The sequence below is a fragment of the Oculina patagonica genome, chromosome 7 (assembly GCF_052425735.1).
Source record: "Oculina patagonica isolate OP01 chromosome 7, crgOcupat, whole genome shotgun sequence".
Lineage (NCBI taxonomy): Eukaryota > Metazoa > Cnidaria > Anthozoa > Scleractinia > Oculinidae > Oculina > Oculina patagonica.
Genome location: NC_135764.1, coordinates 32314510 through 32446553, shown reverse-complemented (window position 1 = coordinate 32446553; position 132044 = coordinate 32314510). Strand labels below are relative to the sequence as shown.

The following is a 132044-nucleotide window of genomic DNA, read 5'->3' as shown; positions in this document are numbered from 1 at the left end:
AAACTTGTACGACTCAGTATTTTTTTGCTCAATGCTGAAGAAGAGAAAGTCGCTGTTGAATTGTTCCCTGATTTATACATACACGCCGTAGAAAACGACACTTTTTATCCTACTCAACACCTATGAACGTTGTTCCCGACATCCTAGATCGCTGCTAAGCATTGAAACTTGTTCGCTTATATTTCAAGCTAAACAAAATTTAACACTGAATTTGTCAATTTGAATTGTTGTATTTAGGGTCGCACTTGGACACACAAAATTACCCGTCACTTAATACTGTGTTAATCTCGCAGCAAAAATAACATTCAAAAGGGAGAGACAAACCGGTCGCATTGAATCAAATCAACGCAAATTTTTGTTTCTACCTTCTTAATGCGAGCGTTCGTAACGATGTCGAAGCTCATATAAAAGAAAGCGTGCCGCCGTATAAAGCGGAAAATTTGATGAGCAAATTGCTGTGCATCATGATTCGGACTGCGGCTACAGAACAGTTGCCCTAGCCTATACCGATCTATCCTTTCATTTGAATTATCTTGGCGAGGGCTCTTTTCCCAAATAACGGAAATATTCGGTCGAAAACCGCTTGAATTCGTATTCATCAGACTAGACAGTAAAATGTGAAGCGAACAATTTTTTAAGGATCACTGAACTGATTGACACTTTTGTCACAAGAAAAACAATTTTTGTTTGTTGTTCGTAAAAAGTCCTGCGTTGAGGCAGGACGACGGCTTCTTTGAAGATTTGTCTCCGTGGACAAGTTTTTGTCCGCGTTGGGACAAGTAGGTCGCACTTGGCGTGGTCAACTGATGACAGGAATCTGACAATTTTTTTGGTTATCAAAATAAACTTGTCCCGATTTTGTCCCAAGTGCGACCCGGGCCTTAGCTCAAGCTTACGATAAGCTGTAACTCGTTTACGTGTTTACCAAATAATCGGATTAACTATCAACAGATAATGTTTGGTGATATAAAACACTGAGAATTTTTATTGCAAAGAAGTGGAAACAGGAAACAGCTACCGTGTTATTTTAAGTGTCAGTGCAGCTAAAAAGAAAGGTCATTCATTAGCTTTTATTGACTTGAAACTTTATAAGTGCAGATTTTCATGACATTTGGCGCACATAGGGTTTGCATGTTTGATTATCAGAAAATCAGACCTCTTTGCAAATTTGTTGAACCACACCGGAGAGTCGATGACACTAATTAAAGAAAGCAGTAAAACAGATAAAAACAGCAGGGAATGGAGTAAACACCTGAGTTTAAAACCTGTGAACTGTCAACAAAGAGAAGCACGAGGCAGATATCTGTGGAGGGGTGAAAACAGACTGTCAAATATACTGTCCTCGGATAAAAACTGACTTACACGCAACGATGAGTAAACGAACTGAAAACACGTTTGGCTTCCCGTTAAAAGAAACTGACATTGAAAAAAATCCCAAGAGGGGCTGGGTGCGGGAGCTGGATTTTTGGATTGTCACGTGACCGAGTTTGCAGATGAGTCAAAAATCGACGCAAGTGCTTCGTTTTATTCACCCTTACAAAACACAACTTTTACTTTTACTTTTTACCTTTTTTCGCCATTTTCAGCTATTATTCGATGGTTTTCTGCAACAATTTTCGTATCCAAGATCAGTAAAAGTGTTCATGGTTTTATGATTTTCACTGTAAAAGGTTTGAAGCTGATACTTGATAAATGGCCAAGAATAAAAATTCACCGCGGATTTTTTTAGTTCTTACGGCATTCCCAAAGCCCGGTCTGTATATAGCCTGAAAATCTTATATACCGGTATATCTTGCTTAACAAAGTCAATGCCTAAATTATCATATTGAAGAGTGTCTTATGGTTGCCGGAACTAGAAGATATCGACCTGTTTAACTGACCAAGTATGGGATTCCCATATGGTCTAGCGGTTAGGATTCATGGTTTTCACCCAGGCGGCCCGGGTTCGACTCCCGGTATGGGAACGACTGTTCCTTTTTTGGTTTTCACGATGGAAATATAACGAGGCAAAAAGTAAAGGCATATCGTTTAAAGAGGGAAAAAGAAGTTACAAAATCGTTTTAAATTGTACGCCAGTTTGGTCGAAATTTGATATACTTATTCCGAAAATTAAAATTATGAAAATGATAATATCATTCCAAAATGGAAACTTTGATAATAAACCTGTACACGAAGCTATGTTGCTTTAAAATTACAGATTAACCACCAAAAGTAACCTGTATCTGTGCAGTTGGTGAGCAAGGAGCTTCTTGTCTTAAATTTTATCAGGGTCGCAAAGGACCAAAACGGTTTTGGGCTCCAGGGCTCCGGGTCCATAGCAACCGGGCTCCAAAATCTTAACCCATTCCTGCTGAGTCAAAAGGTGCTATAATAGTGAGCGTTAACTATGTGTAAAGCACGTTGAAATGGTAAAATAGTTATCTCCCATGCAGCTAAAATAAATAATTTCTTTGATAACCTGATTACAAAATTTCACGCTGAGTGTAATAGCGTAGCACAAAACGCAGGGATTTTTTCCTGGTGAGCAAGTTTACAAGCACGGAACCGTAACTGCTATACTATGCCAGCCATGTGTGGAAAACATGCAAGACTAAAAAATGTATGTTCGGTTTACTCGAGCATTCCAGCAATTCAAATAAGATCTAATTCAATCAAGATATTTTACGTAGATAACGCAAAAGGAACAAGACCTCTGTACGATGCATGAGTAGAAATTCCACTTGCGATTTCATTTTAAACACCCCCTCTCTCTGGAAGACACCTTAATCCAGTAATCCGGCACTCTGATTACAAAGTCTCTTGATGTGTTGACACTTATTAAAATCACCGACAACAAAAGTAAATGAATGTGTGTCTCCCGCTCAAAGCCTGAAAATTTTTTTCAGGTCTTCAGTAGTGTAAGGCCGCATTTGCATTATCATATATATATTTCATTGCTACTGCTGGACACACATTCATTTATTTCACATATGCTTGGGCCGAGTATCATGTCCACCATAAAGGGATTACCCATATACGACCGCTCTCATGTGGCTTTGATAGCTCAGTGGTAGAGCATTGCACTGGCAACGCAAAGGTCGTGGGTTCGACTCCCGCTCAAAGCCTGAAAATTTTTTTCAGGTCTTCAGTAGTGTAAGGCCGCATTTGCATTATCATATATATATTTCATTGCTACTGCTGGACACACATTCATTTATTTCACATATGCTTGGGCCGAGTATCATGTCCACCATAAAGGGATTACCCATATACGACCGCTCTCATGTGGCTTTGATAGCTCAGTGGTAGAGCATTGCACTGGCAACGCAAAGGTCGTGGGTTCGACTCCCGCTCAAAGCCTGAAAATTTTTTTCAGGTCTTCAGTAGTGTAAGGCCGCATTTGCATTATCATATATAGACAACAAAAGTGTTTAGCCTTGGGAACAAAAGAAACTACTGATCCGAATAACCGTTAGCACTAAAATCGCGCGAAGTCAAAAGCACTTCTTTTGCGATTTGATTTTCTTACAGCCATCACAAAAGACTTGTTTCGATTTGAATAGCTTAAGTTGTCGGTTATTGCAACAGGTACATTTTTAAAGGTTAACATTACTTTATTGTGGTTTGATTACAAATTCTTTCTATTCCGAGTCCTGTTAGTGATGCCTGGCAGCTGAAATTAGTTTCCGATGTTTCCGATATTTTTATTTGTTAGTTATTATTCTTAAAGGGACCATCTGGGCATTTAACAAAATATTTGCTTTTAGAGATGCATCGCCTCAAATCCATACAGCATATTATAATATTCTCTTAGACACCCTTTTGCACAGAGAAAAGTACTGAGATCAAAAAGGCTATGAAAATTTCATTTCAAAATGGTTTAGGGGGCAAAATGCGTGTTGACGTTAATTAAATTATGTTCTAATACAAACCTTATGCATGTGTCCTATTGAAAACTCTGATCAGAACACTATTGCTTGGGCAGTACTTGGTGCAAAGGAATTTCGACACAAAGTTTGTAGAAAAACGTCCCCAATTGAAACAGTTTTATCTTGCAGCTTGTGTGAAACATGGTTATGTGTGTATAATATCGACCTTTATTCCCTGGGCGGTTATATATGCACTTCAAATTTAATACCCAGGGTGTTTTGATTCGATTACAGGATTAACACCAAATCTCATTACTTTACACTCTTATATCACACGCTTGCTGTTTTAAACCGCAGCTGGATCTATATCGATATAAACATTTAGTTTCTTTTCACTTATCCTTCATACATAGCTGAGCATTTTATGAAATTATGGTAATGCTCTTTTTTCTCTTTGTTAATCCGCCCGACAGGGGGTGTGGTTAGCGAGGGAAGCAACCTGCCTCCACGCAAACCAAATTACGACAAACTTGTACGCCTCAGTATTCGCGGGAGTATTTTGACGCTCAATGCTTAAGAATTAAATAAAGCCGCTGTTAAAATGATTCCTGATCTATGCACACACGCCCTAGAAAACGACACTTTTTTTCCTACTCAACATCTATGAACGAAGTACCCGACATCCTAGATCATCGCTTAGCATTGAAATTTGTTCGCTTACTTTTCAAGCTAAACGAAGTTTCAACACTGAATTTGTGCAAACGATTGCAAAGGTAGCTAAAGCTTAGGATAAACTGTAACTCGTTTACGTGTTTACTAAATTATCGGATTAACTATCAACAGATAATGTTGGGTGATACAAAACTCTGCGCAAGACTTTTTATTGCGCAGTGGAAACAGCTACCGTGTTTTTTTTAAGTGTCAGGGCAAATAACAAAGAAGGTCTTTTATTAGCTTTTACTGACTTGGAACTTCATTAGCGCAGATTTTCATGACATTTGGCGCACATAGGGTTTGCATGTTTGATTATCAGAAAATCGGACCTCTTTGCAAATTTTTTGAACCACACAGAGAGTCGATGACACTAATTAAAGAAACCAGTAAAACAGATTAAAACAGCAGTGAATGAAGAAAATAACTGAGTTAAAAACCTGTGAACTGTCAACAAAAAGAAGCAGGAGGCAGATATCTGTGGAGGGGTGAAAACAGACTGTCAAATAGGTATTTCTCGGATAAAAACTTACACGCAACTATCTGAACTATGAAACTATGAGTAAACAAGTTGAAAACATGTTCGGCTTCCCGATAAAAGAACTGTGGCATTGAAAAAATCCGAAGTGGGGCTGGGTGGGGGAGTTGGATTTTTGTATTGTATAAACGTAAACGAGTCTCTCAAAAGTCTCCCGTTTTGATGTCGCCAAAAAAGGGAGAAAGAGCCAAAAAATACCGCATTGTTTCAATTCAAGCCTGGTCTGTTTATGACCTGAAATTAATTATATGTTGCTCATCAAAGACACTGCGTAAATCATCATATTAAAGAAGGTCTAATGGCTTTCAAACTTACAATTAACTGACAGAATTCATTAAAAATAGACCAAGGTATGGGATTCCCATATGGTCTAGCGGTTAGGATCCCTGGTTTTCACCCAGGCGGCCCGGGTTCGACTCCCGGTATGGGAACGACTGTTTTTTTTTTCTTTTTCTCTCAATGGAAATATAACGAAGCCAAAAATAAAAGCACGTTTTTAAAGGCATAGTTTTCCCTTACTGATAAGGGGAAAAAGTTACAAATTTGTTTTAATTGTACGCCAAGTTTTGCCGAAATTTCACATACTTATTCGAAAATTAAAATCGAAAGTGATAACATCATTCCAAAATCGAAGCTTTGATGATAAACCTGTACATAAAGCTATGTTGCTTTTAAATTACAGATTAACCACCGAAAGTAATCTGTATCTGTCTGTTGGAGAGCAAGGAGCTTCCTGTTTTAAATTTTATCAGGGTCACAAAGGACCAAAACGGTTTAAGGGTCCAGGGTTCCGGGTCCATAGCAAACGGGCGGCTTCAAAAAAAAAAAAAAACAAGCTTAATCCTGCTGAGTCAAAATGTGCTATAATAGTGAGCGTTAATTATGTGTAAAGCACGTTTAGATGGTAAAATAAATATCTCCCATGCAGCTAAAATAAAAAATATATTGATGATTTCTATTTGATAAACCTGATTACAAAATTTCACGCTGAGTGTAATAGCGTGGCGCAAAACGCAGGGATTTTTTTCCTGGTGAGCAATTTTACAAGCACGGAACTGTAACTGCTATACTATACCAGCCATGTGTAGAAAACATGCAAGACTAAAGGGAGCAAGTTCGGTTTACTCGAGCATTCCAGCAGTTCAGATAAGATCTAATTCAATCAAGATATTTTGCGTAGATAACGCAAAAGGAACAAGACCTCTGTACGATGCATGAAAAATTCACTTGGGTTTTAATTTTAAACACCCCCTCTCTCTGGAAGACACCTTAATCCAGTAATCCGGCACTCTGATTACAAAGTCTCTTGATGTGTTGACACTTATTAAAATGTCTAAAATCACCGACAACAAAAGTGTTTAGCCTTGGGAACAAAAGAAACTACTGATCCGAATAACCGTTAGCACTAAAATCGCGCGAAGTCAAAAGCACTTCTTTTGCGATTTGATTTTCTTACAGCCATCACAAAAGACTTGTTTCGATTTGAATAGCTTAAGTTGTCGGTTATTGAAACAGGTACATTTTTAAAGGTTAACATTACTTTATTGTGGTTTGATTACAAATTCTTTCTATTCCGAGTCCTGTTAGTGATGCCTTGCAGCTGAAATTAGTTTCCGATGTTACCGATATTTTTATCTGTTAGTTATTATCCTTATAGGGACCATCTGGGCATTAAACAAAATATTATGATAATCCCTTAGATACACTTTTGCACAGAGAAAACTACTGACATCAAAAAGGCTCTAGAAATTTCATTTTAAAATGGTGTAGCGGGCCAAATGCGTGTTGACGTTAATTAAATTATGTTCTAACACAAACCTTATGCATGTGTCCTTTTGAAAACTCTGATCAGAACGCTATCGCTTGGGTACGAACATGGTGCAAAGAAATTTCGAGACAAAGTTTGTAGAAAAACTAGGTCTCCAACTGAAGAAGGTTTTATCTTGAAGCTTTTTTGAAACATGGTTACATGTGTGTTATATCGACCCTTATTCTCTGGGCGGTTATATATGCACTTCAAATTTAATATCCAGGGTGTTTTGATTCGATTACAGGATTAACAGCAAATCTCATTACTTTACACTCTTAAATCACACGCTTGCTGTTCTAAACCGCAGCTGGATCTACATCGATATAAACATTTAGTTTATTGTCACTTATGCATCATACATTAACATAGCTGAGCATTTTTATGAAATAATAGTAATGTTCACTTTCTCTTTGTTAACCCGCCCGACAGGGGGTGTGGTTAGCGAGAGAAGCTACCTGCTTCCACGCAAACTAAATTACGACAAACTTGTACGACTCAGTACTTCTTCTATTAGTTTCAATCTAAACAAAGTTTTAACACTGAATTTGTGCAAACGAGTGCAAAGGTAGCTTAGTCTTAGGATAAACTATAACTCGTTTACGTGTTTACTAAATCATCGGATTAACTATCAACAGATAATGTTTGGTGATATAAAACACTACGCAAGATTTTTTATTGCGGAGTGGAAACAGCTATCGTGTTTTTCAAGTGTCAGGGCAGCTAAGAAGAAAGGTCTTTCATTGGCTTTTACTAAGTTGGAACTTCGTTAGTGCAGATTTTCATGACATTTGGCGCACATAGGGTTTGCATGTTTGATTATCAGAAAATCAGACCTCTTTGCAAATTCGTTGAACCACACAGAGAGTCGATGACAGTAATTAAAGAAAGCAGTAAAACAGATAAAAACAGCAGGGAATGAAGTAAATAACTGAATTAAACCTGTGAACTGTCCAAAGAGAAGCACGAGGCAGAGATCTGTGGAGGGGTGAAAACAGACTGTCAAATAGGTATTTCTCGGATTAAAACTTACACGCAACTATGTGTAAACGAACTGAAAACACGTTTGGCTTCCCGTTAAAAGAAACTGACATTGAAAAAAATCCCAAGAGGGGCTGGGCGGTATAGCTGGATTTTTATACTGTCACGTAACCCAGTTTGCACATGAGTCAAAAATCGACGCAAGTGCTTCGTTTTATTCTCCCTTACAAAACACAATTTTTATTGTACAGTCTTCTTCAATTTAACAATTAGAATAGACAGCTACATTAAACTAAAACTCCTTTCTTCATCATGGAGTCTTTGGAAAGTCAGGATGAAATTGTGCTTTACATGACATTATCGTGTATACGACCAAATGTTTCACGGCCCTTCGGTGGTTATACGGTGAAATCCTAATTTCTCGAACAGGCTCTTTTTGGGGGGAGGCAGAGAGGGAGGTGGGACCCAGAGACCTGGAGCCCGTTTGCTATAGATCCGGAGCCCTGGAGCCCTAAACCGTTTTGGTCCTTTGCGACCCTGATAAAATTTAAAGCAAGAAGCTCCTTGCTCTCCAACAAACAGATAAAGCTCAATTTTGGCAGCTAATCTGCAATTCTAAAGTAACATAAGTTCGTGTTAAGGTTTATTGACAAAGCTTCGATTTTGGCATGATATTATCACTTTCATATTTTTAATTTTCGGAATAAGTATATCAAATTTCGACCAAACTGGGCGTATAATTCAAAATGAAATTGTAACTCCTTTTTCCCTTTAAAAGATCTGCATTTAAGTTTTGCCTCTTTATATTTCCATCGTGAAAAGAAAAAAAAAGAAACAATCGTTCCCATACCGGGAGTCGAACCCGGGCCGCCTGGGTGAAAACCAGGAATCCTAACCGCTAGACCATATGGGAATTCCATACCAAAGTGGTTTAAACAAGTCGATATCTTCTAGGTCCGGCAACCATAAGACACTCTTTAATTTGATGATTTAGGCAGTGACTTTGATAAGCAAGTGATAAACATTTTCAGGTTATATACAGACCGGGCTTGGGGAATGCCGTAAGAACTAAGAAAATCCGTGGTGAATTTTATTCTTGGCCAATTATCAAGTATCAGCTTTGAACCTTTTTATAATAAATTTTTATTTAAGTACAATCACATTTCATACCATATTTTCGCGACAACTTAGTTGCGCTATTTTGGGAGAGCGATATTTTGCTCGCTCTTTCACCAAAATGTCGACATTTTTCATTTATTAAGAGTAGCACCATATTAAGTTGGATTTGCTTATTGATTTCCTACCGACAACAGAACAAAAAAAACTATGTCCCCGAAATAATGTTTTTATTTCATTTAGAGTTCTCGTATTAGCGAGAAATTTATTGTGAAATTTATTGTGAGAAAATAAAGTTTGGGGGCTCTAGGACAGGTAGTTGTTGTTCGCAAAAGGAGTTTTTGTTTAAGCCAAAACCGTGTCCGTAAAAACAAGCGCGAGATTTAATCCAAAGGCGAGTCGACATAAATGTAAAAAACGTTTTTAGAAGTTCATCAAAAATACTCCGCTGCGCGTCGTATTTTCAACTCTCTTCTCAGTGTTTGGAAATGTGATGAAACACTCTCTCTCGTGTTTGATCATGATACATTAACACGTTTTTGAAATAGCGTCCTCAAATAATCATGCGACCTTGTAGATCGAGCACCAAACACAATCACACCCTAACTTCTAGCTTCGCTCAATTATTTAAATTATTTATCTGATTTAACCGAAAGTAGGGGTTTACGCTATTAATCAAGACCAGAAAAGTATAACGTAGGAATTGAACTACAATCTACGTTGCATGTTTGGATAAAATGTTTTTAAAATGTGTTCAGAATAACAAGGCTGAGAGCGATGTTCTCCAGATCTCAACCTTCGTTGAAATGGAAACTGCAGGAACTGAAATTCATTTTCCTCTTCGCATGACTAAAGCATTAATATCACAGAGATTATATGCTCTTCATTTGAAATACGTGATAGTTTTCTGAAGTACAAAGAATATAAGTTTATTTATTCAAAAATATAAATCAGTTCAGAAACCACAAAGCTCGGCTATCTCAGAATTATAAGCCTCAGTAGACCTCTAAACGTACATGAAAAAATCACTTATAATATAGCTTTTAATTTGTCTTTTTTGTCTTTAGAGGCAAAATATATTGGAAACAAGTTTGAAATGGGGAATCAAATTCTTTTTTTTTTTCGTAAAACTGAAGCGCTTACTGACTCTTCATTTGAAATACGTGACTGTTTTTTTTTTTTACTTTAAGAGAATAAACCAGTTCAGAAGACAGTGGTAAGCTCGGCTACATAAGAGACGTTAGAATTATAAACCTGGACCTTCAAATATAAAACAACCAAGTCTTAAAACATTTTTTTCCTGAAAGACTAAATTGAAAATAACTTAGAAAAAAGGAAGCTGTAGGAGACAAAGCCCTTTAAGTAATATATCAAACACGAGACAGCGTTTTTCATCACATTTCCAAACACCGAGAGAGGGGGACGCGGGGGTATGACGCTTCGGGGTTAGGTGACTCTCGTGGTGATATATCTTCTCAATCGAAACTAAAACTACAGAAAACGGAAAAAAAAATCGTCAAAATTATGCTAAAAGATCAGATTTCCAAACTCCGTCACGGTTCTGATTTCCTGTTTTAACTAGATGAATTATTATGAGTTTGAGAAGCTAACTTAGCTATCCCCGAATTACTTCAACGATATGAGGTACTTTGATAAGTTGTGTTCGAGTTTAGTTCAGTGCATGGTAAATTTTTCAAGTGGTTTTTTTTTTTCGAAGTAATTCATCATTTAAAGTCGCAGTCGTGATCTAATGACAAGTGCACTTTGGACTCACAAACAAACCTACATGCTAGGCAAACGGTCCTTGATGTCGAATTTTTAGGAAAGACATTTTACAGTGCCACCTTTCACAGTACCTCTCTCTACCTAGAAACATATTAAACTGCGTGCCAGCATACTAACTATGGTGTCAGTGAACTGCTCCGACAACCTGAACAAATGCTAGAGGGTCACTACAATTACAATGGATTGTCATCCCCTCCTTGAGGAAAAAATACTTCTAGTAATCCTAAATCCTTACCCCTGGTCAACTTGAAATCTTCTCCCATCTTCAGAATAACTGATCATGAATCCACAGGTCCATTTCATCATAAGGAATCAGTCGTCTGAAAGCTTCCGAGTTTTGGTACGAGAATCATGATCACTGAAAACTTGATCACTGAAGACAAGAATATTCCTGTAATGTGCGAAACACGGATACTGGGAAATCTATAGCACTGCGTTACAGCACAATTATTATATGCACGTTGAAATGCAACCGTCCGTTTGGAAGTCAGGATTTTTCCCTGACAAAAACAATAACGCATTTAGCTGCATTTGCTCCGCTATACTGAAACCAGAAGCTCAGTTATCTAGCTTCCTGCCGCAAACTTTCAGGAACAGGGCTTTGTATTCGTCGGTGTATCATTACGAATTGAGCGCATCATCGCCCAAAAAAGCTCGTTTTTGTGGAAAACGTGTGTGGCCAACAGCACTTTTTTTACGTAAGCTTCCGCAGAGAGCCGACTAATAGTTAAACTTCTTTGCTAATAAAAATATAACAAATGCTAGACCGGCTTGAACTTTACTCTTTGCTTATTTTAGCAGTCCAGTATCATTGCAAACATAAATACCGATCAGAGATAGATTTATGGCGAAGAATATATGTACGTTTAGTTTCTTGTTTAGTGTCGATCTTTGAGCTTAACATTCGTAGGCCCTCTTCAGTTTACAAGGTAAATATTCAAAAAAAAGTCTGAATTGAGTGGGATTATTTTGCGAACATTACAAGTATACAGGCTGATTTTAACATCCTACATTGTCTGGGGTGTATGGAAATGATCAGTTAGATTCTGGTTTACAAAAGTTCGCACAAATTTTGTTAGCCGTCGATAGGATTTTGTCTTTCGACCGAGTACTGTACGGTACTCGAAACTTCGGTCCTATTTCAGACTAAAAGGCATGATTTTTCTTACTTATTTTCAAACCTGACTTACGTTTCACTGTTTATTGCCAACTGTTTATTGCCAACAACAAATATCTGACTCTTTATTTTTTATACTTTCGCTATTCCAGCAATAAAACCGTATTTGTTACTCAAGCATATAAACCACACCCTAAAAAGGTAGCCATATACCATATAACAAAAGCTACTAGAAAATATGTGGGCTTGTACATGCCTATTGAATTCCGCTCCCTGAGGGCATCATCATGTAGCAATAATAAAAAATCAATTTATTTTCCAAATAGAAAACACTGACATCAGTATGCCAAAACGTGTTAGTTATGGGCAAACGTGCACGACTGACAGAAGGCTTGATAAGGTAAAATTTCACTTCAGTTTCACTAACAATTGATATTACTCTTGATAAGCTAATGAAAGTCTGCTTTAGAGGCAATTTAAAACACGATGATCGTGTCGTGCACATCTGAGACTTGGCGAGAATGCTTGAGAAGTTGTCTTAGACAAAACAAAGTATCTAACTTGGCCGGAAAGTCGATAAGTAGTTCCGATCATTAAATGTAGTAAAGACTTCAAGATTCCGGTGATAGCGGTCAACTACAACATAACTAATCAATTATAAGCCACTTTTATTAACCGTAAGGTAAGCTCGTTAAGTTAAAGAACTACATATTGATAAGCGATACGACTATTGAGAAAAGGAATAAATCAGAACATTTACCTTGAACCTTGTCACGTCTAAATATATTCTGAAGATTACTTGCTCTCTTTAAAAAAGATATCCGGACCGCTTGTTACTTATTTCCTGCTGTCCTTGCTTGGTGTTTGTTTTTACTTTTTCGCCCTTTTTTCAGAGAAAGGATAAAAACATAAGTGTCAGCAATAAGTTAAAATTCAAAGCATCGCGAAAAACATTGTTTCGGGGTCCCTTGGGTGGTGGGTGGAACGGTCAAAGATGTTGCTTTTTTTGTTTGGATTACAGTAAGACAGAGCTGCTCAAAAGTGAGCTAATGAATTCACAATCCGATATCTCTTTTTTTATTTTTTGCTCAGTTCTTGAAAGAGTTATTCAATGTACGTTTAAACAGAAACTCGATTCAACACTCAAATTTTGATTGGATTTGGCCAGAATTTGCACAATTTTAACTGCAAGTAGTCAACCGTCAACTTGCCTGTTGTGAATTTATAAAACATCTGAGTTTTGAATCAAGTCCTCAATTGAACATTAAAATATTTTCCTTCAAGACTGGAATATTGAAGTAAAGAAAAAAATTTCCATTAATGAATTTATTGATTCACCCTAGAAAGGAACGCTTGAGCTGTTTTGACTGTAATAGGGTACAATTTGTCGAAAAGATGTTTTATCTTGTTGTTGTGACGTTGATCAAGGACCTTAATTTCAAAACAAATCGAAAAAGAGCACGAATTTCTTTAAGTGACAAAAATTCATTAGAACGGTTAAATAATGGAGTGGAAACTTCTCAGGGTCAACTCTTGAAAAAGGCATGGAAGTCAAATATTTTGACCTAAAAAAGGGTCGGAGATTTGGAGACTCACCCTACCCAAATTCCTAGGAGCAACCGTCCCTTTCCCCACCCCACTTCTAGGAATGTGGTATGGTAGAACCACTGAATGTGACCTTGTGTCAACAATAAGATCAACGTCAAGCCGAGGAAAACAGTCCATTCAAAGACATAATTTTCTTTAATATTCCACTGTAAACTCCACTACAAGGTTATCAAAGTCACAAAAATTTTAGCCTTTCAAGAGAGATATTTCAAATGAAGTGAGATTTCAGTTAGAATTTTTGTTTTTAATCAGGCAATATCCATGTACAGGAAGCCTTGTCGTTTCCTCGTCTTTTCCTGTTTTCATAAATATCCGTTTTTCAAACTTAAATGAGAGTTTAGAACTCTTGACGTTAAAAGTATACTTTCCAGTTATGGCTTTATGGCTTTCTTTTCTTTCCAACACAGACAATCATGGAAGGAAAATGTGCTGTTCCTTTGCTGGCGCGAAAAAAGTTCGCAGTTCCCTTGTTAAGGGGGGGCCGGGGGGGGGGGTTTTTTGTTGTGAAAGGAGGGAAAAAAGGGAGATTTTCAGAAAAAATTTTCGCCGGGGATATGGATTTTGTCCGTAAAGAGAGGGCCCGCAAAGCGGGGTGTCCGCAAGGCGAGAGTTGACTGTATATTTCTTCGCTTCCCTTCCCCACCCTTCCCCCTTACCACCCAAAAAGAAAATGCAACCCAAATTGCAAAAATGTAAATCCCACCCGAAAAGAAAATGCAAACACGCGGCACTTACGGATTCACGTGGCAAAACCCTAACGTTTGCTAAGTGTGGGCGTTTCCCTCTAAATTCGCTTTTTCTATCTTACGCTTTCTCCAAAACCTAAAATGGAAAATATCTTTAACAACTATTATTTTTTATTAAAATACACCCGCGAGAATTGCCCCTGAAAAGAACAAAGCAACATACTTATTTTCGCAATGTAGGTGTTAATCTGATGAAGTTTTAATAATTTATTTTTTTGAAACAGAAGTAAAGCTGTTACATTTCACTGAGCTAACATTTGAGTACATTTCAAATTGATGCTCGCTTCTTTTCATTTTCTTTCTTTTTTCAGTGAGCCAATAGCGTATGTGTATTCCGGACGCGCATCGTGTTACAGCCGGCATGTTTTGATTAAAGTTTGTTCGGGGCATGCGCGCGTGGGAACATCAAGCTGCGCGTGAATGAAATTCACGTGTCCATTCAACGTGACTTTTATTTTACCTTTCTCCTGTTTAGGGTTTCACTGAGCCTCTGTACGGCAAACGACACGCTTAACATTAATTGTCTTATATTGAAAAAAAAACTTTTTCGGTGAATAATCCTGACAGATAGAGAAATTTTTCCTATTTTTATTTGTATTTTAATAACTCATATAGTCAACTGAACTGCTTATAAGCTTTTAAAGAAAAAGGTTGTACTAGAAAATCACGTTTTTCTCCTACGTATATCTCTTCTTCAGGTTACATAACAACTGTTATATAACGGACAGAAACACGTGTAAATTTCACGTGCCTAACGAACTTCCTACGCAAAACAGAACGGAAGCAATGTCACCAGAAAATTTGCCTCCCCGCTTCCATTAACGTAAAAAACACCACGTTCTCTTCTCCGAAGAGTCCATTTTTAGCACTGCTTTCATCTTTTCTTTAGAAACCGTTTAAAAAATGTAAATTTAAACGTTTTCTAAGGCATCGAGTCTCAGAATCTAAGGTAGATGTACGTGGGCTGCTGAAAGACCAGTACTTTTAATTTATTGATTTCCACTTCCGAGTGTGTTGTGATGCTTTTTTTGTGTGTGTGGAGATGAAAGATCTTGAATTTGAAATGTTTGGAGAGAAATCATTGTTTTCTTGCAGTATATTTTATATTTTTCTTTTGTGTGATAACGCTCTGTAATTTGCTGACTTTGTTAGTTTATAATGATGCTAAAATTGTGGTCACTTAAGGCGAGGATAAATGTGAATTTGAGTGAAACAAGTTAGGAAGGTTTAAAGAAAGGAAAGGAGAAAGAAAATTGTTTTTGAAACACCACTATGAGTTCATCTACTAATTTTCAACTTCAAATTCTAATTTTAAAATCACACTAAATCGTCAATATTTCTTATTTCTCCAAATTTTACTACTCCTTTGAGTAAAACTATCTCCTCCCAAAAATCTCCAAAATTCACCAAAAAATTCACAAAACACCGTACATAGATTTGTGAAATGAGCAGAGGTTTTTGGATTGCTCGAAACGCTTACGAGATATTTGCATTAAACCCACATTAAACGGTGGAAACTGACGGTTTTCACGTGAACCCCCGCCTTAAAAAATATCATCGTCCTTTAGAAAATGTGTGGGTCAGGCACACAGGTAAACACTAGTAAAATAAAATGTTCGCACTTTTGAACAACATTAAGTAAATCCGAAACGTTTCACTGGCAAGCTTTCTCGTTTTTGTGGCAAGATTGTACTTTTTATGGCCGGATAATGTAGGCGGTTTAGGGATTTAAATCTCCAAAAAGCAGTAGTTTAAAGGATGTAATATTTTTTCAAAAAAACATCATAAAAAATCTAAACGCAAAGACATCACACGCCATTTAAACAAAATTGCCTTTTAATTAGCGACATTGGAGGCGTTCTTTATCGGTAAAGGCTGAAAGAAAAGCCTTCTTTCTTTTAGTGAGGTTTAATGAATCGTTTTCTGTGTGTGAGGTGAATGGGCTCGAAAATCTAACTAATAAACAATCTTTAAGCTGATCCACGCAGGTTTTCCTTTTGCAAAAACCGCCTTAACCCGCCCTCGGTGTTAAACAATTCACTTGGCACTTGCTGTGAACTACTAGTAAAAGTCAAGCAGAGAATATATATATTCGGCACAGTGTTTGGAATGACAAACCTCAGACTTTCACTAACGTGCTAGAAGTGAAGGGTTTTTGTAAACACTAAGTTTGCTGCATAAAAGGTAAGTCATCGAAAATTTACGTGAAGAATTAAGCTCTCCTACCTGGTTAACTTTAAAGAATTGCCTTTTTTCTGTGGTTGAAGGAGCGTTTCTGTAACATGCCGATCTTTTGTTGTCCGACATTAATTGCAATGTAACAAAAAGTAACTTGATCTCGAGTGCTTAAAATTTAAACTTCCCATATTCTCAGTATCCAAATAACCGGCACAAAACGACAGTTCGTAGGTAATGCTAGCAGTTCGTAACACCTTAGACAGTTTACAAGAATCAATGCCATAAGCCTCGAGAGGTTTTATTTGCCCATAAACAAATTAATTCAGATTTTCAGTCCTCTAAGTAATGACAATAGTTCAGCTCTTTTTGACCCTTTTTCACCAAGATACGTCGTTCTGGTTTCATATTTTTTTGTGCGCGTTCCATAAGAAATAAATTAGGTTTAACTCCATATCAATGAAAAGTTAGCGAAATAAATTTGGGCTCGGTGCTAAATAATGAAGATGAATTTTTCAATTATGACACGAGCATGGGACAAAGAAATATTCTTAGTCCCCGACGGGAATCGAACTCATGGCCTCCCTTTTTTCCTGTGGTTGAAGGAGCGTTTTTGTAACATGCCAATCTTTTGTTGTCCGACATTAATTGCAGTGTAACAAAAAGTAACTTGATCTCGAGTGCTCAAAGTTTAAACTTCCCATATTCTCAGTATCCAAATAACCGGCAGGCACAAAACGACAGTTCGTAGGTAATGCTAGCAGTTCGTAACACCTTAGAGAGTTTACAAGAATCAATGCCATAAGCTCCGAGAGGTTTCATTTGCCCATAAACAAATTATTCAGATTTTCAGTCCTCTAAGTAAGACAATAGTCCAGCCCTTTTTGACCCTTTTTCACCAAGATACGTTGTTCTGGTTTCATCTATTTTTGTGCGCGTTCCACAAGAAATAAATTAGGTTTTACTCCATATCAATGAAAAGTTAGCGAAATAAATTTGGGCTCGGTGATAAATAATGAAGATGAATTTTTCAATTATGACACGAGCATGGGACAAAGAAATATTCTTAGTCCCCGACGGGAATCGAACTCATGGCCTCCCTTTTTTTCTGTGGTTGAAGGAGCGTTTTTGTAACATGCCTATCTTTTGTTGTCCGACATTAATTGCAGTGTAACAAAAAGTAACTTGATCTCGAGTGCTCAAGGTTTAAACTTCCCATATTCTCAGTATCCAAAAAACCACAAAACGACAGTTCATAGGTAATGCTAGCAGTTCGTAACACCTTAGACACTTTACAAGAATCAATGCCATAAGCTCTCGAGAGGTTTCATTTGCCCATAATCAAATTGTCAGCCCTTTTTGACCCTTTTTCACCAAGATACGTTGTTCTGGTTTCATCTATTTTTGCGCGCGTTCCACAAGAAATAAATTAGGTTTTACTCCATATCAATGAAAAGTTAGTGAAAAAAATTTGGGCTCGGTGCTAAATAATGAAGATGAATTTTTCAATTATGACACGAGCACGGGACAAAGAAAAAACTCTTAGTCCCCTACGGGAATCGAACCCATGGCCTCCCAGATACCGGTTGGGCGCTCTAACCAACTGAGCTACGTGAGACTCGTGGTGAGCTGGGCCATTTACTAGGTTGATATGTGACACGCGTCCTGTATACTGCTAGGATCAGCAATATCGAAATCATCAAGTGTGTAGTAAAAAATAAAGATGGTAAATTTTAAGCTCGGTGATATATAATGAAGATGAATTTTTCAACAATGACACGAGCATGGGACAAAGAAAAATTCTAAGTCCCCGACGTGAATCGAACCTATGGCCTCCCAGATACCGGTTGGGCGCTCTAACCAACTGAGCTATGAGAGAATCGTGGTGAGCTGTGCCATTTTCTAGGTTGATATGTGACACGTGTCCTGCATACTGCTAGGATCAGCAATATCGAAATCATCGACTATGTAGTAAATAATAAAGATGGTAAATTTTAAGCTCGGTGTTAAATTTTGAAGATGAATTTTTCAACAATGACACAAGCATGGCGAATATCGACCCAGTAAATGGCCCAGCTCACCACTAGTCTCTCGTTGCTAGGTTGGTTAGAGCGCCCAATCGGTATCTGAGAGGCCATGGGTTAGATTCCGGTCGGGAACTTAGAATTTTTCTTTGTCCCATGCTCGTGTCATTGTTGAAAAATCATCTTCATTATTTATCACCAAACTTAAAATTTACCATCTTTATTATTTACAACACACTTGATAATTTCGACTTTGTTGATCCTAGCAGTATGCAGGAGACGTGTCACATATCACCATGAGTCTCTCGTAGCTCAGTTGGTTAGAGCGCCCAACCGCTATCTGGGAGGCCATGGGCTCGATTCCCGTCAGGGACTTTATCCCGTGCTTGTGTCATTGTTGAAAAATTCATCTTCATAACTTTGGGCTCCTTTAGCATTGCAAAGATTTTTTTTATAAAACTAAGAGAAATGTTATCAAATTGTGAACTAGAGCGGCAAACAGAAGAATATTCCGTTAGAAGAAGTTGGTTCGATTGATGTAAGAGGACGTTTTGGGGGAAGAATAAACCCAACTATTACACGTTTTGCAACCCAACACGGGTTTAAGAAATACGCCTTGTTATTGAGAAATGTTTTTTTAAAAAAATTAACTAAGCGCAATCTAAAGGACAGATGAGATCAGTTAACGAAATATACGAAGTATCAGTATTCGTTATTTAAATTTTCAACAAAGAAGTTAAATCTCTACAAAAGAGTAGCAATACCCACTGGATAGTTTATTCAAAATATATATTTGAGAAAATCTTTAAAGCTGGAATTTTATCGAGGAAAAGAATGTACGTTTGGTTACAATTCCAATTGTACTGCCACTTAACCAAGCAAAGAGGAAATTACCAAAAAAGCACTTATAAGATAATTTTCCTTTTTTCGAACGAACGCAAAGTTTAGCTCAGCAGTACAGTTTGATCTGTGGGTTTCTTTATGAAGTGGGCTTACAAACGCTATTGCTCCTGCAGTCTGTGTCAAAATGAAAGGTAGAATATTGTAAAACGTAGATGACCATAAGCCCTCGGAAAGATTCACTCGAATTATTTCATTAACCAAAAAACATAGCTGGAGTTATTGGGTACAGTTTTAGTAACTAATATCGTAGACTCATGTTGTAAAAAGGCTTTGATGCTCAACCTTTAGTATAGCGCATGTTGCAAAAAAGTTTAAATCATTTTTCAGTAAAGAAAACTTGAGTTTTACTATTACAGTGCGTCGGAAAAATTACAAATTCACAGAGCAGGTGACGGAGACAGTTTCAGTTGAAATACGGAAATATTTGGATTTTTTGCCTTCGGGTTTTGCAACATTTCAGATTCCTGCAAAAGAGTCAGGCAGCCTTTGTTATTAAAATGTCGATGATTGTATTGCCGAATGTTGCGAAAATTCTGAAACGTCTTTTTTGTGTTTCAAAAACTCGGGTTTACTGATTGTAAAAGATAAACGCTTTATGCCCCAAAAACATATATTTTTACTCACCTTCACGTTGAATGTTCCTGGCTAAGTAAACTCAGTGGAACTAATTGAATGAACGACTTTAAAAGTTCGACTCTTGTTAGTTTGATCTAACAAAAACAATCAATGAAATAGACAATTCTTTAGTCCATGAGGTTAATAGAGACAAAGGAAACGTTTGTATTTCACAGCTAGAGATAAGCGCAACATTTGAAAATAAACTCGGCTAGGATTGAATCCGCACCTTGACAATTCCCATCATAAAACTAACAAGATAATACATCAAGGTGGAAATGTTTTGAATTGAATGTTTTTGTAGATCAGGTGTTCCGATTCTATGCAAAGACGAAGCTGGCATTTTCTTATAAATATAATAGACCTTATTAACGCCTCAGTCGCTAGTCTCTATTTAGGATTTAAAGAGCTGTTTCAGCAAACAGTTTGGAAAAAAAGGTCGTGTCCGTTTAGGAGAAGTAGCCAGCAATGTTAATTCCAGCTGATTGGAGTTCTTTCACCTAAGAACACTGATTTCATGGAAACTTTAGGTATGCATTTCATTTAATCTATTCCATTCTTTTTGGCCTCTCTTAGGCTCTCAACTGCCATCCGATCTTAGCGTTATAGTGAACAATGTTTCTTAAAGGGAACCTTTTTTGGGTAAACTGGTAGAAATATGTCGAGTTTTAGGAATGAACAGTGTTAACGGATTCAGTTTCTGGTTAAAACACTTTTTCCACGCCGCACTGAGGAAAAAGACAATCATCTACGATACCCATAATCATAATCATAGCTAAACTAAAGTGAAAAACGTTTTCTCCCTGAAATATTCGGTGATAGTCAATAAGAAACCACTTATACCGTACTCTGTCCCCTGTATCTGTTTAAGGAGAGATCCTGTTAAAGATGTAGTTGAATTAAGTAGCAGGAATTATTTATTTTTTTATCGGTTTCTTTGGCTGTCCACAGAAGATTTTAGAGAGCTTTCGAACTCCACTCTATTGCTAGCTGCAGCTAATTAATCTTTCAAAGCAGCTTTTCGAGGTATTTAAAAGAATACTTCTCGAATAAAACAGAAATGAGCTATCAAGGCGTTGAATCACTTGGACTATTAAATAACTACAACTTATGGTTAGCCTTGGTAAGCCTTTGTAACTGATCCTAGATTAGTAGAAAACCGCCAGACGACCAGATTTAGTCTGAAAGAAATAATTTTAGTTAGTGAGTTTGTTGCATGTTAAGAAACATTTTGATAGCTTTATCATTATGAAAATACGATGTTTTCCTTAAAACTTTCTACAACTCATGCATATCCATTAAAGCAGATATTAAAACGAATCCCGTTGAGGAATGTTTTGAACTGAATGTTTTCTTGCAATCATTAAAATATCTTGTGCGGGTTTCTCTACTTGAACTACTAGAATAGGCACCTTCTAGTACTACTAGAATAGGCACCTTCTAGTCCTACTAGAATAGGCACCTAAATATTATATTTTTCTTGTAATATATATTGTCATAAAAATGCTCTCCACTACTGACAACTCTTGAAACATTTGCAAAAAAAGGTAGAGTTTACAAATTGAAACGGTGACGACTAGGAAAAGATCATTCTTGAGTGTAATCAATATACTAATTTAAATGTATACCTTTCACGCTGAGAATATGTCACATACGAGGCTTAATCGTTTATCTATTAGAGAGAACTGTGTTGAATTGAGCTGATTATGTTGAAAGTTTGTTGCTTTTTTGAAAAAAATGCAGTAAGGGAGGAACGCTACATCGAGAAAAGAAAACCGGGAAAAGTGATCGCAACTAAGTTGGCACATCGCGTAGTCCAAGTATCTATTCAGTAAAGCGAAACATAAATACAGAGAAAAATATAGATGTTTGTACATGATCGTATTGCTACAAATTTAATGCTAAGATACCCAGATACCCTCAGTTTTAATTCTTCTTCGAAGGACTTAAGTTAAAAGAAGTATTTGCTAAATTAAGATGACTATTTTTCCCGCACATGTAAATGGATTGTTTCTACGGGAACGGTTGGTACAAAAGGCCGGTGTCACTGAAATAAGATACCAAAATTATATCCCTTCCGCAAGTGTGGGACTTCTTTTGAAAGAGAAGCAATTATTTTAGCACTTAAGAAATTTTAAAACGCCCTCAGTTCTTTGCGTTAAAGTGAGCTATCTATTAAAGTAAACGTGTTGTCTGTCTAAGTAGCATAGCCCAGTCAAAATACTTTATTTGAGGTTGTTATTACTTTATTCGTCTAAAAGAAAGCTTTAGACCAAACATTCTTGCTTCCTTTTTAAAATGGCGAACTACAGAAGGAAAGTTTGGTTTCTCAGGATGTCCGTCTGGCGAAAACTCGTTTTTTTTTTCTGGGGGTAACTGCCATGGCCTTAACTTTTTGCTGTTTTCATTTTTAACTACTAAAAGATGACGTTCAGCTAGCATATTTGTTATTCCGACTTAAATTTTAGTGGAACTTTCGACTCCGAACAGTGCACAGCGACTCTCGTCAAAACATTACATGCACAACACGTTTTGGTCTAATAAAATAATGCAGAGAATAGATAAAAGAGAATCCACAGCAAAAGATGTCAATAATTTGATTTCTAGCTTAAACATAACCCAGGACAGTTCCGTTTGTATCCGTTCGATTCATATTAAAGCAAAAATATGGGTCTTTCGTATTCAGTTAGAGTAAACTTGCTGACAAAAAAATTCGTGTAGCTCAGTTAAACGAGACTTTTCAAGTATCAGAGGCAGTATTTGGTTAAGAATTCAAGGCAAATGTTATGATGCAGGATAAACATGGCAATGTAATGCGAAGAAAGTCACTTGGTGATGTGGATGGGGGGACTCAACGTATGTCAACATTGATTCAGGGGGCAAGCGAAAACTCAGAAGGTATTCATCGGACGCAAAGGCCAAAGACCTTTTCTTGAGTTACATTAAAATGAGATTTATACCATACATACACTAAAATTAACAGAATACAATGTGGTTACAATAAATTTAGTTCTTGAAACGACACTGGCAAGCGATATTTACAAAGAACGAAATTGACTAAACCAATGCTTTTGCATTTGTTCATGAATGAGTGAATCTCTCTCTGTAGCGTATATAACTTGACGAACACAGCAGGGCACAGGCACAAAAAAAGAAAATACAACTAAATAAGTTGAAATTAACTTCTAACGTTCAGGTTATTGGGTAAATAATTGGCAGTGTGGTTTGAAAACACCGCAATTTTACAAAAACAAAAACCACAAAAATGGTGGACGGTTATCTACTCGGTGGAGCAGATAAGAGAACTGTCTTTATGTGTTTGTTTTAGTTCCTTAACGGTTATTCGTGGTCGCCTTTCGTCCACCTTAAAACAGTCGATGTGTATTTTACACCTCACATAACACTGCAGGTGTTTAAAATGTCCCGCAAACTATAGAATCAAAAGTTGAAACGGCATTTCGCAGACGTCTAAACTTTCGTATTGTTGTAAGGATGCGGAAGGTTCGTATCTTCTGTCTAAATTTCGGAGACCGAATGATATCGAAATTAAAGGCGTTTTCTTGTTTAAGTTCCATCATTCTTCTATAAGTTCCAGTAGAAATTTGTCTTCCTAAGTTTGTCCCATGGAAGCAAAAAGCTTTTTTTGGCACAGTCTAAAACCAAAGAGGTTGCATGAGTTTGATGAATTCAAGGCGTACTTTATTCACACGATACCCGTGGTAATTCGATTAGGTATATAGCGGCGTTTATGGAGAAAACAATTCCAACTGAATGGAATGACTCTATGAATAGACTCGGCTTTCATCAGATAACGTGTAAAATGTCAGTTATTAAAAACCTATAGTTACTTCTCCTTTGTAAAACAAGCGTGACTCGCTCGGCTTGAGAACAAAACAACCTTTGGGGACTCTTTTGTTTTAACCCTGTCATAAGAAGGCCCACTGCTTCCTTCTTTATCGATCGCATAAAGATGCTCGCTGTTTAATTTCGTCGATTGAATTAAGCCTGAAAACTGTATTTTTCATCCAGCAGTTTGAGTCTGAATTGAATGATACTAAATTTCACACCTCCAGAGTGTAAAAACTCGCTTGAGATAATGTGATGACACTGTGCTTCATACTGAGAGAAAACGGCGTTCAATTAGATGTTATTTTGTTTATGGTCCTCAACCGTCTTTTTATTTCAATCAGGTTTTGAATTATTTTAAATTTATCGGGGTTTTTTTGCTGTTGAACATAGTGGACACCTGAATTTGGTAGTTTATGGTACGGTCTCTTTATGGCCGAGCAATCCACACCCCCTTTTCTCCTCCTCTTCATTTCCAGATGTTCTTTTTCCCAGGGAAGAAAACCACAGCAAGATTTGCTGCGGGAAGCTTTGTTTAAAAATTTAATGAAATTTTACCCGAGCGTGTCGTTTTGCCGAAGTTTTTAAGTAAAATTGTGCTCACATTGCGCAGAAATTGTCGATATTTACTAAATTGATGGTTGAAAGGCTTAAAAGGGAACAAAACGCAGAGTTAAGCTTATTGTGGGAAGAGACCGAAGTTTATTGAAATTTAAATATGGCAGCTCTCCATCCAGCCGAAACTTTTCGCCACACGAAGGCGTCGCTACAGTGCGAGAAAGTTTTCACAAATTTATTTAAAAGATGGTTGTAGAGGGAAGAAAATCACGGGCAAACAAAGCCACAGTAAAGACGTGTAGGGTAAGCATTGTTTGTTTAAACATTTACTGAAAGTTTAATATGGCGACGTCCCGTTCTGTTTAACATTTTCGACAGAACTAATTGCCCCGACAGTGCGAGAAAATTGTAGAGATTTATTTAACTCATGTGCGTTTGAAACTATTGGCAAATCTTATAAAGTTAGTGTGTCAAGATTCTTATATTGGCGCTCCCAGTAAAGAAAAGGGCTCATTTAAAATCAATTTAGCTGTCTCGCATGATTTTGTTTTAAAGCAGGCTTTTAATTTGGCGAACTAGGAGAATCGATATGGAATGCGAAGAAGATGCGGCGATAAAAAGGGCAATGTTTTAATATTTCCACCCCACACGCTGAGTTATTTACACAAAAAAATTTGATCGCATTTTTGTTCTGTTTATAATGATAATATAATAAGGTTAAACTCTTTATTCAGCGAAAAGAAAACAAGCAGAGAATGTGAATATAGCTTCTTTAAAGTAAATTGTTAATTATATTTTTCCTGTTGTCAAAGTTTATATATCATGACAGTCGGTTCTACATCATCCCGGAAGTCTAAACCATTAATCATGCCTAAAGGCTTTTTTCACAGCTTGGCATTTCGCCTCCATAAAACAGGAAAAAAAAAAAAACGTCTTCAGAGACCTGCCAAAACCCGGCCGTTCATCTTCTCAATACAAACAGTGCATAATTAGAAAATGGGTTTAAAATGCGCCTAAACGCACCGCTTGAAAAACACATTAAACAGCGTGTTCTACTAAAACTGCTGCGAAGATAATTTAGTAAGCTTATTAATATATGCAATTTATTTCTGAAAAGTTTGTCGAGGGGCGACATTTAAAACTATAGCGTTGACTTAACCACTATGTATTATTTGCATGTAGAGATTAATAACATAGTGAATGTTTACACTCATTCATTCAACCGGTACAGGTGTTACGAACAACGAGTCGGCAATGTTGAATCACCTCTTGCTTGAAACACGTACTTAACACTTCAATTGAGTCTTGCAAAGTTCAGCTGGCGATAGATTTCAGTGCTATTAAACACTTCTTCCTTTCGTGACATGTTTTAGTTTTAACATAATAATAGACTGTCAGTTTGCTAGCAGAAAGCTATATTTGGTAAATTTGGAAAGTCCCAGGATAGTTTAAACAGCGAGGCATGACTCGTGTAATTCGTTAACCTTTTACCAGCAGAGATTAAATTTAAGGAAAAACTCTCAGCCTTTATGAACTAAAAAAATTCTTTCTTTGTATAGTACAAATTTTCCACATTTTACGCATTATTTAATCCCTTGTTAAACAAGAGTTCAATGAAGTAATTGAATTAGTAAAAACCTAACACAAGAACAAGCCATTCCCTTTTTTCTTTTTTTTTCTTATTCCAAAACTCTTAAGTAAAAAAAAAACTCACTCTAGATTTAAATCACCGAAACCAGAAAAAGCATTTACCTAATCTGAAGTAACCTGTTAATCAAACGAGTTGAAAAAGGATTAATTGGGACATTTCATGAACTGTTTGTAGTTTTTGTTATTCGCGTTTCTTATAAAAGCAAAAATTGATTTACTTCACACTTGTAGAAAATTGTAAATAAATTTGATTAATAGTTTTCGTTTAGGTCGCGAAGTAATTTTTTCTGACAAGCCTATAAATTTAATTTGACCTATAATAGTCGGAATGGCTCGAGTGGGCCAACAAATTTTTACTTTTCGGTGCGCGTATTAAGATGCTAATTTTTCACGGAGGAAAAAATGTTTGCAAAATTACTTCCGAGCACTTTACGTACACCGCCTATTTAGAAATTGGCAAATAAACGACATTATGGCTTTGTTTATCCTAAAAATCCTCCACGATTGCTTGCAAAAAGAAAGGGTATAGAAATCTAATATAAGTAAAGCCTCATTTCCTCCCACAGGGGTCGTTCCCTGCGCCAATTAATTATTTTAATCCGGCCATTGATAATCTTCATCAAAACAATTTAACACTCAAATTCACGTGATCATATGTGGGCATCTTTTAAGACAGAACCACACTCCCATTTGAGCTCATTTACTTTAAGACGGCCGCACATCACGATGCAAGGGGCAAAGACATCTGCATTCTCTGTAGAATCGCTGATATCCAAGGAAAGCGCCTTCACCGAGTCCAGAATGGATGGCTCTCACGGATGTATCTCGCTACCAAGGTGCTCTTCAGCAGGCCAGGAGATCACGAGAACCTCACCTAGTTTCAGCAATACAATAAGCATACCGCGACCATTAGCCCTCGACGGAGTTGGCACCGGTCATACGAGCGCCTTCTCACAAACTTCTCAACTACCTCTTTCAAGTGGCAGAGCGTTCGCCATTCAACGCAACACAGATCATCACTCAGGTAAAGTTATCTTAACTACTTCGAATTTACCATTTGATTTTGTTTAACTGTTTTTAGTATTTATCTGCTAAAAATTCTGACAAGCTTTCATGCGCATGAAACGAATTCAGTGCTAAAAAAATCTTTTTGCTAAAAGGGCGAGGGAACTTCCTCAGTACAAATTGTCGGCTGTCGATGGAATATTTCATGTCCGTGTCTTCAACATGAAATTAATTTTCAAATTCAAAACATTCTTTTTGCAAATTGGTTTCGGATAAAAATATGTTCTCTTTTTTAAGTTGCGCAATCTACTAACATGCATGCACTAATCAGAATTTGTTAATTAAACAGCTCTCACGAGCCGAATTTTAAAGCTGTTGTTAGTCAGATCTATACCGACAGGAACTTGTTCGCTTTTTCTTCCTGCCGTTTTTAACTATTCGCAAGCGAAAACCTTAAAAAGACAGCAAAACACTCATGGCAAAAGAACTCGAAACAGACAATGCAATGAATCTGAGTAAAAACGCTTCAAGCTACTAGCTTCTAGCAGTGATTTCAACACTAGCTAAGAATGTAATATCTGCTGTACAATTTCTAGGTGTTGTTTTCTATAGAGGTGCTAGTGTATGTTTAGAGACGAGGCAAGATCTTGCTAAGAGTGGAAAATTAAAATCAAGAAACTATGAAATGCTTTCTTCAACATTTTGCAAGATACTTCTTGAGAAAAATCAATCATGTTCAATTGCGAACTATTTTCCCAACTAAACATATTTAATTATTAATTTTGGGTTGAAATCTAGACGAGGCAAGTGCCTCGTCTTGCCTCTTGCTAGCTGTAAGGATCTGATGCACAATTTTTTGCGCAAAACTAATCATGTCGCACAAAAAGATCAATGCTACTAATTATGTTATAGCTAAGAATGTGTTCAATTTTGTACTGTGGGCGAGAAAATAATTCAAGGTGGCATCAAAAAATTGATAGCTTCGATTTTTTTCTGAGGACACATTTTAATATTTTAGATGTTTCCAAACAACAAAAGATTCCAAATTGAACAATAGGCTAACAATAAAATTACTACCCTGGCGTCGCTGAAGTGATTCATTGGTTATGCCTAAGTTCTTTGAATGCTGACATTTAATACAAAAGAAACACAGTACTTAATGCTAATATAAAAACAAAAGGTATTTAATTTCATGACGATTTCATGACCTTTCGTTTTTCTTAAAGTAAAATCCGGAATCTTCCTCCAGTTATATCGTAAAAAACACGGAAACCATGTTCGGATAATCATTTTGAATTCACTCAGAATTTTGTGTCTTCACGAGTTGAGCCCACGGTATTTGTCAGTTTATGTTGCTTAGCAACAAGGTGTATCCTCATGGCGCCACACTGACATCACGAAGTACTTCTGCTTTTCTTTCTTTTTTTGAGAATAATAATAATAGAAAACTTCTGGAAACTTCTAATTTGTCTTTCTGATTTATAGATGTACAACGCCACGATGACTCGACCAGAACTCGCCGCTACCGGACAGCTTTCACTCGTGAACAGCTTAGCAGACTAGAAAAGGAATTCCTCCGAGAAAACTACGTGTCTCGTACTCGCCGAAGTGAGCTTGCGACAACCCTGAACCTGTCAGAAACAACAATCAAAATATGGTTCCAAAACCGGCGAATGAAATCCAAAAGGCGACGTATGGCCCTAGGGCTGAAACCTGTTCAAGCCTTTTGTCCCACGAGGCACCTGCCCTCTGATGGACATCTCAGTTCAGGCCATTTGTATAATGGTCTCCATTATGTACCTTGGTCGCCATATTCACCTGTAAACGGTCCATTGTGGCCCCACGGAGTCCATTTCTTACACTGCGACCCACACTATCATCCGTTCTCTGTACCATCGGCTAGCACCAGCACAGGGTCTAGCTTCAGGCCCCCAACTACACAGGCAAACTGTTCTCACGTCTGGAAAAGCAGCGAGTAAACAACGAACAAATATTTTATCCGAAAAATTTTATCAGTGCAAGGCGAGTTTATTATCAAGTTGACTAGTGCTTTAAGGGGAATTATCACGAGAAGTCTCCTAAGCTTCTGTGTAAACTATGATGAATTATGAGCGTGTACTCAGTGATAAACAACATAACCTCTGAACAATAAAAGAAGGGCATAAATTTATTCCAAGGTTAGATTAAACGTAGTCAATGGTTTTTAAGTGATTTTCTTCCAAGAGACACTGTCAAACATGAAAACTTCGGCCCAACTTTTTCAAGTTTTAGGTCACTACTGTCCTATCCGTCCGTAGCCAAACCACCTTTTAAACTAAAAAAAAAAAAAAAAAAAAAAAAAAAAAAAAAAAAAAAAAAAAAAAAAAAAAAAAAAAAAAAAAAAAAAAAAAAACCAAAAAAAAAAAAAAAAAAAAAAAAAAAAAAAACCCCGAGCCGCAGACGGACTGGAAATCAGCTTTAAACATTTTCATGACTAGTACAGTTTTAGCAAGAACAGACCACTATTAATGGATTTCCAATCAATACCAACACCTTCATTGGATTTTCAAGTAGATCTGAATCATGGTGACACTCTCTCTTTAAAGACCAGAGTTCTTATCAGCCTCGTAGGTCAGGCTTGTTTGGATATTATTGCTCATCTCCTGCGGTAATAACCTCGTCTCCAAACATGATAATGTATCAATGAACTTTTCATTCTGTGATGTTAGTCTTTCCCAGCTTCATAATATAAATGAACAAAGAAACTTTTTAGCATTACAGACCACTTTCTAATGTCTTAAAAAAAAAACATTGTAATTGCCTTGTATTTCTGTGTCACATGCATGTTAAAAATCTTTATCAACAAAATGCTGCAGTTTCTTGTACTTGCGCAGAAGTAGAAATAACGAAAAATTAAATAATTGTATAATATTACTCTTCTACTTCCCCAAAACACCATGAAATAAGAAATACAACGGACTGATCAGGTTTTTAATAGCTTGTGTCGTTATTGATGTAATAAAAAAAGTATATTCAAAAAAGGCTTCCATGTTTATTTCATCTGACACGTTCGAATGAGTAGTAACGGTAAAATCATGCAGAGATACCCTTCTAAATTTCTAAGTTTTTCAGATTATTTAAGGGACTTGTCACCAAGGTATTGAATCGTCACCAATTGGAGTACTTGGAATTTTATGATAGCGATAAATTGACATAATTGGTGAACAAATGATTTCTAGTCTGCGTATTCATGTCGAGCCGGTAAATTCACAATGCAATGATAATGCAAACCAACTAATAAAACATTACCTTTATAACCCAGATAATGATCATTTTTTCGCAACTTTTTTTTAATTTTGAAGCACACAGGTAATGAATAAATTGAGGAGCTTATTTAGTCAAAGCTCTTGATCTTACCACAAGTTGTACCCGTGAAAAGTATGCAAAACATATTACAAGCATTAGGGAGAACTTCGGCCACGATCGTGGAGCTACAACTTAAGGCACAATAGAATTACAAGCTTACGAGAGCTGCTACACTACTGGGCACAATTCGCACCTCGTAAAAAAATATTAGCCTGAATTTCTCGTTTGCATTTGACTCAGTGTTCCCCAATATCAATCTCAATCCCTCCTGAAGATTCTATTTTTGAGGTTTCCTTTCATATTTGTAGGATATTTAAAACGAAACCATGAATAAATCATCGAAAGCGATGGCTTGCACAACAAATATTGGCAATTTGACCAAAATCTGTACGCAGGCGTACCGAGCGCCAAATTACCTGTGAAGTGGCAGCCATAGGGATCTTTTTCGTCATGATTAGTATGGCATAGCCACATAATGACATTATATATCGTGATGAAAAACTGTCTTAGAGGTCTAATAAAGAAATATGAAACAAACTCAGAAGGCAGCTTCGTTACGAAGTTTGCAATCCTTCTTGACCAGACCTATAATTGAAGGAGCAGTTTTTCTGAAGACTGATGTAAAACCAACACCAAAGAATACTGAACTTTCCGATGCTTTTAAGTTAGTAACTAGCGCAGTAGAGCCTTGCAACTAGTGCTAAGTGCAGGAAAAGTCAAAAACTGTACTGATCTGTACTAGACCACGAATGAATGAGATAATGTTGGCAAAGATTGCTAACCCTTGAAAGCCTACAGATAAATGAACAACAAAACTGGAGCCTTGCCTTTTCTGCAAATGTAAGATTTCATTCACATCATGAAGAGTCTATAAACGTTTTGTGGCCTTGTGCAGGACACGGAGCGAGTCGAGTTTAATCGGTTTCAACCGAATAATGTAACGCACATTTATTACCGTTCAGCTTAAAAAAGAATGCCTTAGTCAGTACAGGAATCATAAGACATTAGTTGGTAAAATTCCACTCAGAATAACTATGTAGAAGCTAATTTAGCTGGGTGGCTGATCTGAATTGAAGAAACACACACAAACAGAGATAAAGAGAAAAAGAAAAAAAAGAAATAAGCACAGCTTATAAGGGGGCACGCAGCTTATATGGTGTCAAAGCTATTGTTTATATGAAAATGTTAAATATAATGTCACAAGAGGAAGGAACACTTTATTTGGATTATTTTTTAAAGATTTAACATCTGATTAAAACAAAGTTCAAGATCTTTGGATCGACTAATAAATTATCACAAAACATGTGAAATTCATTAAAAGAATTATTTGTCAATTTCGAATTAAAAACTCACTAAAGGTTGTTGTGAATGCGACGATGTCCGGAAATACACGAGGAATTTACTAGATGGTGCATCAAGGGCTTAAATCTGCTTTTTGTGCTTTATAGAATAATACTTTGATTTATTTCACAAGTATAACAATAATTGTTCCCCACACCTCAAAATACACACTAAGCTGGAAGCTATAGGGGAACTTATTCTGAAATTCTCTTCAGCTAGGGAAATACCATTTCAGCGGCGAAGTCTTTTGGGAAACAGTAATTTACATCTGATAAGTAAATAACCAGGGATATCACCCTTGTTCTTTACTAGCATGCGAATATAAGTGATATATCTCTCGTAGATTTTTTTAATGGAAAACCCCCATTGAAGATTAGTCGGTGATAAAACATATTAATTGAATTCAGCGGCAGAATGTAGGCTCCTTTGCCAGCAGGGAGAATTTTAAGCAGACTCGAGAGAGAGAAGGAAATTGCTCCTAACAACAAATGCGCCTTTCGTGAAGTTTGTCGTGTAGTGATGTAGTTTACGAGTAATTAAGACAAGTAAATCGTGTAATTTGTAATAAACTGCCGCTGCCATACGCAGCACTGCTATTTTAAAGAGATTACGCATGCGTTGTCGTGTCTTATATAGGTAATGATTTCCCATTAGCGCCATCGAGTCTCACTAAAAGACCAGCGCGTGTTTGGTTTAGCCGCCCATTACCGGTGGAATACAGCTATATGTTGTTATTAGCGATCATTAGAAGAGGCAATAATTCTCCCATAGATAAAGGCAAATTCAGCTGTGAATGGGTCATGATTTATGACATACTACTTATAACCGAGAGTAGGACGGGCGGCGGCGGGCATCAGGGCCCCTGGGGACGGGATTGCCTGCACTAAAGTAAGGCACTGGAGGTAGCTCTCGGCTCTCTTCGTCGCGAGTTCGTTTTTTCGGATATATCGGCATTTTTGTGTCCCCCGCGTGCTAACTAAAACGTCGAGCGAGAAAAATCTCCCGGTCATAGAAATATCCGCTCAGCCATCGAGGCGCGTACAATGGTAGCATATAATAATTTATGATATTATGATTTCGAGCCGTCTGATTAATGAAAAACAAATCTTTTTCTGCTGGTTGCCTATGTCTAAAGTTTTTTTTTTTTTCAATATTTCTCCTAGCTCAATTGATTCTTTGTCCTAGCAAAGCTCTTTTTTGATTAAATCAGAATTCGTATGAAAGCGTCAACAAAAAGAAACGGTTTTTTTTAAACTGAGCAAAAACTCTGAATAATTTGGTTTTAAATGTGGGCGAATGATTATAATTGCAAGAAATACTGACGAGTAATGGCTTAGCGAATAATCTTTGATTATTAATTTTGTAAAAGAAGCGGGGATTCTCGCCTAGACAGTCTTAAAAACCTTCCCTGCTTATATACGTCATCAATAACAGGAAGATTAAAATACTGACACTTCGGCCTACCAGTCGTATGAAAAGAGATGAAAATAACCTTCGTTTTTGCACGGAAATCAATTTTAAATTTCCCTAAACTGTAAGAGCCCTTAATTTACGACTGTTTTGCTAAACAACTCGCCCTTGAGTTGCTGTACATCGCCTTTAAAATCAAAATAGGCTGAGAACATTTCGTATACTTTTTTTCAGTGTTAATCGGCCGCCATCTTGAAATCATTGGAAGTGAAGAGAATAGCTTGTCCTCTTCTCAGCCTTGGCTTATCAAGACATTCAAGATGGCGACCCAAGAATCGAAAAAGGAAGTAGTATACGAAAAAGGAGGGACTGTTTATAATTTGGGGCTACGATATGCGATAAAACTGGTTGCTTTTGCCAGCTTTAGTTCACCAACATAACTAAACAACATGATGTGTAGTTCGCACTTGTTTAGGAGAGGAGACGAGGAGACTTGATTCTAATTTTCAACTGATAAAATAAATGCACAAATTTCTACAAACCAACTAAAACAGACAATGTAAATTTTTAAAGGTGTTTGGTTCAACCTGCTTTTATAAAAAAAAAAATAAGTGTTTGAAGCAGTTAAAAGCAACAGTCTAGCAACGATACCATACTTAAAGGTTTTCGACCATTATACGCCATTTTAAAAAAAATGATTAAAAAAATAATTTGCGACAGAAATCACTTTTGGTTCAATGCAATTAGTTCCAATTTTGTCCATTTTTTTTCTATAATATAATAAGTACTCCTTTCATTGCAGCTTTTTATTGTTATGTTTGGTACAGCCATTTAATTAACCACTATTTTAATAGAGCTATCATTCAACTTTATTACCAGTTTATGTTGCACAGAGTTATTTAAAATGTCATGACCTCGCCACAACATGTGAAAACAGTCGTGATCTCGCGACAGCACGTATTAGTTCTTTCAAAGAAAGGCTGAATGTTCGTGATCTATATTCAGAATCTTAACACGAGAATTAGAAAATGTTTTTTAATAATTCGTAAAGTTTGTGTCTACTTGAAACAATCCCGACTAGCTTTTAGTTTGCAGGGAATTATATTATATCCGCCATATTGAATGACAGATTAAAAACATGGTGCAAAACCGTTTGTCCGTTTGCATGAAAATCCCGTTGTCAGATAATTTCCGTCAAATCGGTTAATTTCTGAAATATTAAAAGCATACATAAAAATCAGATTTGAGGCATAAAGCTATGTGGTCCAGTTTTGCATTTTTCCATACATATATGTTTGCTGACTGAGGAAAAATATAAACAAAGGTATATAAAACTTACAACTTTAGGGTTCTCCTCGCTACCATTCTTCGTATTTAATAAGATAAATCATTTGCCATGAATCGTAACTTGAAAGTTATACTCTGAATATTTTAGGAAACAAATTTTACAAAACTTGTTGGACAACGGCTTCTAACAATTCAAACACTGCGATCTTGCGCAATGACTAACTGCACCTTTTTCAAAATGACTGGAAAAAGGCAAGCAATACTGTCACAACGTTTCAGGAGGGCCATGAAAATCAACTGCTCTATATGCACGGATAAACAACGAAGGAATCATTTTTATGATTCACGTTCGACTGAATCAGGGAAAAATAAGAAGACGGCGTTAAAATTGAATTGGACATGTGTGGAACCATCCTGCATGGTGGCGTTAACATGGGCAGCCACTGACTGACAGGGTAAAATTGATGTGGAGAGACCTTGATGACCTAGGGAGAACAACAAAATAGCACCGCAAGTAAGTAGCCTTACACCCCGACACAAATGTAGTTTCGCCCACGCTCTTAAAATGTGATCTCCAAAAAAGAGGCTTCGCCGAGCAACTTAACAAACACCGAATTTCCTGAAAGTATAATCAACGTTCTCGAAAACTTTGGCAATAATTTCATTCTCTCGTGCAAATAATTACTCCCAGTTTTGACTTTCTGTGTATGTCTTATACGACGTCAATACAATGGATTTTAGACTGCACTCGACTCCTCTACTGCATTTTCGATGCACGGCGGTTTTTCAGTAGTTTCAAACCATATTAAATTTAACAGTTTTATTCCATTTGTAGAGCATGCAGTTTTCGTGTCACGGAATCACAAAAACTAGCGTGACTCAATAGCCTTTTCATCAACAAAACGTTCAGTTAGCTTAGCCAGTTAACTGGAGGTGCACTGGGCGGAAATACTGTCCGTGATAAAATCGTGGTATTCCCATAAATGAAGCGTCCTTTAGAAGATTTCGAACGAAATAAGTCGCTAGCAAGTAATGTAGATTACTATTGCAACACATTTCAGTGACCATAATTGTCAGATATGGAATAATTATGAAGTTTGCCTGTTCGGCTAATATTGGAAAGAACATCACAGAAATTGGAGCCCGGATAAAGATCATCCTTATCAAAATGTGTATTTTTCGTATAACACTTCACACTGAGCAATGATCTGCGTTAGGAGAAGGTTTTTGAAAGCAATTTGCAGCTCGTATGAAAATTTTTCCTTCGAAAACATGTTTTTCAAAAACAAGTTCTGTTAAAGACAAATAGCGCGTAGCGTGGTATTTCCGGTTCACGCGAGGAGGGGGTTAAATTCGGGTGGGGTTGACCACGGAGCCGAGCGATTTCTCGCGATTATATTTGGACGAAACAAACAGTTTTACTTACGAATTAACTTAAACTAAGTATAAAATGTAAGAATATGCCTTTGTAGGCCTACTGGTGATTGAATTTTAGCTAAAATGTGGCAAGAAACATCATTTTTTCTTTATGAAAAGTTGTTTACGTCACGCTCGATTTCTCTGAAGAGAGTGTTTTTGACAGAACTGTCGAGAGTCAAAAACAATATGATAATTTGGATTTCAGAAGATGTCTGCCTATTTTGAGCTAAATCCTACCCTTTGAAGACCATCCATAACTTCTTGCAGATCTGTATGATGTTAGTTTCCATGTCAAAACTTATTTAGCTGATCAACACTGAAAACGAGCGATGTTCAACCGACCACAGTGGAACACGTGTGTCTTGCCGGCCGGTCTCCGGCAATAATAGATTTTAATTAAAAGCTCAACGCTTTGCTTTCGCTTGTAAAACTTCTGTTGGCACAGCAGATTTCATAGATATCTATTGGAGGATGTGTTGATTGTAAGAAGAGCGATACATTGCACATGCTACAAGAGACAATGCATGCACTTGGTAATCGATCGGCAGACCTCCCGACTCAACGTACAAACAAAGTAGAAACTTTAACGATCCTCGATGACTCTCTTTCCAAGCATCCACACTTCAAATTGGGCTACATAGGATTCCATCACCAATAACTACAATCTGAAGAGCTTTAAACGACTTGCTTATTTGCTGAGAAATGTTCATCTGTCGAGCAGCGTCCAATCGCCAAGAATGCCACTTCAACAATAAAAACAACGACACAAACCATTCCAGCTTCAACACACGCTTTGTTAACATTTATATACTTCCAGCGCCATTCTGTGCCTTGTTTCCACTGTAAAAACAAAAAGAACACCATTCTGTACGAGTAGATCGTCAGGAGCAAAGCCGTAAGTCAAAGCAATCCGGCACTATAGCGCGTTTCCCTGCCGCCGATTCAAGAGAAGTGTACAAATTTCCCGACCATACGGTCCCTTTGTTAATCATTTGCTCCGAGCAGCATTGTAAAACTGTTTTACCGATAGCCGCCAAGATAACGATGAAACGATGAACGAGATTGCAACGAAGAGTTCTGTCCAGCGACTTGCATTTGATGCTACGTCACAGAACGCGTCAACAGAATATCCACGTCAACTTAGCCAGTGAACGCGTCAGCTTGCTACGTCACTTGATGATGTCATTAAAATCACCATGAGGAAGTAAAGATAGGATATTTAATTTTTAATAGTTTTATTAAGCAAGGTCTGGTAAACATGTCTGTCGAAAACAAGTTCATTAGGGCATAACAACGAATTTCCGGTCCTCACACAAGGGGGTTAACATCAGGAGTGGTTATGATCAAAAACAACGTCGAGTTTCGTTTTTAAATCAGACCGTTTTTCGCCACATTTGGCTTCTGCACTTCTGTAATTTTCTTTCTTTAGTGTCTTTAGTTGCAAAACTTCATCTTGACAAAGGGATTTTAAATTTAAACGTATCGAAAGGCTCTTAAAATGACGAAACATATCGCACGTTTTCGTTGTTTTGATTGCAAGAAAGACCGGCAATCGTCTGATCATGCTTCAGTTATCCCGGCCAGTTTTTATCAACAAGACAAAAGCGGGAACGTTTTAAAGAATTACAACTTTGTTCACCAACAGCATCATCAAGCCCTAGTTATCTTACGAATGTCTTGCCCACAACGATAGCAGTGCAATTAACTCCCGCCGAAGCAAACGCGCTCTGGACCAAGAACCAACACCGACAGCCTACCTTAATGAAGGGTCTGCCTTGAAGAAAATTGGACGTAAAAACTTAAGGTGCAACCGGGAACTATTTCAAATGTTTACTCTGGAGAAGTGTCTCCTTGCATGAGATGATTGTTAACAGGTGGTCTACTCAATAGCACAGAAAAAAGATAACACTTTAGGTACTTGTTTTTAAGAATGTCTTTTTGTGTTTACCTTCTCTAAAAACACTTGTACACTGTGTATCTGCAGAATTCTTCTAAAGCGTATGACAAAACAGTTGTGAAGAGCAGCAGATGTAAAACTGAGCGAAAAGGTTTCACTGAAAGAGAAGCATTGAATGTAAGGTACAGGAATGCCAAAAAAGGGACAATGGAGGTTTCACTCAAACTGCGAGTAGTTTCTCTTTTCACTGTCGGGAAAAGAAAGACCGTCCATATTTCAATTCGTGAAGAAATGGGCTGAGCCAAAAATTCAAAATATCGTCTGAATAAAAGGTTGACAGGAATAAAAATGCATGTTTCTTTGAGGTTTTTAGTAGCCTGTATAGCAGACGTAAAAAGGGGAAGGGGGAGGGGGTGGGGTGGGAGGATTGAGAGAATTTGAGAAGTGAAAAGGAGGGGGCTGGGGAGAGGGGATTCCGAAATTGTTCTTTGATACGAAAGAAACTCGCAAGACATCGGTGTGTCGTACGCAGAAATGGAATGGAAAAAAAAACTTAAAAGAGGAAAACCGGTATAACAAGTCTTACTAGAATCATGAACCTGTTTCAAAACGTCTCCGTGCGACATGAATCGTAAGAAAGCGGCTGAGTTTTCCACGTGACACCTCGGGCATCGCCACATCTGGAAGCCGCCTTAGTTTTACTTCTTTACTGATCATATCATAAAGTGAATGCCTCCCTTGCAGTGAACGCTTTCGCCTTGCGATAAGCAATTATACAGCTAAAGGATGCAATCCTCTGTATCCAAACTAGCGAGAAATCAAGAATGTTGCTATATAGACCCAGCAGGAGGGCGTAGCTTTATGAACGAATTTACACAAGAAGCCACGAATACAGATCACGGGGTCTGTTTTATGTGAGTTTTATGTCCCTTTTGGAGTACACGCGAACAACTTACTTACATATTTTAAATAATCAATTTTGCGTGTAGCGCCTTCTTCCGTTCATTTTGTGTTTGAGTTGAGTTATCTTGAAAACTCTCTATCAAACTGTTCCAGTTTTCTATAGCTTTTGTTTTTACATCAGATATCAAACAATGCTTTCGGAGCAAGTGTGATGGTATGGAATAAGGACCTCAAAGCTTCGATCGAAGGCCATCACTGAAATAAAAAAGTCAAATACTGAGATTGTCACAAAAATAAAGTGAAGTTTGTCAAGTTTACACCACCCTCCCCGATTATTATATAATTTCAAGATTATCTCATAGAATCACTGTTTAAAAATCGGCGATTTTAGACCCCTTAGTTCGACTTAGCGGGAAACTTTCAAGTCCGGACGCGCATGAAAGGATAAAATCGGCGGGTCTTTGTTCAGTTTCCAATACGACATATTTGAATGTGAACTATGGAAACACCGCTCTGATGTAATCTCAGCGTGTAGTTTTATATGTGGTAACAATTTTTGTATTGCAACCTGCCACAGGCAAATTTGGAGCTAATATTTTATGATGGCATAAAGAAAAATGCGCGGCTCCCATGTGGCAATTTTTTTTTTGATAATTGTCAGTCCTTTAAGCTGTCATTCTTTGGCTCAAAATTATGGCTGAAAATTCATGGTTGAGAAAAACGAACGAACGGGGCCGATTTGTGAAGATATTGCACAGCAGATCGGACCCAACCACGCCAAAATCATAAAAGTTTGTCAGTAGATCAATAATGTTTATAATTATTGTCGATATTTGAAAGGCCATCGTTCAATTTTTTAAACTCAGTGTTCGCGTCGACGTTCTAACTGAAAAAGAAATTTCATAATAAAATTGAAATCAAAATATTGAACACTGAAAGACTGATTGTGCTTTCGTGTGCTCTGGGATCCGTAGAGGAATCAGCACCTGTCATCAAAACTCTTCACAATAGCGCCTCATGAACAAGCACAATGGAGACTGAACCGCACATTACATACAATCTATCTGCGCGCCAACATTTGACCCGTGCTCGTAAAAAGAATCTTAACAACGCATTTGGCGGGCACATGAATGAAAGATTTGAAAGATTTAGCGCTTTTTGAATTTTCAAAAATAAAACAATGTGAAATGAGGTCCATTGCAAAACACAAATAGAGCATGTACAATGCAAGGTATGCAGTGAAAACGTTAATAAAGACGGTCAAGGTTAAGGCAGTAGCTGAAATATTTATACCTTGGCAGGATTCTTAGGTGTTGTAAATCGTTGTTTCAATAGAATCATGGAAAGAGACATACAAAAAGAATCCAGGAATATAATGACACTATGTATAATCAGTAATAAGAGCTAAATTTTTTGAAGTTTTGCACAGTTCTTGTTTGGAGGGCAAACAAGTCTTACGACCCAGCGCGCGCTAAATATAACATAGTAAAGTTCTATTTTTAGAGAGTCACCGTGGGTGGAAGGAGAGTGGAGGGAAAAAGATGGCTGGTGAGAAATCACAAGGGCGTATTAACAAGCTAAAAAGAAAGCTTCGAATAGCAGAGGTGTAGCGAGTTTCTACACTCAGAGAGCGCCATTGAAAATTGTTAGGACCTGTATGGGTCTTCGGATGACTAGGAGTTTTTATTGTGTCTACCAGCGGGGTTCTGCATCTTATTGAAATGCGAAATCTATTCAAATTTTATATTTACGGTTCACTGAAGTTTCGCCTTGAACACGGCGGTTGATATGATTTTGACAACACCGACTAAATTGCGGTAAAATGACGGTGGTGACAATGAATCAGTGTTTCTGGTTGAGTAGGTTGGTTTGTACACAAACTGCGCACGGTGCAAAATGCTAAGGATGTCCAAGGGAGGAAGATAAAACAAGTTTTAAAATAATAAAATAGATTAAAATGATTTATTAAGTATTCTGGGCTTGAGCTTCCTTGTAATAATCACTCAAAACGAAGGAAAGTTAAATAATAATAGAAAAATAACGTAAATGAAAGAAATTTATACAATTTTTGCAATATTTTGAACTGAGAATTGATAAATATAAAGGGATACCTGCTGTATCGCGATATCCAACACGCAATAACTGACTTTGTTTTTTGCTATTCTTACAAAAGTGCAATGGAAAAATGGCTTGTTGAGCCCAGGAGGTCTTCCGTGTCCTCTTGCAGTTTATATAACGGAAAGATAATCATAACTGCCCAGATAATTCAAACACAAAAACGGTTACAAACTATCACAAGAGTGCAGTTCACGTCGATATGAAAAAAGAATACTTAATCTTAAAACCACAGAACTTAACTATGTTAAAACCGGCATAACGGTTGAACTTGCCCCAGGCTAAAGTTGAAATGTGTGGGAACGTTTTGTCCCTCCATCTGGAAAAAAAAGAGACGATTCAGTTGAATCCATTGTTCGCCGTCCGCTGATTAAGTTAATACGATTTAATTTTAATTACTGATGAAGCGTGTGTCGTATTGTATCGTAAGAAACCCCAGCGTGACATTTTCAAATTCACCAGACACTTCCTAGATAAGTAGAAAGCCTCGCTTCTAATTGAAACCCTGGGAGATTTCCACCTTGTTGATCAGAGTGAACTACAGTACCGCTCGGCGAACAGTTTTTCGCGGCGCGCAAGTGAAGTAATCTGGACGCTGATTCGATTAATCTATAATTTGACCACAAAGACTAGATCCCGCCCAGACCTATAAGTTACCCTCATCACAGTCCATTTTAAAATTCATCAATTTCAACCGAGGCCTGCCGCAGCAGTTGGAACGTTCCGTAAAAAATCTAACGAAATGATGGACGAGTGGCGCCGTAGGATGCCTGCTCCGCACTTGGCGACGGCCATTCCGCACTACCACGGGCTAGATTTTGGGCGAACGATGCCCCTGCGTCACCCGCCATCGTCAGCGCAAGCTAGATCCAACATTGCCTCCTCGCCTCAAAGCTTCCTTCCTTTCTCGCACCCGCTAGCTCCTCTACCAATTCCCGTAGCAAGTCGCGAGCTGCCGCTTTCGCCATCTTCTTCCTCACTTTCAGGATCTTCACAAATACAAGCTGCTTCTAGTGAAACTGCTAGAGCTCAGAACGTGGAGAAGAAGCGATGGCAGACAGCTAACTATCGGTGGATGTTCACTAAAAGAAAAGGTAACAAAACAAGCTCACTTTACTATAGAACTGAAACATTACAAGAACATGGCCTGCAATGCAATATTCACCAAAATTTCTGCTACATACACGCGCCGTCAAATTAGGTTACCGCCATATTTTTGTTTTTGTACATATTAGTTTGTATGTTTAGTTACGAAGTACGATTTTTCGAGTGCTCATTAAACGCTTCGCAAATAATACGAGATAAAATCTTGTGGCATCACTCCCTTTGATACACCATTACTGAATAGCTGATAGTCACCGCTGTTCTGAATTCTTGTATTTGTGTAACATTTTTGTGTGTAGCAACATCGAAATGAAACTGTATGTTTTCGTAAAGTTTAAATGAATCACCTGCCTGAACATTTAAACTTTTTTCGCTTAGCATAAAAACACATCGTCTTTCGACTCCATGCGCTATTGAACATCAAACAAGATAGGCAAGAAAGAATGCATTTCTGTTAGAAAAGCGTATTTTTATCGATTGGTAAAGACTGAACATAATTCGCAAACAAACTTAGAGACATATTGATTATATTTTCAAACAAGAACAACATTTTTAAAATCAAAATTTTCTAAAATGCTAGAGCAAGGAACGAACATTTTTAGTCTTTATTAAAAACAGCGCTGAGAGAAAGGAAACACAAAGATTCCCTCAAGGAGGAGTCGTTGATCTTGAGCATTATGCGTGCATTGCAAAGCTAAGACAAAATATAATCTATAAATCAAAATAAGCAATGAACTCGATTTCACAGTTCATCTAGTTAATCATTCTAGCGCGATCACGGTTACGATATCTGGAGCATAGCGAACTTCACTTCGCCTCTTAAGAACGCAAACATCCGAAAATCAACAGCGAAGATGCAGAAAATAAATTGATTTACTTTGATTTAGTTAGTTAGTTGAATTCACCTGCTCCGATGTGGTTGTTTATTTACAGAAAAACAGGAACTCCTTCTCAGAATATTTCGATTAAAAGCTGTAAATTGGTAATTTATTTTTCAAGAGGGTGAGTGACACTTGCGAAATTCTTTATAATTGCCTTGGCTTCAATATAACGTCCTAATTGAACTCTTAAAGAAGTCATCAATTTTTGTGAACTCGGCGTTAAAACAGACCCACTCAATCGGCGTGAGGTAGAAATCTCTTAGATTGAACTGCTATATAGCCATGTCTGAGAGAAAACATTTGGAGGTGCCTCGTGTCTTGAAAGAACAACTTCCCCGAAGGTTTCATTAAAATAACTTTTCTGTTCCAAACAAAACAGCCTATTTCTTGGCCGAATAGAAAATTTTACAAACGTCGAAATAGCGAAGAACTAGAAATTTATTTCAAAGTACATCCACGTTATTCAAATTGACCACTAGATTTCAAAACATTCAAAAATTCTCGTCGCATTAGAAACCTTGCATGTTACACTCATCTATCTATGTATTTTCACGCTTACTGAATGCTTCAAAACAAAGCGCGCAAAGATTCTGTCAAGCTAGCCTTTATTCTAACTGAGGAAAGCAGTAGAGATGTATCTTAAAAGTGTAGCATTTTAAGTCAACAAAGATGCCCTATAAAGCCTCAAAGAATTCAACAGGAACATTGTACAGCAGCACTCCTTCAACACACACTAATTGAAAAATTAAACACGTCTCACCTCTGACCACGAGTGCAAACATAGATTGCACAAACAAAATTTAAAATAAAACTGTTACAAAAAAGTCGTCAGAGATTTGAAGCAGATTGTAAAAGAGTTTAGTTTGTTCAAACACGATTATCGCAAAACTAGCAGTTAATTTGTTTTCTTCATTTCCGAGATTTCCTGTCAGAGAATCGAGCTTCGAGACAAAGAAACCACGACCCTTCCATTAATCTTTGAAGCATTCAATTTAAAATCTGTTTATTGATTCTCATAGCTAACGGAAAATCAGTTACTCAAAACCGTTTATAAAGTGCTTTAACAGAAAGTACGCCTTTTGCAGACAGATAGAAGAAATTTTAGACTCTTAAAAATTCAGGAACGCACCCATATTGAATGTACTAGGCTTGGCTAGTTGTAGTTCCTTCTTTCCCATCTTAATCTAGCCACAAATTAACGAGTGAGTGCTCTTTGTTTTTTAAAGAAGCTTTATCATTTTCGCAAACGGAGTAGAAAAAGGTTATCTCGACTCTCATCAACCACATCCGAAACAGTTTACATTCATCTTTAAACATTACGACCCCATTGAATATAAAGAACACTGCCTCACTCGGCCATAAGTTCTCGCCCCTTCCTGCGGCCATTAAGCTTAAAGTAAACAGAAAAAAGTGTATAAAGTAAAATTGGGGAATAAAACGTTTTTTATTCGAACAGATCAACAGTAAAAGGAATATCCTTTCATTTCGTTTAAACGACAGGCTGAAATTGAAGTGCAATAGAGACGAAAACCCTTAACAGGCGCTTGCTGTGTGCGGTTTCGTTTGATGCATCAGTGATTCCAAAATGACAACTCTTCGAAACATAAAAGCATGGTGTAAAATCAATTTAAAAAAGTATTAAAAGAACAGTTCTTTCTTATTTTTTAACGTTTTTCGTTTCGTTTTCGTTTTTTCTTGCAGCAGCAGTTGCTACTGACTCAGAAAAGGAGGAAACAAGCCCCGAAATAAAAAGTCAAACTACAGCAAGTCAGAAGAAGAGGTTTACCTTCACACAACGACAACTCGTCGAGTTGGAGAAGGAGTTTCATTTTAGCAAATACCTAACAAGGACAAGACGGATCGAAATAGCATCAAACTTGGAACTTACTGAAACACAGATTAAAATATGGTTTCAAAATAGACGGATGAAGTGGAAAAGAGAACTAAAAGAGTCAAATCGAAAGCAAGGAGTGAATGAACCGCCTACAGGGCCGTTCAACCACGGATTTCATAATGGCTTCCAGCGATCTCTTCGAGAAAGCATCCCATCTTATCAGCAAAGCCCAGAGATTTTTGTGCAGCATACTGCACCTCAATACTTTCCTAACTATTTATCGCTTTAATGTACAAAAGTGCAAAAGCACCAAATGTATTTAACACCAAAAACATAATAATTTAACACGAACTTATAATCCAAAGCAAAAATATCGACAATATATAGCTCTTATGAAAAGGCGTTTCAACCGTCGCAAACTATAATAGCACGTTACAACAATACGTTTAATAAACTCTTGCCAAAAGACGCAACAGCTCTTAAAGTTACAAAAGCTAGAGGATCATAAAATGTCTGCTTAATTGGATTTCATTTCGAGATGAAGTGAACATCTGATAAAATCTTATCAAAACAAAACACACACAAAGAAAGAAAAGAAATGGCGTTTAAAAAAATCGCTACGTACAAAAAGTGCGCCTGTAACAATGCTCAAAGAAGATTGATACCTTTGCTTAGTGATGACTTTAGTTGCACTCCAAAGAAAGCATTTTCAGGTCCGTATAACGAAGCATGAGGCCACACATGCTCCAGAATTCAACCGAATGGAACGTAAAGGTTAATTTCTACACGCTATATAGAAATTGAGACATGCGAGGCGGTGTGTATTGCAAAGTTGTTTATTAGAATATTCCATCATCTCTTTTCATTTGAACTGTCAGTCTGTCGTTCCTTGCAGTTAATCTAGCTGTTCCGTCGAGTTGTCTTTGAAGTGAAGGAAGCGCCCTCATTAGTCAATGTCGAGAGGTATTATGCAACGAACAAAAGGGAGGCAACCCCGCGGACGCGGGACATGCGCCCACGTCACTTCAAGATCGATGAGTCGCTTGGTATTACAACGAAACTACTCGATGCAGGTGTCTAAATACAGCAAGGTACACGAGTAGAGTATCTTTAGAACAAAAGCGCTTTGAGAAGCTAACACCCTTTTGTTTACATTCCTTTCTATCTTTTCACTGCGTTTCTCAATGATCCGATATTTTTTTAATATGCCTACCCGAAAAACTATGCGACAATACAATAACAAACCGAGACTGTAAAATGCGCCAAATAAATATCTGCTTCAATATTAAATGTGTATAAATCGTAAATCAAAAGGAAATAAAGTAAGGCCCCGCTACAATAGTCTTTTGTGAGTCTTTTTGTTCTTTGCCGAACTTTTTTTTTGTCTCGGCGATGACGTCACCACCTAACGGTGAAATGAAAAGATCTAGAAATATTTTATATTCTAATAATTCGTGGTAAAAAATGTTTCGTCTTGCAATCCTCTCGACGGCTGAAAATTCCAGAAGGTTAGGGAAACTCTTTTTAACAATAAAGAATAGCTCTACCTTTTACAAAAGGGAACAAATAATCTCGAAAACGAGAACAATGTATGTGTTGGTTAACTTCCCAAAACGTTTCCCTCTTTCGTCGGCGAAAATATTTTTGTAAAGCAAATTCTACTAAACGAGTTGAATATAACTTCTTGACCTGCGGTAAGAAGAACAAGAATTGATTGTTCTGACGATTAAATTAGGATAAATCTAATTAAATTTTACCGCGTTCTTCAGATAACGGAGTGAGGCGAGACGTTTTAGACAATATGAAATGTTTTCGTAGAGTTAGTCGAAAATAAATTTAAGATAAAATCAGCATAACAGAGTAAGATACTTTTAAGATAAAACCAAATCGTCGTAAACTGAACGCCATAAAAACACGATATATAGACCAAAAAACTAAACATATCCCAAATACTTTTCCAAATTATTCACTGGTAAATTTCGGATAGACTCTTCAATTTACTCTACCCTAGAAAACGTTAGAAGCATTTTTTAATTTTATAAAATTCTTCAGTGTAACACCTGTTTCGTCTGTATGCCGACCAGAAAAAGAAATATTAAGTGCTTGCATGGTTAGATTTTAATTACATAGGCTTGTGGTTTAACGTCGTGTAAATCCTTTGTTGTTGATTTATGAACCGTTAGAGGCGATACCGCAAGCCTTGCATATGCCTGCACGCGATTTTCTTGAACCCCATATGTTTTGAAATGCTGCTTTTTGGAAGATGCTATTTGTCAAGCTATGCGCACACTTAAGCCATGTGAAGCTCAGAAGTGTCAAGAACTTAGAGTTGCAATTCTAATGATTTCTTTGCAGTTTTTTGAACAATTGGGCATAAATTGAGCGCGAGCTGACTTCTGCGCCACGCGAATGCACATCCGCGCGCCTTCGCTGGCTGGACAGACTAAATGTTCATTTTAAGGGGCACAGGATAAGTGCTTTCCTCTAAACAGCCACTCTTTACTTTGCAATTATGAATTTCCGGTTCTGATTAACAGAACAACACGCCACAAAAGATGTGTGTTTTGTGAGTAAAGATGGCATAATAGATGTCCTCGAGGTATATTCGCTTATCTAACTCATCCATCATGAATCTATCAGCTTGGAATGACTATGAAATTCAAAACGCTGGAGGGCTTAAACGAACCTCTTATGGAATCTATTCCGCGAAATCAGTGCGTTATTGAGCTTTGAGTTTTCAAACCTCGATTGGATTCGTTAAAAAGATATTTTAATGAGGCTTCTCCAATATAATGCCACTAATACATGATATATCTTTTTTATTTATAATCATTCAACAGTTCAACGATTTGCTAAAATGTTAGCCTTGGCAGTTAAGTTCGGTAAAGCCTTTCACATCAGGGGGTCAGTTATTCAGCTAATAAGACAACTTTTCAATCCATCCAACTATTTCACGAAAAAGAAAGAGATTAAAGAGAAAATGTGCTATTTATTTCACTAAACACAAAAGTAATCCCTACTTATTTATTTCTTACCGTCATCAAGCAATCAAATTGCACGCTGAATGTTATTAACGTGTTGTTAGTTCGTGAAGTTTTGCGTAGTTACACCACAGGGGGCCGACTTTATTTAACTATTAATAAAATACCTTTTAAAGAAATCCGCCAACTTTAGCAGAAGCAGTAAACAATACATCGTCGCATTTTTACAACAAATAATTTCGGGGTTTATTGGGTTTGATTGGTATCAGTCTAAAGAACGTTCAAGAACTCGGCTGGCACGACTTATGAAAAGATGGCCGTCTACACCCAATATCAACATACACTCTACTTTTGTAATTCTAGCATTAAGTGCGTCACTCTGACGCACTGTATGGCTGATTCAGTAGGGTGTGCTAGTCGGTGGCTCATCTTAAACAAGGATGAATCCAGCTGAGGACAAAAATCGGTATAAAAATATATCAAATTCCTTTACACATAAGAAAGCATGCCAACACAATAATCCTCCACCTTGCTTCGAATGGAACGGGTTTTGGAGGCGGGGCGGGGGATGGGAGTGTCAAAATCTTCCAGGGAAAGACAAGTCGCACAATTCAATCTGTCGATCTTTGGGAATACAGTTGAGCCCGACTTCTCTAACCTCCAGGTGAAATGAAAATGGGCTCGAGAAATCGGTGTTAAAGTTACAGAGCGTTCTATCCAAGGAAACGAAAATTGGCTCGAGAAATTGGGAGCTCTAAAAAACCGAGGGCTCAAGAATTCGGGATTCTACTGTAATCCAAATTTCTCTTCAACTCAAACAAAGGCAGACATACTTTATTAACAGTGTAGACAGTTTTTATGACTACAACAGCTAATTTGCAGATATTCCATTTTTCCGGGAGTAGTTGTCGAACACAGCTGTGCAGCTACGGTAAATACGTAAATAAATAAAAATAAAATCAACGAATAATTTACTAAAATAAACTCAGATTTAAGGTCATTGCCCTGAAAGACGCCAATTTTAACACTTGGCCTACTGGTTTTTACTGAACTAAGAAAAGGGGGTCACCAGCGGGGGGGACCCCATTCCTTTCCTCTCGAACTCATCACCGAAATTCACACTCTGACAGAATCGCCACCGAGGGTCACCAGCCGGAGAAAGACAACTCCCGCGCTGCATGCCGCCATTGTGGGGCGCGCGCGCCCACCGCAGTGATCGCAAACAGGACTTAACACACTTTACATCAATAAATTAAAAACTTAAAGTTGCTGCCTTGATGTCTGTCGCAATGTGTCGTCCAATTTTGGCTGGAAACGTTTTGCCTCCGCGGTTAGGGGACGAATGTTGTCTGCAAGCCTGTTCCATCTGCACCTGAGGCATTCTTTCAAATTCTGTTCACCAGTAAAGAATGTAAACAAACTGAAACCTCTGCAAACGGTGAAGGTGTGAGATCTTAGGAACTAGAGTCAGCTGAAAAAGGTAGAATTAGTTAAAATAAAAGTTCTCAGGAAGTACACGTAAGTCATATGTACAAACACAGTAATTAGCCTTTGAAATCGAAGAAAACGTGGAAGGAAGGGCTAAAGGGAATCAGAGCTTGAATAGTATTTAATTATAACTGCATGGTAATGCAAATAGTAACAGAAGTCGATACAATTGTAACGGACAATAGGCAGATTTATGAAACTACAACCTAAATTTCCACAAAATAAAGAATTAAAAATTAAAATAAATCAATAAACTGTTATTATCAATTTATGTTTTCTTATCTGTGGGCTAAAAATCAGATGTAACTAACTTTAATAACAAAAACTTAACGGTACACGAGGAGAAAACAATTAACAAGAGAACGCTGGTTCTCTTGTCAATATTAATTTGAAGTGTAGCTAATTGTCGTGGGTCGTGGGTGTGGGTCAAAGTCGTGGATAGCAAAAAAGGCCTTTAAGAAACTTCACCTCGCGAGGAATAATGTTTCCTTAAGTCAATTGTAAAGCTTACCCTGCACGTTTTCCAGTTAGAGTCCAAATCGCCTTGTGTACACTGTGAACAAGAATTGGTACGGTTAAAGACCGGGAAGAGGGAGGCGAGAAGAAAGTTTCTTCTTAAAGGCCTTTTTTTGTTACCCACGACATTCACCCATGCACACCCACGACTTCCACCCACGACCCACGACAAGGAGCTACACTCATCAGTAATCAGAAAAATTACCTTCAACCTAAAAGAAACCTCAAAACAAAGTACTAATTAGTTCAAAATGCCACAATAAACTTAAAGGAACAAGGATGATTAAGATTAATTGAAACTCGCATTTTAGCACTTTCTCGATAAATTTTATGATATTTTTTAAGCATTTTCATGGCTTCCTTCGCACTGCTTGTGCAATAAAAGAAAAATTAATCTTGGAGGCGGGGGAACCAAATTGTTCACGTGGTTGTCGGATCTCTTTACTCCGGAAAGTTTTTAAGAATTAACAAAAAAAAACTGGCGCTCTACACTGCGAGAGAAAACTTATCTAATCTGGATTTCATTTTATTAAACTAACTTTCTTCTATAAAGCGTTTTCACGGCGGCCAAAGTAGTGTTCGTAAACGATATGTTTGCATAAATAGGGCCACCGTGACGTCATGCTGTTTAAAATGTAGGTCCGTTATGCGTACATATAATTAGACCACGATTCTTTTGTGCACCATTACTATTGTCTGCTAATAGAGGTCAACAATTAAAAACAAAACTATAGCTCATGCCGCCTCATTCAATTAAAACTCTAACCTAAGTAGCATATTTAAAAAGTAATTAAATCAGTGATCTAAAAGTGTACGTATGAAGCCACTTCGATCCTTAAAACAAAGCCCTAACATGACCTGTGCGTATTACATGTGAAGGTCAAATATTCAAGCTTTATGTACACCAGGTGCTGTCAGAAGAACTCAAGAACCCTTATCCTTTCGTTATCCTAAAACTGCACCTCTCTCTTACCTTCGAGAGGTCGCTTACATGTGTAAAGTAAAATACCCGGGACCAACAGACTTATCTTGTCTGCTAATTAAGCCCACAAATTTAAACTCTTGATAACTGATCTTGGCTACACGTGCCAAACTGAATTGTCACAGCTAACAAGCAGATATCTAAAGATTGTAATCAGGGTATTCCTCCTGACCACATCTTGTGATAAGAAGCTATCCTTTTGACAACGTCCAGACTTGCCGTCTGTATGTTTCGTTTACATCTGTTTACTGTGATCACGTGATTTGTCCTGCGAACTCTCCCTTCACTTGACAAGAACTGCAAGGCTGACACTACGTAGAGTTTGCATTTTTGACTTTCAGTTTGGACTCTATCATGTCGCTGTCCCGTTAAGGTTTTTTCATTTCTGCGTAGTGTCAGCCTTGCAGTTCTTGTCTCTGTATTTTTATTTTTGGCTGATTAGAGCTGTCGCCAGCTTCTAAGTACACAAGCAGCATTTTCGTCCGCGGTCCCTTGCTTTCATTTGTCACTCTCCCTTTACTGTCCCCTTGTTTTCGCACAAACAAGAAACTTTCTTTTTTCCTGACGAATCCAGATGTAATTTTGGTCAAATCGACTAGGTGTCCTTCAGTTTCTGTTTTTAAAAAAATAAATGAAAATAAAAGGTTGTTTTCCCATTTGTGGCTTTTGCAAATACACGCAGTTAAAGACGGCCTTGTACTATACTGTCGTCACGTTGTAAACATTTCTAAGTCCATACTCTGAAAAACCACACCTTAATAACTTTATTAGCTGAAAGTTACCCGCTGTGGAGATTTCACCGACAATGGGAAGTTATTAACTGTTTGACTCGACACGATTTTTCAAGGCTCGCACTTGGTTCAAAAGCCACTCCTTACTGAATTTAAATTAGTTTGGAAATCACATCTATATACTATTGTGCATCAGCTACTTGATACAAAAAACGTTAAAAAATAGCTCAACTCTGTTCATAGTTTATGTTGGCCATAGCCGTATCCAGAGTTATAATATATAATTCAAAATAAGTTGAGAGAACTGGAACTTTACCTATCCACAGGAAACAATTACAACAAGCTTTAAGGGTGTAATTTACGCCGAATACTACCTTGAAACGAAAACAGCAAAGCGACTATCCTTTCGTATGATAGTTTGTGCAACGGTGTTTTTACTCGAACAAGGACGTTTTATGGGTACTTTTATTAACTTAACATAATTCCGGGCCTAAGCTTTACGTTCTTGATTAACAATGTTACAGTAAATTAAAGTTATGGACCGACCAGATGGTGAACTGTTAGCGTTCGCATTCAGATAACTGTTTTTGAAGATACAGTCCTTACCGCTGATGTTTGCAAAAATGAACTTTTACAGCCAAAATACAACCGAGAAATACCGCCAGAAGAAATAATAACATGAAGGGTCTACAAAACAAAACGACTTTAAACAGAGACAACTGATAGCTCTGTACTTTTATTACAACTGAATTAAATTCTGTGGGAGCGAGGCTTTAAAAACTAATGAAAATACGTCTCGAGAACTGTTTGAAAAAGAATCAAATACGCTTGAATTGGAGGGCCACGGAACAAGGAAATACAAGGCATTCCCACAAATTTTTTTTCCTATGTAAAAATTGAAACTCTGCGGTTCAGACTGTTTTGAAACATACCATCTGCAGCACCAAGGAAACAGTTATCAAGATCATATCTAATACAGCAACAGTGCTCTAGTTTTCGTTAAGCCTAATGAGTTTCTGCAGATTTTTTCTGAGATAGCAGGTTGGTTTGGGCTCGTAATTACCAAACTAATGAGGTTGAATTACCTTTGGTGCCTGATGTGATGTTGACTGGGCGTTAACCGTTAGGATAAGTCACAACTTAGCTTTGCTAATGATGAAATTTGTTGAAATTTCCACATCAAGATGTTCTGTTAACCGGAACGAAAAGGCTCCTATGTATGGGTATGGGTATCTGACCTAGTTTGTTTTCTTTTTCCGCAGGACAAAAATCTAAATTGCTTGAGCTTCTTACATATTTCGTCTGACCAAGTTCTTAGTTTATTAAACTAGCACCTCAAACGAACGATTTCAGCTAGCCTGCTCGGCTTTTAATGTCTTTTCTTATCCTTTCAACCTAAGATTCAAACTCGACTCAATTAATGTACAGCTCTAACTTCAACCCACAGTGAGAGACCATTCAAAAGAAAGCTATTAAGGAGTTCTTTCATGTGGTTTTATTTAATATGTTGTTCAACTGAGGTGGCTCTAAGTCCGTTGGTGAATTCCTAGTGTGCGACCGGGGTGTGCGACCATTCAAATGAAAGGTATTGAGCAGTATTTATGTGTACTGTTTATTATGCTGTACAAGGTGGTTCTAACTTTTACGTCTGTAGATGAAATTTTTGCGTGTGACCATTCATATGAAAGCTATTAATCAATACTTTCATGTGGTGCTGTTTGTTATGCTGTACAAGATGGTTCTAGCTTTAAGTCCGTTGGTGAATCCCTAGTGTGTGACCACTGATTTAAATGAAAACTACTTAAGAATTTACCTATGCAGTACTTTTACTCGGTTTGTTATGCTGTACAAGGTGGTTCTAAGTTTAGCTGTGACGATGAAATGTCTTTTGAAATTTCCACTAATCAAGCTGTTCTGTAACCAATTTTGAACTCGGGTACTTTCACAGAGTGAAAGCGTTTTCCACTGCGTTTTATAGCTAGTTTTATTCCGAGGCTGTCGTCGTGATCAGTCCATGTCTGATCGCTTATTACACAGCGAGATGCTGAGTGAAATTTCTCTGCTAACAATGAGAAACGTTCGTTATTCAAGGGGAACAATTTTTGTCAACATCTGAATTTTCCGCTCTGTAAAGTACAGTTGTAGGCATTCGTTAGTCTAAAACGAGTAGAAAGAGTGAAGGAAACTTAAGGTGTATGACATGTGAAAAATGCAATTTAGTACAAAGAAACAAGAGAGATTCTCTAAAAGGATTACAGTTTTAAGAAATCAAAGAAATAATATAACTTACCTTCGCTTTTTTTTTATAAGTGTTCATATTATCTGAAAAGCGTGTCTCACGCTGAAAAACTTGGAACGCTGGTAGAAATAGACTTGGTTGAGCTTACAGCCGTGAAACGCAGACGGATAAAAAGTACCTCAAACTTTTCCAGAGAGAACAGAATGACTTAGCTGTGTGCACCGCTAACACCATGTAAGTTGGCAAGCTCACGAAGAAATACCCATAAGCGCCCATCTACAAAATAAGTGTCAGTGCTGAATAATATCTCATGGCATTGTTGTTTTTTTTACTTTTTTATTCAATAGAAAAGGCCTAGACAGTGTAAGCTTCAGTAGTTTTATATCTAATGCAAATAAATAAAGAAGTCTTTTTTTTTCATGGTGTCCTCTGTAGCAACATGTTGCTTATCATGTTTTTGATCAAATATCTTATCCAGAAAATCGGAATTTTAAAATAATCTTGGTGTATTTAATCATACATCACAACGAACCATTCCTCTTTTGTTTTATTTGAAAATATTGTTCAGCCGAGAGAGGAAAATGGATTAAAAAGAATGAAATAAAGCAAATCACAAACTTACATTAAATGAAGACAAATTCTAAAGGATAAATTGAACACAAGTTTTTATTCGAAGTATGTTTCCTTTAAGATATAATTATAGATTTGGCTAACAACTCATTCTAAACTAAAAGCATGGAATAAATTATTCACAAGAAGGCTTTTGTGTGGAGCAAAACAAGAACACCGTAAAGAAGAGAGAAAGTGCTACTTACGAATTTTACACAGTGAAAAACACAGTAAAACAAAGCAAGTTCATAAAAGCCAGCGAGAGTTACTTAATTAGCCTACAGAAATGTCTAGATTAACATGTGCACTGGAAACAAACAGCTCCCATTACCCTTTGTTTGCTTTCAATTACGAAGGAATTAAAATAAATTCAAGTTTAATAACTCTTAACCGCACTTCTACTCGATAACAAAACACGGTTCACAGCTATATAACAATGAACAACATGTGCGGTGAATGGTCTCTGTGGGAAAAACAGCGCTCCCTTCGCCTCAGACAACACGAGTCACCGAAACTTTTTATCGAGTAATTACCGTAAGCACCCAAGTTTAACCAAAAAACAAGTCAACTTCTTCAAAAAGTCGTAATCCAATATTCTTAAAAAAAAAGTCGACTAATTGCGCAGTTACAATTTTAATAAGAAGCTTTTTTCATTGGTGAATAAAAACTTCGCAATGTTTCAAATTTTGGCCAATTACGGAGTACTCTCTTTATGAAAATAAACAACAGAATTTGTTCATCTGTTCAGCTCTTCATAAAGATGGTTAGCTTAAGTTTTCAACAGCTTTTAAATCGGCTTGGTAGTGTTGTTAGTTATTACACTAGAAGATTGGAAACAAAATCTCGTGGTGAAAAAAATTATTAAAACCTCACATTTTTTTGGTGCGTCATTTGCAAAATAGCGTTGATTCAAAATAACAGAGTCTAACATTTAATTATGTACAGAATTAGTTTTTTAGAGCTTTTTAGTTGCACAAGGTGAGCACGATAAATCATGTGCGTTTACTGACTTCTAGTGACAACAAATTTAATTGTATGAAAGATAAAAAATTTACGCAAGTCAGCTGCAGCTTCGCGCATTTACCCGCAATACAATCGAAAATAGGCTTCAAGGACACATTTTACCGACATTTTGCCCACAATTTTTATCGGTTTAACCTTTTTATAACACTTTACTCTGTTTTTGGTTTAAATTATCCTTTTCGGCGTACGGAAAAGGTATTCGAAGCAAGTATACTGAACTGATTTTTAATATTACATGTAAAACAGATTTAGAAGTGTAGCAATGACGGATCAAAGATCACTCTGGCGCGCGAGCAATACTGACCAAAATATTTGATTAAGCAGTGGAGTATTTTATTATTATCAAGGTCACTTAAGCCTTTGCAACTGTTTCTGCTCGTAATGGATTGTAAAACAGATGTATTAAACAATAAACAACGCTTAAATTGGTCGTTGTAACGCTGTTTTGGTCCATTCGGTTTGCTGAATTTCTTCGGTTTAGCGAAGTTCTTCGTTTGTCTCACTGAAAAACGCCTCCTCAAGCTATAAAAACTGAAAAGACAATAAGGCGAGAGATTAATGACCTATGATTTAAGCGCTTGAGTTTATTTACGTTTCTTTTTCACTTATTCACAGAAAACGCACCTGCACAAGCAGAAAAACAAAGGAAAGACTTGTTATTTTCCGTCGGCGAGAAAGCAGTGACGCCCATTACCAACTTGCTTTAGCAAAGCGAAACACCTCAGCTAGCGAAACCACACAAAGAAATGCAAAGTTTAAATATCCTTATAACACTTCAAAAAATCAGTAGAATAACGGCTTAACAGCACACAAAGTCAAAGACTGCTTTAGATAAAGCCGTTAAAAACTTTGTAGTTTTGTTTGAACCTTTTAAAAAGGATAATAAAATTGACTAAATCACATGGTTGGTAGTTTTCTTTGTTTCAAACTTGACAATCATACTTCATTCGATTAGAAGATCAATTTACTCGATTTTGCACATTAATTCATTAAGTGATGTACACCATTTTGTTTATTTTTCATCAAGCTGTGTCGGTCTTTTGTGCAAAATTGAGTTTCATTTCTCGTTATTGTTTGTTGGCAATACGAAATATGACGAAGGCGGAACGGCGTGTTAACTTCCAAAACAACGCACTCCTTAGAAAAAAAACGACAATAAATTTGTCTACTTCATCTCCATGTACTTCGCCAAAGGGAAGTTACGACTGTTAGCGAACTTCACTTGATATTTGACTTTGTTGTGAGTCTGTAACTGTTGTTAATTGCCAGCTGGTAGGTCACATTGATATTTCGACGAAAATATCTTGGCAGACTCCACCCACTGACAGAAGTATTCTGATTAACCACTCATTACCGACGGAATATAACACGACGGATTCCCCTAAACTTGATAATGAATACAAATTAAGGAAAATTTAATTTATTTCGCCCTATATGTTATGGTAAATAATTTACTTTTATCACAAACTAGGAAGCACAGTTAAACAGCCCTGTTTTTGGCAGTGTGGCTATTTTTGCGACGTAACATTTCGGAAGAAAGTAACATGACAATTTTTATTCTTGTCTATCAGTTTTTCACACGGCTTTGCACAGCACCTCTTGTCTTCAACCTACACTGAAAACTTCAGCTAATGAATAAGTAAAAAGCAGTTGAATTTTGGACTATAAACAGATAATAATTTCAGAGTACTAATTAACAACAGACAGAAGTCTGTCGAACTAAACGGTAACATAAAAAAACCTATTTTAATTTTGATAATTAAGAAACTCACTCTCTGCTTGAGTGCTTGGCAATTAACCATCCATCTCCAAATTATTTAAGTGTTTAATTTGTATTTTTGTTAAAAAAAGATGTTGAACATATTCTTGGGCAATTGATCAAAGTTAAATGCAGTTTATTATGATAATTACAGAAGAACGCGGAACTGAAAATTCGTCTAGTGTCAAAAAAGCCAATCTGTTTCTATCATAGAAAAGTTCTTTTCCCAATAGAATATGGAAAGGGTTTGTTTCATTTGGTGCATATGTCATACGCTGTAGGTGTTAAAAACGTAGCTAACGTTAAATCTAATTAAGTTACGTTTCAAATAGTCAATTTCAGGAGGGAAATTGTTTTCTATTTCCAAAATACTATAACAATATTCTGCACTGATTTGGGATGGAGGTGAAATCCCGTAGTCCCAGTGTTCAAAGTCAAATAAAAACCAGAAACAAAACCAAAACAGCTGTACAGTACTCTAAAGAGTGTTATTAATGTATAAATCTGCCCCCTACTAATGGTACGGTATGAAAGTGTACGAAATGCTGTGTGGAGCAATTAACCAACAGAACACAGCACAGCTGGACAAACTTCTGTCACTGTCTACAAAACCAGACTTCAGCAGGGTTCCAATAACATTCAGTGCAAGCCGAACACAAAAACATCTCTTTACATTATTATGTAAGTCTTTGAAGATTGCGAACTTGATGTTTTGGAAAAAGAACTAAAAATGTTCCATCAGAAAAACAAACATGCCTTCTTTATGATAAGTAAGAGCTCAATACTTCTTCTGAAGAAACTTAATATGATTCAAGTGCTTCATTCTATACTATCAACACTCACAGTATGATTAAACGAGCTCGAGGCTGCTAGTGCAGTTATTAAACCGAAAAAGAAATGAATTGATTTTTGAAAGGGAACAGTTTTACAAATAGAAGGCGGATGTTCTGAAGTAATATAATTACAATTGTTTCCATCAAAACTTCAAAAGCAAATGATAATCAATCAAACTATTAGTAAAAACTAAAGCAATTTCCTATATGGAAAATTCCGTTATCTTTTTTCCTGTGAAATCAAATGATCTTCTTTTCTCATCGCGTATTAACAGCGTTTATTATTTCCACTGTACTGCGCTTCTTCAATTTTCGAGACACGCCCATCTCTAAAAAAATCAACGTGCCCCTACAGTCGGCTCAACGCGACAGATGGAAACATACAGACTGTTTTAATTAAAATACTTTCCAACGACCCATTTAATACTCTAGGTAAATTACAACATTGTTTACCTCATAGTTTAAAGAGTCAATTAAAATTTCACTTAACCATTTGACGAGGTTCATTTCTACTGTAATCACTTCCAAGGTAAAATTACAAAATCCATCGCTTGAAAAATCCCGTCCCACAATTTCCAATTACGTGTAGTACTTTATCACTTGGTCTTACCGAACAAACAAGTTTTAACTATTAAACCCCAGTTTCATTTGTTGTTTTCTAGAATTGTACCACACAAGCTGCGCGGTTATGTTTTCAGAGAGTTTTAATAAAACACTTTTCATCCTTCCGCCTCGAGCTTTTGCTTTAATAGACATAAGAATTCCAATTCAACAGTATGACATCTGTTTCTTAATTTTTTAACATGATGTTACAAAAGTCCCATCTGACTGTTATTACTAACAATGAACTTCAAGAGAGTTGATGCCCAGATTTACTTGCTCCTACAACGAGAGTTTGTAGTTGGGTCTAATTCCACCACCTATTTGTATTTGCACCGAGACCCCGCTGTAACGTACTCGGTTATAGAACAATTCTTGTACTAGCCGTTTCATCGGCATAATTACCCTTTCGTCGAGTAGAACCAACAAAGTTTTCCGAAAGAGCAAATCATTAAATCTGCACTTTACTTCATCATTTAACTAGAAAAAAGTCTCAACACAGAGGTGCAGATCGATGGGTTTCGTTTTTTGCAAATGACGACTGCTTTACATTGTTTTCTTATTCTACTTCGATTTCAAAATGCTTGTACACGCAAGGGGCTTTCTTCTCGTAACATCACTCCGTGCCAGTTTTAAAGCTCAGAACTTCGTGAAATGTAGTCAATACAATACAATGCAATTTTATTGTCCATACGTGGGACGAGGTTTCCCTCAATGTCCGAACCAGAGGCTCATGTATAAAACGTAGGAGAATTCGCCTATAGCAGGCGAATTCTCAGGACATTCTCGCATTCGTTGCTACTTTTACCATCCTCGTTTCAGTGTTTTCCGTTTTTTTTTTTTCTGGGAAAAAGACTGCTACCACCAGCTCTTTCCCAATGCTATCCAATGCTTAGGGTTTCTCTCTGTCCTCTAGCTTCCCACGCCAATTCTACTTCTCGCATCGTTTTTATGCGTAGAACCCTCAAAATTTAACAGTGTGATGGATCAGGGGTAAAAGTCACTAAACAAGATAATTTTCTGGTATTAAAACAAACAGCTCCTGCAACGTGGGCTTCAATGTTCGTGGAATTAAGAAGCCGAGCACGCCACTCGCGCACAGATGTTAAACTTTATAATTGGAAACACGACAGTGCAACACCTAGCTACGCTTAAAACTGAGGCACGCATGAGAGCGGAATATGAATAGAGGTCGTGATGAAGAATTATATAATAACCTGAATTCTACGCGCATTTTGATTGGTTCTTACTTATGATCTATCAGAGTACAGACACATGGATGACGTCACGCGGTGGTGTGACTCGCGCGCGTGATCAGAGTTTATAGTCCAAATCAGAGTTGTCGGCAAAGTTTTTCAAACTTGCGGGGCCACAACAAAGCAAAAAAGTTCAGCTTAATTACAAATCTTCAGTGAGAAACAGTACGCCAAGTATCGTTCACCTTTCGAAGCATTTAACTGGGCGAAACAAGCTTGAAGAAGACAGTGAATTATTCGAGAAATTATCCGAAATCTGTATGAAAGTTTGACCGATGTTGTACAGTTGGACGACGCCACGGAAAACAAGCGAATTGAGGTTGATTAATGCTTACAGATTTGAACAACTTTCCAAATCGGAATAAAGGTTAGTTTTTTCATTGACTTTCAATTGACCATTTTTCTGTTTATTCAATTGGATTAACAACTTAGACCAACTTAGCTCATCGGTACGGCAGCATTGCTCACACAGAAGTGTGCTGAAGTCTTGTGTTATTATATAAAACAAATAGATTTCATTTTGCCGTGCGTCTGTTCAGTAATAGATCACAGAAGACGTCAAAATGTGGTATGAACATCAGTGACCCACTCGGCTAGCGCCTCGTGGGCCACTTCTCTGTTCATACCACATTTTGACGTCATCTGTGATCTATTACTGAACAGACGCACGGCAAAATGAAATCTATTTGTTAAATAGATAACTGGCATAAAACCCCGACTAAGGCCCCGTTTACACGGGTCCGGACAATTTTTTGCACGGACAAAAACTTGCACGGTTCCACCTTGCGTTTACACGGGACCGGCGGAACTGGACGAATTTTTGAACGGCTAAGTGTGCAAGTTTTGGACCTGAAAAAAGCAGGTCAAATTTTTGACCGGCACGGTTCCATATTTCGTACGGACTCGTGTAAACACCCGAACCGTGCAACTTTTTGCACAGATAGCGCGGTTAAGGCCTGGAATCTTGTTATATTTTGCCTAGTTGCTTAGCAAAAATGAAACATTTTGTTGCATTATGCCCCTATTTCGTTACATTTTGTTTTAAAAATTCAAAAATTTGAAGTTTAACTTGATCCGTTTTAGTTTGTTTTGGATTCGGTCTTTGTTGAAGCTTCCTGACGTATCGGTACGTCGGGGGAATTTCTCCTTGTCGTTATGAGGGTACTTTTCCAAAAACATTTTGGTTACGTCTTCGTACTTTCTCCTGACCGTTTCCCAATCAACTCCTTCCCCTGCTTTTCTTGTTGCTTAATGTAGTCTATAACTACATTAAGCAACAAATTAATTTCTTCATCAGACCACGTAAAGTTCTTGTCTGCCACTTCTGCCGCCATGTTTGATTTGCCGCGTGCTGCATTAGCTGCAACATGATTGCCTTAAAACATTAGCGATAACCAATCACAACAGAGACGTAAAAAAGCCATTCAAATGCCGCGACTGGTCTAAAATTTGCACGGTTCCGTGTAAACACCACTGCAATCTATAACAAAATTTGCACGGATCCATGTAAACATGCGGTCCAGCTACAAAATTCGTCCGTGCAAAAAATTGTCCGGACCCGTGTAAACGGGGCCTAAGGTTGCGTTTGAACACTTTTATCATTCTTTAAAAAATATACAAAACACCATTTTAATAATAATAACAACTACCATTTTGGTAGTCTCTATTTTACATCTCTAAGAATGTATTCTTTCTAAATATTCTACTAAATTTTCCCCCAAAAATTCCCCTTGCAAAGCAAGTTATTTTATGCGGCGTGGCCGTGCCTTTTAAAAAACATATGATAAACTGAGAAAATCGAGAATTTGTCTTGTTCACATGTCTGATTGGTAAATTTGAACACATTCACACTTGTATAACCCACATATTCAAAACTGCTTATAGGCGCTTTGCAAACATGTTGAGAATAAAACTTATGCTGGTATCTGCTTTCAGTTCATCTTTAACTAAGCCATACCAAAGGTTGCAAAAATAAGAAGCTTTAAAACTAATGACGACTGCGACGCCAAGGAAAACGCCTAGAACCTCGCGATAATCTAGGTGTATTCAGTGTATGAGGGGGACATCGGGGAACCCTGAACACTGCAACACCGCAAAAAAAAAAAAAAAAACACACAAAGAGTTAAACTCAAAATAGAAAAATGAAATTAATTTTATAAATTAGCTGTCGTGGTTCACGTTCTCCAAAATACGCGGAACTTGGTCAATTCACGTTGTTGTTTTGCAGAGGACGGATCTGAAATTAAAACTTTTGTCTGACGACATTCTCGTTGGCGTTGCCGTCGTTGTTTGCTTGAGCCTCCCTTTTTCTCCATTGGTTCGACTCAAAGGCTCCATGGTTTCTCTTTCTTTGCAATGAAGAAAACTTGCACGTTTAAAAATCTGAACAGTTTCATCATTTCCGTTATTCACCATCTCCACTTGTAACGGCTGAAATTGATCATCAGTGCATTTCACGTCACTTAACTCCCATTGTCCATAAAATGGCAGTGTCGGTTTCTATGGTAACCACGTTACTTCCATCATATGTATTGGAGGTACTGACCAGGGTGCCAAATTCCAACTGGCCATCAGCTAAATAAGAAATGCAAATTAAAACTTGGTTAAGTCCGCGTTCGAGCCTAGCGGCTCATCAGGCTGGAGCTTATCCCTGTTTCCGTAGTATAAAACAGCTAGGAGTATTTCTACTCCTTTCTGGATGGTATACTAGTCCGCCGCAGGGTTACCCCCAGCATTAAATTCGCCGGTACTCACTTATACACCTGGGTGGAGAGAAGCTCTGAATTCCGAGTCAAACGAGAACGAGAATCGAAAAGATTGAGAGTAAGACGAGAAGTTGCGTCAAACTGTTGTCATCTATCATTAGCGTTAGAGGAGGAGACTCACATATGAGGGGGAAGTAGAAGGAAAATTTGAATTAAACCCCGAAGAAGACCAATCTGTGCTTTACTCAAGCTTTCTTGACCCCATTTTTCATACCTGATCGATCGGGCTATACCGCCATCACGGAAGGACGTAAAAGAGAACTGACAGCTCCTGTCTGTCCAACGAACCTTTATTACAAGGAGACGATTGAAGACCACCAGATCGTCGGTCCTAGGCTTGTAAGACAAAAACAAAAAATCGATGAAAGTGACTTACTTAGATTCCATTTGAGACCAGTTGTAGTAATATGCGTACACTTGGCGCCAATTGGTATGAGCCCGCACCAGTCTCCTTCTAAGCCAGTGTTCACGTGGATGATATGCTTTCCCTGAAACATACAAAAAGATTCTTACAAGCTTGTTTCTATGTGATCGTAACAAATGCCGTTTTCCATTCGGATGTAGGCATGCAATACGTGCGAAGGCTACGTAGCTATATTTTCTGCTCATACATTTTACCTGTCTATAATAATAAAGATAATAAAGTTCTCATTTAACGTACAAAAAATTAACTTCATGCGCTTAACAGAGCAATAAAACGTGGCACCATCAGGAAAAAATATTTTATCTGCAAAGATCAAGAAGGTAGGAAATAACAAAGGAATTTCTTACCGGTGTAATGAGACAAGCCATTGAGTCCTCCGACATCAGATAAACTGGTTTCTTGGTTAGCTTCGTTATGTGGAACAAGGTTTCAATGTTTGCCATCGTCTGGTCAAGACGCTTACCAAGTGCGTTTATAACAACTATCTCGTCAAACTAAAAAAATAACACTAAATGTCAAATTAAAAGAAAAGTAAAAACCATAGTCATTCTAGATCTGGTCAAATCACAAACCTTGTCAATGTGCTTCTTGCTTGTTAAAATTCTGAGGCATTTTGTGAGATCTGTTTCATCTTGATCAGGGGTGGGAATAACTTCTATGCACTGTAAAAATATCAATGAAGGGTTGAAAAAAAGAGCTCACGTCAAAATTGTCAAACACACCATTAGTGCAGTTTTGGCCATTTTTAGATCGGTTTGTTTTTTGTTTTATTCCCAGAAAAACTGTGGTTCTGGTTCTGGTGTCTTACTTCTAGTGGCATTTGGTTTTCGGCTTTCAGCAGCAGCAGTTTCCTGTTCAAAATGCTAGTTTCACTTTGAGTAGTATGTAACAGAACAGAAATGTCAAAAATGTACAAGAAAAACGTTTTTAAAAAAATCTTCAGGCGACAATAGGTTAAGGTTAGGGTTTTGGAAATTTGAATGTTTTGTGAGGTTTTCAGATTTGGTCACATTTACAGTGGTTTTGTGGTTTTTGATAATTTTTTGTTCGGTTTTACAGTTTCTAATAGGACCCAATGCCCCCCACCATTCGATTACCACGACTCCATGTCTTGGTCTGAGACAACAAACACAGAAAGTAACCCTATCTCCTAAAGCAAGTATTGGTAATGGCCTTCCAAGAAAAAATATATAGAAGAGGATTCAAAGCTGTCCAATCATATCCTACCTTTTCCCTGTAAAAGTTTAAAAGTTCAGGATCAACTGAATCAAAGTCACCACTGACAAAGTCTGCAAGGTACCTGAACATAACAAAACAAAGAGAAACTAAGTGTTTCACTGCCTGTCAAGCAAAACTGAAGGGCTAAAAAATATGAAATAAACTACAATATTTAGAGAGGAAGCCACAGCAACATATTGTTTCATTGTTTGAAGATACAATAGCTTGGTGACATCCTTTAGAATCTTTCCCCGAGCCTAGTGATCCAAGCTGGTGATAAACACAGAGAGAACGTTTCTCATTTGCATAACTGTATACAATACAGATGCTGAATATGTGAGAAATAATAATCGGCGATTTCACACACAACCTTAAAAATGTACTAATGACTTGAGACCACCCATGCAGTCATGGAGGTGGACCGTATGACACAGCTGAAAGAAAAGGATGTATCTTGGGCTGCTGCCAAGAACGTAGGAGGAGGAGGAGGTGGAGGAGGAGGAGAATGACTTGAGACCAATTATCTTCATGACAAATGTGAGTCGAATCGTAAGAAACAAAATTATGCTGGAGTCAGCACTTGTAACACAATACCTTTCCTTCTCATCACCAACTACACTGCAAACTTGACTGGCACCTCCATCAGTATAAGCCTTTACAGTTGCTATAGAATAAGTTCATGAAAATGTTCATGAAGAGTTAATGTGAATGTGTTGTTTCAGTAAAGATCCATACTCCTCCCACGTGAGATTTTTTGGTTTGACTTTCCCACATCCCCGTAGAAATTCCAGTTAAGCCCCATACTTTCCTTTAAAATTTTGGCTGTTGATACCTCCACCCCTTAGAATTTCCAATGACCTGCCATGGGGTGGGTATGGATATTTTCTTGGAACTGCACAATAACAATTACTTTACTTTTGAGTTTAGAGACAGGAGGACATTACATGTACATTTTGCCCTAAAAATGACTCACAAAGGTTCTAATATTATCATGCCAGAATATTCTGTCAGCCAAAGCTAAAGTGGAATTTTGAAAACATAAAACTGCACTGACCAATGTTGGACAAGGCCTTGAACTTGTCAATCATTCCATCTAACGGCATGTTCACTACTACAAGGGCAACTTTTAATTTCTGATCTGAGGACAGAAACAAATGTTACCTAAATTAATTTACATCAACTTTCAGAATATAATAAGTTAATTATTGTTACAAGGTGAATATCAAATAAATCAATCAATCAATCAACCTGGTCTCGTAGTCTCCTGTCACGTGATCGTGTCAGTCACGAAACATGACGACCAAAAAACATGGTTGCAACCAAAAGATCGACTTGAAAATAATTCCGGTGAAAGTTTTTGCACCGTACTCGAAAATGGCTATTGACCACGAAGCCGTACTTGTTGCGTGTCCGCACATAATGCTTCACGACGAACCTATGCGAACAACGAACCCGCGTTCACGTAGATTTAGCATCTTTAGTGGCCATTTTTAGAAGAAAAAAATATTGGTTAAAAGTTATGAAATTATATACCTTTAGGTAAAACGCTGTCCTTTACAAGGCCTGATAAACAAGCCAGAGGAGTCCACTCATTGGCCATGTGATCTGAAAGGGAAAATGTCGTAAGCAGAGGACTCAAAACAAGTGTTTCTCTTGTCACGCTATTATTTCCCTCGACGACTTTAAGTACAATTCTACTGAATATCAGGAAGACTTGATTGCAAGGTTAGTAAGGTCTGAGAGAGCTGTTGGTTAGTGATAAACTTAACGGTACTCCACATCTATCACGAGGCTTTCGTCTTGCGTGATGCTTGCTGCGATTGTACGTGCGCGCAAGACGAAAGTCATGTCACCATAGTTTGTAACTAACTATGATGTCACGCAACGTCACTTTCCCCTTAGTTGTTGCCAAATGAAAGACACACGCTTCCTTCGAACCATTACTGAATGGAGTCTGATCACGAGCCCATAAAGCTGTTTTTTCTGGGAGATCGACAGGTAGGAAAATCATCTTTAGTAAAACGATTCAACACTGGTTTGCCTCCCAATGAAATTGAGGTACCCGACTTCGTCTTTGCCGACAGAGTAACAGTGGACGGAACAAGCTATCATGTTAATTTCTGGGACATCAGGACTCTTGAAGGACTAGCACATCTTCGACCTCTTGGATACCCAGGCACGGATATTTTTATATTATGTTTTGATATAGCAAATCGAGCTTCGTTCGACAACATCAAACAAATGTGGATCACTGAAATTCATCATTACATGCCAGACACACCTTTCTTGTTAGTTGGCAACAAAACGGACCTCAGGAATAACACGTAAGTTCATCAAAATTTTGCTTAGTTCTTAGACCTCGTGATCACTCTGTTTCGCGCAAGTCACATGAACTGCAGAAAAATCCCGATGACATCACGAATAGGACCATCCATGTTTGGGGGGGGGGGGAGAGGGGGGCCTGAACCTCCCGCCTCCCGTACCTTTTACTCCCGCTTCCCGTACCTTTTACTCCCGCCTCCCGTCCCTTTCTGTAGCTGTTCTCTCCTGTGTGTTCCATGTCCATTGCGAAATATAACAAAATGTTGCGAAATTTTACTCGTTTTCTCCCGGTTCCCGCCACCTTAAGAATCCCGCTTCCCACCCTCTCTCCTCCCGCTTCCCGCCCCTTTTCTCCCGGGCTCCCGCCCCCTGTCCCCCTCCACATGTTTATTATTTTAGAAACTTTCTGTCAATAACCCAAGCAAAAGTGTATTTGAACAATTTAAAAGGTACCCTGGGTTCCAGAGGTTTTTTTTTTTTTTTTGCGGTGACAGGGTATTTAAAAGGCAGTTGCATAAAATTATATGACACAAACAGTGGCTGATCAAGGGGAGGGGGCTTTAGGGGTCCAGGCCCTACATTATTCTTAGGCCAAACGTAACTATGTGTATAAATGGGTACTGGCATATTGAATGCTAGGGGTAGCCCTGTGATGGACTAGCACCCCATCCAGGGGGAGTAGAAATACTCCTAGATGCTTGTGCTACAGAAACCAGAGAAAAGCCCTGACATTATCACTACCACAAGGCTCAAATGCAGACCTACCATAAAATTCTGCAATCTGTGGAGTTTTTAGAGGATGAGCTAATAGGCCATTGCCAAGCTGCGTTTACCTCTTTTTCAAACCCAGTCCTCTTGCAAAGCTTTTCACATGAAAATGAGTTTGATTTGCATGATAATGAATGTGCAGATGAATCTAATTTTCATATGAATAGTTTTGCACAAAAACTGATATTCTGACACCGAGGCAAAAGGTAATTTGAAAATGGTTTGTTAGCATGCCATGAGGTTAAGTGTTCCAGTTGCTGTTGTGGACCATCACAATTTTTGCGCATCAATTCAGTTGGTATACCGGTAATTGTTTCGTCAATTCTAGTTTATAAGCTACAAATTTCAGTTTTTAAACTTAAAATTTTGTTGTTAAAATGTCTGCAGGAAACTTGAAAAATATTCAGAAAATGTTGTAAATGGTAGTAAGTTATTATTACCTTAATGTTTTAGGAGAAAGAAAATTTTACCAGCAATAAAGAAAAGACAATAAGACTATTAGGTATATATCCACCCTTGAACAGCAAAGTGATAGATGAAAAGTTTTAGAAAAAGGATGTGAGAAAATTTTTATTTATTGTGAAACAGGAAAACCAGTGACCAAGTTGAAGTACCGGACACAGTGTCAAACCAGGAGGCTTGGGAACTAGCCCAGTCACATGACACCTCATATATTGAGAACAGTGCAGTTACAGGTGAACAAGTCAGCGATGTTGTTCACATGGCTATCAGAAAGGTTGCTCACCTCCGCAACTTAAAGAAATCCAAGTGTTGTTGTCGACGTGGACTATTCAAGTGGAACAAGTGTAAGGAACATAGATGACGCTTGAACTGAGGATTGACAATTTAACTTAAATTTTATACCTAGTTCTCTGAATGCACATTATCACAAAAATATCATACATAAATTACAGGTATAGACTATGTTGTGTATAATAGACACTTGAGAGACATCTGAGAAAAATTTTACAGTTATGATGTAGCTCTACATCTACACAGTACCCCCATAATTTGTGATTTGCATTTGTTGTTACACTTCTGTTGCAGAGGAAGAAGTAACAACACAAAAAGAAAAGTCTAGCCTGGTGTCTCAGGCTATGTATATTTAATAATGTGCGGGCATTGGATATGAGATGGTGGATATATTCACCTCATTGGCTAAAACTATCTCATATCCAACAAAGCGTTCACGAGTGAAATAAATAAATTGTTTTATAATTTAAAAATACTGAGAGAATTGCAATATTTAAGCTCTCTGGCTGTTCTCGCTGACAAGTACACCTACCATATTTACAGTCCATAGTATGTCTAGTATATGAGCTCATATATCATTGCCTGTTAACCAATCAAAACTCAGGAACTGCTGTATACCATTGCTAGTTTTTAATAATACATGCACACAGTGTGGTGTCAAGACAGTACCAACAACACTTTCCACTCAATAATACAAACATCTGTAATGTTGCTGAATGTTGATGATTGACCTCAGTAGGAACATATAATTTTTGTTCAATAAGCTCATGGGCTTATTTAAAACTTACTTGTGTACCTCTCATCTACAGTCATTTTATCTCAATTTATGTTAATCAGGAGATCACATACCGCCGTAAACAAAGATCGACCTAAACTCGAGTATTTTACTGAGTAAGTTTTGGTTGTTACGTTTAGTTTTTAAGGTGAAGCTACTCCCTTTATGTATCACTCACCAATAAAGGGGTCAATAACACAGCACACACCTTGCGAAATCGAATCAAACTTGGTACTCGTAGAACATGTTTTTTAACACCACTGCGCTAGAAGGTATAAATTATTGCATTAATCAGGTATTTACTCACATTTATGCACTCATCTGTGGCCATATGGATCCACAGTACTGCATATTATTTTGTCTCGACGCTTGTTGCAAAAAACCTTGAAGGAACAGTTTGAACATGACCGCGCTTTGACCGCGCATCTGGAGATTGGGTCTAGTCCAACCCAGTTCCCACTCTGTTACTCAATGAATTAAATATTTTCAAGTTTTTTTTTTTTTTTCATACAAAAAAGCTAAGTTTATTTGTTTCATATCGTTCCTATCTTCTCGTTTTCACATGTATCTCTTGTACAATCCCGAAACTGTCCACTCACTACCCGCTCCCTGAAGTCAACCCATCTCTTATTAACCTTCAACCCACCCAACGCCCCCCCCCCCCTCCCTCCCCAAGCCCAAAGGGTCGGAAATTCTTGTCGTCTCGCTTAAGTCGCTTTATAGGGTGTAATAAAGGATTTTTGGTCTAACTTAGGGTGTTCAGAAAAGAAAGTGAATGAAGTTAGTCCTCAAAGTCTCGTTTTAGGATAGTGTGCGTGTGTCAATATATTTGAGTGATCGCTTTTTTTTTAACAAAAACTGGAAATAAAGGAAAAGACTGAAAAAGACAAGTTGGTAATTCCCATAGGTAGTCGTGGTCGCTTACGAGAGCGGTCGCGTACAGGAGCTTCTGATTAGAGAGCGCGCGTTTTTGGGAAACGCGAAAGGCGCGTGACAAACGCGCGAGGGGAAAAGTGAGAAGGCCGTCTCACGCCTTTCGCGTTTTCCAAATACGCGCACAAATCTACACAGGCGCCTGTTACGCAGGCTACTTTTAAGCCGGTCGCTTACGAATGTGGTTGCAAGTACATTGACACTCAAATAAAGTTATTTTATTTTATTTAAGGACAGCTTTGACCACTTATACAACTTTTTTAGTTATAATTTACGAAGAAGATTGCAAAACTCGGCTCAGCTATGATTGCGCAACAAATGAACGCTTTACATTTTTTTTGAAAACAGCATCCGCTAAAACAGTTGTAGGCTTCTTTATTTTAAAACTATTTAATCGATATTAAAGGTGTTTCATTTTTTCAACAAAATTTTGGGGTGGTGTTATTGGTTTATCACAAAAAAAAATTAAAACTTCAAAATAAATTCACGATATTTAAGCAGCTTTTGTCAAAAATTTGTTCCCTTCTGAGTTCGCTTGAGTGTATTGATATGCAAATACAAAACGTTTAATATCTGTGAAAAGCCCACTTATTAAAAAGTTATGCTTAGGGAAATTTGAAGGTCTTATTGCAAAACTTCCTGCTTCTTATCTAAAAATGCAGGGCGTAGATGCGTTTCCGCAAGGAAAAACGAAACCGTGTCATTTTAGTAGAAGGAAAATGACATTTTTATATATTTTTTCTTGCTTCAAATGAACACCTGTTAAACTGGAAATCGGCTCTTTTTGTGAATTGTCCGTGAGAAATTTGATGAGAAAAGCGAAATAAGAAGAAAAAAAGAAACATAAAAATGTACTTTGATCAGATTATTTGAGAAAACTGTACAGCCAGGGCAGGAGAAAGTAAAAAACTATATACGAATTTGAGTATGAGTGAGCGATTTGACAGGCTGTTTGAAGGCTGATTAAAATTGTCGGCCTCTTTTCGTTTTTTGTCAGATGATTTTTAATGAGCTATTTCATAGCTTTGAATTAGTTTTCTCAAGTTGCAATTGTGAGAAGCATTATAGATCGTAGATTGCGGATGGAAACTTAAAAGCAAGTAGCTGTCAATGACGCAGAACCAGACATTATTTCCGTCTTGTTGTTGGTTTTCTTTTTTGCGTGATCTTTTGTTGTGTATGCGTGAGAGAAGAAAGCGATTATCATCTCCGATGAGCAGAGGTCTACAGCCCATAAAAGAACGTCGCTGATTGGTCGAATTGTCATTGGCCGCGGAAGCCTGATAATGAATCTGGAGTAATATTCACTTCAAAAGGTTGTCTTCAGCTGTGTTTTTGCTTTGAGGGAAAGTCCTTTTCTTAGCCTTGTGCTTTCATCTGGGCTTATTTGCTCAGTTTCGAACTGTAAGCTTCTTCGTTAAAGCTGAACTATGCGTCGCTTGAAAATTAAGGTAGTTGGAGACGGCCACGTCGGCAAAACTTCGTTTCTTATTCGCTGGTACAACGAGAACTTTGCGTGTGAAGATGACACTCCATTATTCCCAGGACGAGCGAGACTTTTACCAGCCGTACAAGATCCATTCTTCACTAACATGACTGTGGATCGTGTTAGTTATGTACTGACATTCTGGGACACGATTTGTGGAGCTGACTTCCTAAAATTTCGCCCTATGGAGTACGAAGAAACCGACGTCTTTCTCGTCTTCTTTGACATCTCGAATCCAAGCTCTTTCCAAAACGTCTCAACAGTATGGGTTCCTGAATTGAAGCACTACATGCCTGCAGCGCCAATCCTGGTCGTTGGAAACAAAACTGATCTGCGAAAAACGGGGTAGGAGAAGTAGTAGTCGTTGTAGTAGTAGTTCTAGAATTGCTAGAATCCTAAGCGCGCGAAGCCATTCTCTTGCAAGCCGTACGAGTGTTTATATGAACCGTGTTTATAATTATGCGATTTGTTTTAAGATGATTACTAGTGCTGTTCTTGATATCATTTCCTTGCAAACGGGGCTGAGTTTTAATTTGCTTGTTTTAGCTTCTTATTACTAAAGATTAATGCTTTCAAAAGCAACGACGTAAGCTTATAATTTTCAGGTCGTGTTCATGTGAGCGGCGGGAGCAGTGCTTACGTGCAAGCTTGTTTGTGTGTTCTTTTTACGCTCAAGTCAAGTTAAACCTCACTTTACTCTGTCTACTTTAATTTGCGATAAAGAGAAACCATGCTAAATTTTCCAAGCCGCGACTTCAAAAGGATAGTCCACCTTGTATGCTAAATAGTCTCCCGTACGGTCGATCAACCACTAGATAGATTTCTGCTGTTTTGTTGACAAAAAAATTTACAGTGCACGAATGCCATTCAGCTACTTGTAGTAGCGATTTTAATAACGTTAAGCTAATATTATAGTAAAGGAGTTTGCCACATTGCGCTACTTTCAGTGTTTTAATAGCCTGAAGCGCAAAAGGAAAGTGAAATTTAGATACGGTATAAACTTTCTCCCATTAATAATTATTGCCTTTGACGTTTGAGGTAAGCTTTCTCTGACCATCTTCCTTGAATTTCAATGCGGCTGACGTACAGTTTACGTAGAATGAACAAAAAGGAAAATCTAGTCATTGTGTAAAAAGAGTTGTTTGGCAAGGGCTATTGTTTATGGGAGCCTTCCAGCTGTCCAATTTTCACCGGGTTTTGGGTTTCAAAGAAAACACACTTAAAATTATAGTTCTTTCGTATCATATTTTGTTTCATATTCAGGCATAAGTTCTAATCGTGGCAAAAAATGCTAGGAAAACGGGAGTCCTGTAAACATGATTTCAGTGCAGGGTTTTCAGTTTGTGTCTGTAGCAACAGATGATTTTTGCTGTCTGTGAAAGATCGGTCACCGGCAGCTTTTTATTGTCATCACGAAATTAGTTGCCAAGGGGTTTGAAAGAGAAACCCTGTAATGATTTGTTATCTCCATGGTGCTTTCGTATGTCAGAGGCTAGCCGCCACTAGGTCTATTACGTCACCAGCTGCATCCCACGTAATTAAATGTAGATATCCATCCAACCTGGTGGAGTTTGGTTTGAAACTCAAAAAACAAGACAGTTTACACACTTTTACAGACATATGATCCCTAATTGGGCTAGCCTCCCACGCAGTCGTTCTTAGGGGCGATTATAATATAATTCACCGTGCGGCCGCTGAATCAATTTTTCCATTTAGTGATACCTGCCCTGGGACAATTCTCAAGGTTGAATATTGTGTTAAAAGGCTAGCTTTGTATTTCCCGTCCATAGTTTGACGGTCCTTTGATTTTAGGGTTGCGAAAAATATTTTTCCTTCGAGGAAACGCATTTAAAATGATAAATGAACCACGCACCAAATATATTTTCTCGAACGGCAAAATCCCAACGGAGCCAACGAATCGGCGAGACTGTGGAACAGCAAAGGACAAGTTTGATATAAAGCAAGCGATTAACTGTAGCCAGCAAATTCAAAAATTGCTTTCATCTGAATGAATTCCCGGAATGAATTTAAGTGAAACATCCTAAACTTGGAAGCACACGGTGCTAAACAGCTCTCTCATTCGGCGAAGAGGGTCTTGCGGTCAAGGTCAAGGTCAACCCTCCGGATTTTGGTAGGTAAAATCTCATTGGCTGAGCGGCGGAAAGGAATGTTGGCCTCGGTTAAGCAGGCCAAAATATACCATTGAAAATATACCATTCAACATGTTGAGCCTGGCTCTATTTAGTTCAACAAGCAGTTGCAACATTATTTTGTTGCTCAAGGAATGTTGAACCATATATCATTGGCTTGACAAAGAAGTTGTAAAGGTTTGAGGTATATCAATACATGTTCCTCTGCAAAACATTTTGCCATGGAGGCATGAAGATCTAAAAACTCGTAAAAATATACAGAAATACTAAACACTAAAATGTCTAATAAGATATATGTATTTGACAGAACAACCGTCAAATACTGTACTTTATACCATGCCATAGAAAATACAGCCAATCAGAATACAGGAAAGCCGTTGTATATTCGACGGTATTCAACCCAACCTTCCCATCATGCGCTGCGAATTGTATTCTCGACGAAATTTAGTAAGCGTATTTTCTATGGCATGGTATAAAATAGTTATACAACACTTTCTCGTGGTATACTATGGAATATCCCACTTGTCACTTGTATTTTCTTGGCATACACACTCGCCTAAAGGCTCGTGTGTATACCGATAAAATACAAGTGACTCGTGGGATATTCCATAGTATACCACTCGAAAGCGTTGCATAACTAGTATGTATTCAACAGAACTAATTAATGCCCTCTGATTGCAATGGTCAAAATATAATTATATAAACTTACAGTACAATATGCAGTCAAAATTGTATTAGTAATATATTCACTATGAGGTTATTTCCTGTATTATATTGTTGCTGTCTGCTATTCAGGCACATACATCCATTTTAATTTTTTTCTTATGAATCCAGTAGGGGTTTGAATAATGTTCAGCATTTTGCTGTTTATTGGCCAGGAATAAACCTTGCAGATAAAATTCAAGTTATCATTTTGCAATAAAATATTTTATTAATTTTTTATTGTTAGCATTTAAGCAAAAGTTGTAGGTGTTGTTTGTCATTCCATTTGAGGAAAAAAGAAGCTTCGACACAGCTGCTTGAGAGCAGCACATACTAAAATTGATGATGATTTATTCCACAATATGACACCTTTTATCAGAAAATGCAGGTGTTGGCATCAGATGAAAAGATTATAAATGTTGTGTTGTCATATGGTTTGAAATAATCTTAAAAATGTATGTGCATGCTAGTAATTAAATTCCTGTTAATATCTGTAACAATCCAGTTTTCATGATCATAGGAAATTGAAAAATTAAAATTGAGCTTTGCCTATTTTGATGTAATTAAAGTTGTTTGCAGTTCAAAAATTTACCCAAATTTGTTTTATTTTTATTTTTCCAAAGGCTTCCAAAACATTAAAATTTTGTAGATTTTCCTGTTATACATGTATTGGAACCAGGACTCATACATGTATGTACTTCATATTCTTGGGACTTACCAAGGAATTTGTAACAAAATTGCTGCATAGAAAGTGATAATTACAGTTTTTTGGGTAAGTGTGGATTGGTGGACAGGGGAGATCCAGCAATAGACAAGCCAAGCAGTTTAAATCTTCATTGCATGGGCCTCAGCATCAAAACATTTTTTTAGGAAATACATTAACCTTAGTTGATGATTTTCTTTTTTCTCATTGCCCGTCCATTTGATTATGTATTGACAAAGTGAGGAGAAATTAAATGTGGACTCTTTTGGTAACTGACTTTGTTCCTTCATCAGCACTGGTCCAGATGGTATGATTACGATTGCAAAAGGGCGTGAACTTGCCGAGCGACTTGGCACTCGTTACTGTGAGTGCAGTGCAGAGACAGGAGATGGCGTGCATAGTGTGATTGACACAGCTGTGCGTTTGGCAATTATACGACAAGTTCCAACAAAGACAAAGTTTAAAGTTTTCCAGTGGCAGAGAAAGACACCAAAAATCTTACGGCATGGACCAGACCCTCCTGTGTTATCACCACCAGGTTTGTTGGCGCTCAAATTCTCTTAACTAAGCAAAGGTCTACAGCAATCAATATAGATTTTATTTATCATTTTTATACCACTTTTATGCCATTTTACCATTCTGTACATGTATTACCGGTAGTTCAAGAGAACATGCAAAATATGAGCCGGTATAACACTGTAGAACAGGGCAGAAATACGGACAGAAAGCGGAGCAACAAAATGGCCAGACTATACGATGTGGGAAAAGAATATATTATATTCTATATTATATTTTGTATGTGTGTCCGTGTGTGCGTGTGTGTGTCCGGCCAAAAATTTGACAACTCAATTTGTAAACTGGCAACCCGGCATTTTTAACCTAGTGGTTATTTCGGGTTGCCAGAACTCCTTATCTCTAGTAATTTATTTTTATAAACTTTTTTGTAATTTAATTTATTGATAAGGAAATAAAGAGGATGTTGTTGTTGTTAAAGAAATGGTTGAAGTTAGGTGATGTCATTTATTTTGTTAAATAAATATGCTTTGTTGTTAAACAGATCCAATGCCCCAAGTCAAGATTCTTCCCTCTACTTTCACTGATAACATGAAGAAAATGTGCAGAGATGAAGCGGGAAATTCAGACATCAGACTTCTGTTCAATTCTAACAATCCTTCACTTGAAGCTCATAAACTCGTCCTCAGCATTGGCTCGGCAGTATTCAGAGATTTCTTTTTGAACAATGGCGAGGAAGCAGAGCTCAGCAGATTGCTGAGTAATGCTGAGTCTTGCTCTTGCACTGCAAGTCGAGAAAACAAGCCAAATGGAAAGAAGGGAAATGTGAAAGAAGTATTTGGTGGAAATCTCTGCTCTGTTACTAATCAACAAAGGCTGGATTTCTCACCAAATGTGGAAAGAAAGAGCAAACCAAAAACAAAAACTTGCTTGCATTTCAATAACTATGTTTCTGGCAGAGCATTTCAACACGTCCTTGAGTTCTTGTACACCGGCTCACCAAACGTTTCTTCTGATATTGACGAGACATTGCTAACCAAAGTCATGAGCTTGTCCCACAGATTGCGCATTCCCTGGTTGGGACAGATCTGCGAGAACATAACAAATGGGGAGAGCTACCTTAATCCAAGCATGGTCACCATGCTTCACGAGGAAAGAAGCAAAATCATAAAGGAGAACTTTATCAACAAGCCACATTTTTCAGATGTCATATTTCATGTACAGAACACTGTGTTATATGCTCACAGAGCTATTCTGATGGCTAGGTCAGAGGTCATGGCTGCTATGTTTGGTGGGGGCTTCAGTGAACAAGACAGCCTTGAGGTAGGTCTGCAAGTCGTGTTAAGAGTTCACAGTGCATCAACTTGAGCAGCTTCAGATCTTCCATTTTGTATTTCAATGTTCATCTTCGAGCGGAAAAACTTCAGATTTTCCACTTTTTGTTTCAATGTTCATTATTGGAAATTCAAGATATGCAATACTAGGCAAATGTCTGCATTAACAAAGTGGTTTTCAAATTTAATGAACGTCAAAATAATCGTTTTAAGGTTGGTTCACACAAGGGGTCATGTTGCAGGGACATGTCACATTGACAACTCCTGTTCATATGCATGAGCTAAAAAATGTCAACACACGCAAGAGGATGTGTTGTCACAACATGTCCCTTCAGCATGTTCCCTTATGTTAACATTTCATGATTTTGTTGCTGGCCTGCTACAGCTATGTGACATGACTCTCATGTAAACCGACCAAAATACAAATGAAATCATTGTGGATGGAAATTGAAATTGTCATGTTCAAAGGCAAGGTTTTAATCAAGCATGGTGAAAGTCTTTAAACAAATTACTGCAGAAAAATGCTTGGGAGCATTATAACACCAATAAAGTACTATGTTATCATATCACTGTTCCGTCACGATCAGCGATTCCAGCCCTCAAGTGGCTTTAAAATTACTATAAAAAAGATATTAATATCCCCTGAAATTTTATTTCTCTGGAAATTATTCACGAGGGTAGCAAAAGGAGGTGGGTTGGGGTGGGTCACGATCCATTCCACATACCAATTTTAACAAGATTCAAGTGTCACATATACCTTTAACGACAGATTTAGTCAGTTTAATCATGTTTCTCTTGTAGCTGTTTTTACATGTCACATTTTAATTTTCATCCTTATCACGTATCATGCATAAAGCCTTTGCTTGCATCATCTGACCATGTTTTATTCTTTTCACAGGTGACCATCAAGGTAACAACAGTGAAGAGTTTCCTGGCTTTATTGGTGTTCCTGTACACCGACACGGTGCCGACTGACATGACTGTCAGTGACTACAGGGAACTACTAGTATTAGCTGACAGATTCTGCCTTCCACAGCTCATTTCAGTGTGTGAAGGTGCCATCACAGATAGAATTAGTGCAGAAATCAAGAAGAAGCGACTGAATTCTGCCCAGTGTAATGACGTGATCAATCTGCTGCTTACTGGACAGGTAGGTGTAGTGGTATTGTTTGCAAGTTAAACATTTTTATTAATAGTATAAAGTTTAAGATGTTTTGGGCTCAGCTCTTCAACAGTGGAAGAGTCTAGATTTCAGTGGAAATGCTGGCTTGGGCCACAAAGCCAAATTTGAGTTCAAAGGTGTGCTCACAAGAAGAGTGTGCGACAACTTAACGGTATAAACCTTAAGGTCAAAGTTAGTCTTGAATACATGTATTACGGTAAGAATTTTGAAGATTGTTGAGGATTGTCACTGAGTTCCTTTGTCAATAAATATTCAAATGATCCTCACCAGGGATGCCTTACATGCAAATTTGATAATGTATAATAATTAATAATATTGATATTAACATTAATTTGTGTCATTATATGTTGGTACTAGGCACACAATGCACCTCAGTTAGCACGATGGTGCCTGTATCTGATCACCACAAACTACCCAGACTTTGAAGCTTGTGATGACTTTGATCTGATTAAAGGAGACAATCGGCGACATGTTCTGGAACATCGCTGGCCACCCCTGGCCTATCTGAAAGAACTGGAGGAATTCAAGAGAAAGACTGGGCGGGCATAAATTTTAAATTATTGCTATGACAGTAAAACTAACAGCAAGCATACATGTATATATGTAGACCATGAATTGCATTTTCTGAGGTACCAAGATTTTCAATTGTGAGAATGAAATTTTCACTAAAAAAAGAAGAATCAAATGAATATTATTTTTAAGAACCCTGTTGACACAAAGAAAAACTGCTAGGTCTGGAAAGACCATTCAATCTATATGCCATCAGTTAGATTTTAGTAGTATCTTGGTCATGTTTGCGTATCATATCTTTTTGGGTTTTCCATGAACATGTAGTACAACCCTTAACAGTGCTGTAAGATGGTGTCTCAGTTGCCAAAGAAAAAATTTAGTGTCAATAACTCATGCACACTTGGTGTTAATAAAAAGAAGTGGAATTACTAGAAAAGTTTAACCTTGAAACTAGTGAAGGCTGTGAGCGCATAGCTATTGTTAGGTTTTACTTCAGCTCAGATATGTTAATTCAAAATTATGTCAAAAATAAGCTGATAATTACAATTTTATTTTCTATAGCTCAAATTGCCACTACCCCTTCTAGCAGCTTCTGGAGTACAACTTATTTTAAGTTAATTTATTTTTTTTAATGTGTGGATGATATCATGATGTGTGACCAGCTGAAAGCTATTGAGTAGTACTTTCATGTAGAACCGACCGGACCCAAGTGTAGGCGACCATGTAAGAACTTAGAAGACCGTGCTAGTGTGTGGCCATTCAGATGGAAGTTGTTGAACAGTAGTTGCTCGATATACTGTCTGTTATGACATTTTTTGCCAAATGAAATTTGCCAACTCCTCTTTGTTCTGATCTTAACTGTTTATTAATTAATTAAGTACTGGAAGAGAAAGGGCTAAGTAAGTAGCTGTGATACCATAGACATGGTTTAGCTTGAAATAGTAATTATAACTATAAATAATATGCTCTACATATATGCCAATCTATTTAATATTAATAATTTATTATATTGAGCTTTTTGTTTTGACAAAGACATCTTAAAGAAAATAAAGAGTTGTAAATAAGATTATTCAGTTAAAAACAAAGAAAAATAATTGATGACTTCAATCAATAACATTTTTTTAAATCCCTGATTTTGTTAATCTTAGTTTATTTGCAGATAAGTAAATTAAGCTAACCTTTTGTTTACATGTAAGAAATTACTGATTGCAAAATAGTGCTCTCTAACAGAGTTTATTGAACTGTACATGACAGAATGATGTAATAGCCTTTGAATACAGCCGCCTCTCATTGCTCCCCTACTAAGAGTTGCATGTAGTAGCAGAAGCCATAAGAGGCGGCTGTATTCACAGGCTACAGACGTAGGTAATTGGATCCAAAACATATTTGTACAGTCAGTAGACGTATTCAGTATATGTACAATGTAACAGCACTGTGTGTGCTCAAAGTATTGCGATAATAAAACAATTATTGAAAGCACCGATTACCAAATAGGCTAGGCTGTTAATGCCAAATGCATTTTGGCAAGGCCAGCAATTTCTAATAATTATTATTTAGAAATTATAAGCTGGGATTTGATCACATAAATTGCATCCAATAGTATATGGACTGGTTAGTAACTAGATTGTTGCTTCATTAAGAAATTTTTGGCAAGCACTGCTAATTTACATGATAACAGGCAGTTGGAAAGAGCAAAAGTGTGGTTAGGTTTGCAAAAGTAAGAACAGATATTTATTACCCGTAGTCTCCAGAAACATACAAAGAGGTTAACATAAACATGTAGAAATAGTCTCCCTATTATTTTTCTGTTAACAGTGGACACCACAAGTTGAGACATTGGACTGGCCTAATAACAGAAGGTTAAGGAGTTGTTATATATCTGATAGTGAAAATTAAAAGGGGGCTAAGAGTTTTTTATTCAGAAACTGAGTAAAATTTTGACTTGTTCATGCTGACAAACAGAAGTCTTAAGTTTTACGATTTCAAGAAAATGTAGAGCTGCTGTTATTAATGCTTGCTTTCAATAACAGAATATTATTTACTTTCAACATACTGTAAGTTTGTCACATTCCATATGAAGAGGAGAGTAAAGTTGAATAAATAAAACACTGAATACAGCTGAATTGCTTTTACTGGGTGTTAATTCTTGTTCCACATAAAAGCTATTCACTGCTAAAAAAATAACCCAGTAACTCCAGAAGGAAGTCAAATCTTATTTCTCCTTACAATGTCAATGCAATGCCAAGCAGACACGAGAGGAGAATTAAGAAAACCATCAACTAGGCATTGTCGTCTTAATGCAAAATATGAGTGTATGGCATCCCTGCAGATTGGGTACTTACTATCTAGTTTTGGTAGAAACTCATCTGCATTCTATTAGAAATCCATGAATGTGATAGGTTCTCTCATTGTTTTCAATTCGCTGATAAACTCAATCGCGCACACATTGCTCTTTCAAAAGACTGAATTCTTTTTGGCTAAAAAGTGCTAATTTTAGACTGCAATCCTTTGGAGTTTCTACTAAAGCAATTAGACTAGCCATCGTTTTCTATGAGTAATAGTCAACAAGGTACATTTGCACAGAAAACTCAGGCTTGTAGTCTAATTATTGTTAAGTAGAGGGAACACAATTATTAGTACCCTCCCAATGTGGTATAATATAGACCATTTCTTTTGTCTTGATGTCAAACAAGTTTTTGTGCAAAACTAATGAAAATGTTTTACCTGTACATTCATTTTCATGCAAATCAAACTCATTTTCAATTGAAAAGTTTTGCATGAGGACTTGTTTTAAAATAAAGCCAAAAGGAAACTCGGAAATGGTCTATTTAAAGTGATAAATCGTTTTCACTTGCCATATCCTTGTCAAAAATATTTCACCACAAAAGTTTCCTGAGACATTCTTTATTGAGCATTCTTCAATGTTACTAACAAATGAGCGGCACTGCATATCATGCAGTGTAGTAAATTGCAATTCACTCCACGATGTTAACTACCATAGCTGTCTTTAGTTAACAATTAAGGAAAACAACCTGAAAACTGTACAGAAATATAATATTGAATATATTTTCTACACTTTTTATAAACCTAAACTGAACTGAGCACAAAAAGGTCCTCCTTCCAAGACAGGACCTGTTTGCACTCAGCTCATCAATGAGAAATAACTAAACCTACCTATATGGCTTGTTGCCATTTTAAATGCCCTCTTATTACTGGCTCTTCAATCAAAATGGTGCATCAGCTAGACTTTCAATAAAGTCCCTTGTCTTATTTTAGGGTTTTCAAAACAAGCCGGCACCTGCCGGAGTTCCACCGGCTACTTGATTTTATGTTGCCGATGACTTTGGCCATAGCAATCAGCTTGTGAGAAACAATCTCGGCTTGTCACAGCCGCCTACTCTTCCAGTTGCTGACGCCTACTTCAAAACATTTTGAATTCCCCGTATTTATTATGGCGTGCCACGGCGAAGTCGATACATTGATTACAATCATTATGATACAATGACTTTTCGCAACTCCATCACGCTTTGCTTAGCTTGCTTGTGAGTTCGACTTGTGGCAAGTAATGACCAAACAAGGTGTGAAAATTAAAAAAAATTCAAGTAGGAATACAGTTGAACCTCTCTAAAACAGACAGAGAAGAAAGATTTTCCATATTATGAAGGTCTCTATATTACAGAGGTAGAGTTTGTATGAATTTTGGTCTCTGTCGGACCAAACAAACTGTCCGTAAAGGTTACTAGATGTCCGTATTCTTAACTTTTAAGGTGTCTGTAAGGAGAGGTTCCACTGTATGTTAGTGGATGTTGAACATCCTAGACTGTCTACAATTATTTATTTTCCTTCCAGCTAATTTTTATCAATCTACATTTTTCAAAGCTTGAAACATTGAAAAACAAATATGATGATCTAGCTAGAATTCCCACTGTGAAATTACAATGCAATTGAATATCCCTGACTATATTACAGCCTGCACATTTTTTGAATTTAGGGTTTGTGATTTTAGGAGGTAGGAATTAAAAGGGGAAATTATTATGTTGATATATGACTTAATTCCAGAAAAAGTGTTGGGAACATGCAGCAAAGGGCAACACAAACTACATTTTGATAAATTATCAGACCAGCAACAAGGAACCCCTCTTGTGTAAAAGCTCTGATCAGATGAAGCAATGCTTGTAAAATTAATGTGAATCTCAAAAGTGGCTTAAGTAGACCCTGAGGTCACTGCCTGTTACAGGAGTTAGCTTCTGATGCAGACATTCTTTCTTTCCATGACTTGTTACACAATCTTTCATTGTGTGATGCCCAAAAGAACATATGCATAAGAGGCTACTGGAGAGTGGCTCATTAAACATGTACCGTACATTAAAATTCTCGTAACTAACTCCACAGTACCAGACCTTAATTTACTGGCCTCTTAAACTATAATTTTTAAAAAAATATCAAAGCAACTTTATTAGTACAGAGGGTTGGGGAACTGGTTTTCGGATTCCCTTTTGAGTTGGCTGAATGTAGTAGTATTGGTAAAATACAGTTTAACAATTTCACTTGGACCGTGAGTTTCCAAAGTCATAATATTGGAAATTTGACTTGCTATTTGACTCTGGTAGTGCAATTGCAAATAGAAGCTACAATATAATTGTAAGTCGTGATATATTACTATTTTGTATTTTAACAGCCCTGATAAAGCATTGCTTTATATTACAGTTTGGACTAAAAGAATAGTAAATGATAATATAATTATCATTTCTTTTCCTTAATTTGTAAATTAAATTAAATTCTCTTTGTAAAGTTTGCAGGGAAAACACCTTTAATACCACTCAGCTCTAAGATTCCCAGGAGCCAGCCTTCATCCTGTGAATAAAATAAATAAATAAATATTAATTGTCTTTATTTTACGAGGGTAGCACTTTATAGTCTTGCAACTGACAAACCTGTGGCCCTCGGATCCAGATCCAATTGGAATTTAGAAGTGTCTGTTTTTGTGGAGGAAGGAAAACTGGAGAACTAACTCAACCTACACATATGGCACCGGGTTTGGATATTGAACTCCATATTGGTGGTAGGCAAGCACATAATCTCCTGAGACGGTCATGTGCTCATCATATATATGCACTCTCTAGATCAGACCAATTATGTCGCATTTTAAAATAACAAACAAATATTTTTAACTATAAACATTACCTGTTCCTCTGGTTCTTCAAATTCTATTACACTAATAATTTCCCCCTTCTCAAATGATAACTCGTCGTCATCTTCAGCTACATATTTGTATGCTGCTCGAACCTAGAAAAGAACAGCTCACATTCAGAACATTATGTACATCATTCTCTCCTTTAACAATTAACTTGAAATAAAACATCTTTCTGTTTTCTCAGACAGGCTGTGAGAAAAAATGTTTTACCCAGCGAAGAACACAACATAAGCAGTATCTGGGTCCAACTGCGTTCCCAGGGTCTCTCTCTCTCTCTGCCCCCCCCCCCCCCCCCCAGAACGATAGAGAGAGACCCTGCGAATGAGGTTGATCTGGGTCAGGCTCAAATTCACGGGTCCAACAAAATTAATGATCAGAAGTAACCAATGATTTCTTTCCATGTATATCTCACACTACTTGAAATCTCTTTTACAACACATTGAAACAGGAAGATACCGTGTATGGAATATTCTTTACCTTATAAAGCACGCCAGGAATTTCACTTGTAGTGACCTCTTGCTGCGGCTGTTGCTGCACGCCTTCTGTCTGAGGGGTGGTGATAGGCGGGGCCTCTTCATTTGATGGTGACCCCTTCTTTGAAACAAAATATAAAATTGATCTCTAAACTCTAAAAGAATCCAGAACATGCAGCATAGAGATTTTTAACATTTAATTTTTTTTCTGTGTAACAGCAAATTCAAACCTCAGTACTCTCAGCTTGTGGTTGCACAGGCCTGGCTACTGGTAATGGCGGAACTTGGGGCTTCTCTCCCGCTTTCTTGTCTGTACTGTCCACCTGTGGGGGTGGGGGTCGAGCAGCAGGCACAGGCTTGGGTCTTTCTTGAGTCTCTTGTTGTGTCACAGTCTCCCCACCCACCCCCTCCTGTTCATCATGGTCTGAATGTGTAAAGGGGTTTAAGCCTGCAAAATGAATGGTACTAATGGGTTGATGTATGTATGTGGTAGACTATCAATCTGGACTGGTTATGGACCTGCCAATCAGTAAGCCGCGTTAACAAAGATGTTATCTTATAACACATGTCACATGTCAAGGATTGAATGCAGCTACAAAATTTACAAATTTGAGCGAGATGTGTCCGTCCCAGGGGGGGTACTCCTACTTGTTAATGACGGGGATGATCGAATGAAGGCAAAACTCAGGACCCAAAAAAATCCCTAAGTCTTCCGATATTAACCAAAAAAATCCCAGGCCCAAAAATAACCCCCCCAAAAAATCCCTTCTCAAATTACCCCTAAATTGCCAGGAGGGGCAATAACGCTCGAGTTTGATTATTCATCATACCATAAATACACCAAGGCCGCGCCAAGGCACTTTAGTTTGTTTTTAATACCCCAAAAAATCCCCTATTTGAATCAAGTCACCCAAAAAAATACTTGCCAAATCTTCCAACCCAAAAAAAATCCCGCAATCGAAAATTTCAAACCCAAAAAAATCCTTCGATCATCCCCGTCATTTACAAGCCGGAGTACCCTCCCTGGGGTGTCCGTAACTGCAAAATTTACCAGAATACCCCCAAAAATACAAAATTGTTGATGAAAATTGTGTTAATTTTTTCGTAAAATTTTTAATTTTTGTAGATGCGTTCAATCCTGGACTTTTCTCTATTATTGATGAACTAATAATTATTATTTTTGAGACAAAGCAAAGCCTATGATAAAGAAAACAAACATACCATCACCTCCATCGACAACTCTCTCAGCTTGATTAACTGTTCCATCTGAGCAAAGGGAAAAAATTATTTCAATGTAAGCAAAAAAAAAACTAATTGTAAAGCTGTTATGTACACTGACTGATTGCTGGCAAATTGGATGGTAAACAAACTACCAATCAGCATAACCAAGAAACTGACTATCAACAAAAGGGCAATACTGCTGGATGCAGAGGTACTGCCTATCAGAATGCAATTCTGATTCCAAGATTCTCCTTTAAATACCAATTCACTTCTGGACTGATTCATGAACTGAACCTCTTTTTGGTTTTATACAGGCTGCAATGGCAACCCAGTTTAAAAACAAGACTGACAGGAAGTCTCCACCTTCAGAGCTCTCCACGGCAGCAGCCTCGTCATTGCACACTACTGTATCTCCACTTTCTGCATGAGAGGAAGTTGTCTGGGTGTCCATATCGTCACTGTCTGATACTTGATTCTCGCTGTAAAAATTAACAACAAATAAAATATTTTAAATGTTTTGCAACACATACTTCACTGAACGCAAGCTAAAAACAAGTGCAGCAGGGCATGACATCAGTGTGAATGTGTTGCCATTAACTTTCAATGTATAACTTATAACAATGAATTGTTATGAGTTACAAACCTAGCAACAGGATAAGGTCTTTTAGTTGTGTATGTTCCAGTTGACATATCTTGAATTAAACCATCCATTAGATCATTCATTTGTGTCTTTGTCTGAAACAGTAATAAAGAATAAGGTAAGGTCAAGCCTGTATTTGGCCAAAGTGTCCTGTCTTGCTGGGGCTTAACCCCAGTTCTGTAGCATTAAGTGACTGGGAGTATTTCTACTCCCCTCGGATGGGATGCTAGTCCATTGCTGCCCCACCCCCCCCCCACCCCCCCCACCCCCCCCCATCTGGAATTTAATTCACTGGTACCCATTCATACACCTGGCGAAAGAGATTGCGAGAACTGTGGGAGTAATTAAGTGCCTTGCCCAAGAACACAACAAGAACACAACAATCCAGAGTCCAGCGCACTTATTAAAAATACCATTAGGCCACGATGCCACCCAATTAAACAATGCTTACAAGGAAATACCAATAACTATTCATGACCAGAATGCCGAATTGCACTTCTAACACAAGAGAAGATCATAAATACATGATTTTAGTGGGAACCAGCCGATAAGGATCTCAAGAGATTTGTATTTGTGTTTGCCACAGGAGGGTTACAATAAGGAATTTAGCCTTCGTGTGCTTTTTTATGACTTAATCAAAGGCTCTTCGAGCAACCTCATGGTAATTCGATGAAATCCAATAATGTAACGCAATTTCACTTTATTACTAGCGTTCAATACTAACGTGACACGAGATGACGTGACACGAAACAAAAACGTGCTTTGAATGTCGTGTTAACTAAAAGACGTCACACGGCAAGCGCAATAATACTTTTTATAATTTAAGCGTAACTGCATGTAGCTTATAGCTGCCATCAATAATGTCACAATCTCACTTAATTTGCCTTTGAATGTTTTCTTGCGTCAATGGGTCATTGATAGGTTTTTTTTCAAATAAGCGTTCAAACATGTCACTTTGTTTGGCTTTGAATGTTTAATTTTTCCATGGAAGTTGCGGCATTGATGGTCCGTGCTCTCAGGTTTCGTAGCGCGATTTCTATTTTTTCACCACAAAATATTTTAGTGTAACCTTTGATCCTTAGGACTGATTAATCACATTGCGAAAAGGTAAGCAAAGACCGCTTGGACGTGTAAATATTTACGAATACTCTGTGGTCTGTATGTGTGAAGTATTTATTTTTGTGTAAGTCAGGTGTTTGGCTCGGAGCGAGTACAAGTTGTACAATTTTCCCAGACCATGTTGAATATTTTTTTTTTTTTGAGTTTATTTTGGGAATCGAAACGTAAATTGCAAGCACAGCAACTGTGTCAAGGCACGGGATATATGTCAACGCGCCAGGGGAATAACATGTGCAGTTAGATTGCTCTATTTATATTTCGAAAATTTTGTCGGTCGACGCTAAACGGAGCGAATACAACGGGATGGCTAGCCTGCGTTGCAGACGAACAAAACCCCGGTTATATAACCGGGGTTTTGTTCGTCTGCAACGCAGGCTATGGTGAAGTGGACCATATTTTATTGAACATTCGGAACAAAATAAATATTTAGATGCGTTAGCAGGCCTTTATCAGGGGCACCCATCGAGAATATAGTTCAAAACCACTTAAAGATAGCACCGTTCAACGTATTTTAGTACAAACGGTAGATATAGGCATATTTTTATCCCCTAAAATTTTTTATCTGTTCGGATTTCCTAGCTGAAAGTCTAGTGATCCGAAAGTTATAGGGATCAAAACTTACCTTTTCGAAAAAATTCCAGCCAGAGAAGGGCTCCCGAAAATTCTAGGTGACCTTTTTAGAGTAAAAATTCGTTAAAAATGAACAATTATACCATTTTTTTATAGATATTCGAAAATCCTAGGAAAGGCATGCAAGCAAAAAAATTTACAATGAATGTTCCGAAAATTCTAGATCTCAAATCGTCTTCCGAACAGATATTTTTAACGAAATATTCCGTTGGGTGCCCCTGCTTTATCCAGCCAGACATGTTAGTAAAGCAAAAGATGACGTGGTGAAGGAAATTCATGTCACGCACACTCCGTGACTCACACAAACATGACTTGTGTTTCTGAAGTGACTGCCTTTGTAAAGATTTTTTAGTGTTAGTTTGTTGGAAGGTGTTTTTAGCAGCATGAATAACAGCCAATCATACTTATTCTGTAAGATGTAAATAGGTAGCGCTGTTGTCTCTAGTTGAGCCGAAACTTGATAGTTTTTTTTTCCTTTTAAACTCCAAGTTCACTCCTTGACTGGTCCGTGATAGACACTACGGACATAGTGTAGTGTCAATTAATTCATATTTCAGTCCATTGAAAATAAACATTTCTTCAAGTTTTGTGTGATTTAAGTGTAATTTAATATTTTCTTATTAAATTAAAGGGCATTTTTACACTGTAATGACATCGCACCTGTCATTTTACTTTAATTTATTTTCTGTATCTACATCCATACTTAAATCAATAACAGACCAAAAGTCTACTCCGCAAAGAGACGAACAGCAGCACGTCTTAGCACGAAAAAATATCCTTTGTCATTTGCGTGTATAACAGCACTTCTCAGCACTTCAATACGAAAAACATGTCCTTTGTCATGTGCGCGTGTATAATAACAGCACTTCTCGGCACTTCAATACGAAAAGCATGTGCTTTGTCGTGTCACATTTACCGAACAGCTTCCGAACGATTGGTGAAACCAGTGCATTTATATATCCTGCTTGTTTTGTACAAAAATACAACAGAGGAAGGAACGCTTAGTACTTTTCTCCAGGATGGTAAAGTTGCATTCTTCCTGCGCCTGATCGATTCTCCGTTGTCCAAATGAACTGATCTTTCTGATCAAACAGGTTCAACAACCTTTGCTTTGAAGCCCATTTCTTTCCACTTGAGTATTTTCCGGAACATTTCCTCTTCGTTTGTAAGGTCTACAAAGGTGTATTTAGATCGAGGATGAAGCGAAAGGAACGAAAAACCACCTTTGAGAATTTCGGCCCGACATGCCATTTTGAATGTTCATCTCTGCACTCAAGCAAACATTTGGCCTCTATCCCACCCCCCAGATATATGAACAGAACACAAGGGCGGGGAGGCAGGGGAAAACCGGACCTTTCTGTCAGCACGTTTACCGTTTAATGCATGAATTAATTGCGGTTTTATATCGGAATGGAGTGAGTGAGTGAGTCCATGAGTGAAATAAATCGTCATTTTTAATACCTCATTACCATGAGGTAAAAATGAACCCATTTGATTTCTCTTTTTTAAAGAGGGGTGAAGGAGGAGGAGGCTTTTTGCACCTCGCAGGTGGGGTGGTGGCACGAGTTGTATTGTAAGATGTTTATTACCTTAGCTGCTTCTCTGTGAAATACTCCTTCAGCAGTGAAGATGCTTTGGAATGATGACACATAATAACCAATACGACTGAAAAGGAAACAATACTTTACTACTCATGTTCCTCAACACATCATCTGACAGCAGATCAGTTTTGTCAGCTGCTATGTTATGTGTATGACAGACAACAGGCTGAACACAATTAAATAAGATGTGAACTGTGAGTGAAAGAGGAAAGGCTGCCACCATAACATGTTCTCTACTGAATTAAGTGGTATTAAAATAATAATGCTATTGCATTGGTTTTATACATTTTATTTCATGTAATTATGAAATGTGATTCTTCTTAAGATAACCATAAGATGCATTATAAAAACATTACCAGCACACTATATATATACAGAAATGTATGTACAGGGTTACCCATGCAAAGAAGTAACTTAGAATCTGTTAGCCTGGAGACAGTGGATTTTTGCGGTCGGGCTTGTGGACTTAATCCTTCACTTGCCTGTCAGGCAAGTGAACCATCATAACAATTGTGCTTATAGAGTTTTTTGGGGGCTAGTAAACATGACCTTTAGGCTAGTACATCCTGCCTACAGCTTGTCCACATCAATTTCCTTGCATCCTGAGGGTGTAATATGTAGAGAACTACTAGCTACAGCCTTTTGCATGTATTGCAGGCCTTCAAAAACAGGTGTCATAGGCATGCAATGTGTGCAGATTGCTGTGCAGCTACAATCCTTTACACACTTTGCTGGCTCCTTCGCGTGCGTTGAGAACCTTGATACTAGGTAATATTGGCTCTATACTCTGCATAAGCAACATCAACAGTATCAGAGTTTTACACTTATAAATTCCTTTTTCTCACCTGTCGAACAATGCTGGTAGTTCTTCGTATAATTCTGCATGAAGTTTTGTGTAAACTGATTTTGCTTCATTATATTCTTCTTCTGCCTGAATTGAGAAAAAGTAAACACAAAAACGGTGTTAAGTTAGCACAGTGTCATGGGAGGAAGCAAAGGGAGGCTCCAGTTTAACATTCCAAAGATGTCAAACACTGATGGAAATACTGAGGGTAAGGAAGGCAAAAAGGATGTTAAATTAAAAAGAATCACCTGAGCAAGCTTCTTAGGATCCGCTGTCTTGCCCTTAGCTTTTAATGTCTATCAAAGGAAGCAAAATACAAAATTAATGACCTTAAAAAAATCACTACTGAAAAAAAGAATTTACAGTTGTACAGAAACATATTAGGCCTGGTAAATGCAATTGGTATACACGTGCAAAATCACTTAAAAAGTTTCTGCAGCTGCATATCTCTTTAAGAAGCAATGTTCCACTAAGACTACACTACACTGGAATTTTATTTAGACAATTCAAGCACATGTAAAGTGAATATGGGCACCAGTTTTCATTTACGACAGTTTAAATATGTGTAAAGTGGATATTTATGGGCACCAGTTTTTTCCAAGTCACACTTAAAAATAGTATATTTTTATTGGGTGTTTTGGTTGTTAACTGCATTACAGTTGAAGCTCTCGTAAGTGGACACCCTCGGACGTGAAAAAAGTGTCCCTAACTGGAGCTGGCCGCTTACGAGTATAGTTCTCATAAGCGGCCACTAGTAGAGTAGGGGATAGATGGCTGCTAATGGGAGCTTGCCAAGCTAACAAGTGGTGTTTCAAAATGTAACCAGACGTGGATGACAACAAAACAAACACTGAAATATGGTTCTGTAATTACTGTAAAATCAATGTGATGAACTGCGATGTAAAGTTAATAAGAAAAAACAAAATACAGAGGTTGTTTATAGGATTTTCTTTTGGGTGTCTGCTGACGGGAGCTTAAAAACAAAGAAAAAGTCAAAGTCGTAATCTCTGAAAGTGTCCGCGACCGCTTACGGGAATGTCCGCTTATGAGAATGTAAAAATAATAATAATAATAATAATAACAGTTCTTAGCACGCACTTTACATACGTCTCAGTGCGTTTACATTTGAAATTTAAAAGTAAAAATATAAAAACCCGATTTAAATTACAATCAGATAAAAATACGCTAAGGATAACCTAATTTAATTACAATTGATAAAAAATAAAAATAAAAATGACAGACAATAAAAACATGGCGAACTTGTTAAAAATATATCGACCTAAATAAATATGTCTTTAAAAGTGTTTTAAAAGTGGAGACTGAAGGGGCATTCTTTACTGTTGTTGGTAGTGTGTTCCAAAGTCTCGGCACAGCAATGGAAAAGGCCCGATCTCCGTATGTAGAGGTGGCCGATCTTGGAAATTTAAGCAAATTTTGCGAGGCCGAGCGTAGACAACGTGATGGCACGTATTGGTCAAGAAGATCTACAATGTATGACAGAGCATAGCCATTCATAGCTTTTATAGGTAAACAACAAGATCTTAAATGAAATGCGTTCGCTAACAGGCAGCCAGTGTAATTGTTGTAGAATAGGGCTTATGTGATCCGTGCGCTTTGCCTTAACCACCAATCTCGCAGCAGTGTTCTGAATGCGTTGTAACTTTTGAAGTTCAGTAGAGGGCAAGCCATACAATAGACTATTGCAATAGTCCAACTTGGATGTTATGAAAGCATGTACTAAGCGCTCGGTGCTGCTCTGGCTTATGTATTTCTTTACTCTACCAATGTAACAAATCGCCAGGGATGCGTGACGGCAGATGTTGTTAACGTGGCTGGTCATGGTAAGGTGGCGATCAAAAACACATCCCAGATTACGAGCTTTGTTTGCGCAGGATACAATGTTTACGCCAAAAGAAATATTCGATAATGGAGGATGCCGAGTAAAGCGAGATGTGAGATGAAGAACTTCTGTCTTAGTCGGGTTGCAGACTAGCTTATTAGTAAGAAAGAATGCTTGGATATCATTAATACACAGCTCCAAATTGAGAAGCGCAGGCTACAAAGTTTGTATGGGAGTTAAGAGAGTTAAGAGAGCTTCGACTGTATTTTAGAATTACCATACTTTTATTCTTTTTTATTCTTGTTTCATTGGGTTGATAAAGCACAACTGAAACCAGTCTTTGCCTAATCTGCAGTCTTGTATAAATTGAAGGGGCAAGCGCAAGAAACGCACTTTGAGTTTTGGCCAAATTGAAATTTGTCACAAACTCCAAATTTCGCACGCAAGTTCGTTTACGTGTGCTCAACACTGCCCTGTATTTAATTTTGCTGGTCTTTCCTTCGTTTTCGAAAAATTACACATGCAAAAAGACAAGGTTTTTGCTCGCGCGGTGTCTTTTGTCTTTTCTTTTACAAACGATAAACAAAGGAAACCTTTTGTTTCTCAAAACGACGAAGTCAGCTAAATTTTTAGGGTTACAGTCCTAGCCCTAACGCAAAAGGTAACCCCAAGGCCTTAGGGTCGGGGTTAGAGTTTCAGATTAGGGTTACAGACTTAGCCCTAACGCAAAAGCCTAGCCCTAACGTAAAAAAAAAAAAAAAAAAAAAAAAAAGCTTAACCCTAACCCCAAGGGATTAGGGTTAAGCCGTTTCAAGTTAAGTTTAGGATCAGAGTCAGCCTCAACCTTTAGATCGCGCTTTTAATGCAGTAAGCTTTCACGCCAGTTTGCTTGCAGCTAGCTTTTTCTGCAGTCTGCTTGCGGTTAGCAAGGGGGAAAAAGGCCCCCCCCCCCCTCCCCCCCCTACATCATCACACATCTACAGACTGCAGAACATTATTAAACTAAGGCACGAATCGATTGATTGATTTATTGATTGATGAATATTTAATGAGGCACAGAAAAAATTTTGCAAAGGGAAGGTGCCCTGCGGAACATATAAAGAATTTTTTAAAGTCTAAAACCAGGTCACTTCTCGGCAACTTTGTCGCGGCAGCACCCAAGCGGATCCTGCAAAACTCGCGTTGACGAAGTTCCCGGCAAGAAACCTCTTGTTTTAGGCTTTCTATGCGGCCAGGCTCAAAACTACCTTGGTTTGTGCAACGTTTTTTCCGAAGCGCTAAACAGCGCTGTTGTACAAAACAAAGGCAGAAACATCACTCAGTTCTTCGAGCGATGCTGTAAACTTACGGGTATTCAGACTTAATGATGTCCTTCAACCACCTGGCAGCCGCACTTACGCTAAAACTAACCAAAGGCTTTGATTTTCAGGAACAAACGGCCATTTTTTTCTCTTTCCTCTCACGTGACACCTATCAGGTGACATCGCGTCACAATGTGTTGTCCAGTCCTTTTCTTAAAGCGAATCCTCAATATGGCGGCTAGAAACTAAAAAAGCATGGCTCTGACACGTTTTTCAACCTCCCCGGACAGTTAAATAACGCTAGAAGGAAAGATTTACACGCGATGTGTCGAAAAACTCATACTGCTGGCTGACTGTGGAGAACGTAAGCTTTGCAAAATGCCTTTGTTCTTTGCATACGTAATTTCTAAAAAACGAAGCTAGACCCAGCGAATTTGAATACAGATCAATGTTAAGCACACGTAAACGAACTTGCGTGCGAAATTTGGAGTTGTTTGTGACAATTTTCAATTTGGCCAAAACTCAAAGTGCGTTTCTTGCGCTTGCCCCTTCAATTATAGTAATGTAATTATAAGTTCATAATTTTTGCACTTAGAAAAACATGGCTTGTAATAGCAGCTCAAAGTTAGACACTTACTTCCAGATTGTGTCTACATCGATCATAGTCCACAAGTTTCCTACCACGTTTGTTTATTCTGGCCTATAAAAGAATACAGTCAATCATAAAAATAATATGTAGCAAAGAAAGGCTGACCATAGTTATCACAGGTCAGCAGATACATGTACACAAAAGCATATGAACACTTAGAACTGTGCTGCAATCACCAGCACCATTCGTAGATCCAGCCTCACAGAAGTGATCAGGAGTAACCTAGGCAACAAATTTCAGCCCTGGGCAACAGTTCAGCTGCCTTCTGCCAGGCAGCATAATAAAAAAACAAAATATCAAAACATGATAATGCACACAGATTCTTTCACAGAATAGGTTACAAGTTGAGCTAGTCAAACATTAATTTTGTACCTTTATATCAGGGAATTGACTCTGGTATGCTGTCAGAGGGATAATAACTTCATCATCTAATTTTTCTACTAATTCTTGCCACTGGCTGTGTAATTCCTAGTTAAAATATAAATAAAACAATGATTAAATAACATATGTGTTGTTTTTACAAGCTGGTACAATGGCTGAATTATCAGCACACCAGATTGAGCTGTTCAGGTTTGAGCACTGGCAAGGGAATGGTCATCACTTTGCACTCTTGGGTAATACACTTTATGCTTGCAGTACACAGAAAGATAGACACACAGTCAGACAGACAGACAGACAGACAGACATTTGTCCCTTGATTGATCACAAACCTCTAAATACTGAATAACTTTATCACTTCCTGGCCATTCTGGTTCATAAACTTCTCTCATTGCATCTCCAAATGCATCACTAGATACTAACATTGCTAAAGGAAAATCAAAGAAAAATAATTACAGACTGACATACAACTTTTTTATGAAAACCTAGAAAAGCAGACAACTCGCTAAGTAGTTTGGTATAAGATGGATAGTGAAAATAAATGACAAACCCATCAGCTTATTCAATGTAAAAAAATTCAAAGACAAAAATTAGACATAACAAGAAGTATTAAATAGATTTAGCCAAGCCTAAAAGCGGAGCTCCCCGGTAATTTACTTTGCCCTTTATTAAAATATCTGAATTCACTGACCGTAGGCATAAAAAATAGTTAATGAGCCCACAATCCAATAGAAAAACCATTTTTCGGTCAGCGGTCAACTTGATAAAAAGGCGTTACCTCGATGAGTTATACACCTGAGCCCGCGATATGATCACGTGATACTGGTCAGCGGATACCTTGTATTGACAGCTGTCAATTGACCATAACTTGGATGCCCAGTAACAAATAGATGAGTGTTTATCTATTTCTGAAGTGCGCAACACCGTACGTACACCGTACGCGCCCGCGAGCCATGCCGCTAGCCATGATGACCATGAAAACTCAAGTTCATGGTTTTCCTATTTCTGTGAATTTTCTATGGGTATGGGGCTCCGCTCTGCGGCCCTGCGGGCCGCTGTGGAGCTCCGCTAATAAGAATACATGTAACTTCTGTCCTCACCTTTGATACAAGAGTAATAATTTTTTAATTCTTTATGTAACCTCTGAGCTGCACTCTAGAAAATAAAAAAGTCAAACAGCTGTAACTTACAACATTTAAACAATTTCAGTAAAACCTCATACTTTTATGATTACAAATTCTTCGATATAATTCTCTACGTATCAGTATCGGATTTAGCCAAGCCTAAAGGTGGAGCTCCTCGGTTTTTTGCTTTGCCCTTTATTTAAATCTGAATTTATGCGGCGATACAATTTTCAGGCCAAGTTAAAATTAGGACCTGAGCGGCGATCAAATGGGAAAAAAACATAACCAGGTCAGCAGTCAACTTCAAAAAGATGTGACCTCGATGAGCTCTACACCTGAGCCCACGATATAGTCATGCGATACTGGTCAGTGGATACCTTATTTTGACAGCGGTCAATTGACCATAACATGGATGTTCAATATCAAAGATGTAAGCTGACGTTAACATTAAGCAATTCCCCTGACCACCCTCCCCCAGAGTCAGTACAGATGGATGCTCGTACAGCCACGTTACTACCACGTTTTTTTTCCGCTTGATGGATTTACCAAAATTTCTTACCCATGGTGTTCTGCTGGCACACTTTGTGCACTGGAGCTCCGCTATTAAGCTTTGGAAAAGCCAGACAGAGTCAGGCCTAAAATTTGTATGAAATGGCTTGAATCTAGACAACTACAGTACATTATAAAACTGTTGTTTATTTCAAAAGATTCATTGATCTAATAAACAGAACAGCCTATAAACATCTGGTAAGCTAGAGCACTATGTATATGTCATGTGACTGCAGTAGAACAATATCGTGACTCATCATCAGTGTAATCGTTAATCTACCATTAGACTATGTATATGTACATCAATCTTTCAAACAGATTTCAAGTATTTTTCTTTACATAATTAAAAGAAAAAGTAACAAAATCAATATCGGCGCGAAAGACAAGTATGAGTTTATCGCACACAATTTCCTTCACCTCTTATTACAGTAAGCCTTAAACGGTAAGCTTGTACATGCATGGTCTACATGTGTCACATAATTGTTTTCAAACCTGTTGTTTATTAAAGTTGGTTACGAACTCGTCAAACGTCAGATCCTTTGTCTCGTTGGCTTTCCCAAGCTTTTGCATAACCTAAAATACAAGCGATGGTTGTTATCGAAGTGATGTTTATAAAAAAAAAAAACACTTCCGATTCCCCAACCACTGCCAACCACCACCCATGACACTTTACTTAAGTACTCGTTTACCATCTACCACAACTTCCCGAAGGCTAACGGTTAAAGAAATTAGAGAACAGGTCGTTATCTTGCCTTTTCTTGAGCTCTTTTAGTCCTTTTTGAGGCGATACTCGCCGTACGAGCCAGAAAACTTTTCTCCGAACCCTTATCTGTTTTTTCCGCCATTTTGGATTCAACTTTTACCGCTGACACGATAGTGCGCATGCTTGGAATGATAGGAAAACAACATGGCGGACTTCATGGGGGATGAGGCGAGGAAAATTCAATATTTTCCAGATGGTTGTCTGTTAAATACAATGATCATATCGATAATTGACGCAGAGAAACGTTACACTGATATCCTAAAGGAACCGTACACGGTTTATCTCATCGAAACCAAGTAAGTACTCCGCCTTTTCAAGGTTGTGAACCCATTAAGATTTACGCGTCATCAATCTATGAAAATTGATCTCTTTTCGATCAGTTTGGCACTTTAATCCCGATATTCTGTGATATGTGTTTTAATTGCATTGCTAGAGCCAAAATCTCCTGCGATCGAATACTCAAAAACATCATGTATCAAAGATCTTGATCATGAAATTATATTTTGTAAACAAGCAACATATGGGTTTGGCTAACCTAGCGGGGGGGGTGGGGGATTTTGCCTACGGGAGGGGGACATTCCTATTTCACTCCCCAGGTCATGTTGTCACAAACAGAAAACCCTCCTAATTCCCATGGGGGAGGAGGAGGAGGAGGGGGTGGTCAGTGTTTTCCATGCCCCAGGGTGCATTTCATGTAACACCACACCAAAGATACGCCAATTTTTTATAGGCCTGCGCCAAGGTCCTTTATGATTTATACCTAAAATAAGTCATCTGTATCCCAGTTAAATAGTGCCGACTACATATACGATCATACGCCAGTACTCCACGCAATTATAAAGTCCACACCGAAGATCTTTGGCGTAACCTGCATAGAATGCAGCTGGTCCATGCCAAAGTTGGCATCGGAGGGGCATGGAAAGCTTGAAGCCATACAGCTCAGTCTGGAGTCCAGCATGCTAGTTACAATAAAACCCATGTATAGTGTTATAGTATTTTAGTCTCTTTTGTATTTAAAAATCATCGCATTGTAAGTAGTGTAAGTGTTGTAAATAGTAAGTAGTGAGTAGTGGGCATCCTTTTTTTGTATTTTTGTAAGTGATGTACTTTTGTGTGATTGCAATTAAAAAAACAAAAAAAAAACAAAAAAACAATAAAACCCAGAGACGTACTCCCCCAAAATACCTATATGGGTATGTGCTGCCCAACAGGGTTGTGATTTTGGTGCTCCTGATCTAGAACAGGGTATCCATTTTTGGGACAATTCCTAGAGCAGGGCATAATATTTTGAATGCAAACAAGTTTTAAATTACGAGCAGCCAGAACAGGACATTAAAAATTGACCTATTTCTAGAATGGGGGTATCATTTTGAATGCAAATTCTTTCTAAAACGGGGTGCTAATTTAGAGAGACCCTGGCGGCACATATCCGCCCAAAACATACCCAAGTACCCCTCCCCCGAGCTATAACGCCAATGTGAGGGGTCGTGAATGGTCCATCAACTTTTTGCAGTGCTCGCAAAATTAGGCTTCTGCTCAGAATGCTCGCAAAATTTTAGTGGGTGCTTGTTTGCTCGTGGTCGCGTAATTATACAATTGCTTGCATGCTCGGTTTTTAGTGGAGGTAGCTTTTTGAAAAGTGCTCGTTACTTACAAGGCTACTTTTTGACAATGCTAGTGCTCGCAAAGAAAAATGCTGTGCTCGCAAATGCTCGCAAAGACCATTCAATCCCCCTACTGTGCCTTCTACCTTCAATGCAAGCTGCCTATAATTTTCTTTGAAGCTGATAACCATTGGAGTTTGGACCATATACCAAGAAATTATTTCTTGTTTCATTTGAGATTGTACCGTATACCAATAAGTTATTTCTTCTTTGGTTGTTAGGTACATTGATGGTGGCCCACCTGCTGGGGAGCCTGATATGTCTTCATCAATATGGAGGAGATACAGTGAATTTGAACTGTTAAGAAATTACCTTGTAGCAAACTTCCCTGCGGTAAGATAACAAAAAGCTAACCAGTTGAAATAACAATAGATTATTACATTTCCCATAACAAGTGTGCCTTGGCATTGACCAAACTTTAAACATCCTCACAGTCACAAGGGCAACACAATCAGGAAGAGAATACCGGTATTTAGCAAAAATTGACAGAATGCATAGACGTCATCAACATCAAAAAGTGCATGTCAATAAAAGGCAAGGATTCTACTCTTGAAAACTTTTGATTACCCCAGTCAGGGCGGTACCTAGGATTTTTTGTCTGCTGGGGCAAACTCCGCTGAACTCCGCTGCGGGGACAAACTCCAATATAGCTACAAGAAATAGCAATTTTGTTTTCCTGGTGGGGGCAACTGCCCCCCCCCCCCCCCCACCCCTGCTAGGTACGGCCCTGCCAATTTTGATGTTCTGGGATGTAACACAAATAAATTAAATCAAATAAACTTAAATGAGCCACAATATAATATATAACTAGTCTAAGTAATAATAATAATAATAATTTTGTGAGTTTTTTTCTTTCAGATGATCGTCCCTCCTCTGCCAGAGAAAAGGGTAAGAAACATTAATTATATTATTCACATTTAAGCTGCGGTATGTTTCAACTCCCGTTTTATGCCTTGAATATGAATGAACTTAAATTCAACTCGGTAGTCATGTCGACTCCCTGCTTGCATGATAATTTACTTAAATGTCCAATATGCTAAATGATTAACTCACATGTGTAATATGGTAATTGAACTCAGAAGAAAACAATGTAGTATGTTACAGGCAGTGTGTTTCTGTCAATAATTGCAGTGGTTATATGAATTTAATTTACTGACCTCTTTTTAGATCAACATAGCAGCCCTAAGAATAGCAGCAGATAAGTTTGATCCTGATTTTATAGACAAGCGCAAGGTGGCACTTGAGGTAAGCTTGGATTTTAAGTTGCATACTATTTCACACAACTTAACCTTTCTATATAGATGACCAGGGGGGAAATAAAGATAAAAAAAATACCTGTCTCAAACATAAGTAAATGAGAACACAAGGAGAAATTCACATTGTTCAAAAATTGCTCAAATTTGCACCTCCAATTAGTTTCCCTGAGCCCAGTTTTTATAACTACCGGTATGTTGTGTAGCTTTTTTTGTGTAACAGAGGTTATAATTTTCATCTTGTTTTGTTTCAGAGCTTTCTATTAAGATGTGCAGCACATCCACAGATATCACAGGATCTCTCATTTATTTCATTTTTTAACCAGGTACATCATACTAAGTTACTTATAAGTGCATGTTTACTTATTATAATTATCGTCCCTTGAATGAAAGTAAAAAAGATTTTCGGTCTGAACCTAGTGGCTTATCAAGCACTTTGGCCTTGAATTCCAGTTTCCATTGCATAAAGCTCTAGATTAAAAGTACCGGTACATTTTTTGGCGATGATTGGCCTTTGCCTGACCTTGGTCCTAAAAGCTGTGATGGGCAAGATACACTACTTTACTCTGACAACAGCCACCTTTCAATCATCGCAATTAAGATTTGTCTATTGTTTTTACCTCTATTAAGCGGCCACCAAGACTTTAATTTTGGTGGGAGGCGTGGTGGCCTAATAGTTAGCGCGCTCGACTCCGAGTCGAACGGCCCGGGTTCGAGGCCTGACCGGGGCGCTGCGTTGTGTTCTTGGGCAAGACACTTTACTCTCACAGTGCCTCTCTCCACCCAGGTGTACAAATGGGTACCGGCGAATTTACTGCTGGGGGGTAACCCTGCGATGGACTAGCATCCCATCCAGGGGGGAGTAGCAATACTCCTAGTCGCTTAATGCTACGGAAACCGGGATAAGCTCCGGCTGTATGAGCCTCATGGCTCGGACACAGACTTTAAGACTTTAATACGCTAACCGGTGCTTTGGCCTTGTTTTCAACAACCTAGTGACAGATAAGAGTCCGAAATTTGAAGTGACGACTGATAAAAACATTCAAACACAATCTGACTCTATCCGTGCAAAACTTTTCACATAGAACAATGCATTCCTAATTTTTCTGTACCTCTAATAACATTCAAAATACTTTACTACATTCTTCATGCTCTATTATAAAAATCATATTCATAAATAGCCATCGAACTTGACATTTACACTGAACTTGAAAATGCTGTCATGAAGACAGCGAAACGTTGTTCTTTACTTATATCGCTTGTTTTATTCTTGAATCTTATTATTGCTCGATATGATTCTGTTGTCACAAAGCTTAGTGATGACCTTTTGATTTCCTAGCAATTAAGTGATATTTCTACCACCTTCTGCTAGTTTCTGACAAACCCCTGTTAAGCGGCCAACCTCTATCAAGTGGCCACTTAACCATTTCCCCAAGGGTGGCGGCTTAATAGGGGTTCAACTGTATAATATATTTTTTTATTCACAGTAGTAACCTTTAGTCACCAGCACATGTAGAACTTACACTTCCTCATTTGATTTAGATGTGGTATGATGCAGTGACAAACTATTGAATAAATTAATTTTTATTTTGTAGGAGGAAGGATGGAAAGAAGCTGTAAATGCAACAAATTACCAAAGCAAGGTGAAAATTCTTGAAACTGTTGTTCTACAAAATGTGACTTGAGGCTAAAAAGAAACACCAAGATTTGTAGTAAATCAAAAAAATATTTTCTCTTATTACTTCTGTTAGGTTGACTCAAGACTAAAAAGTTGGAGTGCTTCAGTAAAAGAACCTGAAAGGTCAAATATCAATAATTATTAGTTATTTAACAACAAACATCAGATATTTAATATCAAATATCAAATGACAATTTTTTTGTTTTTATCAAAAAAATAAAGAACTGTGTTGTTTCTTTTGTTAGGAAATTCGAAGACATGAAACACTATGCTGATAATTTAGGAAGTAATGTCGCAGCCATGATTAAAGTCAGACAGGTAGATTATTCTTACATAGTTCAATTCTTGTGCACCTGTGAAAGAGGTCGGGGAGGGAATAAAAAATGTGTTCCTGCATTAAGATCTCTTGGCCCATCAGGACAAAGCTTATCCCAGTTTCCATAGCATAGAGCAATTAGGACTATTTCTACTCCCCCTATCCAATGCTAGTCCATCCCAAGGGGTACCGCCAGTGTTAATTTGTTAGCACCCATTTACACACCTGGGTTGAAGGACGTACTTCACAGGTTAGAGTAAAGTGTCTTGCCCAAGAACACAACACAGTGACCCCAGTCAGGGCTCAATCCTGGACAGCTCGATCTGAAGCGAAGTCCAGCATGCAAACTTTGTCTCTAACTAGTCTCCTTATTTTAAGTATGTACCACTTTAAACCATCTCTCTTCGATCAATAAGTTGCTTTTTAATAAATAGTTATTAATGATTTGATTTTTTAGCGCATTGCAGATATAATATTTTCTATTCATAAACAACATGCTACTTATGGAAAGGTGTTTAGGTAAGTTTTCTTATGATCATGATTAAGTTTATGCAGTGAAGTTGTGCAAACCAGATTCAGTTGCCAAGGCTAGTACAAGACTTAGTAAAGTTTCCAACTCATGGTCGAATATAATATAATAATATAATTTGCTAATTTATATAGCGATATTCATGTTCTGATCAATAGCGCTTTACATCTATGAAAAAAAAATAAAGTATAGAAAAAAATACTTCAAAAGAAAGTTGGGGAGTCAGTGGTCGCGCGGCTCCCAGGTAGAACATTCAAGGGCTGCCACTGAAAATGATCTGCTCCCAATGTTGACAGCATCTTTCCCTTGGGATGGTCCAATAGGGCATGCCAGTGACCTAAGATGTATAATGAAGATTATCCTTTGTCGCTAGATGTTGGCGCCAGGCCATAAAACATTTAAAAGTAAAATAAAATCTTATAAATTATATAAAATATTAAATTTATAAATCTTATAAATTATTATTATACTGTCGAAGACAGTATAATAATAATTTATACTTAACTTCTCAATCATGGCAAATTAGAAATATATATATTCCCAACTCAATATCCAGGAAATTTAGTGCATGATTTCAGAGCGTGGGTAGTGTGGTATAAATCGACTTCTTGCAGCCCATCAGGGAGAGTTGTCATTGCTGTTAACGATAATTTGATTACCAGTAGATATAATTATAAAATGTGATTATATTTAGAGGGTTGCTAATCTAACTTATAGAGAACTGAGTTTAGTTGTGTTATGCCATTTGCAGTGAGTGGAGTTCCTTAGAAAATGAGATGGGTGATGGTCTACAAAAGTCAGGTCACTATATGGACAGGTTAGGAACTGGTTATTAATACTGGTAGTAAAACAGTTCCTTGTAATTTATAACAATGCTATGGACAAGGGATGCTTACAATAAAGTAGTGAGTATAAAAATCTATAGCAGCAACTACTTCACATGTTGGGCACCAAGGATCAGTCACTAGACCTCAGGCCAAGATGGAACGGTCAGTTGGCAGGAACAGTCAGTTAGTTGGTCTTACATGACTGGCTCACTACCCTTTAACCCTTTGACCCCCAAATTTTCCTCAAAAAAACGTGTTTTTTTAGCCGCTAAACTGAAATTTTGGTGCTATGGTCTGGAATTTACCTCAGCTTTGCTAAAGAAGCACTTTTTTACACTTCAGCAACATTTTCATTAAGATTCTGTGTAAAAATGTACAATATTTTACTTTGGTGCATGCGCATAAGCCAAAGTTTTTTTTTTGTTTTTTTGTTTTTGTTTTTGTTTTTTTAGCTGAACCGTTCCAATTTTTTTTTTTTGCCCCTTTTGCTTCCATTTTTTCGCTTTCTTATTCTCGTTACTTTCTACTCTTCTTATCCTATCTTTTGGCCAAAAAAGTTTTGACATTATCAATGGAAAACCCTGAAAAGGGGACCTTGACCAATTACAGGTGTACTGGCCTGTTTAGTAACGATTTTGCACCAAAAATGGATTTTGTTTTTCTTTGATTAGCTCTGTCAGAATGCAACTGATATTCAAAATGAACAGTCCTGTAGAAAGGTCGATTCAAGCTCTATCAGATTCTTATCATGAAATTCCACTGACGTGCTAATTAATGACGTCACAAGTGAATCAATGACTGCACCTCCAAATAGCGCCTGAATGCGCGTTTAGGAGTGAAAGGGTTAAGAGAACAATCTAGGGACAATGCCCCTTGCCCCAAAAACAATTGATAGCAACTGCCACACTAGAAGATAAGAGCTGCTACACCACTAGATGGAAAACTACAAGGTTGGCACTGCCTGTATCCTGGCCATGATTGAGCCACTATGCACCCCAGAGCACCTGTCACACCAGCCAACAGCATCAATCACATACATGTATGATTGCTCTTAGCCATTAACTCATTTAACTGGATTACATTTTTTTGAGCAATGACTATGAGTAAAAAAGATTACATCACTCTTGATCAACTAGATGTTAGCCATGTAGTGTATTATAATCTGTTTCAACATTGCTCAAGTATGTTTTTTTGTATTAACTAGATTTGCTGCATCTGTTGATGAAGCACTCAGTGAAGATGAAATGGCATTCTCTGAGCCACTTAAGGAGTACTTGCACTTTGCTGATGTGTTGAAGTGAGTTAATGATACTTATCTGTAATGTATACTTGGAAATGTAGTTTGCAGTGTATCCAATAAAACAGAATGTTTAATCACTCACAATGTTAACAGTAGAAAAAAGAAAAAGAAATTTGTGTAGCAGAGTTTGAGACCTTAACTCCACCCTCAAATGTTTTAGGATTTAAATCCCCTTTCAGAGTTACGTGCATAGTGGCTTACTATCCACCTCCATCTTTCAAAATGCTAATCAAACAAGATGGATCGAAATCTGCCAATCACAGCCTACTTACCATGACCCTGGTATGCATCACTTTTGATTGGCTCATATCAAACAGCACCTCGAAAGACCACGTCAAAATTTAGACCTGTTAATCCGTGCCCATTCTTAACTACATCGTCACATGATTCTCTTGCAGAGGTGTATCCCATAAGCAGCTGCTGCGTCAGTACGACATGGAAAAGGCAGAAGAAACCTTGACTAATAAGAAAACACAGAAAGACGACTTGAGTGCTCAAAAGGTGCTTTTATATGATTTAATTAATGTTTGCAACAGCATGTAACTATATAATTTGATATGTATTTAACTCTAAAATAGTGTTTTAAAAAGAGCAGGTCTGTTTCTTAAATCTGTTGTTTCTTTTGTTTTCCTTGTGCTGTAGCAAGCCATTGAAAGTGGTCAAACCCCTCCCAAGACTGGTGGATTTTCATTCAAGGGATTGTCATCCATGATTTTTGGTGCTGAGACTCCAGAAGTTTTAGAAACCAAAATAAACAACTTAGAAGAACAAATAACTGATGCCGAGGACAATGTAAAGACCACAAAAGAGGACCTTAGGTTAACATTTTTCTATCATTTTATTTGTTCATTTATGTGCAACAGATGACAAAATTGCACGGCCTTGCAATTTTATTTTCTTCGAGTGCTAAGAAGGACTTCTAGGAGAATATCCCTTGAGGTCTTTCTGGTATGGTATACCTGCCAACTCTCACGTCTTGGGCGTGAGTCTTATGCCTGTGAGCTGAAAACTTCGATCTCATGCCAACTTATGCTTGCCAACCAATATCTCACGCCTGGTCGAAAAATGTGTGTTATAATAACCACAACCGACCCACTTTCCAAAAAAATGTAAACTCAAACCGATGTGAGAAAGGAAAACTCCATGTAAGATGAGTAAATGACGATACTTTCCCCCTGCATCTCAGACTTTTGACAAGAAAAGCACTGGAAAGGAGGTCGTGTTTAGCAAAACACATCCATGTACTGAGATCAGAAAATGTTGGAACGTCTTCGGAATACTTTGGATGTTTTCGGAAAACTTTGGACATTGTCGTATCATCTTCAGAAATTCTGGCACTCTCAGGGTAAAAATCTCACGCCTTTGACCCAGAAAAAGTTGGCAGGTATAGTATGGACCAAGCCAAGCAAGGTCCATACAAGAACCCTGCATCTTCCTCTCTGGTTTATTTATCGTGTTTATTATCTTTTTATTATTCAGAGTTTTTAATGAGGAAGCTCTAAAGGACTACGAACGCTTCAGAAAACAAGAAGTGAGAGATCTGAAGGAAGTGTTGGCAGCGCACATCAAGACTCAGATGATACTTTGTAAATTGGTATGTCATAGATGAACTAGTAAATAATTTTATTATTAATAGCTGTATTAGTGCACCTCTTCACATAGGCTGTCTGTGAACATCAGTATGCTACATTTCCTATAACAACACTTTGTAACTTCCTTACTCTTTCTTCTAGCGTGCTAACACAGACAGATAACCACCTGTTGCTTCCTGTCCATGTCTAAATATCCAAAAAACAAATCATTAATTATCATCCTGTCCGAAAATACCCGAAAATGGCCCTTTAAGGAGTCAAAATTTATCTATTTTTTTTTTTTTGTCAGGGGGAACTGCTTTAACACAGAAAGGGTGTCAAAAATTGAATTTTCATCAACTTCTTTTCTTTTTTAACAGGGGATTTCAGCGTGGCAAGACATGAAAGAGACTGCAAAGACCCTGTAATAAGGATCATCTATAGAGCTAAACAAAATTAATTGCAATACCGGTACAATGAAATAATGTAATTTTTGTAACATATCAAAAAATCATAAGTCACCATAGCCTTGATTTATACCAGCTGATGTTTGGGAAAATGAGTTCACACTTCTAGATTCGACTCAAGAGAGTGGCAAAAATCAAGCCTGAGGTTACCATTAAATGATGTTAAACAAAGATCTGTTAATTCTGGAAATTAAAAGGACTTAATAATAAATAATTTTCATGTTAAAGTAAAACATTTATACAACAGAAAGATTTAGAATCCATAGACTTAAACTTTTTTCATTAACTAAGTAGTTGCACTCTTCCATCATAGCTCTTCCTGTGTATTGAAAATACTTTGTATTCAAAAAGCCTTCCAAATTTTACTCTAATCTTTTAGATCAAAGTGAAGAAATCCACAAGTGTTTAATTTATCAAAACTCAGTGAAACAATGGTTTCAGCCTGCAATATTTTTTTTTTTTTATCAGTAAAAGTGAGTGTGGAAGGGGTTGGGGGGGGGGGGGGGAGAGAAAAGGGATTGCAGTGGATTTCAAAGTTTGATTAGTGTGTGACAGCTAAAGGCAAACTTCCATCATGTTGTCAACAAACAAGTGGATGCCTCCCCTGTCTTGAAAAGAACACTTTGCACAGTTTGTCTTTTATAGCCACCTCATCAAACACCTACTAAGAAGTCTTTTTTGACAATGGAAATGAGGGTCTGGTGACAGGTTTCCTACTACTTGCAAAATTATTCCAGCCCACTGAATGTATTAACTTTGTCTTGTTCACAAATAACTCTTTTTGTAACAGCTGTAACATTAGGGCTGTCTAAAAATAAAATACATGTTCAAGTCTACATTGATCAGGTATTTCTTTACATGGACATACCAATAATTGAAAGCAATCCCCCTTGCACAAGACATCCATTTAGTAAATGTGACTCGGTAGCCTGGTTGCAGGGGGCTCCCACAGCAACTTTTGAATAGATTCTTTTATATGAAATCTGATGCGATGTCACAACTTCAAAACAATTATCGTGACGGGCCCGTAGTTAGAGTAAGCAACCAAGGGAACTGCAATGACTGACGAGCTTTTCAGCTCAAGGCTGCCATAGTCTGGAACTAGTCAGGAAAGAATAAGAGGCTTCAGTGGTGAGAGTTTTGTCGCCTTTATTTATAGCAGGGTGACCCATTCAGCACAGTGGCTGGTATCTAGGAATGTTGTTTTAAGTCAGGATAAAGGTTGACATTTTGTCAGAAAAGTGGTGATTGTTGGAAAATAACAACATTACGGAAATGTTCATGACAATACATGGCTGGAAGAAACACTTCCGGTGCCGCTCAGAGCATATTGTTCTTCCTGGTAGTTGAGGCTCGAGGCTGCTTCTACGTCTGACTTGGTTGTTCTTTGCTAAGGACATTTGTTGCTTATACTTAAAGCGAGCTTAAACAAGTGCAGTCTGCAATGCTGGCTAACTTTTCAACTGTTTAGGTTCCTTTTGATTGGCTAATGAGAACCAGAAGAAAATCTTTGGGTTCTATCACGAGGACTTGACCTCCCAGTTGTGAGTGGTAGCCTTAACGCTAAAGTCACAAGCGATGGAGTTAGAATCGGAGTCCTGGAGCCTATACTGCAGGAGCTTATCATCTGGTGAAAATCAAGTAGCAGAGCTAGAGCAGTGCTAGGAATTTTCTTATGCTCCCACTTTGTCCCTGAAACTTTAGCCTGGGATGCTAGTCTTTGTCAGATTGGTACCCTCCTCCCCTTCAAGCTTATGTCGATCAATACCTATTTCCTATCATATACACCTAAGTGGAGGAGAAAATGGAAACTATGCAGCAGTAAAGATGCTCTTCCGCTCTCAGAGAGCACAAGCCACTCAGGGCCTGGGAACAGGTGGCCAGTGGTGACGTCACAAACCTCGGACCACATCTAGCAGGGGAATCCAGACGCTTACGGCTCTATTTATTATTTCACTAAATCATAAGCCCTTCAAGGTACAAATACTCAACCTCACACTAGTGAAAACCATTATCCCCCAGTGTGTAACAACATTAACAGAAATCACAAGCACTTGTGAACTCTAAATGAGGGTTTTATTTCATTATTGTGTACAATCTTTGTTTATGCAACCAATGCAGAGGCAGTTGATGACTCACTGAAAAAAAAAGAGAACAAATTACAGTTAATCATGAGTAGCCCTTCCTTACTGCTGTAATTTAGCAAGTTACTCTCCTAACATCAAAATCACTCATCTCTTTCTGTAATCCCCCCATGTTTTTGTCAACACCTCCCTCTTCCCACCTCAATACAACATCAACTTTTTTTTTATCTGTAACACTGTCAGGCCAAGATACATTTTGTGTACTGGCAACGTTTTAAAACCAAGTCAGTTGTAAATAAACAAGAACTAAAGTCTTACTATTTCCAGTTTGGAGGCAAAACTCTCTTGGTCTTGTAATAACGAGCCAAGCGATGGATCCTGCTCTCGATCAGGATAAGCCTGAATTTGGAATCCTTGTCCTGTAAAGTAAGATTAATGCCACATATCAATAGACTGAAAATGTCTAAAGGAGAATTCCCGATCCCTGTGACAGTGCATCAAGTTTCTAAAATACTTAACATGGTTAAAAACAAACCAAAAAAAAATTAAAACACTTTTGCAAAATTAAGAACAGACTTTCTTTGCCTGGCACTAAAAAAAAAAGCAAATTTGAGAAAATTGATCCTGCACCCAAGGATATTATATTTCACATTAAAAATTTGTATTCTTATTTTTATGGGCAGTTAACCAACTTCAAAAGTGACAATATTCAAAAACTCACCTTTCGGTGCTTTTCAAGATGCTTACGGACAGCAACAGCTTTTTTGATGAGGAAATACAGATCTTCAGGAAGAGTACCTGCCAGTCCTAAAACATGAAAGGAAATGTTTAATATAGACCCAAAATACATGTAATACACTATACCTCAGGCAAAAGGTAAGGTGCTTATAGTAGGACGAATAACAAATTGGCAAGCCCCAACATTATAATTATAAGAGTAATGACAAAGTTACATCCAAGAACTTAGCCAACCATGCCAAAACACTGCTTAATCCAGGGTCCAATTAGGCAACCATGCCTCCCACAATGGCTTGGCATGCAATCCATTAACTTATTTTTTATGTATTAAAAATTAATACCTTTAGCCTTCAGGATCCTAAGAATCTTGTTTCCTGTAATATAGCGTACTTGTGCCACACCATGCGAGTCACGCAAGATCACACCTAAGTAAACAACAGATTACCAAGTCAACTTCAGTCTTCAATCCCGCCATTTGATCTGTCACGTTGAAAAAGGATTTTATTTATTTTGTACTGACCTATCTGAGAAGGAGTCAAGCCCTTCTTGGCTAGTTTGTATATTTGTTCCTTAACATCATCAGACGTCAACTTGAGCCACTAGTAAAGAACACAGAGAAAAAATACATATAAAATACATGAAAGAGGTGCCTTCCAAGGGGTTTGGAGACAGGCGACATTGCTTCAAAATACAGCCAAATATATGGCAACAATCTTGTTCCAGAGCAAGGACAGCTGACAGAAACTAGCACTGAAAGGGTGTATACATACAGTATTTGCAACAGCGTACAGCGTTGGAAACGAGGGACAAAGTGACATCAGAAACTCCCTTGGAAGACCTTGATACAGAGTTGGGTACAATTGGACTAGGAGCCCTTCAAGTGTGTTGCTATGAGCGAAAAGTCAACGATAGACTACGCAGCCCAAGTTGACTATCGCACATAGAAAACGAGGCAGCGAGTAGTCTAATTGTTTTAGTAGAAACTCTAAAGGATTGCAGTCCAAAACAAACAATATTGTGCACTTTGAAGACAAAAATCAAGAAAATTTACCGCTTAAAGAGCTACGCGCGCGCGCTACTGTTTTCTATCGGCGAATAGAAAACAGTGGGAGAACCAATCAGATTCGTGGATTTCCAATAGAACACAGCTGAGTTTCTACTAAGCTGTGTTATAATTTAACACGCCTAACCTCATCACGGGGTTAGAAGTGAACATGCTACATGGAAGCCCAGGGGAAAGGCTTTAAATCATTTCTTCCACTGTACACACTTAACTCATGCTAAAAATATTTCCCCTTTATCATGAAACTAGTAAAAGTTAATGTTATTTTGTGCGTAAGCTTATATGACACTGCTAAGAACGAAAATTTGAGGAGATCTGAGCCTTCACAGTTCTGTAGTGTTTGCTTTTAATACTTTCTTGAAAGAACATACTGAGCCGAAGACATAAGCTAAGGCTCGACAACCTCACATATCGTAGCTTCAAAGCCGCATGATCAATAGAACAAAGTTGTTCTAAACACTAGCTACAAGTTACAATCATCATCGTTGTGTACTTTGCTTTTTTTTTGCAACGAACGTAAGAAACTCTACACATTATTTTCTTATTTATCTCTTACCGTAGGAACACTTCGGCGGTATGGCAAAGCTGAACCAGATATACCTTTCCTTTAGGAGAAATCGGAATTTTGTTAGATAAATGAACGAAAAAACTCGATGGAGTTAAAAATTCACACAAATCAAACGCGCTCGGAAGGGCCGTGGATTGTAAAATACGTGTTTATTTTCCGTTGAAAAATTGGATCAACTATTCTACTGACATTATTTTGCTAAATATCCTTACCCTGGTGCGTGCAATCGACCCATTTTGGCAGTTTTCTTGTAGCAGTTATTTGGCTACAACTGATTCCAAGATGGCCGCAGAAAAAGAGAACGACCTCACGTGTCGGCAGAGTTATATTTCCCAGGATTCCAATGGAGGGAGCTCGTTAGTTCCCAGTCACCACGGCAGTTGTTCGCGCGAAAACAACACACTTCCCGCGAAAAATCCGCAAATATCCGGTAGCAGTAGGTAGCGGTTTTCACATCGTTTTGTTTCAGGCGTTTAATAAAATTTTCTTTTGATGAACATTTATCAAATGCTGCCAAACGGTACTCTTATATGCAGGCCTATAGCTAATATTCCCAGTCCACCAAGAAACACTTTTCAGGTTTATTGTCTCATTAACGGGAAGCTATTTTGAGGGGACGCTTTACGCAACTGAAAATAACAACAAAAAAATTGGACCACTGAGAACAGAGCAATTATTTGGAGATTTGTAGAGTGATGGAAAATGTTCTCTCTGATTTACCGTACGTCCTCGAATAGCATCCCAATAGAATAATGAATTCCACCTAACCCCTAAGTCAGAATAAGTGGATGAAACAAGGAAATCCAGAATTACACAGGTTTCTGCTAAAAAAAATGGAGATTGACAAAGGAAACCTGAAATTTGAATAATGGCATCTGGGAAGTTTATTACTTTATTAACTACAGGTAATGAAAAGCATTGAGGTGTTTGACTAAGATAAAATAGCACACAATCAATACTGGGATGCAAAAAGTTAATTAGAAACATACAGCCCAAAATCACAACTTATGCATGCGACTGCACATGAGAAGATGGCCCAAATAAAATTACTTATTAGTATCTGCAACAAAATCCTTGATTTTGCTTGATTCTGTACACGCCTATTTATAATGGTTATAGGACTGAGTGGAGTCCAGTTCGGTCTGTAATCATATGAGTAATAAATAAAATTGGACGGCTCAATTCCTAGCCTGGGAATTTGTTATTGATTTGATTAACTAATAATCGTGTTGAAAAATTCAACGAGTAGTTATGCTCATAATTTAAAATTACTTGCCCAATTGCTCTCTGAACTGTACTCCACCAATTCCAATTACTTACAAACTCTCTGATGTTTGGCTCAGATTAATATCTACTTAGCGTTCTAAAAGTTTTTTAATTCCACAAAATGAATGACCTAATCACTAAAGAATTCTATCTTACAAGTCATTTTAAAGTGATTTAAATGTTTATTTTACCATTCTTACTTAACTAATCAGAAAATGTCCTCATGCCGAGATGTAAAACTGTTAAGTTATGAACTTTGTCTTGCTTGAAATTTTTATTAAATTAAATTAAATTAAAAAAAAAAAAAAAAAAACAGGACCCAAGAAAAAAAAAAAAAAAAACACAATTATACCAACCAAATTTACACTATATTATTTATAAATTAATTGTGATATTTAGCAGTAGATACAGTATGATTTTTTTATATTGTTGTATATATATTATTAAATTTATAATTTAAGCATTAATTTATATATAATGTGCTTAATGCTGGTACAATAATTGAAATGTTTTCAAATATAATACAATCAGTGACTAGAAACTAGAAAGTCAGTCTGACCAGGTGGATCCTGGATTGTATATTAGGTGCCCCACGCCCATCTTTTTTCAGTTCCCCTCGCAACATCAAGCTAAGGAAGTGACAACTATACAAGAAAATGCATGTCCTATCACAACTTCAGTTTTCTTGAAGCTTTTTTCTTCTCTTATGTTACACTATTTGTTCCTCAATTAAAAAAATCCGGGAGCAAATTTTGGCTGTGTATCAAAAAGGACTACATAAAGAATGTCCTAAGAAATGATTCCAGTCTCTTTGTCAAACTTGTGAGACCTAGGCAGCCTAGTACCCAGGCGTTCCCTTCCCGCTTATCAATTTGGCACGAAATTTCGTGACATCACGGACTGACACTTAAACACTTGCCGTTCTCCGGCTGGCAGCCAACCCGTTCGATCCCAGCCCTTACATGGACCTTGTGCTCGCCCGAGAGAGGAGGAGAACGCCTAGGGACTAGGCTGAGACCTAGGAACAAGATTGGTTGATAGCTAAGCTAGGTAATTAAGCTAATGATGTTTCTCAGTCACTCTCACTGCTGAACTTGCTTCCACTCTTCATTGATGATTTCATTGCATTTCTTTATATGTTTAGTACTTTTGGGACCATTGAGTAATCTGGTACAAAACGGGCACTGCACATGCCCAACTTCTCTGATATGTTTCATCAGCTGCTCTTTGTTTTTGCACATTTTTCCACATGCTTGGCAGCATGAAATGTTATCACTGGCATCTTGATCTTGTGGGTCAACAGATTGGAGTTCTGGACAATTCTCCCTGTGGGTTTTCGAAACTTTGGCCCGAAAAAACTGACCACACTTACACTGCGCATGAATTTTGATGTGACTAGCAAGGGCATCTTTTCCTTTAACCTTTTTGTTACACACATGGCAAGCAACTGATAGAGAATTGTCAATGACATTTCTTCTGATGCCCTGCTTTGTATCACAATTCCCATCTGTAATGGCATCTTGCATGTTTTGATCCAGGGTTTGGTCAGACTGTTGGATGGTTGGATTATTTCCTCCATATCTCTGCTCTACAACAGCACCGTAGCTTTCAACAGGGTCTGGATAACTCCATGGAGTTTCAGTTTTCATATGATGGTCTCCAACAGTAAGCTTATTTCTCTCCTGATCATAAGTGGATCCTGAAAATGTTTCTTTTGGTTCATTCTCTTCAAATTTTTCCTCAGTTGTGTCCATCCAAAAACCCTTGTGTGAAGCATAGTAATTATTTGGCAAGGCAACCATTTCATGCAGTTGAGGAGTCAACTGTGAAAGTAAAAACGGATTCGACTCATTGGTTCTTAGACTGCTTTCTGGCTCCTGTTTTAAAGGGGGATTGAGTATGGCACAGTTTTTCTTGTGGTTCTTGGAAACTTTAGCCACAAAAAACTTACCACACTTGCACTGCTGGTGTTTTGTGATGTGACTTGCAAGGGCAGTCTTTCCCTTACACTTTTTGTTACACACATGGCAAGTGACAATCTCTACAGGATTCTCATCAACTTTATCATCAACATGTTTAGGGGTAGCAGCACTGAGTTCTGGACAATTCTTCTTGTGGCTCTTGGATATTTTGTCTAGAAAAAATTTACCACATTCACACTGTGGATGAGCTCTGATGTGACTAGCAAGGACATCCTTTCCCTGACACTCTTTGTTACACACATGGCAAGTGACAACCTCTGCTGGACTCTCGTCAACTTCATCACCATGTTTTAGAGAAGCAGGATCGAGTTCAGCACATTTCTTCTTGTGTTTCTTGTTAACCTTGTTCAGAAAAAGCTTACCACACTCGCACTGTGGGTGAATTTTTATGTGACGAGCAAGTACATCATCTCCCTTACACTCTTTGTTACACACATGGCAAGCAACAGGATGCTCATCAACTTCATCATCAACATGTTTAGGGGTAGCAGCATTGAGTTCTGGACAATTTTTCTTGTGTTTCTTGGAAACTTGGGCCTGAAAAAACTTACCACACACACACTGTGGGTGTTTTTTGATGTGAATATCAAGGGCGTCCTTTCCCTTACACTTTTTCCTACACACATGGCAAGTGACAACCTCTGTAGGATTCTCATCAACTTTATCATCAAGGGTAGCAGGATTGTGTTGTGCACAATTTTTCTTGTGTTTTTCGGAAACTTTGGACACAAAAAACTTACCACACTTGCACTGTGGGTGAATTTTTATGTGACTAGCAAGAGGATCCTTTTCCTTGCACTTTTTTTTACACACACGGCAAGCGACAATCTCTACAGGATTCTTGTCAACAGGTTGAGGGGTAACATCACTGAATTCTGGACAATTCTGCTTGTGTTTCTTGGAAACTTGGACCTGAAAAAACTTGCCACACTTGCACTGTGGGTGCTTTTTGATGTGACTAGCAAGGGCATCCTTTCCCTTGCACTTTTTCTTGCATACATGGCAAGTAGCAATCTCTACAGGATTCTTCACAACTTTATCAGCAACTTGTGTTTTTTCAAAGTGTGTTTGACCATGACTATTCATCAACTTCATGTGCTGGTAAAGTTTGAACCCAATCCACGCATCTAATGCAGCATAGTGAATCTGTCTGATTGTTAGTGGATAGTTTTCCCAGTTGCTCCGGGCAATAGAGGTTGGCTTCTCCAAGTTCATTCCAAGGAAACGGTCAGCAAGAGCTTTGAGCCCCAGTTTCTGTGAGGCTTTAGCACCCAAAGATTTTGCCATTTTCTGAGTATCCACCATTCCTTTACATATTAGTCCTGTGTCACGCTTTAACTTTTTAAAATCCTGCGAAATCCCACTTCCAACTTTTATGATGTTGTCATCATTCAAGATAGATTTCAGCAAACTTGGAGGTGCAATCATGTTGTGAAGATGTAACACCAAGCAAGATCTTTCTACTCCTAATTGCAGGACAGCAGTCTTGTTTTGTCTTCCTCCATTCTTCTTGCTTACAAACTGTGGTTTCCATTCCATGTCAAAACCAACTGCTTCAGCAGAACAGTCAATGATATTATTTCTTAACCACATTTCAGCTTCAACTGGGTCGACTGTATAAACCACCTCGACACCTTCGGCTGGATAGGGCAAGCTATCAACCAATGTCTTATTTGATGCCAAATTCTGAACTTCATTTGTTTCAAAAGAATTCTGCTTTGTAGCTGGGCTGACACCTTTGCTAGGATTCAGCATGTTACAATTCAATGTGTGATTTGCAACAAAATTACTCTTGTTTCCCTTAGAATTATCTAGAATCTTACTTGGTCTTACTTTGCAGGATGATGTGAGACTTGATTGAGTCACGGTTTGTTCAGACTGACAGGTGATTTCCACGGTTGTTTTTTCCCCAAAAGTCTGCTTTGTAGTACAACTGGCATATTACATCTTAAATGTCTGATTTGTATGTACAGTAAATTAAAATTTCACCTGATTGTGATACTCCGGAAAGCAAACTCGCAAACACTGGCGATTCATAACACATGTACAACTCATCACCCAGGCATTCCCCATGAGGAACCAAGCCTTGGCGCGAAACTCGTAGTTCTGGTAGCCTGTGAGCAGGTTAAATGAGCAGGTTCTCGGGTAACCTGCGATCAGGCGTTCTTTTTTTCGAAAGGGAGAGGGAATGATAAGTAGGGAGGGAGAGCATGATCTCAGGTTAGTTCTCCGGGTGCAACGTGAATCACTCTTCGAGCGCCGAAGGCGCGATCCCGCGAGTGCCAAAGGCGCGAGTTGACAAAAAAACCTGGGCGTGGCTCGAGCTTGTTTTTGACCCCTAGAAGATACCAAAAAAACTAAAAATATAATTTATATTTGTGTATTTCTTCATTTGCGACCCTAAACGAGACCTTAAAGGTTAAAATCATGGCCTTTTGCAGAAGTACGTCTGCCATTTGTCCGAAACACACTAAGAGAGACCAAAAATTCGAAATTTACACCCCTAAGAGAGACGACAAGCATAAACAGACGAAACACGTCATTGACACTTGTAATTAGTTCTTAGAACTAATCATTGTTTAGTATTTTATTTTACATTTTTCTATTTGTAACGATCCTTTTCCCACATTTTTTTTCGCCCAGCCCCTCGGGAAGGTTTGTTTTGCAAACCGAAATAAAGGGCAAAGTTTTTTTCAATATTTTCTAGTTTTTTTATCCACTTTGTTTATTTTTGACCGCTTAAGCCGTCAGGAACAGTTTTCCGTCTATGATAGGAATATAACGGAAGCATTTTAACAACGCGAACAAAATTTACGCGTAATAAAATTAACGCGAATTTAAGAAAAGTTCTGGTAAAATCCTTATAGTAAAAATGTTAACATAAATAGAATTAACGCGAATATTTGAAATTCGCGTTAATAACATGTATCGTTAATTTCCTATAATAAGGTATATTTTCCGTTTTAACTAAGTTACTGATCAAGCCAAAGCAATTTACAATTATCTGCCAGAGCTAGCGTAATAATAAAAAAAGCTAGCGAAGACGAAGGCTGACCGACCGAGAATGACCTGAATCTCCAACCAAACACCTAAATATTCCATGAAAATTCCGAGAGAACCGGTGACCCTCTCAGTCGTGCAGCGCGCGCTTCATGCCCCAATCTCACCACAGTTGTCACCACGCTTTATTGAAAGCGCGAAGACGCCTTAATTACAGATGAGAGAGATTGTGCCGTCAGAACATAAATTTCTGACTAATTTATTCAGTTACTCAATCGTCAGAACGGATACATTTTGCGCTCGCACCACAGTTAAGTAAGTTTTCTCCCTTTGGCTAAGTCAGTGGGCCGCGGTGTATCATGGTCAACCTTGATCCAAAAATAAAAGACCCCATAAAATGATGAGGAACGACAAAACTTTTGTTGAAAGAGCGACAGCGCAGAAAATGGGGACGGCGAACTGATGTAGTCACAAATCTACTTCATCGTCAGCATGCCGGGCTTATTTTTCGGTCCCGCAGATTTCAGTGGAATAAATTGTGTAGTTGGGGAGTGATACCGCACGTCTGATCCGATTACGGATTTTCGCACATCGTATTCCATAATTTTTCGCTTACACGTTGCGGTCGATTAAAAAAAAGGGGGAAAAAGAAAAAGAGAAAAAAAGGAAAAGGGGGATTAATGCAATCAGTCAAATGCATTCGTTGCTTGTCCTACTCACTAATATTTCGCTACAGGATGATAGATTCATTCCTTGGTGGCTATGGCCCGGGAAATGTAACTGATATAAAAATAGACGTCATAACTCCAATAAAAGTATAGTCTAGCGTTTGAGAATTTTTGATCAGCTGAGAACTAATTTTGCTAGTCGAGAAATTTTCATCGGTCAAGAATTAAAACAGTTTAAACTTCCTTTGTGAAAAGCCTACGAAACTCATGCTCTTGTGTACTAAACTTAGCCATGTAGTTTTACAATCAGGCTGTCAATCGGCTCTTTCAAAATGCATGAGAAACTTCTGCTCTGTGTACTTAGTTCAGAGTCACGTCGTTTTCAATTGTGGAAATATTTGAAACACCGTTTTAATTGCCAAGTTCAAGTACCCGAGAACTGAGAACTGCTCTGTAAAGCTAAGTTATGCTCGCGACGTCTAGACGTCGACTTAAAAAAAACGTAAACTGCCTTTTTAAAATACCTGAGAAACTTCTGCTCTGTGTACCTAGGTAAGCCACGTCGTTTTTAATTGGTTGAGAAATTAAAAAAAAAAACTGTGTAAACGAAATGACGAAATTCCGACAGCGACATGCGGACCATTCTAACATGACAAGTTTTGAAATTTAGACGGGAGACATGGATAATTTAACTCCGAAATATTAAAACCATCATTTTCTCTTGTTAAAACCTATCGAATATCGAAAACTTCCTACAGAGTTTGAACTATTCCTTCGCTCAAACAAATCAAACAGAAAAATCTACGAAAATAAACAACATAGTTATGGCTCGTTTTCACTACATGAAAAACTTTTGACGTATATCTTTCTTTCAAGCGTTAACATTTTCTTCTGATGACCAATTACCAATAGGATATGTACGGGCTAAAAGTTCCGCTATTTTGAGGGTAAGCTTTATGCGACCGAAAATAACAAGTAGAGTTTACAGTTAAAACCCGATAATTCGAACCTTTAAGGAAAATCGAAAAAGGTTCGAGATATCGGGAGTTCGAGTTATCGAGGTAAAATTACTGTAGTAAGAAAATAACCTAAAGGAGAATAGGAAAATGTTCGAGTTAGCGGGAGGTTCGAGTTATTGAGACTCAACTGTACTAGATTGAACCATTTAAAAACAGGGCCGGGCTGTATTGAGGTTTATAGAATAAGAAAAATTCTCCCTGGCTCTTATGAATGAAATATTATTTGCGCTTGATATACTGAACTCTACTGCGCCCAACAGAATAATGAAATTTTTACCAGATGCAATCAAAATGAGTATATGAAGCAAGAAAGACTAGAATTACACAGGTTCTTTCATTTTAGAACTGGTCAATCATGAAGATTGACAAAAAAAACCCAACAATTTCAAAATAATGAGCAACTGGGGTTTTATAAATCCAAAAATGACACATGATATTGGGAGAAAAAAAGTATATTCATAATATACAGCCCAAAATCACAACTTTTGCATTGACATTATGCAATTGAGAAGATTTTAAACAACTGAGTGGCCCAATTAGACAATAAATTCTTAGAAGTTTGGCTTGGGCCGATAATATCTTAATCTACTAAACTGAAAGCAGTTTTTGATTTCACAAATGACATACATATAAACATTAATGAATCTTGTATTCCTTACAAGCAAATTGCTTCAAATGAGTTTAATAACCAAAAAAAGAAACAATATCCAACGAGCATAATGTGATACAATAATATTGGAACTTTTTCAAATATAATGCAGGCAGTGACTAAAAACTAAAAACTCAGTGCGACAAGATGAAGCCTAGACTGTATGTAGACATGCATGAATATGCATGTCCTGTCTTAACTCCAGTTTTCTTGGAGCCTTTTTTCTCTAATTTAATATTAGTTCTCAAGTAACAAACCCAGGAGCAAATATTATCGGGCTGGTTTTTAAACTGAACTACACAACGAATGCCATGACAAAGGGGTCCAGTGTCATGATCAAATAAAAGCTAAAACATGTTTCTCAGTCACTCTCACTGCTGAGCCTGCTTCCATTCTTCATTGATGATTTGCCTGCATTTCTTTATATGTGCAGTACTTTTGGAACCATTGAGTAATCTGGTACAAAACGGGCACTGCACATGCCCTGCAGCTCTGATATGTTTTATCAGTTGCTCTTCATGTTTGCACTTTTTTCCACATGCCTGGCACCAAAAATTCTTATCACTGGCATCTTGAACTTGTGGAGTAACAGAAGTAAGTTCTGGACAATTCTCCCTGTGCGCCTTGGAAACTTTGGCCTGAAAAAACATACCACACTTGCACTGCGCATGAATTTTTATGTGACTAGCAAGGGCGTCTTTTCCTTGAACCTTTTTGTTACACACGTGGCAAACAACAATCTCCACAGGATCCTTGTCAACATGTTTACGAGTTGCAGGATTGTTTTTTCCACAATTTTTCTTGTGGGTCTTGGATATTTTGTCCACAAAAAACTTACCACAGCGCTTGCACTGTGGGTGAATTTTGGTGTGACTTGCAAGGGCGTCCTTTCCCTTGCACTTCTTGTTACACACATGGCAAGAGACAATCTCTGCAGGATTCTCATCAATTTCGTCAACAACAAGTTGTGTTTCTTCAATTTGTGTTTGATCTAGACCATTCATCAACTTCATGTGCTGGTAAAGTTTAAAGCCAATCCATGCATCTAATGCAGCATAGTGAATCTGTCTGATAGTTAACGGATATTTTTCCCAGTTGCTCCGTGAGACAGTCTTTGGCTTCTCAATGTTAATTCCAAGAAAGTGTTCAGAAAGAGCTTTGAGCCCCAGTTTCTGTGAATTAGTACCCATAGTCTTGGCCATTTTCTGAGTATCCACCATTCCCTTGCACGTCAGTCCTGTGTCACGTTTTAACTTTGTAACATCTTGCAAAATCCCACTTCCAACTTTCAAGATCTTCCTGTCATTCAAGATAGATATCAACAACTTTGGTGGTGCCTTCATGTTGTGAAGATGTAACACCAAACAAGAGCTTTCTACTCCCAACTGCAGGACAGCAGTCTTATTTTCTACGCCTCCCTTCTTCTTGCTTACAAACTGTGGTTTCCATTCAATATCAAAGCCAACCGCCTGAGCTGAACAATCAATGACATTATTCCTTAACCAAGCTTCAGCTTCAACGGGGTCTACTGTATACACTACCTCGACACCTTCAGCTGGATATGGCAAACTATGAATCAGTGTCTTATTGGATGCCAAATTATGTTTATTTCTCTTCTCAGAATTCTGCTTTGTAGCTGGGCTAACATCTTCACCAGAATTTAGCATGTTGCAAGTCAATGTCTGATTTGAAACAGAGACATGCCTGTTTCCCTTAGAACCCTCCGTAGTAGCATGTAGTGTATCTTGAGTGTCATTTGGCATCTGTTGAGTCAAGGTTTGTCCAGACAGGTGACTAGCCAAGTTGTTTCTTTCAAAACCCTGCTGTGTAGCATAACTTGAATCATAAACATTATTTGTCTGATTTGCCGCGGAATCATTCTCACTTTTCTTAAAATTGGGATTTGTAGCAACAGCATTCCGTATATTGGAAATCAACCTTTCAACTGACAGAGAATTGCCAATAACATGACTTCTGATGCCTTGCTTTGTATTACAATTCCCATCTGTAATGTCATTTTGTCTCTTCTGAGCCAGGGCTTGATCAGACAGTTGATTGACTGTATTATCCTTCCCATATCTCTCCTCTGTGACTTCACTCGAGTGGACAGCACCATTTCTGTCGAAGGGAGTTTCCATTTTCACATACAGGCCTACTGTAGTATTTCTCTTCTGAGCTTTCGTGGATCGTGAAAGTGTTTGTTTTGGTTCAGTTTCTACATATCTCTCCCCTGTTGTGTCGATCCAAAACCCCTCGTTTGCACCATAATTTTGCGAGGCATCCATTCCTTGCAAATATTGAGGAGTCAATTGTGATAAATACATATTTGGCTCGTTGGTTTCTGGGCTTTGGGGCTCTTGTTTAATAGGTACATGCTGTGAAAATACTTCTGTTGTTCCACCATAGCATTCTTCTGCTTTAGCCTTTTGAATGCGATCGTTAATAAATTCAGCTTTGCGACGTAACAGATAGTCCCATCCTCTCACCCCGCCAGCTGCTGTCGGGTACGATGAAGTTGATGACGATGAAGATGGCTGGTTCCCCATAGTCACAGATATTTGTCTAGTTTCTCGCTGACTGGTACTTGATTTAACCTGATTTTTGTACGGATGTTGCCTGTGCCACGTTCGATTGCGATAAGTACCACTCATTTTAACGAGAAGAAGAGTAAACTCGCTCAAAATTGCCTAAAACTCCGAAAGGCTAACATTGCTTTGAAACATGATCCAACATTTGCATGAGGATCCAAGCCTTGGCGCTAATCTCGTAGAACTGGGCACTAAACGCTGAGTCAGTGCGCCGCGGTGTATTATGGTCAACCTTGATCCAAAATGACGGAAAGATACAGCTTTAGTTTGACAACGTTCAGGTAAATTTGATTTATTTTATCCTTTCTGTTTATTTTCAGGTATTAATAGGACCTACAGAAATGCAATTGAAGTAGCGATCTGTCGAACTGAATGATGATTGCCCGGGAAATGATCAAATTTAGCATCGAATATTTCATCCACCGACCAAGATTTTTCCACACTCAGGGAAATCGATCAATTGTCTCCCATGCTTTTGACTTTATCACGGTCTCCTTGTGCTTTCAAGTAGCTAAACCTTACCTAACTTTTAAAGAAATTGTAAAGCCGTTAAAATCTGCAAAGGTCGTGATTTTATGTTTCTATCAGGTTAGGTTATTTGTTGTCTTTGTTAGCAACATAAAAATTAATCTTTTACTATATAAACCAGCACGTGCATGGTGTCCAGATGAAAATTAAGCTAGTTTTAACTTTAAATTTTAGAACCACTTCTGCTTTTATAGTTTTAAAAAGTTTAGTTGCTTAGAATAATACCTGCTTCAGTGGGTTTTCTTGGGAAGACTCTTAATATGCCATGACAACCAGAGTAAGGATTGTTCAAAGATCTTCAAAGGTTCTGAGCAATTTTACTGACTTCCTATGTATAGGGGTAGGGGAAGTCTTATGAGTTTGCCTTTCATGTAAATTATCCAAGATTTATGCCGTTTTCCTGTGACTGTTGCAGTTACCCAACATCACAGGGAAAAATGGGCAATTCCAGAAAATATCCATACACCACGATGGACGGCTTCAATATTTTAACCCCCCCCCCCCTTGCCTTTGGAAATTCCAAAATGCGTTACCCCCCCCATGCCCTCAGAATTCAAATTGCAAATATGCCCAATTTGGCGTATTTTACATCAAATTATTATATGGCTACAATACGCGCCTCTGATTGGCTGCTGAGCGGGCTTTTTCTTGCCGGGCTGTTCTCGGCTCGGCGGTTTTTCGTTTTTTTGAGTGTGAGTGCTACTGCACTTGCGCGACATCGACGTACTTCTTCCCGTGCATCGTCTCTGTGGCGACGGGGCGGGCGGGCGGTTCCCTCGGTTGCGGAGCGCTGGCCATTAATATACTTATCTGCCACCCTCGCCTACCTCGCTTCGCTCGGTCATCATCAGGCTCGCGGTCCCCTGTAATGACCTCACGATAGTAGTATTATTTCAAATGACTCGATCTGTAACAGAGGCTGGGATGAAAATGTAACAAAAAATAAGAGTTTTCTCCTTACTCTTGTTCAACAGATACAACCTACATTAATTTTACATAATTGCCCCAAACTGGTACAGAACATTAAAATAACAATTATCATGTTATGTACGTGTGTACTTTCGGAAGATAATACGATCGAGTGCACTGACATATCCGCTATCTTGAATTTGAGCCTTCGGGGTCAGCAGTCGCTCCCAATCCCACGTGCTTCAAAATGGCGTCTCGAAGCGTGGCAAAATAGTTTCGCGCTCCACTGAATGTGCTGAATATGTTGTGGATCCGCTTTGACAAGAAAAAAGAGTGAATGAAGACATTCATCAACGTTAAGGCCTCTGGAGCTTGAATGAATGAATGACTTTATTATCGCTTGATGTACAACCCACATTTTATTGGTTCTTTTGTAAATGAACGCAAACACACGCCTGATCGATTGATACTTGTCTTGTATCTTCTTGTATCCTGCTTCTGCGACGCGGTCGTCAGTTTGTGCTTTATTTACAAATGAGTAATCCACAAAATTAGCATTTCAAGGAACACACTTTTGTCTGTCTCCTCTGGAAATCCAAGATCTGGAACTCCCCCATGCCTTCGAAATTCCAATCGTAAGTATCCCCCCATGCCCTCGGAATTCCAGTTCAAAGAACCCCCCCCCCCCCCTTGCCCTCGGAATTCCAAAAAGCCGTCCGTCGTGGTGTATGGATATTTTCTGGAACTGCCCAATCCAACCACTTCCCCTCTGTATTAATATCACTATGGTCAACCTAAGGGTCTACGTACACCTGGGAATCTGCCCCCCAGGGAGCAGTTGATTTGTGCAGTTAGACAATGCATTCCAGTTAGCATTACAAAAATGTTGTTCCTAATGTTTTTTTTTTTTGTTTGTGTGTGTGTGTCTTTACTATAGTCCTTCAGGAAAACTAGTCCAGATAGAATATGCTCTGGCAGCAGTTGCTGCAGGAGGACCCTCAGTGGGAATAAAAGGTAAGATTGAAACAAGTAAATGGGCTTTATTAGATTCCATGTCCTATACAGAGTTGTATATAATTATTATTGTGAGAGAATTGCAGTGGAAGAAAGTTTTGTTTTGTGGTAAAAAATTATACATTTAGCAAGCTGTTGCAAAATAGCCCTGATAAAAATTCAGATTTTCACAGGTTTTGAACCCAAGACCTTTGTGAGGGATGTAGGTTAGAATCCCATTGAAGACTGAATTTTAGTCAGAAAAGTGTAATTTGGTAGGAAGAAGAAAGGCAAAGCATAATTTTTTTCTCAAAGTTTCATTTCTTGATCAACTAAATATTTTTTGAACAATTTTACAAATTCCTTATTTTTTTTAAAGCATCCAATGGAGTTGTTCTTGCTGCTGAAAAGAAACAAAAGTCAGTCCTGTATGATGATAGTACAATCAACAAGGTTTGTTTGATTGCTAACATGTTATTTTTCAGCTTGTAAACAGTAGCAGGTCCAAAAAATTCTTAAACTGGGAGCCATCGATGTAACAACTTATATGTACTACGAAAATGTAAAAATCCAAAAAATGATTACAGGCCAAGGGGATCAAGAGAGGGGAGGCATGCCCCCTTGCCCCACTCCCATGTAATGTAACTCTTGACTTATTGCCAAAGCCCTAAGTGGGCATAGGGCCGGGTAATGTAACTCTACCTATGTTGAAAGTTTGAATCCTACTATCTTTTTCATTTTGGTATCAATTTTTATTTCACTGAACTTAATAATTCTGGGCCTAAGAACTCAACCTCTGTGATTTGTTTATTACTATTGAATTCTTTTATCGTGTGCTTTAAGGTGGAGATGGTGACAAAAAGTGTTGGTATGGTTTACAGTGGAATGGGCCCAGACTACAGGTTTGTATGTGTAATAATATACTGTTTTACATTTTCTAGATTGCCAAAAAAAAAAACTATAGTACACTAGACCCTGGAAATCAAAAGTCTTTGTTGTGTTCCTGGGCAAGCTTTGGCCTTACAGTGCCTCCTTCCAGCCAGGAGTACACAGCTGTAAATGAGTTCTTGTTTGGCAATCTAACAAAATATTGGAGGAAACCTGCAATGGACTACCCTTTGCAAGATTTTACAGGCCACTTGGTTATATGTTGCCCGTTGCTCTGATCATAGCAATCTGCTTGAAATAAACAAGCTTGGCATTGTCACAGCCACCTACTCTTCCAGTTGCTGATGCCTACTTCAAAACGTTTTGAAACTCCTGATTTTACATTGCATTATTAATTTCTATGATTCCTTATTTGCAGAGTTTTAGTGCGACATGCAAGGAAGATAGCACAGCAGTACTATCTAATGTACCAGGAAGAAATCCCAACAGCACAGTTGGTTCAAAAGCTTGCTTCAGTTGTACAAGAATATACTCAATCAGGGTAAGCAGAAATTAAACTTGTAATACTGTGGTGACTGTGAGAGATGAAAAAAAAAAAAAAAAAAAAAAAAAATATTTTTTAAAAAAAAAAAAAAAAAAAAAAAAAAAAAAAAAAAAAAAAAATAAAAAAAAAAAAAAAAAAAAAAAAAAAAAATAAAAAAAAAAAACCAAAAAAAAAAAAAAAAATTTTTTTTTTTTTTTTTTTTTAAAAAAAAAAAAAAAAAAGATTGTGGGAGATGGTGGCCTAATGGTTAGCGCACTGGACTCCAGATCGAGCGGTCCAGGTTCGAGCCCTGTCCGTGGTTGGATGTGTTGTGTTCTTGAGCAAGACACTTAACTCTCACAGTGCCCCTCTCCACCTCTAGAGGTGTATAAATGGGTACCAGAGATTTAATGCTGGGGGGAAACCCTGGGATGGACTGGCATCCCATCCAAGGGCGAGTAGAAAAACTCCTAGTCTCTTCATAAGGTCCAGTGGGATGGGCCACTTGGCTCGATGCAGACTTTACCCTGCTGTGGTTACTGTATTTCACTAAGACCCAGGCCAAACGTCGAACTTCACATAAGTCAAACCTAATGCAAATGAGCAAAACCTATTGTTTTTGGTAATTTGAATTGGGTTCGACTTATGTGAAGTTGGACGCTTGGCCTGGGCCTAAGATGTCGACAGCAATGAAGACTTCAATGGCAAAGATTCAATGTGATAACCATGTGTTGTTGTTTTTATCTTTTTAGAGGTGTTCGTCCATTTGGTGTTTCTCTTCTTGTAGCTGGGTGGGATGATGACCGGCCTTACCTGTTCCAGTGTGATCCATCGGTAAGTCCCTCATGAACTCAGAAGTTAGCAATTACAGTGCGGCTAAAATTCATGCTACAAGCCTTCCATAACGACACACTCTAAGGACCATGATCAGCTACATATATCTGCTTATGCGACATGCCTATTTACTGGAGGTTACAGACTTAAATTTGGCATCTGCATGTAGTAAGTTATGTAACAAATGATTATAAGAAGTCAAAATAAATAATTATTATAAATTTCTGCTATTAAGTAGCAATTTAAACAGATTCGTCCAATAAACTGTATCTGTTCTTTTTTTCAGGGTTCATATTTTGCTTGGAAGGCCACAGCTATGGGTAAAAACTATGTCAATGGGAAGACATTTCTAGAAAAGAGGTAATTTGTAATACTTTTTCTGGACAGACATCAAACGTACCGGTAATACCCAGGAGTAACAAATGGGTAATTTGTTGGGGCAACCATATAAAATGCCAACAAGTAATCTGTGATGGACTATAATCCAATACAGGTGGATGCAAGCCCATGAGACTCTAGTAGTTAACGTAAAAACCTTAATTCCATCTTTTGCGACATTTTTAACATTTTGGAGCTTGCTTTGGGTAGATTGTCCAAATTTATGGCAAAATGACTCACAGGCAACTTTTAAAACATTTGGACACGTGATTAATCCCTTGGATTGGGATTTACACTTCCCCCTTACAAAAAGCAGAGAGATGTTTCTCTAATGAGCAATTCTTCATGACTGCAGGTACAATGAGAATCTTGAACTAGAAGATGCTATTCACACTGCAATCTTAACTCTCAAGGTAAGTCTTCGTAGCTTTATAACACTGTTTACCTCAGAGGGAACTTGGACTACAAGTAGACCTTCTTTTTTCTTCGTTCATTGAGCATGAAACAAAATAAAGTACTTTGGATAACAATGGCTACATAAAATCTCGACAAACTAAGAAAAAAGAAGCACTGCTTTAAGTCTAGAGGGATTTTTAAAAGCACTTGGCTACAATTTAGAGATTTCTGACAGTGTTGGAAAGTGGAAGTTTTCTTAAAAAAATTTGGCTTCTTTGTCTGCAGGAGAGTTTTGAAGGCCAAATGACAGAAGATAACATCGAACTTGGAGTGTGTAATGAACAAGGCTTCCGTCGCCTTACCCCAGCAGAAGTGAAAGACTATCTTGCTTCCATTATATCTTAGTGTAAAGAGTAATTTCTTAGAAATAACTCAAGTGCAATCAGTCTTCACCCCTAGCTTGTGTCATAAGTTTCTGTTAGTGAAAAACATTCCGTGTGCTGTTTATAAAGTCAGCCGTAAAGTAGGTCAAGCTACTATGCTTGATTCATTACATGCCATTTGCACTTAAACAGCATTTGACTGCAAAAGCAATCAAGTTTTTCCCCTTGTTGCTTTCACAGGTAACATTTGACTACAGCTATTCAAATTCTTTAATTTTTCTTTCTTCCTCTGCTTAAATTGCAAAATTTTTACTTAAATCCCACTGGTTTTAAAGTATTAAAAGGATTAATACATAAGAAACTTTGAAAAATTCTGGCAGCTGTAGTCAAGTGCAAACAGCAAAATATTTCAGGAGAAGTGGTGTGCTCGGTTTTCCACCATTTATTGTAGTAAGCAATTTTTCAAGACCAAAAATTCTTACTCTACAGAATAAAGGCACTTTCTCAAGTTTGTCTTTTTGTTTCAGTTTTTTATGGGGCAGGGAGGGTTTCACAATGATCTACAGACTGCAGAAAACCCACTCCTGTAACCATTCTAGAAATTCAGGACTTGATGACATCTATAACTGGTAACCGACTAACGGCAAGTCACAGAAAGAAAACTCCCTGCATCTAAAAAATCCTGAACATATTAATAGATAGAGATAGATAGTTTATTAATACAACATTGTTTCAGCAATCTGACGCTAGCCTACAAAAAGTTACAACTAAGTGAACTTTATAAAAATCTTCTTAAAAGGTCTTCGGAGGGTTAAACGTGGATCTTTTAAAGACATATACAATATGTGACATCGATAGTAATGACATGGAAGTACAAGGCTATTTTGAACACAAGCGTGGCAGCTTGAATCACGCGGTACATTTGGAACAGCAGCCCCGCCTTGTGGTCTATTTGCCGTTGACTCTTTCAGACTGAAGGCTAAAATAATTTAAGAATAAATAGTTCAAATTTTGAAATGTCGACTATAAATACCGGTATCATATATGTGAAGACTTTGATTGCATTTCTGGATCAAGCGCTTGAGTCTACGTTGATGTTTCATGTTGGCAAGTTGTAAACGATAGCTGTCTCCTTTATCACTAGGTGGCCAAGTTCTTGGTGACTAGTTGTTTCGATTGAAAATCCAAGAGGTCCATGAAATGGACATTGCTTTCTGGTAGTGTACTCGGCACTCTTGAAATAGACAAAGTTGGTTATCATTCCATTGTGAATATCTTAGTCAATTCGAGTACATTGCATGTCAAAGTTTTCCCGTTACTGAAGAAGTTCCTTCATGTTCACGGCTGTCATTATTCTCCAAGCACAAACGCTGTAACAATCTTGAAATTACAGTCGTTAATGTATCGTATTCTTTATTCGTTGCACATGTAGTAACGTTCCTCATTAGACAAAGTTTGTAAGCTTGTAACATAAAACACACGTGTTCATCAGAAGTTGTGCTGCCGTTCAAGATTCTTGTGTACATGGTAGTACACTTTTTCACGACCATTTTACAGGATTCCTCTTTCCATCGATCTGGCTCCAAAATGGCTTCTGGTGATGACAAAAATATACATAAAAGTTACATGATTTTTGCGGTAGTATCAATGTTGCTATTTAAACAATTTTCATTTAAAATTGCCCCGGGGGTGGGGCACTCTTGGAATTTTGATGGGGTCTTCCCTCCCGGTTCATGAATGTCTCCCTATTTCCGACCAAAATATATTATTTTTATCACCCTACTAAGATCTGTGAGTTTTAAGTACTCTTACTACTTCATTCTGACTGGCGTCGACCTTTCATAAATTTGTACCTTTAATACTGCATCTGATAACCTCTTCCCCCCCCCCCCCCCCCCCCGCGCAAAACAAAGAACGCCTGATCGTAGGTTTATGCATTTGACTGCGTTTTCATCAACGGTTATTAACAAGCGAAACCGCCGGATGATAACGCGGACGCATAATCCCACGCCATAGGAGCAGACTGAAGTGTTTTCGGATTTTTAAGAGGCACAATAACTTGTAAGTGAGCCTGTGTTGCGATTGTAAGCACAGCCTTGAAAGCTGGCGCAATATTTACATTAGTCTATATTCTTTATTGTCTTGTATCGAGCGAATCGTTCAGAACTGAATTGCGAGCTCGACTTCATCGTTAACGTTCGTCCCAGACTTTTGGGACAATACACCTCTGTTATCTTTTTGTCTCCCTTGTTCATTCAATTATTATTTATATTATTATGTACACTATAGTTCTTGTTTGTCGCTTTTGTCGAAAACGTTTCTCTATTTTAGACCAAAAGGGCAATATATCTATTATCGTATTCTGCTAATTTTGACAGGAAAACAACTCAAAAACCACGCCCCTTCGGATGGTACTATATAGAAGGGTACTCTGCCCCCTTTTTCCACCGCGGGGAAAAAACGAGAGGCTGTGGACAGTCTAGGTACTGGTAATTTGACTTGTTTGCAGAAAGACTCGCGAAATTGACAAAATTCTGTGCACTGGTCGTTTTTTCTCAGAATTCAAGCCGTTTCCAAGCCCCGAAAATTTAGGGCTTGGCACGCCAGCTACATTGAGTTTGTGGAATTCTACAATTAAAGAACTTGGCAATGGCGTCATAATTTTTTGTCAGGAGTAATTCACCCCTTTTTGCGAAAGTAGTTTTTGCGCGGCTAAATCAAAGGATGTATCATGTCTAAAATTCTGTTTGCATGTCTGAAAATGCAATTTATTTGTTATCTTTCAAAAGCTTATGATTTACATAATCAGAACAAGTGTGTTTCTTGATAAGGGAACGCCAATTGCATTTTGTACATCGTCACTAATGGAACCGAACGGTATTACCTCAACACATCGTTCCTTATCAGTATATAAACATTTGTTGTAAATCGCAAATGGAAGGTGCCTTTTCAATAGCGAAGCGCGCGAGTGATCATGACCTCACGACACAGACAAGACTCAGACAAACAAGAGGCCCTGCCAGGGTAAATCCGCACGACATGGCCCAAAAAGTAGCGACAGCATACTAATAAAATTGCGACACGACACCCTTATGGAAAAACTAATTCCGACAGACAAGCAATTCCTTCAATCCCGCGACATGAGAGCGATAAAACAGCGACATGGCACATATTTAATTAGACAAGCGACACGGGAACCCCCCTGGCAGGGTCTCAAACAAACCGAAATGGCGGACGATTTTCCTAAAACACTTTCTAAAACAGCCGGTGTTCCATAAAACGAAAACTTCGCCTAGATTCCTTCTATTTCTCTCAGAACACGCTGATGTTTTTTTAGCCTTGTGGCGGTTATATTCATTTGCATTCTAATTTTAGATCTTGCGCGCTTCGCTTTTACTGCATTGCATTCGCATTTAGTCTGGGGGGGGGGGGGGTAAGCTCGTAGCCCCTAAACTCCCCCTCTTAATGCAGACCTGTGGGTCTGTGAGCCCGGGGAACTTCTTCAATACTCCAAGCATGCTCCAAGGGGGTAACTTGGTCTCCTAAAGTGCCTAAAGCAAGCTCACTTTTGGCTTAAAGAATAAGCAATTCGCCTAAATGGAAAGACTCGTTAACAAATGTAAATGACAACAGCATATGACAGCACTTCTGAACGGTGTAAACTAGTGCTAATCATTCCATCGACAGCCGCCAACGTAACAACAAGTATAAATTGACCAAAAATGCATAACCTCTCTGACATACCTTCCTTTCCATCTACTGTTACGACGAACGTTAAAAGGAAGAGAAACGCAACGAATTTCCCTTGCAGATCCCCTAAATCTCTGGTCATTGCGGCAGCATGAAAAGAACTCGACTTTGCTCGTCCGTAGGCGAAGTCAAATGACAACTTCAAGGGCTTCTAGCAGGCGTACCTTATTGCTTGTTGTGTGTGTAAATAGCGCGCGGATCTCGAAACAACATTCTTCGTGCTAAGGAGAGTCCCTGCAGATGCGAGACGGGAGAAAAGATAACATTGTTTGACACGCTGCCATTTAAATGACCCTATTGTGGGTAGGGAGGGTGAAAGCTACCATAATTTCTCTACGCCAAATTGTCAGCATTTATGGCTCTCTGGCTACTTTTTTGTCTTGAGAGTTTATTATTTGCGTTTATTTCACCGGTCCTAGGATCAAAAACAGGATCTTTAATATATTTTTTTTATACAGCCTGTTTTTATATTTTTTCATTCTACTCCCCACCCTCCCAGTTCATGATGGCATTCGATCTAAAGCTGAAGGTATCATGTGCGTGAAAACCCAACAAGAAAATGACCCAAACTTTCCGGAAAAGGGGTCAAGATGGAATCTCAGATATCCTTTCACCTAAAGCTACTATAAATTACCTTGAATTAAATTCCCGTCAAAATACCGCGAATACGGTCCTTACCATCACGCGTAGCTACAAGGAGTGTCGCCGGGAGCTAGCCAGATGTGATGCAATGGCATTTTATAGTGAAGACAGTGAACAGATTGTCCACATACCGAAATGT

The 132044-nt window shown here is 37.9% G+C and overlaps 11 protein-coding genes and 5 non-coding genes across 21 annotated transcripts; 10 read left to right on the top strand and 6 right to left on the bottom strand.

Annotated features, from left to right (window-relative positions):
• The first annotated feature begins 1892 nt into the window (after window positions 1-1892).
• Window positions 1893-1964, top strand: Trnae-uuc (transfer RNA glutamic acid (anticodon UUC)). The gene has a single exon. It is a non-coding gene; the product is annotated as a tRNA-Glu (tRNA).
• Window positions 1965-3032: 1068 nt separating this feature from the next.
• Window positions 3033-3104, top strand: Trnaa-ggc (transfer RNA alanine (anticodon GGC)). The gene has a single exon. It is a non-coding gene; the product is annotated as a tRNA-Ala (tRNA).
• A 163-nt stretch (window positions 3105-3267) lies between these two features.
• On the top strand, window positions 3268-3339 carry Trnaa-ggc (transfer RNA alanine (anticodon GGC)). Its single transcript has one exon. It is a non-coding gene; the product is annotated as a tRNA-Ala (tRNA).
• A 2117-nt stretch (window positions 3340-5456) lies between these two features.
• Trnae-uuc (transfer RNA glutamic acid (anticodon UUC)) lies at window positions 5457-5528 on the top strand. Its single transcript has one exon. It is a non-coding gene; the product is annotated as a tRNA-Glu (tRNA).
• Window positions 5529-8726: 3198 nt separating this feature from the next.
• Trnae-uuc (transfer RNA glutamic acid (anticodon UUC)) lies at window positions 8727-8798 on the bottom strand. The gene has a single exon. It is a non-coding gene; the product is annotated as a tRNA-Glu (tRNA).
• An 11672-nt stretch (window positions 8799-20470) lies between these two features.
• Window positions 20471-29342, top strand: LOC144660241 (homeobox protein Hox-A3-like). 2 transcript variants are annotated; one of them, XM_078520841.1, is made up of 3 exons: window positions 20471-20504; window positions 26789-27052; window positions 28519-29342. In XM_078520841.1, exons 1-3 carry the CDS (start codon window positions 20492-20494, stop codon window positions 29010-29012), a joined length of 771 nt encoding a protein of 256 aa, XP_078376967.1. In that variant the 5' UTR covers window positions 20471-20491; the 3' UTR covers window positions 29013-29342. The 2 variants fall into 2 exon arrangements, with proteins under 2 accessions (XP_078376967.1, XP_078376966.1); XM_078520840.1 differs by lacking the exon at window positions 20471-20504 and having other exon boundaries at window positions 26562-27052.
• Window positions 29343-41487: 12145 nt separating this feature from the next.
• On the top strand, window positions 41488-45151 carry LOC144660121 (uncharacterized). Of its 2 annotated transcripts, none has more exons than XM_078520681.1 (2): window positions 41488-41844; window positions 44440-45151. In XM_078520681.1, the coding sequence occupies exons 1-2, from the start codon at window positions 41493-41495 to the stop codon at window positions 44856-44858; spliced, it is 771 nt and encodes a 256-aa protein (XP_078376807.1). In that variant the 5' UTR covers window positions 41488-41492; the 3' UTR covers window positions 44859-45151. The 2 variants fall into 2 exon arrangements, with proteins under 2 accessions (XP_078376807.1, XP_078376806.1); XM_078520680.1 differs by having other exon boundaries at window positions 44437-45151.
• A 16015-nt stretch (window positions 45152-61166) lies between these two features.
• Window positions 61167-69181, bottom strand: LOC144659928 (thiamine pyrophosphokinase 1-like). 3 transcript variants are annotated; one of them, XM_078520457.1, is made up of 9 exons: window positions 68919-69181; window positions 65527-65598; window positions 65048-65131; window positions 64588-64657; window positions 64003-64075; window positions 63348-63437; window positions 63123-63269; window positions 62728-62839; window positions 61167-62160 (listed from the first exon to the last, which is right to left on the bottom strand). In XM_078520457.1, exons 2-9 carry the CDS (start codon window positions 65591-65593, stop codon window positions 62045-62047), a joined length of 759 nt encoding a protein of 252 aa, XP_078376583.1. In that variant the 5' UTR covers window positions 65594-65598; window positions 68919-69181; the 3' UTR covers window positions 61167-62044. The 3 variants fall into 3 exon arrangements, with proteins under 3 accessions (XP_078376583.1, XP_078376585.1, XP_078376584.1); XM_078520459.1 differs by lacking the exon at window positions 68919-69181 and adding an exon at window positions 67081-67626; XM_078520458.1 differs by lacking the exon at window positions 68919-69181 and adding an exon at window positions 66275-66323.
• Window positions 65797-68898, top strand: LOC144659929 (ras-related protein ced-10-like). Its single transcript, XM_078520460.1, has 2 exons — window positions 65797-66317; window positions 67672-68898. Exons 1-2 carry the CDS (start codon window positions 65941-65943, stop codon window positions 67904-67906), a joined length of 612 nt encoding a protein of 203 aa, XP_078376586.1. The 5' UTR covers window positions 65797-65940; the 3' UTR covers window positions 67907-68898.
• A 1671-nt stretch (window positions 69182-70852) lies between the features above and the next one.
• LOC144659510 (rho-related protein racA-like) lies at window positions 70853-80256 on the top strand. The gene is made up of 5 exons (XM_078519967.1): window positions 70853-71375; window positions 74879-75123; window positions 75643-76421; window positions 77331-77582; window positions 77973-80256. Exons 1-5 carry the CDS (start codon window positions 70975-70977, stop codon window positions 78162-78164), a joined length of 1869 nt encoding a protein of 622 aa, XP_078376093.1. The 5' UTR covers window positions 70853-70974; the 3' UTR covers window positions 78165-80256.
• Window positions 80257-81013: 757 nt separating this feature from the next.
• Window positions 81014-96539, bottom strand: LOC144661615 (myc box-dependent-interacting protein 1-like). Of its 2 annotated transcripts, none has more exons than XM_078522418.1 (16): window positions 96441-96539; window positions 96181-96261; window positions 95116-95170; window positions 94348-94442; window positions 94010-94105; window positions 93626-93688; window positions 90096-90143; window positions 89849-89934; window positions 88992-89067; window positions 85657-85748; window positions 85377-85492; window positions 85014-85058; window positions 84023-84240; window positions 83797-83913; window positions 83310-83411; window positions 81014-82979 (listed from the first exon to the last, which is right to left on the bottom strand). In XM_078522418.1, the coding sequence occupies exons 1-16, from the start codon at window positions 96531-96533 to the stop codon at window positions 82899-82901; spliced, it is 1464 nt and encodes a 487-aa protein (XP_078378544.1). In that variant the 5' UTR covers window positions 96534-96539; the 3' UTR covers window positions 81014-82898. The 2 variants fall into 2 exon arrangements, with proteins under 2 accessions (XP_078378544.1, XP_078378545.1); XM_078522419.1 differs by having other exon boundaries at window positions 83797-83910.
• Window positions 96540-96562: 23 nt separating this feature from the next.
• LOC144661617 (sorting nexin-4-like) lies at window positions 96563-106892 on the top strand. The gene is made up of 15 exons (XM_078522420.1): window positions 96563-96747; window positions 98337-98448; window positions 98974-99003; window positions 99283-99360; window positions 99623-99694; window positions 100964-101011; window positions 101120-101169; window positions 101292-101364; window positions 101820-101881; window positions 102643-102708; window positions 103923-104015; window positions 104417-104519; window positions 104661-104836; window positions 105498-105612; window positions 105970-106892. Exons 1-15 carry the CDS (start codon window positions 96596-96598, stop codon window positions 106015-106017), a joined length of 1278 nt encoding a protein of 425 aa, XP_078378546.1. The 5' UTR covers window positions 96563-96595; the 3' UTR covers window positions 106018-106892.
• Window positions 106893-108110: 1218 nt separating this feature from the next.
• Window positions 108111-110846, bottom strand: LOC144659662 (small ribosomal subunit protein uS15). Its single transcript, XM_078520155.1, has 7 exons — window positions 110722-110846; window positions 110498-110546; window positions 109399-109477; window positions 109220-109303; window positions 108862-108947; window positions 108459-108559; window positions 108111-108194 (listed from the first exon to the last, which is right to left on the bottom strand). Exons 1-7 carry the CDS (start codon window positions 110742-110744, stop codon window positions 108161-108163), a joined length of 456 nt encoding a protein of 151 aa, XP_078376281.1. The 5' UTR covers window positions 110745-110846; the 3' UTR covers window positions 108111-108160.
• Window positions 110847-112159: 1313 nt separating this feature from the next.
• Window positions 112160-121807, bottom strand: LOC144659393 (uncharacterized). Its single transcript, XM_078519803.1, has 2 exons — window positions 120006-121807; window positions 112160-115411 (listed from the first exon to the last, which is right to left on the bottom strand). The coding sequence occupies exons 1-2, from the start codon at window positions 121742-121744 to the stop codon at window positions 112858-112860; spliced, it is 4293 nt and encodes a 1430-aa protein (XP_078375929.1). The 5' UTR covers window positions 121745-121807; the 3' UTR covers window positions 112160-112857.
• A 100-nt stretch (window positions 121808-121907) lies between these two features.
• On the top strand, window positions 121908-128021 carry LOC144659555 (proteasome subunit alpha type-2). Its single transcript, XM_078520024.1, has 9 exons — window positions 121908-121962; window positions 124056-124132; window positions 124491-124564; window positions 124955-125013; window positions 125418-125540; window positions 126275-126356; window positions 126643-126716; window positions 127090-127147; window positions 127416-128021. Exons 1-9 carry the CDS (start codon window positions 121925-121927, stop codon window positions 127533-127535), a joined length of 705 nt encoding a protein of 234 aa, XP_078376150.1. The 5' UTR covers window positions 121908-121924; the 3' UTR covers window positions 127536-128021.
• Window positions 127941-131664, bottom strand: LOC144659564 (uncharacterized). The gene is made up of 2 exons (XM_078520031.1): window positions 131258-131664; window positions 127941-129107 (listed from the first exon to the last, which is right to left on the bottom strand). The coding sequence occupies exons 1-2, from the start codon at window positions 131343-131345 to the stop codon at window positions 128815-128817; spliced, it is 381 nt and encodes a 126-aa protein (XP_078376157.1). The 5' UTR covers window positions 131346-131664; the 3' UTR covers window positions 127941-128814.
• Window positions 131665-132044: the final 380 nt, after the last annotated feature.

Bases quoted from the DNA above. Each gene is read 5' to 3' on its own strand.
- LOC144659929 (XM_078520460.1), top strand. From the start codon at position 65,941: ATGGAGTCTGATCACGAGCCCATAAAGCTGTTTTTTCTGGGAGATCGA. The intron at 66,318-67,671 runs GTAAGTTCATCA...ATTGTGAAACAG, and splicing joins ACGGACCTCAGGAATAACAC to GAAAACCAGTGACCAAGTTG.
- LOC144661615 (XM_078522418.1), bottom strand. From the start codon at position 96,533: ATGGCGGAAAAAACAGATAAGGGTTCGGAGAAAAGTTTTCTGGCTCGT. The intron at 95,171-96,180 runs GTTTGAAAACAA...TTTATTTTCTAG, and splicing joins CCAACTTTAATAAACAACAG to AGTGCAGCTCAGAGGTTACA. The intron at 93,689-94,009 runs GTACAAAATTAA...ATTCTTTTATAG, and splicing joins GTCAATTCCCTGATATAAAG to GCCAGAATAAACAAACGTGG.
- LOC144661617 (XM_078522420.1), top strand. From the start codon at position 96,596: ATGGCGGACTTCATGGGGGATGAGGCGAGGAAAATTCAATATTTTCCA. The intron at 99,695-100,963 runs GTACATCATACT...TTTATTTTGTAG, and splicing joins TTATTTCATTTTTTAACCAG to GAGGAAGGATGGAAAGAAGC. The intron at 102,709-103,922 runs GTTAGGAACTGG...TGTATTAACTAG, and splicing joins TCAGGTCACTATATGGACAG to ATTTGCTGCATCTGTTGATG.
- LOC144660121 (XM_078520680.1), top strand. From the start codon at position 41,493: ATGATGGACGAGTGGCGCCGTAGGATGCCTGCTCCGCACTTGGCGACG. The intron at 41,845-44,436 runs GTAACAAAACAA...TTTTTCTTGCAG, and splicing joins GATGTTCACTAAAAGAAAAG to CAGCAGTTGCTACTGACTCA.
- LOC144660241 (XM_078520840.1), top strand. From the start codon at position 26,683: ATGTGGGCATCTTTTAAGACAGAACCACACTCCCATTTGAGCTCATTT. The intron at 27,053-28,518 runs GTAAAGTTATCT...TCTGATTTATAG, and splicing joins CAACACAGATCATCACTCAG to ATGTACAACGCCACGATGAC.
- LOC144659928 (XM_078520457.1), bottom strand. From the start codon at position 65,593: ATGGCCAATGAGTGGACTCCTCTGGCTTGTTTATCAGGCCTTGTAAAG. The intron at 65,132-65,526 runs GTATATAATTTC...TTCTGTCCTCAG, and splicing joins GGACAGCGTTTTACCTAAAG to ATCAGAAATTAAAAGTTGCC. The intron at 63,438-64,002 runs GTAGGATATGAT...ATATTTTTACAG, and splicing joins TAAACTTTTACAGGGAAAAG to TGCATAGAAGTTATTCCCAC.
- LOC144659564 (XM_078520031.1), bottom strand. From the start codon at position 131,345: ATGACCAGAGATTTAGGGGATCTGCAAGGGAAATTCGTTGCGTTTCTC. The intron at 129,108-131,257 runs GTATGTCAGAGA...TGTCATCACCAG, and splicing joins AACAGTAGATGGAAAGGAAG to AAGCCATTTTGGAGCCAGAT.
- LOC144659662 (XM_078520155.1), bottom strand. From the start codon at position 110,744: ATGGGTCGATTGCACGCACCAGG. The intron at 109,478-110,497 runs GTAAGAGATAAA...GTTCTTTACTAG, and splicing joins ACCGCCGAAGTGTTCCTACG to TGGCTCAAGTTGACGTCTGA. The intron at 109,304-109,398 runs GTCAGTACAAAA...TTGTTTACTTAG, and splicing joins CTTGACTCCTTCTCAGATAG to GTGTGATCTTGCGTGACTCG.
- LOC144659510 (XM_078519967.1), top strand. From the start codon at position 70,975: ATGCGTCGCTTGAAAATTAAGGTAGTTGGAGACGGCCACGTCGGCAAA. The intron at 75,124-75,642 runs GTTTGTTGGCGC...GTTGTTAAACAG, and splicing joins TCCTGTGTTATCACCACCAG to ATCCAATGCCCCAAGTCAAG. The intron at 77,583-77,972 runs GTAGGTGTAGTG...TGTTGGTACTAG, and splicing joins ATCTGCTGCTTACTGGACAG to GCACACAATGCACCTCAGTT.
- LOC144659555 (XM_078520024.1), top strand. From the start codon at position 121,925: ATGACGGAAAGATACAGCTTTAGTTTGACAACGTTCAG. The intron at 125,014-125,417 runs GTTTGTATGTGT...CCTTATTTGCAG, and splicing joins GGAATGGGCCCAGACTACAG to AGTTTTAGTGCGACATGCAA. The intron at 127,148-127,415 runs GTAAGTCTTCGT...CTTTGTCTGCAG, and splicing joins CTGCAATCTTAACTCTCAAG to GAGAGTTTTGAAGGCCAAAT.
- LOC144659393 (XM_078519803.1), bottom strand. From the start codon at position 121,744: ATGAGTGGTACTTATCGCAATCGAACGTGGCACAGGCAACATCCGTAC. The intron at 115,412-120,005 runs GTGTAACAAGAA...ATTGGTTGATAG, and splicing joins GAGATTGTCTCTTGCCATGT to CTTGCCCTATCCAGCCGAAG.